Source organism: Mustela putorius, unplaced genomic scaffold, assembly GCF_011764305.1.
Source record: "Mustela putorius furo isolate JIRA1106 unplaced genomic scaffold, ASM1176430v1.1 tig00003901_pilon_pilon_pilon, whole genome shotgun sequence".
NCBI lineage: Eukaryota > Metazoa > Chordata > Mammalia > Carnivora > Mustelidae > Mustela > Mustela putorius.
Genome location: NW_025422049.1, coordinates 19134930 through 19279108, shown reverse-complemented (window position 1 = coordinate 19279108; position 144179 = coordinate 19134930). Strand labels below are relative to the sequence as shown.

At 34.9% G+C, this 144179-nt stretch overlaps 1 protein-coding gene, 1 non-coding gene and 2 pseudogenes across 4 annotated transcripts; 1 reads left to right on the top strand and 3 right to left on the bottom strand.

Annotated features, from left to right (window-relative positions):
* Positions 1 to 2377: 2377 nt before the first annotated feature.
* LOC123388569 lies at positions 2378 to 2484 on the bottom strand. The gene has a single exon (XR_006603045.1). It is a non-coding gene; the product is annotated as a U6 spliceosomal RNA (small nuclear RNA).
* A 3345-nt stretch (positions 2485 to 5829) lies between these two features.
* On the bottom strand, positions 5830 to 7740 carry LOC123388544 (annotated as a pseudogene).
* A 55724-nt stretch (positions 7741 to 63464) lies between these two features.
* RADX (RPA1 related single stranded DNA binding protein, X-linked) lies at positions 63465 to 143087 on the top strand. Of its 3 annotated transcripts, none has more exons than XM_013064856.2 (14): positions 63465 to 64252; positions 71982 to 72124; positions 73269 to 73461; positions 81816 to 81924; positions 82118 to 82209; positions 82317 to 82439; positions 85371 to 85475; positions 86597 to 86761; positions 88035 to 88195; positions 89018 to 89196; positions 96479 to 96519; positions 127443 to 127733; positions 136121 to 136288; positions 141800 to 143087. In XM_013064856.2, exons 1-14 carry the CDS (start codon positions 63610 to 63612, stop codon positions 141928 to 141930), a joined length of 2544 nt encoding a protein of 847 aa, XP_012920310.1. In that variant the 5' UTR covers positions 63465 to 63609; the 3' UTR covers positions 141931 to 143087. The 3 variants fall into 3 exon arrangements, with proteins under 3 accessions (XP_012920310.1, XP_012920309.1, XP_012920308.1); XM_013064855.2 differs by having other exon boundaries at positions 82317 to 82442; XM_013064854.2 differs by having other exon boundaries at positions 82317 to 82451.
* Positions 74564 to 79701, bottom strand: LOC106007467 (annotated as a pseudogene).
* Positions 143088 to 144179: the final 1092 nt, after the last annotated feature.

Below are 144179 nucleotides of genomic sequence, written 5' to 3'. Positions count from 1 at the left end.
GCATATAACGCTTACTACTCATCACATCATATGCCCCCCCTTAACTTGATGAAGTCCCAATAGTGTATTTTTCACTTTGTTTCCCTTGCCTCAGAAGACATGTCTAGAAAGAAGTTGCCTGTGTTTTCCTCTAAGATATTAATGGTTTCAGGTCTCACATTTAGATTTTTAATCCTTTGAATTTATTTTTGTCTATGGTAAGTGATCCAGTTTCATTCTTTTGCATGTTGCTGTCCAGTTTTCCCAACATCATTTTTTGAAGAAATTATCTTTTTTTTCCATTCGATATTCTTTCCTGCTTTGTCAAAGATTAATTGTCCATATAGTTGTGGGTCCATTTCTGGGTTTTCTATTCTGTTCCATTGATCTATATGGCTGTTTTTCTGCCAGCACCATACTGTCTTGACTACAACTTTGTAATATAGCTTCAAGTCTGGAATCATGATGCCTCCAGCTTTGCTTTGCTTTTCCATGATTGCCTTGGCTATTTAAGGTTTTTTGTGGTTCCATACAAATTTTAGGGATTGTTTGTTCTAGCTCTGTGAAAAATGCTGGTGGTAATTTGATAGGGATTTCATTAAATCTGTAGATTGCTTTGGATAGTACAGACATTTTAACAATGTTTGTTCTTCCAATCCATGAGCATGGCATGTTTTTCCATTTCTTTGTGTCCTCTTCAATTTCTTTCATAAGTGTTCTATAGTTTACAGAATATAGATTTTTTACTACTTTGGTTAGATTTATTCCTAGATATCTTATGGGTTTTGGTGCAAATGTAAATGGGATCAATTCCTTGATTTCTCTTTCTGCTGCCTCATTATTGGTGTATAGAAATGTAACAGATCTCTGTATGTTTATTTTGTATCCTGTGACTTTACTGAATTTGTGTATCAGTTCTAGCAAATTTTTGTTGGAGTCTTCCAGGTTTCCTTTATAGTACATCATGTCATCTGCAAATAGTGAAAGTTTGACTTCTTTCTTGCCAATTTGGATTCCCTTTAATTCTTTTTGTTGTCTGATTACTGAGACTGAGATTTCTAGTTCTCTAATAACTAATAATGGTGAGAGTAGACATCCCCGTCTTGTTCTTGACTGTAGAAGAAAAGCTCTCAGTTTTTCCCCACTGAGAATGATATTACCTCTGGGTTTTTCATATATGGTCTTTATGATGTTGAAGTAATTGTTGAGGGTTTTTTATTATCATGAATGGATATTGTACTTTGTCAAATGCTTTTTCTGCTTCTATTGAAAGGATCCTATGGTTCTTATCCTATTTTTTATTAAGGTGTATATCACATTGATTGATTTGCAAATATTGAACCATCCTCTTAGCCCAGGGATAAATCCCACTTGATCATGCTGAATGATTCTTTTCATGTACAGTTGGATTCAATTTGCCAGTATTTTGTTGAGAATTTTTACATCCATGTTCATCAGGGATATTGGCCTATAGTTCTCTTTTTTAGTGGAGTCTTTGTCTGGTTTTTGAATCAAGGTAATGCTGGCCTCATAGAATGGATTTGAAAGTATTCCTTCCATTTTGACTTTTTTTGAATAGTTTGAGAAAAATAGGTATTAACTCTTCTTTACGTGTTTGGTATAGGGTGCTTGTGTGGCTCAGTCACTTAAGTGTCTGCCTTCGGCTTAGGTCATGATCCCAGGGTCCTGGGATTTAGTCCCACATTGGGCTTGGAGTCTGTTTTTCCCTCTGACCCTCTCCACCACTCATGCTCACTGTCTCTCTCTCTCTCTCTCTCAAAAAATAAATAAATGAAATCTTTTTTTTTTTTAATAAATATTTGGTAGAATTCACCTGTGAAGACATGTGGCTCTGGACTTTTGTTTGTTGGGAGTTTCTTGATTACTGATTCAGTTTCTTTTCTGGGTTTTGGTCTGTTCAAATTTTCTATTTCTTCCTGTTTCAGTTTTGGTAGCTTATTTCTAGGAATTTATCTATTTCTTCCAGGTTGTCCGATTTGTTGGCATATAATTTTTCATAATATTCTCTTATAATTGTTTGTATTTCTGTGGCATTGGTTGTTATTTCTCCTCTTTCATTTGTGACTTTATTTGTTTGGGTCCTTTATGTGTGCTTTTTGATAAATCTATTTTTTTTCCCAAAGAAACAGCTCCTGATTTCATTGGTCTGTTCTCCTGTTTTTAGTTACTATATCATTTGTTTCTGTGCCAAACATTATTATTTCCCTTATTCTGCTCCTTTAGGCTTCATTTGTTTTCTTTTTCTAGTTACATAGGTATAACGGTTAGGTTGTTTATTTAATTTTTTCTTGCTTCTTGAAGTAGACCTGTATTGCTATATACTTCCCTCTTAGGAGTGTTTTTGCTGAATCCCAAAGGTTTTGACCATTATGTTTTCAAAAATATGGAATGCTTCACAAATTTGCATGTCATTCTTTCATAAGGGTCATGCAAATCTCCTCTGTATTGTTCCAATTTTAGTATATGGGCTGCCAAAACAAGCACTTAACAAAAAATTTTTTAAAAGCAAAAAAAGGAAAGTAGACTTTATTTAAGAATGACTTTACATTTACACTAAAATTGAGAATATAGTGCAGAGTTCCCATATATCATTTCACATGGTTCTCCTATTATTAACAGCTTATGTTATTATGATACATTCTTTGTAATTAATGAACCAATATTAATGTTCTATCTTTAACTGAAGTACATAGCTTATTCAAATTTCCTTAGTTTTTACCTAATGTATTTCTGCTCCAGGACCCCATTCAGTATTCTACATTATGTTTATTGTTGTGTTCCCTTAGGTTTCTCTTGGCAGTGAAAATTCCTCAGATTTCTCATATTGATGGTGACCTTGGCAGTTTTAAAGCATATTGGCGAAGTGTTTTGTTGAATACCCTTTTATTGAAATTTTTTATAATTTTAAAACTATGATTAAACTAGGATTGTGGCTTTTCTTTTTTGAGGAATACAACATAGGTAAGTTGCCACTTCATATCAAAAATAAATACTCTCAATATGATTTATCACTATTGATACTGACATTGATCACTTAGCTAAGGTAGAATTTGTCAAATTTCTTCACTGGAAAATTGTCCTTTGTCCCTAGCCTCCTTAATATACTGTATTTTGGAAAAGGAATTCATTTCAGTCAGCAGACTGTATTTCAGGCATAGGGATTTGTGCTTTCCTTCTTTTAGTACAAAGTATCTACACTTTGATTATCTAAAAGTCATTTAGAATTTTTATGCAAGAAAAATTATGTTCTCTTTTAGTTCATTGAGGATCTTTATGACAGTCATTTTGAATTCTTTGGTAACTCATATATCTCCATTTCTTTAGTGTGAATTTCTGGAGATTTATTTTGTTCCTACAACTTGGCCATACTTCCCTGTTTCTTTGTATGTCTTGTTATCTTTCATTGGGACTTGAGCATTTGAAAAAATAGCCACTTCACCTAGTTTTTACAGTCTAACTTTGTATAAGGATGACCTTCACCAATAAGCCTACCTTGATATTCTGGAGGCCTCTCAATCCTTCTCTGGGAGTGCATTTTTTCTGGGTTCATATGCATGATCTCATAGTTGAAGAGGCTTCCCAGTTTCTACTCAGGAACTTTCCCAGATGACTCTTTGTACTCCTAGAGTTTTGAAGCTATTGTAGCAAGCTGTAGCACATGAGCTCTACCTAGTGTCTATCCTCAGTACTGTAGATTATTTGGGGTTAGACCTTGAAGTGATTATCTTTGTTCTCAGCAGCCCTCAACCTGGTGCCAATTCCTGTCAGTGTTTTGATTCATGTAAGAGAACCCCAGTCCCTAATGCAACCCACTGAAGTCAGAATGTTGGTTGTGCCTTTTACTCTTTTCTTTCCCTCCCTGGAAAGAAGCCACATTGTGCTGTACCAAAGGTGTGAGCTTTGGTGAGTAACTACCAGCAATTTTCTGATTACCTTCAATGTGGTTCTTCTTGGGCGTATGCTGGCCTGTAGTTCTGGAGCTTTGTAACTGGTTTTCATGAATGCAATCAATCTGTGCAATGTTATGTTCATGTATCCATGGGGTAAAGAGGATCTGGGGCTTTCTGTTCTGCCATCTTGGTGACAATACTCCACTAACATTCTTTTAATGGCGACTGGAGATATGTATTGGGATTTTGCTGAATTTGTAGATTATTTTGAAGAGAATGTATAACTTCATAAGTTTTTCCTCATGTCATCTATCAGATATTCATAGTTCATTTGTAATGCATAAATGGCAATAATTATGACCTTGAAATTCGTGAAACTGCCCTCTCATTTCCTAAAGAAATGGAAAACTTTAGATTTCTCCCTTATACTCTAAATATAAATCTGTGAATAAATACAAGTAACTATTCCAGTTAACAAGTTTTCCACAATAAGAGCTCAATTTTGCTATTCTTTAATTAAAAATAAACCATTACAGAGAATTTCAGTTCTGCCAAAGTGAAGTTGCCCCACTTTTCCTAGGACCTACCTATAATAGAAAAAAATCTCTGGACATAACAAGACAAAAAAGCATAGGAAGACTCTGAAAGGAATTAAAAAAATAAGAAGGCAGACTACAAAGTTGCCTATAGACTTAAGGAACAACACAGTAGTAAGTTCCCTTGGTTTCCTTGATGTATATCCTGGACAGGGCATTTCATAACACTTGAAAATAAACCTACCAAAAGGCAAATGAAAAAAAAATCCAAAAAAGCCTGTTCTCCTTAGTGAAAGGACTGCAGAAAGAATGATATAACAATAGAAAACATTTTGGCAATATCTGTCCTATTCCAACCAAACACCAATGGTAAAACAGTACTCCTCCCACCATGGTTTCAGTAGATTAGAGTAAGTCAATAGGTCCCATCCTGCCCTTGCCCCGACAGAAGTAGGCATCAGCATTCAAATTTCCCCACCTGCCTCTAGCAGTATCACAGGAGCACAGCAGAGATTTCTGATAGTATCCGAGGGGCACGGCAGGGAGGTAATCTTCTATTCCTCATCTGGCAGAAGCTGGCAGTGCTCTGGTTCTCTAGCAATGGTAGTATTAACAGGTTCCAGCAGCCATTTAATTCTCTACCCCCACACAACATCAATGAGACTGAACAAGGTGATACAAGTTGGAACCATTTGGCAAGCCACTTTACCCCCAGTAGGAAGCTGAGACTTCTCCTTCATCTAGCATCAGCAAGACCACATAAGGGAAGGTAACATGAGATGGACCTAGTCATTATTCTGCCCATCCTCTGCCAATATCAGTTTGGAAGTGTTCCTTCTTTTTAAATTTTTTTTTTAGAAGCATTTAAGATTGGTGTTAGTTATCCTTTAACAGTTCAGGAGAATTCACCAGTGAAGCTGTCTGCTCCTGGGTTTTTCTTTGTTTTTGATTACTGAATCAGTCTCCTTACTCATTGTTGCTCCCTTCACATTTTCTATTTATTCATGATTCAGTCTTGATAGGTTGTATGTTCCTATGAATTTATCCATTTCTAATAGATTATCCAATTTGTTGGTATTTAATTGTTCATAATAACCTCTCACAATCCTTTTTATTTCTGTGGCATCAGTTATTATGTCCTCTTTTGCATTTCTGATCTTATTTAAGTCGTCTCTCTTTTTTTCTCAGTTAGTCAAACTAAGGGTTTCCAAAAAATTAATTCAGGTTTTTTTTTAACTTTTTCTAGTGTTTTTCTATTTTCTATTTCATTTAATTCTGCTCTGATCTTTATTATTTTCTTTCACCTGATGACTTTGGGCTTAGTTTGTTCTTATTTTTCTAATTCCTTGAGAAGTGATGTTGGGTTGTTCATACAGGAGATTTTCCCTTTTTTTTTTTAATGTGGAAATAATGCAAAACATTTATTTTCTATATCAGACAAGAACACAGCTAAGTAATCCAAGTCTACTGCAGCATTATAAAAATCATCCCTTCACCACAGTGTAAGATTTAAATGCATCTGCACAAGGGTGCACACTATATAAAAGGAGTAAGGTTGTTGCTGCCCTGCCAAGCACTTCTGGTCCCTACCCAGGTCCGACTGCAATACTGGTGGTCCCAATGGTTCTATCAAAATAAATTGTGTTTAAAAAATAAAGCATTTAAAAAGACAAGTCAAAATGCCTCAGAAACCGTATCTCCAACTCAAACTTCATCTATTTTAATGTATTATTTGCCTCCTACTAATAAACCTTTATTTCACTCGTTATAACTGAGCAATGAATCTTCCACACTCAAATATCTTCCTTGCCCAATTAATCCAAAGGAAAAAAACTGAAATGATTAGTAAAGAAGAATGTAGGGACTAACACACCCTTTTAATATGTTTTTAAATATTTTTAAGGTTTAAAAAGTGTTTAAAGTTTGTAGTTCCTAGTAGGAAAACATTATCTGAATGAATACCCTAATGGCAAACCATTGTAGAATGTTTCAGTTGCATGGGGAGCAGAGGGGTAGGGATTCTCTTCACAGCACCCCAGCTTTCTTCATGAGAAGGTCGGAGGTACACTGGTTTGTATTATTGCGACATCCATTAGGTGATCGAAGTTGCTTTTCCTTCAGCAAGGGCTTTATTTGTCAGAAGGGCATTATGCTTGACCTTCAAATTTGGCTGACAATTTACTGATGAGATTCATAACCTTTGGGTTGCTCTGATATTTTGACATATTCGCTGGGTTCTGGGCCACATCCTGGAAGGCCACCATAACTTCTGGATCCTGCATGGCTGCAAGAACTATCGGATCACTAAGAATTTCATTGAGCCCAGGCATTCCTGCCATTCCAGGCATCCCCCCTGCCATTCCAGGCATTCCTCCAGGAAAATTACCGGGCATTCCCCCAGGAAAGCCACCTGGGAAAGAGCCATACTGAGCTCCTGATTGTCGTCTGGCTTCTTCCTCCCTCTGGGCTCTCTCGTGTTCTTCCCGAGCCTTCTTAACCCTTTCTATTCTTTCTTTGATCTCTCACTCTTCACATTTTCGCTCGTATTTTCTCCGATGTTCAGCAATTTTTTGGGCCCTCGGTTGAACTTCTTTCAGCATCGCACTAGCATCTTCATCATAATCCAGTTTGCAAGCAAGGGCAAGATCATGTGCTGCTTCTTCCCAATGGCCCAGAAGTCTATGTGCTTTCCCGCGCCACTTATAAGGCTGAGCTGAATCAGGATTTATTTCAATAGCTCTGTCACAGTCTCGAATGGCAGCATTTGGCTTCTGTAATTTGATGAAGACACTGGCTCTCTTGGCATACAGAATGGCCAAGCGAGGATTTAGTTTGATGGCATCTGTGAACAAGTCAATGGCTTTCTGTAGTTCACCATCATTTAGGGCATCAATGGCAGCCACTTTTTATCATTTGCCTGATCCATCATTTCCCTCGGTTATCTCTGCATTTTCATCTCCCATTTCTTGAGGGGCATCGGTATCTGGTTCAATCACACCTTCATTGTCAATTTCTAGATCACTCTCCTCACTTGATGGTTCATCTGTCTTTATGTTTTCCTCCGCCTTCTTACTATCTGGTTTTTCTTCCTTGATACTGTCTTCTGATTTAGTTTTATGAGTGGCAGGTGGTATTTTACCCCCCATGCTCTCCACCCACTCCCGCAGGAAACGCATTTCCTCGGTGTGCAGAACGCTCGGATCCTGCTTACACATTTTCACGAAAGCCCGAAGCTCGCTCACTTTGCGGGGGTCCATGGTCCAGAGGCAGTGGCAGGCGGCAGGCGCGGCTGGGGTTGCGACCTGATTCCAGGCGCGGGTACTAGCTCAGCGTGATCGTGTAGAAGGGGGGATTTTCCCTTTTTTAATGTAAGGAATCACTGTAAAATTCCCTCTTAGTAATGCTTTTGCTGCATACCAGAAATTTTGCTACAAGTGAAAAGGCAATTTAAGAATGTGAGATATTCAAAAACTATATATCTGATAAAAGCTTAATATCCGAAATATATAGGGAAGTCCTACATTCAGTAGCAAAAACAAAACAAAACAAAAAAAATTACCTTCAGTTTCACCTTCAGTTATATGTAATCAACTGCTGTCCAGAAGCAGATGATCCTCAACAGTAGCAGTAATACTACATCACAGTAGTAGTCTAATATTACATCACAAGACCTACATCACTCGACCTCATTTTGTCTTGTCACATAGGCATTTTATCATCTCACATCATTACAAGAAGATATTTTGAGAAAGGGAGAGTACATTACCATCACATTTATTACAGTTTATTGGTATAATTATTCTATTTTATTATTAGTTGTCGTTAGTCTCTTACCATGCTTAATTTATAAATTAAACTTTATTGTAGGTATGTATATATAGGGAAAATGTAGTATATGTAGGGTTCAGTACTATCGGAAGTTCCAAATATCCCCTGGGATCTTGGGATGTATAAGGGAAGATATTGAAACCCAATTTAGAAATGGAAAAAGGACTTAAATAGACATCTCTTTTTAAAGAAGTCATTCAAATGATCACCAGGTATATGAAAAAAGTACTCACCATCACTTATCATGAGGGAAATGTAAAATCAAAACCACAATTAAATATCATCTTACTCCTGTTAGGATGACTATCTTTTAAAAAAGAGATACCAAGTGTTGGCAAGGATGTAAAGAAATGAAACCCTTGTACACTGTCAGTGGGAATGTAAAATGATGCCAATGCTATGTAAAATAGTATGAAGGTTTCTCAAAAACCTAAAAATAGAACTATCATACGTCCAAAAATTTCACTTCTGTGTATTTATCTGAAGGAAATGAAATCAGGATTTCAAAGAGATATCTGCACTCACATGTTCATTGAAGCATTATTCACAATAGTCAAGAAAGGGAAACAACATAAATGTCCATTGACAGAAGAATATATCAAGAAAATGTGGTATATACATACATAAAATGAAATTCTATTCATCCTTAAAAGAAAATGAAGGAAATCCTGCCATTTGAGACAAAATAGACGGACCTGGAAGACATTATGCGAGGTGAAATAGCCAGTCACAGAAGGACAAATACTGCATGGTCCTACTTATATGAAGTATCTAAAATCATCAGTTCATAGAAACAGAGGGTGAAATGACTGTTTCCAAGGTCTGGGGGAAGGAGAAATGCATTGTTGCTATTCAACAAATATAAAGTCTTAATTAGGCAAGATGAATAAGTTCTACAGATCTGCTGTACAACATTATACTGACAGCAATACTGTATTGTGTACTTAAAGACATTCATAAGATAGATATCATGTGTTCGTACCACAATAAAACAAAATTTTAAAAAAGAAGAATTATTTATTGTCAGTAATTAGTGTAAATATAAACAGGTTAAACCCTTAAATAAAAGGTTGAAATTAGCCGGTGGGTTTATAAAGAACATGATCCAATTATATTCAGTTTAGAAGAGACACACTATAGATAGGTTTAAAGTAAAAGGGTAGAAAAAAATATCTCGTGCAAATAGTAGCCAAAAGAGACCTGGGCTGGCTATACTAATATAAGACAAAAAGAACTTTAAAAGATCTTAAAAACAAGAAAGGACGTTATTTATCCATAAACGTGTCAATCAGAATGATATGGCAATTAGAAACATATACCCACATAAAAACAAAGCCCCGGTATGTGCTATGGTGAGTGCTGTGAAGTGTGTAAACCTGGTGATTCACAGAACTGTACCCTGGGGCTAATAATAAATTATATGCTTATAAAAAAATTTAAAAATTATCTAAAAAAAGGAAAAAAATGAAAGTGCAATTTAAAATATAATAAAATGCTCCAAGATTGAAAAAAAATAACCCAAAATATAGGAAGCAAAAATTGACAGAATTGAGGGGAGAAATAGTTAATCCTACAATAATAGAGGTTTCAATTTCCCACTTTCAAAAATGAAAAGAACTAGATAGAAGATCAAAAAGGAGGGTGCCTGGGTGGCTCAGTGGGTTAAGCCGCTGCCTTCGGCTCAGGTCATGATCTCAGGGTCCTGGGATCGAGTCCCGCATCGGGCTCCCTGCTCGGCGGGGGGGCCTGCTTCCCTTCCTCTCTCTCTGCCTGCCTCTCTGCCTACTTGTGATTTCTCTCTGTCAAACAAATAAATAAAATCTTTAAAAAAAAAAAAAGATCAAAAAGGAAATAGAGGCCTTGAAACACACACACACATGCGTGCACGTACACACACACACACACACACACACACAAATTAGATTTAATTGACAATGCAGAACACCCACCCAACAGCAATATCAGAATACACATTCTTCTTGGTGTACGTGAAACATTCTCCAGTGTGGACCATATGTTAGACCACATAACAAATAATATATTTTCTTTTTTTCTGTTTTTATTTAAATTCAATTGGCCAAATATAGTACATCATTAGTTTTGATATAATGTTCAATGTTTTGTTAGTTGTATATAACACTCAGTGCTCATCACAATTAATGTATTTTAAAAGTGAAATTATATTAAGTATTTTCTTCAACCACAATGAGGGAAAACTGGAATCAAAGAGGCAAGGAAAACTGGAAAATGTGCAAATGCATACAAATTTAAAAATACTAAAAAAAGTGTCAAAAGTAAAAGCACAATATTAGGATATTAGGATATTAGGAAAAAACATTAAAATAAATGCATATGGCATGGAGCACTGGGTATCCTGCATAAACAATGAATCTTGGAACACTGAGAAAATAACATTAAATTTTAAAAAATGAAATGAAAGAATAAAAATAAATGCATATGGAAACAAAAAATACAAAAATTTATGAGGTATGGTGAAAGCAGTGCTCAACAAGAAATTTATGGCTATAAATGCCTATATTTAAAAACAAGAAAAATCCCAAATTGATAACCTAACTTTACAGTTTAATGAGATAAAATAAAATAAAGGGCAAATAAATCCAAAGCTAGGAGAAAGAAGGAAATAATAAACATTAGAACAGAGAGAGATAAATAATAGATAATATAAAAACAATAAAGAGAATTAATAAAACCAATAATTGGTTCTTTGAAAAGATAAACAAAATTAACAAACCTTTGTCTAGACTGACCAAGAAAAAGAGAAGACAAGTCATTAAAACCAGAAAATGAAAGTGGGGACATGTTATGGACTGAATTGTGTCACACCAAAATTCGTGTATTTTAGTTCTAGCCTTTATTACCTCGAATGTGACTGTATTTTGAGATACAATCTTGAAGAGGTAATTAGTTTAAATGAAATCATTGAAGTAGGCCCTAATCCAATATAATTGGTGTTGTTATAAGAAGGGGAAATTAGAGCGCAGCTGCACATATGAAGACCATATGAAGACAAAAGGAGAATATGGCCATCTACAAGCCAAGAAGAGAGACCTCAGAATGAAATTAATCTTGCCAACAACCTGATCTTGGATTTCTAGCCTCCAGAACAGTGAGAAAATAGATTTCTGTTGTTTAGCCGCCCCAGTCTGTGTTATGGCAGGCCTAGCAAACTGATAAAGTGCATTGAAACAAACCTTACAGAAATAAATCATAATAGGAATAGTAGGAACAATTAAAGACCAACAAATTAGAAAAGCTAGAGGAATGGACAAATGTCTAGAAACACAAAAATTACCAAAACTGCTTCCAGAATAAATAGAAAATCTGAATACATCTATAACAAATAGAGATTGAATCCATAATCAAATGCTTCCCAACAAAGAAAAACCCAGGATAAGATGAGCTTCATTGGTTAAGGTCTACCAAACATTTAAAGACAAATGAATACATTCTCAGATTCCCCAAAATATCATAGAGGAAGGAATACAACCTAACATTCTACGAGGCCAGCATTACCCTATTGCAAAAGCCAGATCCAAACATCACATTAAAAGAAAAATATAAGGGGGTGGGATTATGGACATTGGGGAGGGTATGTGATTTGGTGAGTGCTGTGAAGTGTGTAAACCTGGTGATTCACAGACCTGTACCCCTGGGGATAAAAATATATGTTTATAAAAAATAAAAAATTAAAAAAAAAATATAAACCAATATCCTTTATAAATATAGATGCAAAAATCCTCAACAATATACTAGCAAACAAAATCCGGCAGAATATTAAGAGTAGTATACAAATGATCAAGTGGGATTTATCCCAGGAATAAAATAGTAGTTCAACATAAGAAAATAAATCAATGTAATGTATCATGATAATAAAAGGAAGGGGAAAAACACAGGATCAGTTCAATTAAAGTAGAAAAAGGATTTGACAAAGCCCAACACCATTTCATGATAAAAGCACTCAACAAACTAGGAATAGAAGATAAGTGCCTTCATGAAAAATGAAATTTATTGGGGCGCCTGGGTGGCTCAGTGGGTTAAGCCGCTGCCTTCGGCTCAGGTCATGATCTCAGGGTCCTGGGATGGAGCCCCGCATCAGACTTTCTGCTCAGCAGGGAGCCTGCTTCCTCCTCTCTCTCTGCCTGCCTCTCTGCCTTCTTGTGATCTCTCTCTCTGTCAAATAAATAAATAAAATCTTTAAAAAAAATGAAATTTATTTTTTTAAAAAGCCACAACTAATATTATACTCACTGATGAAAGAAAGAAATAATTCTAGTTATGACAGGAACAACACAAAAATGACTACACTTGGACCCCTGGGTGGCTCAGCTAGTTAAGTGACTGCCTTCTGCTCAGGTCATGATCGCAGAATCCGGGGATCAAATCCTGCGGTAGGCTCCCAGCTCCATGGGGAGTCTGCTTCTCTCTCTCACCTTCTGCCCTCTCGAGCTTTCTCTCAGTCTCTCTCTCTCAAATAAATAAAGAAAATCTTTTTTAAAAATGACTACATTCACCACTTCTATTCAGGACTGTGAAGGAAATTCTAGCCAGAGAAATTAGGCTATAAAAAGAAATAAGTGGGGCGCCTGGGTGGCTCAGTGGGTTAAACCTCTGCCTTCAGCTCAGGTCATGATCTCGGGGTCCTGGGATCGAGCCCCACATCGGGCTCTCTGCTCAGCGGGGAGCCTGTTCCCCCTCTCTCTCTGCCTGCCTCTCTGCCTACTTGTGATCTCTCTCTCTCAAATAAATAAATAAAATCTTTAAAAATGAAAAAGAAAGAAGCAACCAACTGAAACGGAAGAATCGAATTGTCTCTATCACATATCTCTATTTTATCTCAAATGATCTTATACACAGAAAATACCAAAGAGTTAACAAAAAAACTCTTGGAGCAATGAACACATAGCACAAACTTGCAGGATATGAGATCAATACACAATTATCAGCTGTATTTCTACACACTAGCAAAGAGCTATCCAAAAGCTAAATTGACAAAACAATTCTCTCCAAAGAAGATATATGAATGACAAAGAAGCACATGAAAAGATGCTCAATATCATTAGTCATTAAGGAAATGAGAAACAAAACTGTAGTGAGTTACCAACCTATAACCACTAGGATGGCTATAATCAGAAAATGGAAAATAATAAGTGTTGAAGAGAATATGAAGAATTTGGAATAATTGTATGTTGCTGGTCAAAATGTAAAATGGTTTAGTATTTATGGAAAAAAAGTTTAGTGTTCCCCAAAAAGATAAATGTAGAATTACCATGTAACATCAGTTCCACTCCTGAGTATACATGAAAAGAATTCAAAACAGGTATTCAAACAAAACTTGTACATAAATGCTCATGACAGCACTATTCACAGTAGTCTAAAGGTAGCTATTAACAACCCAAATGTCCATCAGTAGATTAATGACCAAACAAAACGTAGTACAACCATATTGTGGAATGTTATTCAGCCATAAAATATGATGAAGTACTGATACTTGCTACAACATAGATAAGCCTTAAAAACATTATGCTAAGTGAAAGAAGTCACACACAAAATGGCACATATTGGATGATTCTATTTATATGACACATCTGTAGTAGGTATATCTATAGAGACAGAAATCTGATCAGTGGTTGCCAGGAGTTGGAGGGAGAGGAAAACGTGGAATGACTGCTAATATGTATGTGGTTTCCTTTGGTGGTGATGGAAATACATTGCAACTAGGTAGAGGTGATGGTTTCACAAATTGCAGATGTATGAAATGTCACTGAACTGTATACAATAAAATGGTTAGTTCAATGTTTTAAGAATTTTACCTCAGTAAAAACAAAAGAAAAGCAGCCAATCAGGTAAGGAATGTTATTAAGAGGTTTGTATTAACAAGTCTGAAACTAAGTGGTAGCCATTTAAAGATTATAATAAGTGGTGTGACAAGAAATAAATGTATAGTTTAGTATTTTTCAAAGTAGAGTGAGAATGATCCAGGGAATACACAAAAAGATCCACTAAAGTCAAAGAAGAAAACATTAGAATTTTCAATTATGTTTCATCTTTATTCCTTTATAATCTTCAAATTTGATGTGTTTCATAATGTGAGAATATTTCTTTACTATATGTGTGGGGAGGGGAGGTGTATATGTGTATTTCAGGGCTGCATAATGAGAAATGTTTGAAAAATTTAATTTATAAGACTCAAAGACCACAACATAATCGTCATCTGAAGATACAGAAAATGAAAAATAATGAATGATGACTCAGCCACTTCAGTCTCTACACAGCAGGTTCTAAAATCCTCTCTCACAAAACAGGACTATGCAGACATCATTTTTACAGGTTAAATCCTTTGTCCTCCAACCACACAGCTGCATACACATACAACACATTAAACACATGTACACACAAAATAAAAACTAAAAGTTATGTTAGATACCAAAAAAGCCTGATATTGATACAGTTGTTCTAACTTTATTCCATCGAAACATACTGGCTAAATGTTCCTACTGTCAAGATACATTGAAATATCTCAAATGGTATAGAAACCAGAATGTCATCATAATGTTTTGTTGGATGGCACCTGTCTACGGCAATCAGAAAGTACTAATTCATCCTCAAAGACCAAAGCTTAACTGTACTTTAGTCACACAAATCCATCCCAATATAATGAATGAATGAAAAAATAAAATCTTAGAGACAATGTCTTTTTTTTTAAGATTTTATTTATTTGACAGAGATCACAAGTAGGCAGAGAGAGAGAGAGGAAGGGAAGCAGGCTCCCCACTGAGCAGAGAGCCCGATGCGTGGCTCAATCCCAGGACCCTGAGATCATGACCTGAGCCAAAGGCAGAGGCTTTAACCCACTGAGCCACCCATGCACCCCTTAGAGACAATTTCAATCACTCACCAATGAATATGCATTGGAGAGAGAGGGGATATTTTAAACACTGGAATATAGAAGTAGAAAAGAATGGCTAACAGATTGGTGTCTTTAATGTGAGACAGATATAGAATCCAGTCCTTATTTAGAAACATATTCGATCCTGACATAATAAACTGCCAAGCTATAATGCATCTCAAATTCTACACAGCTGTCACCATTTAGGTGGCACCTATGACTCTGAAACTCAAAGATGTAGAAAATAAGAGTATGGATGGGACACGTCTAATGTCCTTAACAGAGTGCCTCAAATTTGAATCTCTATCTAGAAGGTTTTGGTTCTCTGCATCTACCCTACTACAAACACACCCACTCAGTTCTACAAGGTTGGGTCACTTGATATTTCCAGTATCAGATCCTGGTATACAGTGGATCTTGTCAATGTATAACTGCTCAGTATTTCTACTGCAAAGCAAAAAAATACTGCAACCCCGGTTGATACAGTTGTTAGTCACCCGGGACTTTTCAATGGGGCCCTAAATTTATCCTCAGAGGTGTAACCTTACAGAACACCTCAATTGCTCACATAGGCTTCACAATGCTAAAACCGAATGAATGAATGGATGAATGAATGGATGGATGGATGAGTTATTACAGAAAATGTCTAATATGCGTGCAATAGTTTCTTGTGGCTAGCATAACAAATTACCATAAACGTAATGGCTTAAAACAGTAGCAGTTTATTCTTTCAGGGTTCTTTAGCCCAGACGTCAAAAATAAAGGTGTCGATAGGGCTATTTTCTCCAAAGTCTCTAGGATTTCTCCAGAATCCTTCCTTCTCTCTTCCAGCTTCTGGTGATACCAAGCAGTACTTGGCTTATGGCTGCCTAACTCCAATCACTGCTTCCATTTTCACAAGGCCTTCTCTTATATCTCTCATAATGACATCATAGGATTTAAGACCCACATAAGTAGTCCAGGATGATCTCTTCTCAAGACCTTCAACTTAGTTATGTCTGCAAAGATCTTTTTGCAAATAACATAACATTCATAGGATACGGGTGTTAAAATATGAATACATGTGTTTGGGGGCCACAATCAAACACACTACATTGCTTAAAGAAACTAATCCAAGAATAAATGAAAGAAGATGGGATTGGGAGGGAGACAAACCATAAGTGACTCTTAATCTCACAAAACAAACTGAGGGTTGCTGGGGGGAGGGGGTTTGGGAGAAGGGGGTGGTATTATGGACATTGGGGAGGGTCTGTGCTTTGGTGAGTGCTGTGAAGTGTGTAGACCTGGTGATTCACAGACCTGTACCCCTGGGGATAAAAATATATGTTTATAAAAAATAAAAAATTATATTAAAAAAAAAAGAAAGCCAACCTTGAGTAATATGTGGGAATCAGATTTTCTTTCCATATAGAACGTAGAGATTCAAGAAAGAGAGAGAAAGAGAGAGAGAAGGAAGGAAGGGAAAGGAGAGGAGATTCTCTGGTCACAACAGTCCTACAGATCTGTCATGATGCCAGGTAGGTTTGTACAAGTTGAATATCCGAGGACTCTTGGCCACTTTGGTATAATATAAGGATTAGAGAACATAGGGAGAATGTGTTCCTTGGGTTCAGGCAATCCAGATACTCAAGCACTGACATAGCCAATTTTTCACAGCAGTCAGAAATTACTAATTTATCCTCAGTGACATTTGGAAAATAATTCCCCCTTTAGTACAGATCATATGCAAAAAAGCCTGACCTTTACTGTTTCTAAATAGAACTAGACCAATGTATATGAAAATAGTTGTGAGAGAAAAATAATTCCCTTAAAGAGAAACACCCACAGTGCCCTTTGTAATAGGGACCCAGGGAGATAATATCTCATGCATCACACTGGGGAAATTGAATTTCACAGGAAATGCTGGAACTTACACTTTGATAATAGATAATGATGTCAGAGATCATAGTAAAAAATTTTAAATCGAACTAAGTAAAGTTGTTGAGAACTGTATACATTTGCCATCAGAGTAAAAGCATTTTCTGTCACATATGGTTTTTCAGACTAGACAGACAGAATCAAGTCTTCATGGTAGAACCCAGGAAAGAGCCCTTAACAATGTTATGTTCTAATTCATGCACTGCATTTCAAAATATTATATCTCTTCAAAAGTTAGAAAACACAAATCAGTATCCAAGCTATACTTTGAGCTTTTATTTCAAGGTTGTAAAAAAGTAGACCTGAACCATCAGCCACTTATACACTCTGTATGTGTGTGCAAATATCTTGTGTGAACAGAAAGACTCACTTTCCATAGATAAAGACAAAGGTATGGGAGAGTGTAACCTATGGAATTACTTTATTTTTTATTTTTATTTTTTTTTTTTTTTTTTTAATTTTTTTTTTTTAAGATTGTTCATTTTTACCAGAGATTCGATCATTCAATTCACATTATTTTGTAGTTTCGTATTTTCACACAACTTGACATCATACTATGTAACTTCTTCAATTTCCACATCATTATTTTAAACAGTTGCGTTACTATTCCACTGTTTATACATGTGTATCATGCTACACAATAAATCATTACCCCTTTAAAAATTTCAATAACTTCTCTCTCTCTCCTCTGAGCTTATATATAACTACAAATAAGTGCTACCTATTTACAGGAGCCAGCACTGTGGTCTGAACAGTGAGATGGAAAGAGAAAAACACTCAAGGCAATCAGGCAACTATTGACACTGAGTGCATATATAGCAACTTCCAGATCCATGGAAAATTCCATCCTCACCTAAAGACACAGTTATGTGTGCATGGGGAGAGGGGAGATTATGATGTAGGAAAATGACATATGCCATATTTAGTTTAATTCTTCTGGTTATAAAAAATGGTAACTGAAAAATCTAAAAAGACGATAAAAATTATAAGTAGGACAAACATTCAGAGACATTTTATATTAACACTTGGATTTATATATGTAAAAGTTTTACTTTCTTCATACATACATATTTGAGTAAGCTATTTGTGAATTTTCCCTTTTAAACTCAAAAGTAGATTTTTCATATTGACATCCATTTAAATGGCAGAATAAGAATTGCAGGTGCCTGTTCCTTCTTTGAAACACCTAATAACCAGGCAAAAATTATCAGAGTCAACCTTATCAAAACACTATAAGATAGTTAAAAGATTAAACAACAACTGAAATAGCTAACTAGAAGAAAGGCCCCTGAAACACAGCACTCAAAGAAATCTCTGTCAAACCACTAGCTTTGCTTAGCATTAAAGTAACAAGTCTTCAGAGATAGCACAAGACAAAGTACAGTCTTTATTTTAAAAAATGCTTAGAATAAACACTAACAGTGAACAAATAAAACCTATGACAAAAAATAAAAAATCACAAGGAGGATGAAACATCTGATTTCCAGAGTTAACACATCATAATGCTTAAAATGTCCAGTTTTCAACAAAAAAATTATGAAGCATGCAATGAAATGAGAAGTATGGCTCATTCACAGGAAAAAATAAATTAACAGAAACTTTCTTTTTTTTAAAATTTATTTGTTTGACAGAGATCACAGGTAGGCAGAGAAAGAGAGAGAGAGGGAAGCAGTCTCCCTGCTGAGCAGAGAGCCCGACGTGGGGCTCAATCCCAGGACCCTGGGACCACAACCTGAGCCGAAGGCAGAGGCTTTAACCCACTGAGCCACCCAGGCACCCCTAACAGAAACTTTCTATGCAGAAGTATGGACATTGGACTTAATAGAGCTAGGACTTACTAGAAAACTTTGCTGTCTTAAATATGCTCAAAGAGCTAAAGGAAACCACTCACAATGAAATAAAGGAAACTAAGAGAATGGAGTCTCACAAAACAGAATATTAATAAAGAGATAGAAATCATAAAATGCAACAAATAAAATTCTGGGGCTCAAAAGTACAGTGACTAAAATGAAAAATTCATGAGAGAGGCTCAGGAGCAGATTTGAGCAGTCAGACGAAATATCAGCAAACTTGAATAGGTCAATTGAGATTATTAAGTCTGAGGAGTAGTAAGAAACTCTAAAGAATAAAAACGAATAGAACCTAAGTTCCTTTTATGACATCATCAAGTGAATCAACATATATACAGTAGGGACCTCAGAAAGAAAGGAGATAGAAATAAGGGCAGAAAGAATATCTGACGATACAAAGGCTGAAAATTTTCCAACTTTGAAAAAAAAAGGCACAAATCTACACATCCAAGAAACTTCATATACCTCTAAGTACGAGACATTCAAAGAGATCTACACAAAGACACATTCAATCAACCTGTCAAAAAATACAGAAACGTTAAAGCAGCAAGAGAGAAGGAATGTTCATATACAAGGGATCCTCAATAAGATTAATAGCCAATTTTTTAGATTTTATTTTATTTTAATTTTATCTTTCCAGTGTTCCAAGATTCGTTTATGCACCACACCTATTGCTCCATGCAATATGTACCCTCCTTAATACCCAGCACAAGGCTCACCCGACCTCCCACCCCACTCCCCTCCAAAACCCCCAGTTTGTTTCTCAGAGTCCATAGTCTCTCATGGTTCATCTCCCCCTCCAATTTCCCCCAACCCACTGCTCTCCTTCTCCCAGTGTCATCCGTGTGTTATTCCTTATGCTCCACAAGTAAGTGAAACCATACGGTAATTTACTCTCTCTGCTTGACTTACTTCATTCAGCATAATCTCCTCCTTTTGCCTTAGATAGTTTCTGGTATTAACCATGTAAGGCAAAAGGTAGTGGATGGCATATTTTAAGTGCTGGGAAATTAAAATAAAAAACTGTCAACCAAAGACTCTTATAACCAGCAAAATTAAATACAAATTAGTGCATTCCCAGATTACAAACAAAAAAGGCTAAGTAAGTTCCTTGCCAGTACATCTTCTCTGAAAGAAATGCTAAAGAGTCTTTCAGGCAGAAATGAAAGGTCAGTAGATAGTAATTCAGTGCCATACAAAGAAATAAAAACCACTAGAAAATGTAATGACATAAGTACATATGAAAACAAATATTATTATATTTTTGGTTTGTAACTCATCTGTTTTTTCTATATGATTTAAAAGACAAATGCGTTTGAAGTTATAAACTAATATTAACAGGCACACAATATAAAAAGATGTAATTTCTGAGAATAACAACATAAAGGAGGAATAACGGCAGTGTATAGTGTAGAGAGTTTTTAATGCTTTTAAAACAAAGTGATATTTATTCATCTAGTTTGTTATTAGTTTAAAATGTTCATTGTAAGGCCCAAGATAACCACTAAAAAAACCCTTAAAAATAAAAATAAATGAGAAGATAATTAAAATGATATACTAAAAATAATCACAAATGAAGGTAGTAATAAAGGAATTAAGAAACACAATATGTATGACATATGGAAAACAAATACCAAACTGTCATAAGTAGTTCATTCATTATCAATAATTACTTCAAGTGAAAAAGGATTAAATTCTAAGTTAAAAGTCAGAAATCGGCAGAAGAATAAATAACATGTTCCAGCTGTATGCTGTTTATAAGACTTATTTTGTATCCAAAGATGCAAATAAGTTGAAAGTAGAAGAATGGAAAAAGATATTCCATACAAGTAAATAGTAGCCAAAAAAGGAGCTGAAATGGCTATATTAATATGAGACAAAAAGGAATTTAAGTCAAAACTGTTACAAGAGACAAAGAAGGTCATTATATATTGATAAAAGGATTAATTCATCAAGAATATATATTATATATATAACAATTATTAACATATAGACAGACATACCTCATTTTATTGCACTTCACTTTATTATACTTTGCAGATATTTTATATATATATATATTTTTTTTTTTTTTTACAGATTGGAGGTTTATGACAACTACATTGAGCAAGTCTATTGGCACCATTTTCTATTTGCTCTCCTTCTGTCTCTGTGTCATATTTTGGTAATTCTCATATATCAAAATTTTCATTATTATTATATGATCAGTGACCTTTGAGGTTACTATTATAATTGTTTTGGGGCACCACACACTGCACCCATATAAGACAGTGAACTTAACCACCAAATGTTGTGTATGTTCTGACTGCTCCACTGACTGTCCATTCCCTCATCTCTTTCTCCTTGGGCCTCCCTATTCCTTGAGACAAAAAAAAAATATATTGAAATTGGACCACTTAATAACCTTACAATGACCTCTAAGTGTTAAAATGAAAGGAAGAGTCACATGTCTCTCACTCTAAATCAAAAGCCAAAAATGTTTAAGCTTAGTGAGGAAGGCGGGTCAAAAGGTGAGACAGGCCAAAAGCTATCAAAATACCATCAAAATTTTTCACAAAGCTGGAACAAATAATCCTAAACTTTTTTTATAAAAGTAGAAAAAACTCCAAATAGCCAGAAGAATGTTGAAAAAGAAAACTAAAGCTTGTGGCATCACAATGCAGGACTTCAATCTCTATTACAAAGCTCTAATCATCAAGACAGTATGACTGGCGCAAAAACAGAGACATAGATCAATGGAACAGAACAGAGAACCCATAAGTTGACCCTCAAATCTATGGTCAACTAATTTTCAACAAAGCAAGAAAGACTATGCAGTGGAAAAAGGACAGTCTCTTCAACAAATGGTGTTGAGAAAATTGGACAACCACGTGTAGAAGAGTGAAACTGAACCATTTTCTCACACCATACACAAAGATAAACTCAAAATGGATGAGAGATCTAAATGTGAGACAGGAATCCATCAAAATCCTAGAGGAGAACACAGGCAGCAACCTCTTCAACCTTGACGACAGGAACTTCTTGCAAGACACATCTCCAAAGGCAAGGGAAACAAAAGCAAAAATAAACAATTGGGACTTCATCAAGATAAAAAGCTTCTGCACAACAAGGGAAAGAGTTAACAAAATTAAAAGGCAACATACGGAACAGGAGTACATATTTGCAAATGACATATCAGATAAAGGGCTAGTATCCTAGATCTATAAAGAATTTATCAAACTCAACACCCCCCAAAACAAATAATCCAATGAAGAAATGGACAGAAGACGTGAACAGACATTTGTCCAAAGACATAACAAATGGTCAACAAACACACGAAAAAGTGCTCCACATCCCTTGGCATCCTGGAAATTCAAATCAAAACCACAATGAGATACCACTTTGCACTAGTCAGAATGGCTAAAATTAACAAGACAAGAAACAATAAATGTTGGTAGGATTCAGAGAAAGGGGAACCCTCCTACACTGTTGGTGGGAATGTAAGGTGGTTCAATCACTCTGGAGAACAGTATGGAGATTTTTTAAGAAGTTAAAAATAGAGCTACCCACTTAAGCCCCCATGTTGCATCACCACTTAAGTGGGTAGAAGAAGAATCAATGAAAGAAGATGGAATTGGGAGGGAGACAAACTATAAGTGACTCTTAATCTCACAAAACAAACTGAGGGTTGCTGGGGGGAGGGGGGTTGGGAGAAGGGGGTGGGATTATGGACATTGGGGAGGGTATGTGCTTTGGTGAGTGCTGTGAAGTGTGTAAACCTGGTGATCCACAGACCTGTACCCCTGGGGATAAAAATATATGTTTATAAAAAATAAAAAATTAAAAAAAAATAGAGCTATCCTATGACCCAGCAATTTCACTACAAGGTATTTACCCCAAAGATACAAATGTAGTGATCCAAACAGGCACCTGCACCCCCGTGTTTATGGCAACAATGTCCACTATAGCTAAACTGTGGAAAGAGCCCAGATGTCCATTGACAGATGAATGAATAAAGATGAATACACACACACACACATACACAGAGGAATATTACTCAGCCATCAGAAAGGATGAATACTTACATTTGCTTTGATGTGAATGGAACTGGAGGGTATTACCTTGAGTGAAATAAGTCCATCAGATAAAGACAATTATCCTATGGTTTCACTCATATGTGGAATATAAGAAACAGTGCAGAGGATCATAGGGAAAGGGAGGGAAAACTGAATGGGAAGTGATCAGAAGGGAGAAAAATCATGAAAGACTCAACTATAGAAAACAAACTGAAGGTTGGTAGAGGGGAGGTTAGTGGGGGAATGGGATAATTGGGTGATGGGCATTAAGGAGAGCGTGTGAAGTGAGGAGAACTGGATGTTATATGCAACTGATGAATTATTGAATTCTACATCTGAAACTAATGATGTACTATATGTTTGCTAATTGAATTTAAATTTTAAAAAAAGAAAAAAATTACTTCTCATTGACAATGCACCTGGTCCTTCAAGAGCTATGATGTAAAAGATTAATGTTGTTTTCATGCCTCCTAGTACAACATCCATTCCACAGCCCATGGACCAAGGAATAATTTTGACTTTCAAGTCTTATGAGTGAAGAAATAACATTTCATAAGGCTATGACAGCCATAGACAGTGATTCCTCTGATGGATATGGGCAAAGTAAATTGAAAACCTTCTGGAAAGGATTCACCATTCTAGATGCCATTGGGAACATTCCTGATTCATGGGAAGAGGTGAAAATATCAACTTTAATAGAGGTCTGGAAGAAGTTTATTCCAAACCTCATAGATGTCTTTGAGGAGTTTAAGACTTCAGTGGAAGAAAACTACAGGTTCAAGGAAAGTAGCAAGAGAACTAGAATTAGAAGTAGAGCCTAAAGATGTGACTGAATTGCTGCAATCTTATGATAAATCTTTCAGGGATGAGGAATTTCTTCTTATGTGTGAGCAAAAAAATTGTGGTTTCTTAAAACAGAATCTTCTCCTGGTGAATATACTGTGACGAATGTCGAAATGACAACAAAGGATTTAGAATATAATGGAAACTTGGTTGATGAAGCAGCAGCATGGTTTGGCAGGATTGACTCCAATTTTGACAGAAGTTCTCCTGTGGGTAAAATACTATCAAATAGCATCACGTGCTACAGAGAAATCACTTGTGAAAGGAAGAATCAATTAATGGGACAAACTTCATTGTCTTATTTTTAGAAATTGCCACAGCCACCCCAACCTTCCACAACCATCACTCTAGTCAGCAGCCATCAACATCAAGGCAAGACCCTCCACCAAAAAAAATTACATCTCACTGAAAACTCAGATGATCATTAGCAATTTTTGGCAATAAAGTATTTTTAAATTAAGATATATACATTCTTGGGGCGCCTGGGTGGCTCAATGGGTTAAGCCTCTGCCTTCTGCTCAGGTCATGTTCTCAGAGTCGTGGGACTGAGCCCCGCATCAGGCACTCTGCTCAGCAGGGAGTCTGCTTTCCCCTCTCTCTGCCTGCCTCTCTACCTACTTGTGATCTCTGTCTGTCAAATAAATAAAATCATTTTTTAAAAAGATATATACATTCTTTTTGGATACAAAGTTTTTGCGTACTTAATAGACTACAGTATAATGAAAACATGACTTTTGTATGCACTGGGAAACAAAAATTTCATTTGACTCAATTTATTATGATAATTACTTTATTGCAGTGGTCTGGAGATGAACCTGCAGTATCTCTAAGGAATGCCTATATATGTGAAGTGAGTTTCTTACAGACAGCATATAATTATATCATATTTTTAATCCACTTAGCCAATCTTTGCTTTAATTGGTGTATTTAGATCATTTCTAGCCAGCAAAGATGAAAACTGTAGGATCCCTACTTGACCTTCTCTGACCCCACCTCAGTGGGGTGTTGGGGTACTTGTTATAATCCCAGGAGAGTGAAAGTCTAGGTGCTGTACTAGTTGCTGGCATGGTGAAAGTGGGGCTTTTTTTTTTTTTTACTATGAAGTTTGGCTGGAGTAGAGCATTTATTATGTAAAAATTTTGTCTTGTTAGGCTGTCCTTTTCTTGGTCCTTTGGCTAGAAAGAGCAGGCTTTCATTGGAGCTTTTCTGTCTGCATCTGTTGAATTTTCTGGGTTGCTGGCTTCTTCACTACGTATCTGGTATATATAAGGCAAAAAGAAAACCCAGGGACCCCACTATTATGTTGTTCTTCAGGTCCTGAGATCCTTAATCAGGCTGCCTTCTGTCTACATTTCAGAATTATGTATGTTTTGTATATAATGTCAAGGGGTGAAAGGAATAGGGAAAATCACTTCTACTCCATCTTCCCCAAAGCAGACAGTTAATTGGAGATGCTTAGAAAGCAGCTGGATATATGAAGGAGAAGTTCAAGACATGGGTTTAGGCAGGGTACATGAACCTGGGGATCATGAGAAGACCGTATAAAGCATAATTTGAACAGGATCATATAGGGAGTGACTTTAAGTAAAAAAGAGAAGACATCCAAAGGCTGATCCCTGGAGCTCTCCATTGTTTAGATGTTGGAGAAAGAAGGAGGATCCAGCAAAGGGGACAAAGAAAGAGCCACCAGAGAGGTAAGGAGAAAACCTAGAAAAGTATGGTTTCCAAGAATACAGGTGAAGGTAGTATTTCAAGAAACAGCATGATCAGCTGTGTCCACTGCTACTGAAAGATCAAGTAAGCAGAGTAAGGAGAATGGATTCTGGGATATAGATACATGAATGCTATTTGGTGGCTAATTATAAATCTGCTTTGGTGAATTTTTACCTTATTTTTTTAATCAGGTATACAGCCTAAGGATTATTGTTAGTTAGAAGGATAGAAAAAAAAAAAAGCTATCCATCCAATCCAGCCACTCAATCCTATTTATAGGGTCTCTGACAATTGTTTGTCTAGTCTTTGCTCAAGCACTTAGCAGTGAAAGTTAGCGCACAACTTTGTAAAGCAGTCATTTCCATTTCCAGAGAAGCCCTAACAGTGCCTTGTGTTAAATACACGTACACTTTAAATTCCTACTTGTGACTCCAATTTCTTCTTTTGTAATCACAGAATATAAAGAAATGCGGCCATGACATCCCCCCAGGCAGGAGCTACCCAGGTTCAGGAGGACCCTGCTTTGGTCTCATCTTACCACTACATCCCCAATTACACAGAGTAAAAAAAAAAAAAAAGTCCCACTAAGTGTACACAGCCACTAAGCAATGTTCCCCACTCCCCCTTCTAAATATAGTTCCTCTGAGCCAGGCCACAGTTTAATGATTAGCTGTCACTCATCTTTCCTATGCTTCCAAGCAATTGGAAGTCCCTGGACTAAACCCATCAGAGGCCTAATGTTTACAATTTCATGATTGGTTTACCAGGTCTGTAAGCCCTTACTCTAAGTGCACAGCTGGAACAACACAGCCACTGCTCAGGTGACCCACCAGTGACCTCTAATTCTTGCACCACCCCCAATAGTATTACGTATTCCAACACCAACTCACCATAACATGGGATTAGAACATGAGATTTTTAAAGTGGCTACTCCACTCTAAAATAAGGTTGCTACAAGCCCATGTTAATGAGCATGAGAATACTTTGTCCAAGTTACTAAGCCTACCTGCCATATATGTAGATGACAGAATGTTCCAGAGAAATAAGGTACAGAGTCAGTGTCAAGCAGATAAAAGGGATTGGTGGCTGACTTTCCACAGATCCAGAAAACTTCTCTAGCAGAGTTATCAAAGTCACCTCTCTACCAATCAACATAGAGTGTAAACCAACTCATTTTGACCTCATTGAACAGTGGAGAATTTATTTATCTCTGTTGCAGCACAGTTAAAATGTCACATGCCATTTTTTTGTTTGCATAACTGCTTCCAGGACAAGGAAACAGTCAAGAAAATCAGAAGTGGCTCTATGCAGAGAGAAATAATGTTCACATCAAATCAACCCTTAGCTCTTACCATTCTTCTCCCATTATTTTTAAAAATAAGGCCTTCCAACAACACACTCTGAATTATATGCCCTTTCCTGCCTTCTTGGACTAGGAAATGCTTTTCTGTGAATAGTATTCCTTCATCAAACCAGTCTTTACAATTACTAGACTAATACATTCATGTTCTAACCTCTATCCCAAGTCCCATTCCAAGAACTGACAGTCACTCATTCTCTTCTAGCCTTAGATGTTACTAGGCAGTTGGAATCCACAGCTGTCAGTCAACCAATTAGGGGCTGAAAGTTGGTTACCTTATTCTTGTCTTACCCAGGCAACAGCTCCTCCAAAAGAAGATAAACCTCAAAGCAGGACCTATGTATTTGCTTCACATTCCAGCTTTCCCAAAGCACTCCAAATTCCCTTCTTTCCCACATTGCTGCATTCTTATATCCCAACATCAAATGCAGTTATAGAGAATCTGCATCTTTTTTTAAAAGATTTTATTTATTTTTTTTATTGTTATTTTATTTTTTATAAACATATATTTTTTGAAGATAAAATTAGATAATATACAAAGTGCTTAGCACAATGTGTAACACATAATAAGCACTTTGTTAATAACATTTACCATTAAAAATAAAAAAAAAGATTTTATTTATTTCTTTGACAGACAGATCACAAGTAGGCAGAGAGGTAGACAGAGAGAGAGGAGGAAGCGGGTTTCCTGCTGAGTGGAGAACCTAATGTGGGGCTCTATCCCAGGACCCTGGGATAATGACCCAAGCCGAAGGCGGAGGCCCCAACCCACTGAGCCACCCAGGCGCCCCATAGAGAATCTACATCTTTTGATAGTTTCTATGTCATCAGTTATTTCCTTTAGGTATGGTTATGTTATAGTCAATAATAGTTATTATTGTTATCATCATTGTAGTTACTAATAGTTAGCTATAGTTAAAATTATGGTCTAGTTATAGTTAGGCTACTTATGATTATCTATAGTTAGTTACAGTTAATATAGTCATGGGTCCCAGTTATGGATAATTCTAGTTAATTCTAATCATATGTAGTCACATTGCTAACTATTCATTGTAAATAGTTATGGCTACTAATTAGCAATGGATACCATTCATTACTGATAACTAGTCATGGCTATTAGACATGGCTATTTGTGGTAGCTAGTTGTGGCTACTAACTAATTGTGACCACTGGATTTGGTTGGTGTATAGTTACAGGTGCTGTTTGGTAGTAACTGTAGTTAGTTGTATTTATGGTTAGTTGTAGTTAAGTATGAGTACACTTTTAATAGGTATGGTGGGTGACAGGTAGTTATGGTGTTCAAATTATAGTTATTTGATCTAGAATATAATAAAATCACAGACTTATCTTCAGATCTTTCAAAGTTTTCATGATCCATACTCACTGGGCAATACTATTTTATTCAATCACAATCATTTGATTTGGTTACTTACAGAGAACAAAGTGTAATGTCTTTCAACACAAAGTCATATATATTAGGCATGATGGTGGGTGGTTATTATTCCTAAGTGTTTATGGTTATTAGTTGTGCCTACTAATTAGTTGTGGTCACTTATGACTAGAATTGGCTGTGGGTAGTAATTATGGCTGCTAACTACTTGTGTTTACTATGTATGGTTAGTTGCAATTATGGTTAGTTATAATTATGGTTACTTATGATTGGCGACCTAGTTGATGTTGCTAGCCTTAACTACTAACCACTTGTGTTTATTAGTTATGTCTACTAACTAGTTCTGTTCTTGGCTATGTTTGTTCTGTGTGTTTGTTCTGTTCATATGTTCTGTTGTTGCTACTAACTGGTTATCATTGATAGTTGTGGGGACCAACTAGATTTAGTTGCTATGTATGGTTAGTTTTAATTACTTGGTATAGTTGTGGTTCTTTATTTTGTGGTTGATTAATCTTAATTAGTTATGGCTACTAGTTTTGGCTACTAATTAGTCCAAGTTGTTAGTTATAGTGACTACTACATATATGTATTGTTATATAGCTATTAACTAGTTATAGTCACTAGGCATGGTTAGTTTGTAATTCTGGTTAGTTTTAGTTATCGTTTTTGTGCTTTCTTTTGGTTATGATTCTCAACTAGATATAGTTACTAATTATATCTATTCAGTAGTTGTGGTTACTAGTTGTGATTACTTCCCAGTTGCAATTACTATCATGAAAGCTAACTAGTTCTGTTTGCTATTTATTGCTAGCTCTGGTTGGGTATTTTTATGATTAATTATAATTGGTTACATTTATAGTTAGTTATGGGTATAATTAGTTGCAGGTAGATATAGAGTTTTAGAATGTTGGATTTCCAGTTATCTGACCTGGAATGTAATCTACTCACAACCTTATCTCAGGTCTTCCAAAGCTTTCATTTTCCATGCCCACTGGGCAACATACTTTCACATTTAGTTTTACTCCATTCACTTGACTTCTATTTACAGAGAAAGTATAATGTAATTTTATTTTTTCAGGAAGAATAACATTTTTTTTCCATGATATGAAGGCATCCCATAATTTTTTTTTAATTTTTTATTTTTTATAAACATATATTTTTATCCCCAGGGGTACAGGTTTGTGAATCGCCAGGTTTACACACTTCACAGCACTCACCAAAGCACATACCCTCCCCAATGTCCATAATCCCACCCCCTTCGCTCAACCCCCCTCCCCCCAGCAACCCTCAGTTTGTTTTGTGAGATTAAGAATCACTTATGGTTTGTCTCCCTCCCAATTCCATCTTGTTTCATTGATTCTTCTTCTACCCACTTAAGCCCCCATGTTGCATCACCACTTCCTCATATCAGGGAGATCATATGATAGTTGTCTTTCTCTGCTTGACTTATTTCGCTAAGCATGATACGCTCTAGTTCCATCCATGTTGTCGCAAATGGCAAGATTTCATTTCTTTTGATGGCTGCATAGTATTCCATTGTGTATATATACCACATCTTCTTGATCCATTCATCTGTTGATCCAAAATCTATAAAGAACTTAGCAAACTCAACACCCAAAGAACAAATAATCCAATCAAGAAATGGGCAGAGGACATGAACAGACATTTCTGCAAAGAAGACATCCAGATGGCCAACAGACACATGAAAAAGTGCTCCATATCACTTGGCATCAGGGAAATACAAATCAAAACCACAATGAGATATCACCTCACGCCAGTCAGAATGGCTAAAATCAACAAGTCAAGAAATGACAGATGCTGGCGAGGATGCGGAGAAAGGGGAACCCTCCTACACTGTTGGTGGGAATGCAAGCTGGTGCAGCCACTCTGGAAAACAGCATGGAATTTCCTCAAAATGTTGAAAATAGAACTGCCCTATGACCCAGCAATTGCACTACTGGGTATTTACCCTAAAGATACAAACGTAGTGATCCAAAGAATAACATTTATTTGTTCCACAAATGTGTATTCATAGTCACATAAAAAATTGCATTCACGATGCATTATTTTTTTTCTGCTTTTTCCATGGACAGTATTATATTTTATAGTAACTTATATTTGCCTAGCACTTTAGATTTAAAAGATAGATAGATAGATAGACAGATAGATAGCTATTATACTTGACACATTATGTTATATTAGTTTCAGGTGTATAACTTAGTGACTTGGCAAGTCTTAGACATTATGCTATGTTCACTACACCTATAGCTACCATCTGTCCTGTTACATTGCTATTACAATATCATTGACTGTATTCCTTATGTTGTGACTTCTACACCCATGACTTATTCATTCCATAACTGGAAGACCATATCTCCCACTCCCCTTCACTCATTTTGCCCATTCTCACACCCCCCCGAGATGTAATTCTTTTAACACAACACCATGTTTGTAAATTCCTAGAAGATTCCTTGCCTTCAGCACACCCAAATGGTGTGCTGCTCAGACTTCAGGGGTGCCTGACAGCAAAATACCAACAACTTGCACAGTTCTTATTTCTAGAAATAACTCCTTCTCCAAATCCCCAGTTCCCAGTTCCAAGGAGAAGTAAGCTGAAAGATCGGGATTCATCTCTCTTTCCACAAAGCTTTCTTTGTAGTTCTAGCATAGCCCTGAATATGGTCTAACTTCTATCAGCATTAATATCAGTATCTGTGTTTGTTTGCTTCACTGAATTGTGAGCTCCTGGATGATAGTTACATGTCTTATTTATTTCTTCATATAGTGAAGTATAGAAGTGGTTCTAAAGTGATGTACCACGTCATACTTGGGAATCAGTCATAATTAATATTACTAACATTTAGAATAATAAATTTTAAGATGACTTATAATAACTTTTTTGTTTTGATACAGATATGTGTATATGCATATTCATATGCATGTACATTGATCAATGTATATTATATAATTAATTCTAGGTTATCCCCAAAACAATGTTGTCCTTGGTTGTATTCTGATATGTCTTTCTTTCTTCCTTCTTTCTTTCTTCCTTTCTTTCTTTCTTTTGAATACTTAAATGAACAAGCTCAAGAAAGCTTATCACTGACAACCATTAACTTTCTCCCTTTCTCTGATGCATGAATTAAAATAAAAAGTCATCTATTTTGGCATGGGTATCCATGAAATGTCCTAGAAAAAGGCAAATTGAATATGTTCCAATATGTATATGTAAATGAAACTACCATATCCTGGGAGTGACAAACATGCTTTTCATATTACTAGAAAAAAATTATAGTGTTATTAAGACGGTTAGATATAATAGTAGTAATAGTAGTGGTAGCAGCAGTAAAAGTAGTAATAGTAGCATTAGCAGCAATGGTATTAACAAAAAGGAAATTTTGCTGAATGATTATTTTCCTCCCAGATACTATTACTTTGGGCTTTGATGTGAATTTTCATATTCAAAGCTCACAACAAAAATACCAAAGAGACACTTAATAATTCTACAGTTCAGATTTGCCATGAGAATTAATTGATGAAGCATGTAGAAAATACATGGGAAACTGAACAGCCACAGAAATGCAGAAACAATCATTGTAAAACAACAATAAATTCCATAACTACAAAATTCTATTTGAATAAGACAGATTGAATTCCTATTTGAAAACTACTTATCTAACTACCAAAAAGTAAAATCTCTCAGGAATTTTTAATATGAGTTAAAATTATCTTTTTCCCACACCCAAGGTTTTCTAGATGTTAGTGCTTCAGGAAGACCCCATGATAAAACTGGATTAGAAGGAATTATGATTTAAAACACTTAACAGTGGAATTATGGGGCAAGATGTTTATTTAAAACTATTTCAGAAAACCTATAAATATAATCATTCAAATAGAACAGCCTGAAAATAATAAGAAGGATATAGAGATAAGATGTTATAGCAAAAAATAAATACACAAAACTCAATAGGTCACCTCTCCACAAACAAAAATCAGTCAGCACACACAATGAGAATACAAACATAATAAAAAGAGGAGCAAAACTATGATTGCTAGGCACAAACTCATTGTATCCTTTCCAGACATTTAAGAAGAGGCAACATTCCCTAAAGAACAATAATCTGGACTACATCATTCATTAGGTACCTATACCAAGGGATAAGCAAGGTCTTATCAAGCAGCATACATCATACAGACCTGTGGCTTATTTCATTTAATTTTCATAGTCCCTTATCATGTAAAATTACTATGCATTTTGTAACACAGGCTCGCTTTCTGTTTGAAAGAGGCAATATATTTAAAATACTTTTGTTACCTGAAATGTGAAAAATACACATAAGTGATTATGTTGTCACCACATTTATTTCCATACCCATCAGCCCAAATTCATTTTTGACAGTGATATCCTATTCAGAAATCACTTACACAACTATTTTTTGAAAAGTTATTACTAGTGAAGATTAACACCCACTCTGCATCTCCTATGTTTAGTGCTTCTATCTCTCTGTTGTGTCTGAAGTCCATGTGGCTAGCATGGCCCAAATGTATCAACTAAAAGAAAAATTATTCCCATTTCTGACAAACCAGACTATACACTTAATAAAAGGTGACTATTAAATGTGTTTTTATTTTTACTACTCAAGGTAGTAATAGTAATATCTTTTGTGCTACCATTAATTCTATGAAGAGGAGAAAGAAAAAGAGTAGTTATATTGCATAACTGATAACTTACCAAGCATACTATGTCTTGAGGGCTTTTGGGTGGGTTATCTCTTAACCCTCTTAATAAACCTGTATCACTGTTGCGATGCCTGGCCAATTTAGTGTTTTAAGTGTCTGCCTTTGGCTCAGGTCATGATCCCAGTGTCCTGGGATCAAGTCCCACATTGGGTTCCTTGTTCTGTGGGGAGCCTGCTTCTCCCTCTGCCTAACATTACCCCTGCTTGTGCTCTCTCTCTCTCTCTCTAACAAATAAATAAATAAAATCTTTAAAAAAAAAAACCTGTATCATTGAATCTTATACTAATTGAAAGACACGGGTTTATCAGGAGGATTCATCAGACAACATGAGTAGATACTTTCGGAACTGGAAAAGCAACAGATAAATTCATAAATATTATTATCACAGTACAAAATTCTGTACCTAAAAAAATAATTCTGACATGGTCATTTCCTATTTTCAACCTACTTAATCACCAGGATGTATGTTTTATTTTCTGCTTCTATTTGCAACAGTTTACCACCACTATCTAGTTGTTTTCCTTTAAACCAAAATGTCTAGTTATTGATGCTTTAGTTGGTTGATGGGAAAAACTTACAGGGGCTGTAAGGAAAGCCCTTTCAATCCGTTATGAGAGAGGAGAATTTTCAGAATTGAGATGGTCCCTTTCAACTCACTGATTATGATGATATATAATGAGGCTTAATTTGTTATAACTCACAAAATATTAAGCTATCTTTCTCCACTTAGAAATATGTGAAATACAATGACAATCATGTGTAGTTAAAGCTGGGAGGAAAATAAAGGACATTTAAATATCAAAGAATCATAATACTGATTTTAACTAAGAGACAGCAATGGAATATACAAGTTTTTTTCTTGCATTTGCCTAGGCTGACTAATTATGTGAGTGAACAATAGTTTTCTTTAAGAACTTGATTAGGGAAATTAATTATTTCCTTAAACTATAAATGAATTCACACTACTCATTGTGGGATCATGAAAAATGTCAATTAATCTCTAAAAATCACCACTGATTCCCTTTTCCAAATACATTATCACTTTGACAAACATGATTTAATGTCTTCATTTGATATTAACCAAGTGATATCCAACTAGATTAACCTTGAAAAGGATGCACTAGTTTGAGACACATAAGATGCACTAAGAGAAAATAAGATACACTAGCTCAAGAGCAAATACAAAATCATAAAATCAATCTATAATGCAATTGTGAAAACAATAGGTTGAAGACTAATTTAATGATATAATGTTCAATAGAAGAGAACACATGAGATGGAGCAATCTAGAAGTATTCTAAGTTCTAAGCAAATAGCACCATTTAATTACCCCCACATTCTATATATACACAGGTTGAAATATACAGTATGTATATACCTCACCATGAATATCCATGCAATATTCTAAAGAGAAAAGCTGTTGCATAACCATGGGGGCATAGTATGTTTCCTTTTAAATGAAAAGAAATTCAACACACCATCAGGATATAACATTGAATATTGGTCTATATATGTTTGCATGCATGTGAAAAATAATATTAAAAGATAATCAGAAGCTTAAAATTAACATTTAGAGTGAAAATCTATAGGGGAGATCACTAGCATTTCCTTATTGGTCAATAATTATGCTGAAACATTAACTGCATTTTATATGGAAATCATATAAAACACCATGCACATATTTAAACAACTTGTTATAATATGTTCAATAAATCTTTTAGGGCATAAGAATTTCCCACGTGTTAACAGATGACCAAAGACTTTACTATTATCGTGAGTAACATAGGTTGTATTAAGAGTAATAGTAATAGTAGTAACAAGGGTGATGATATAGAAAGGATGAAAAGGATTTTAAAAGTATTAAAAGGATAAACATTTGCTAAATGCTTCCTTACCTTGCATGCAGTGTGCTTAGGGACTTCATGTAGATTAATTCATTTCATCATCACAACAAATGCATGGCATGGAAACCACTATAATGTAAGTTTGTTGTGAAGATCAAATTAAAATATTTTAGGAATCCAAAATGGAAAATCAACAAGAACCTTTATGTTATGATTACATAGCTTTCTGTATCTAACAAAATAAATATAGTTACGTGTGTATTTATTGTTTACAAACTACCTATCTGAAAAGAAGTTCTATAAGTACTTCTTGTTAAAATTAACACCTACCTTTTCATAACTACACACACAAATGCACAAACACATGCATATACTGATATATCTACACAAAATATTTTAGCTTCTTCTATTAAGGGTTGATATATATTTGTTGGATCATAGGGAAGGTTTTAAAATTAAGGTATATGGCACTGAATTTTGTTAATTCAGAGCCTTGCAATGTAGGACTTTATATTTTATGTAAGACAATGAGTTATTTAATGAGAATAATAGAGTTTTCACTCAAAGTTTGATTAGGATATCAAAAAAATTGAAAATATAAATTTATTCCACTCACTTTATATAGGATATTTAAAAAGATAAGAATTCTATATTTGTCTAGGTTTTCATTCTTTTAAGAGTATTGGAAATATTTAATATTATATTGATATTAGATTATTACAAATGTCATTTATTTAATGATTGGTTAGGCTGGAGACTTTGGTAACCAATTACGTATTATTTCATGGAATCCTCACAAATTCCCAATAATGTAAACTTTTTGTTAATTTTAACTCATAATCTTCTTTTGAGGATTGAAGGAGGTAAAATATGTAGTATATTCCTGATATTATATTTGTTTATGCACCAATTAAATCAAAATTATTAATGTAATTGTGATTTCCTTTTCAAAAATTCCTAACATATACACTCAGTCACTCAGTCCTCTTTTCTTTTTTTTTTTTTTGATATTTTATTTATTTGTTTGACACAGAGAGAGAAACAGCAAGAGAGGGAACACAAGCAGGGGGAGTGGGAGAGGGAGAAGCAGGCTTCCCGCTGAGCAGGGAGCCCGATGTGGGGCTTGATCCCAGGACCCTGGGACCATGACCCAACCCAAAGGCAGATGCTTAACAACTGAGCCACCCAGGTGCCCCTCAATGCTCTTTTCAATTACTGGAAAGAAATATTATTTCCTAGCCCAAGCTTAATAATCAATGGTTGACTAGAATTCAGGTGGCTGTCAATGTCCAATCTTATTTCCTGGTGGTAAAGTTGCTCTAGTCACTGCAACTGATGGTTGCCTACTCAGGTGTCTTAATCAGCTTGGGCTGCCATAACAAATATCATAGACTGGGTGGCTTAAACAACAGAAATTTATTTTTCACAGTTCTGCAGTCTGGGAAGTCTAAAATCATGGTAGGTTTCATTCTGAGGTCTCCTCTTGGCTTGCAAATGACTGCCATCTCACCGTGTGCTCACATGACCTCTTTTGTGTGTGGAGAGGTGGAATGGAGGAAAGAGCAAGCTCTCTGGTCTGGTCTCTCTTCTTGTAAGGGCACTAATCCTATCAGACTAGACGCATGTCCTCATGAGCTCATCTAACTGTAACTCCCAAAGCTCCATCTTCAAATACCATTACATTGGAGGTTACTGCTTCAACATATGAATTTTCAGAGGACAAAAGCATAACACAGGACAATAAGTAGATAGGCTCCGTATGAAGTCTTTACATAATGACAGCCTCCTAGATTAACCACTAAAAGAAGCTTGATGAGTAGCATTAGCAATAGCAAGCACCAAAGTATATAACGGGCCGAGTATACATTCTTTTAAAATGATGAAGAGGGAGACAAACCATAAGTGACTCTTGGTCTCACAAAACAAACTGAGGGTTGCTGGGGGGAGGGGGTTTGGGAGAAGGGGGTGGGATTATGGACATTGGGGAGGGTATATGCTTTGGTGAGTGCTGTGAAGTGTGTAAACCTGGTGATTCACAGACCTGTACCCCTGGGGATAAAAATATATGTTTATAAAAAATAAAAAATTATAAAAAAAATGATGAAGAGCACAATGGAACAAAAAGAATAGGTAGATTTATATTTCACATTTAAAAATCAAGATTCCTTTTGGCAACAATTAACTCTTCCCACAAGTCATTGTTTGTGGTTTCTAGAAGTTTACTTTAAAATTAACTGTCTAGGGACCCCTGGGTGGCTCAGCTGGTTAAGCATCTGTTTTCGGCTTAGGTCATAATCCTAAGGTCACGGGATCGAGTCCCACATTTGGCTCCTTGCTCAGCACAGAGCCTCCTTCTCCCTCTGCCTGCTGCTTCCCCTGCTTGTGCTCTCTCTCTCTCTCTCTCACTCTGACAAATAAAATAAAATCTTTTAAAAAAATAAAATTAAATTAACTACCTATATCTATGTATTTACTCATCTATCTAGTGATATATTCATCTCGGCATGGATCATGTTTGAGTTTGGTAAAATCCTTAAAGTGTCCCCTGGTAGAACCATTCCCTCTTCAGAAGCAAAACCTCTAAACTAGCAGAACTTGAGCATGTAGAAACAATAAACACAAATTTTGTAAATGGGTCATTGTGGTGTTTCCAATACATATGTATTCTAACTATTAGGAATATAGTACCACATGGGGCACCCTGGCTGGATCAGTCAAAAGAGCATGCAACTCTTGATCTCAGGGTCATGAGTTCAAGCCCCATGTTGGGTATAGAGATTACCAAAATAAAATAAAAACAAACACTAAAAAAGGAATACAGTACCACCTATCAGTTGTTGATATATGAGTACATATTCCTCATTCTGAAGGACAATATTCCAAAACTGCAAGGTGTCGTTCTCTGTCTGGTGTCTTACCTAAGACTTTTAACAGGCCATTCAATCAATGTATTGAGCCAGCTGATGCTGGATTATATGTTATATTATCAAACCAGTTGTCATGTGTCTGTTGCCACAACTTCTTCACCATAGAATGGGTCCCTTGAATCAGATATTTTGTAAGCTTCAAATTGTGATACCAGCAGAAATACAAGCTAAACCCATATCTAAAGAAAGTGTCAATTCTGTTAAGGACAAATCACACCATCCTCTATGGCAGAATAGTCTGAGGTAATTAACTGACCACAGAGATACTGGCTATTCCCAGTGAGTACTCCATGATTTTGAACCCATGAATTGCCATAAAGTCTATTCTACTCATAGACCCATTGTGCAAACACTGGGGTGGACAAAGGACAGAGGCTGTCTGACATGCACAGAATAAGTCAGAGATAAGGTTCAGCAAATATAATTTGGAGATCCAAATATGTCTGCTGCCCTTGGACTCAAAGGTGGTCTCTGCTAAATGGAGTTTCCATTATTTTATCCATGACCTTGCCAGAGGCAACAACAGCAGGAAGATGTCCTCCATGTCCCTTCTAACTCACAAATAATCCAACAAGTCTGTCTACCTGGTAGAACCTAATTTACTCTCAGAGTTCTAACTGCAATTAGGAGGGTAGAATGGAGTTTGAGTTAATCAATCCACAATATTTACTATATTTATTAGAAATTTATGTGCTTTGGGGTACCTGGATGGCTCAGTTAAGCATCTGCCTTTGGCTTAGGTCACAATCCCGGAGTTCCAGGATCAAATCCTGCATCAGACTCCCAGTTCAGCAGGGAGTCTGCTTCTCCCTCTCCCTCTACTCTTCCCCTGCTGGTGCTCTCACTCTCTTTATCAAATAAATAAAATCTTATAAAAGAAATTAATGTGCTTTTACTCAAAAATGCAATTAGCCTATTATTCTTACTTAACTTCACCAGGTTTGTGTTAAGGTTTTGCTAGCTCCATAAATTTAAGTTAATATCTATGCTTGTTTTTGTGTGCCTTGATTCGTTTCTATAGCATAGAGATACTTACTCTTTGAAGATGTTTAGGAGATATTTAACAATCTTTCTAATTTCTTTTTACACTTAATATTTTTATAATAACAATTGTTTCATATATGTGAAAGGAATAGGATAGGCCATGCCAAGGAACAAGCAAACCAAACAACTCGGTATAATCAAATGGCTGCATAGGGCAGTTCTCCAAATGGTAACTCTTATGTTGCTTTGAGATGTGGCACTGCTATCTCAACCAAAGACTGCCTCTTCTACCATAAAATAGAAGGAAATTACACAAAAGCAATTAAATGTTTCTGTCATTTGTTCTCACAATCCATTGGCCGGCATTAGTCATATGGCTCTATTTACATCCAAAGGAATGGTAAATGTGATATTCTATATGACCAAAAGGTAGAGGAGAAGTTGATATTGGTGAACACTAATAATCTCCATCATAGTCTACCAAATATTTGCTTCATTCTTCTTTCCACAAGGGAACTTAACTCCTCTCCCAGGAAGACTGTTAAGAAGGCCAAGTCGTCCTTTAATCTGCCATCAACAAACTAGAAAACCAGGAAAATCAGTGGTGTAATCCAGTCTTTGCCTGAAAGCCTAGAAACTTGGGGGTGATGGTATTAATTCCCAGTCTGAATATGAAAGCCCAAGAACCAGAGTACTGATATACAAGGGCAGGAGAAAAATGAATGTCTCAGCCTAAGCAGAGAAAACAAATTGCTTTTCCTTCACCTTTTTGCTCTGTTAAGGCACTGAATAGATTGATGGATGCCCACCCACAGTGGCAAGAGCAACCCTTTACTTTACTCACTCTACTGATTCAAATATTGATCTCTTCTGGAGACATCCTCACAGACACACCCAGAAACAAGGTTTTACCAGCTATCTTGGCATCCCTTAGCCCAGTCCAGCTGACACATAAAGTGAGCCATCACACCAATCAAAACCAGCAGCAATCACTGAACACTATTATCACTCCTATGGACAGTACTGACATTTTTTTTTCTAGGCTTTTCCTCTATATTTCCCTACTAGCATTGTTATCCAAACTCTTCCCTTATATTTACAAATCCCCTAATCATCTGTGCTAAGTCTATCATAAGTTACAATTTAACCAAAATTTTGCCACTGAAAACTCCTACCATGAAACCACTTAGCCAATGTCACACTTCAGGTTTCTGTTAAGTCAATACTACATTTCAGTACCAGTTTTTGTATTAATCAAGTAGGTTAATCTAGGCTCTGGTAGGAAACAGTCCTATGATCTCAGTAGCTTAACACAGCAAAAGCACGCTTTTGACTCACACAAATTACATTGTGGGTCCAAGCAATTCTCCAGATTATCTTCTTCTATATGGTGACTGAGTAATCAAGCTACTTTAAACTTGAAGCTCTAGCATCTCAACACAATGCCTCTTCAGTTGCTGCAGCTAGAGAATAGAGGTGGCAAGAGAGTTGCACATTAGCAGTTAAATATTTCTCTTTTTTTAAGTTTTTACTTTAATTATAGTTAATTAACCTACAGTGTTATATTAGTTTCAGGTGTACAATATAGTGATTCAGTAGCTCTATACATCACCCTGTGCTCATCACAGTGCCCCTCATAATCCCAATTACCTATTTAACCCATTTTTCCATCCTCCTCCTCTCTGGTAACCATCAATCATCAGACTGCTCTCTATAGTTAAGAGTTTGTTTCTTGATTTCTCGATCTCTTTCCTTTTGCTTATTTGTTTTTTTCTTGAATTCCACATATGAGTGAAATCATATGGTATTTGTCTTTCTCTGACTGACTTACTTTGCTTAGTATTATACTCTCTAGCTCCATCTATGTCATTGCAAATAGCAAGATTTCATTCCTTTTTATGGCTGAATAATATTCCACATATATATATATGTGGATATATAATATTCCATCTATATAACATTATATATATATACATATATATATGTATATATATATATATATATATCCTCATCTTTATTCATTCATCAATCAGTGGACACTTGGTTAGCTTCCATAATTTGGCTAATGTAGATAGCGCTGCTATAAACATAGAGCAGCATGTATCACTTTTAATTAGTGTTTTTATATTCTTTGAGTAAATACCCAGTAGTGTGATTGTTGGATCATAGGGCAGTTCTATTTTTAAGTTTCTGAGGAAATTCCATAGTGTTTTGACAGTGGTTGCAACAGTTTGCATTCCCACCAACAGTGCAAGAGAGTTCCTTATTCCCCACATCCTCACTTCTTTCACGTTTTATTGATTTTAGCCATTCTGACAGGTGTGAGATGATATCTCATTGTAGTTTTAATTTGCATTTCCCTGATAGTAAGTGATGGTGAACACCTTATCAATTAAATACTTCAACCTGAAAACAAAAATTTATGTCTATTCATAGCCTATTGTCCAGAACCAGTTAGATGGCCCTAATTACAAGAGGGCTAGGAAAAATAACCTTCCAATATGCATAAAATAGAAGAAGAATCAGGCACTGTTGAACTTCAGTAATGTATATCTCAGATAGTATTAGAAATATTATAGCTTATAGGTAAAGAGTGCAACTGGAGTTCAAAACCCCTAAATTCAAGCCCTAAGCTTTGATATTTGCTACCTGACAAATGGCTTAAACCCTAAGACTTGGTTTTAAGTACAAATACTAATAGCTATCTAGTTGGATAACTGTTTATTTTAAATGCTATTATGCTTATACATTGTTTAGCACAGCTCCTGGCACACAGGAAACATTCAACTTATTGTTCTATATAATACATGGTGCATAAAGACACTAAGATCACTAAGCTGTGAGCATGACCAGTAAAATCTGCTGCAGATAATCTCAGGGACATCATGCCAGTACCACTTGTAATATACACTTTATGACAGTTCTCAGTCATTTACCAGTCTTCAACAGACTGGGAAAATACTGACACTGTTACACTCCTCACAATAAATTAGAGAGAAGACCATGATGATAGCAATGTATTGATGAGAAGAAAATTAATGTGACAGAGGCTATTTCATTTTGCTAAAATATCAAATTTTGTAAAACAGTGGTCATTTACTATAATCAGGAGCTACTCCAAAATTATATGGTGAAATATAAATTTGAAAAGGAAACACATAGCAAAAACAAGTAAATGACCCTGAAGAGCCTCTCAAAAGAGGTGTTTGTAATATCATTTTTATCTGACTTCAGCAAATGCTATTATAACACCTCCTAAGTAATTTTATCCAACCTTTATCTTTCATCAATGAGGATTTTTAAATAAATAAAATTTCATAATTCATAGTACTGGAATGATGTTTTGGCCCTTCTAAGAAAATAAGTACATATTACAAATAGAGATTTTTCTGTGAAATGACTCATAAGTTAAACGTATTTTGTATGTTCATGGCATTAAATACTCAGGTTTTAAGTAGTATGTTATTTTTTCTACTTTTAGGTACTAAATTTACTGTAAGTTATAAATTTATAATGATATATTCGTATCAGACAAAAGATTTTCAAATTTGTATATTTTTTCAATCTGTGATCAAACATTCTTCAAGAATTACAAAATTAACATGTGTCCACTGAAAACAATGGAATAAAATAGTATAATGATCTGATTAAAATATCACATTATATATATAATTATATTAAATATAATTACCACACACACACACACCTCTTTCCTTCCTCACCTCCAAATTCCAGTGTATTGTTCTTTTCTTTTCTCAATATTCTGTGTCTGTGTATGTATTTTACTTGGTATGTCATGCATATCTCTCTAAGTCATTAATATAGATATAACTTAATCTTTCTCTGGTTGCTGAAGAAAATGTTCTATTATGAATATATAACAACGTGTTCAGGCTCCCACTCACTGGTGAGTATTAGTTTCCAGTATTTTGCCATTGTAGGTAATTCTTCAATAAGCATTCTTATATGATCCAGCAATTCCAGTTTGGGGTATTTATCTGAATAAAACTGAAATATTAATTTGAAAAGATATATGCACTCCTGTGTTCATTGCAACATTGCTTACAATAGCCAAAATATAGATGCAACCTAAGTGTCCATTGGTAGAGGAATGGCTAAAGAAGATGTGGTATGTATCTACAATGGAGTATGGCTCAGTCATTTAAAAAAATGATGTCTTACCATTTGCAACAACATGGATGGACCTAGAAGGTATTATGCTAATTTAAATAAGTGAGAGAGCCAAATACCATATGATTTCACTTATATTTGTAATCTAAAAGACAAAACAAATGAACCAACAAAACAGAATCAGACTCATAAGTACACAGAACAATCTGATGGTTGCCAAACAGGAAGTGGTAGGGGTTGGGCAAAATAGAGGAAGGGGATTAAAAGGTATAAATTTCCAGTTACAAATCAAATAAGACATGGGGATGTAATGTACAGCTGAAAGAATATAGTAAATTATACTGTGACAACTTTGTATGGTGACAGATGGTAGCTATATTTATTGTGGTAATCACTTTGTAATGTATAGAGATGTTGAATCACTATGTTGAACATCTGAAACTAACATAATATTGTATATCAACTACATTTAAATAAAAATATAAGCATTCTTGTGCTTATATCCTATATCAATAAAAAATATGCATCTCTCAGTGACAGAGGGAGAGGAAAAGAGTTACATTTCTCTTGTACTGAATCTGAAGTGAAAAGTATCTGGGATAATATATACCAAAACCATTTATAGATAATATCTTGGAAAGGGGCCTAAGAGTGGGGTCACAGGACAGTTAAATATTATTTTACAGATTTTCCCTGCTATTTGCTTATCTAAAACAAATACTACCTTTATACTCAAAAAAGTAAATGAAATTAAGAATTTGAAGATATACAGAAATTATTCCTTCTGCAACTTATTAAAGTAATGATATGGGCAATATCAACATGGAAGGATGCTAAATATGCTGTGGAGGATTTTTTAAAAATTATTTTCAAATAGTTTATTAAAAATATATGAGCAAGAGTCCAGAGTCTCTCATGGTTTGTCTCCTGGGAAACAAATTAAGGGTTGCAGAAGGGAAAGGGGTAGGGGAGTGGTGTAACTGGGTGATGGACATTATGGAGGGCATGTGATCTGATGAGCACTGGGTGTTACATGCAACTAATGAATCATTGAATACTGCATCAAAAACTAATGATACACCATATGTTGGCTCACTGAAAATAAATAAATAAATAAATATCCTCAACTGGGAAAAAAAAAAAAACTAATGATGTGCTACTATATGTTGGCTAACCGAACATAATTTTTAAAAATATATGAGCAGTGTATTAGTTCCTAGGTCTGTTATAACAAAATACCACAAAGTAGGTGGTTTGAAAAACTAGAAATTTATTCACTGTTATGAAGGTTGGAAGTCCAAAATCAAGGTGTTAGCAGGTCCATGCTCTCTCTGAAGACTGTAGGGGTGAAATTCTTCCTTGCGTCTTCTAGCATCTGGTAGTTACTGGCAACTATCAGATTCTTTTGCTTGTAAATGCATCATTCCAATCTCTGCCTCTATCTTCACATGGCCTTCTCCCCCTTGCTGTCTGTGTCTTCCCATGGCCTTTCTCTCTGTCTCTGTATCCCTTTTATTCTCTCCTTATAAGGACACGAGTCATATTCAAATAAGAATGAATTAGGATTCAGTACTGAATTAGGATTCAGTATGATCTCATTTTAACTTGATTATATCTGCAAAGGCCTAATTTCCACATAAAGTCACATTCACAGGTAACAGGGGTTAGGACTTCAACATGTCTTTTGCGGGGATACAATTCAAGCCACAGCAATAATACTGTGGAAGTTTATAGACATAAATATAAATACCAGATGTTTCTGGATGATAAGATACAGATTACATATATTTCATTCTTTAAAATTTTCAGCATCTGTTAACATTTTTCAATGAATATTTGTAAAAACTAACCTTTATAAAGCTGAAATGGCCTATTACCTTTTGTTACACACACATACACACACACACACACACACACACACACACACACACACACGAGGCCTTATCCTTAGGTGAGGATGGAATTTTCCATGGGGCTAGTTTGGTTAGTACAGTGCTGCATATGTACTTGATATCAAGAGTTGTCTGACTGCTTGGAGTGTGTTTCTCTTAACAGTTCCTTCTTCAGATCACAGTATTATAATCAGAGTAAAAGGAACTGAAAATGCTATGTCCCATTTTGTTAGACACACCACATCTCTTCACACATGAACACATATACACCCTTGTCTTAGAATGGAATTTTCCATGGCTGAGCAGTGCAGCCTGTACATCTTTCATCTATAGTTGCCTGACTGTCCTGGGAGTGTCTTCCTTGTCATCTATCTATGTAGATGACTAGCTCTGGTCAGCAGCTGCTACTTATCAGTATTTCTATGCTTTCTAAGAAGAGAGGAGAGATCATGGAGGGAAAGAGGAAAAGAAAAAGAAAGAATGAGGAAGAGAAAGGGAAGATATTAAATTTTATTTTTCTTACTGGTTATGATACACTATGAATTATTTACCTATATACATATACACATACATATAGAGGAATACTAAAGTTGCCTGATAAAATGATTGAAATGAAGTTCCTTAAAGTGATATGGAATGATATTAAATTATATGAAAGAAGCAAATTCAAAAATAGCATGGTTAAATTATTCCTTTTTTGGAAAAAATGATGCTAAAAACTGACCTCATCACGTTGCAACCCTCCTCTCTGTTTTTTCACTTATGGTAGAGAAATTGTCCCTAAATCCAAGAAGACTGCATTATAGACATAGTGCTTCAGTTGAAGGTTCATTCAGAGTCTGATTTTTTTTTTGCCAATTAGCAAGGCAAGCTGCAGTTATGACTTCAACACATTCATAATTTCTACTTTTCAAACAGATTTGGAGGGAGAGTGAGAATTAGTGACTTGAAATATAGCTCATGACACAATTCGTAGCATGCTTAGGGTTACCTTCAGAGTCTATGACAGGGCTGAGTAATGAGTGATAGGAAGAGCAGGCTCACCTGCTGTAAATACAGATAGACATGGGTTCTGATTTGGGCTTTCCCACTTCCCTGCAATGTGACCTGGGGCAAGATCCCAAGAGTGTTCAGTTCCTTACTCCATTGTAACATTGTGCTAGGTCTTTCTTTTTCTAATTTGCATGTCCAAATAGATAAAAAATGAAATCTATTATTTATATTTGGATTTAGTTAATTGTTAATGAAGTTGAGGAGGGTTTTTTTTGGCAGGGGAGTGCTGTTTGTTTTTTACATAACCATTGGTCATTTTTATTTTGTTTGTGGGAATGTCACTTCCACTCAAATTTCATTGGCCAAAATCAGTTTATGGCAATGCCTAAATCCAAGGATGTTGAGAACAATCCAGCCACACACCTACAGTAAGAATCAGAAATATTAGGCAATCAATGATATTGACTACTGTAGAAAGATTTCCGGAAGTGCTTAGTGACAGACATATTTGAAATTTCCATAAATATAACTTTCAGTGTTCAAAAGGGATATAACAATCAAATTTCAATAAAAATGTACAAAAGTATCTATTTCCACATATCCTTTCCAGCTCTAGATATTATCACATTTTTAAAAAATATTTTAAGGAAATACAACGTATATAAAGTATCAATGTATAGCTTGATATGTTTGCTAACAAAATGAGCACACTTATGGAACCAACGCCCAGATCAAGATATAAAACATCGCCTGGGTGGCTCAGTGGGTTAAGCCTCTGCCTTCGGCTCAGGTCATGATCCCCGCATCGGGCTCTCTGCTCAGTGGAGAGCCTGCTTCACCTCTCTCTGCCTGCCTCTCTGCCTACTTATGATCTCTATCTGTCAAATAAATAAATAAAATCTTTTAAATGTTTAAAAAGAAAATCACCTGCACTCCTCTATGTCTCTCTGAGTCATTAGCTCCACAATGTAAACCACTATTTGGACTTCTATCACCATAGGTGAGTTTTGTCTATTTTTGAACTTTATATAAATGGAATCATACATGCATATTCTTTTGTATCTAACTTCCTTTGTTCAATATTGTATGTGAAATGTATCCATGTTGTTTGTGATAGTACTTCATTCCTTTTCACTGCTGCTATAATTTTATTGGATGAATATATAACATCATTAGTTTGTTGTTGATAGGCAGTTGGGTTATTCACTATTTTGGACTATTACAAATAATGTTGCTATGAACATTCTCATACTTTTATTTTGGTTCACATAAATAGGATTTCTGTTGTACTTATAAAACTGATTGGAATTACTGGGTAATATGGTAAGCTCTGATATGTATAACCCATCAGTTTTCCAAAGTAATTTTATCTATCTATGTTCCCACATCCTTGTTGACATGTCTAATTATTTCAGTTTTATCATTCCTCAGTGGATGTAGAGTATTATCTAATTGTGATTTTAATTTACATTTACTAGATAACTAACAAAATTGAGTGCCTATTTATTGTTTTATTGGCCATTTGGACATTGTATTTTTGATGCAGCTGTTCAAGATTTGTCACTAAAAATAATTGGGTTACCTCCTTTTGTCACTCCTGGTATTGCTTGTGTGCTCAATTAGAGGTGGATCTGGTACACTTTTCGTGAGGCAGCAGGTGAGGGGACTCTGACACCCACCACGGCTGATGAAAAGACAAAGGAAGAAGTCAAGACTGAGAACAATGACCATAATAATTTGAAGGTGGCAGGACAGGATGGTTCTTGTGGCACAGTTTAAGATTAAGAGCCATACACCACTTAGTAAAGAAAGAAAACTGCAATTTGTCTCCACTGCATCCTGCCTACTATGGTGTAGTTTTTTCTATTCTTTCATGTTCCCACTCCCTATTGCTTTATTGTACATAAAGTAACTATGTATGTGCACAAGAATATTGCATTTTTTAACCAAATGGCCAGAGGTATGTTATGATAAACATCAAATGGAGATGGGATGGGGAAAAATACTGGTTCTGTGAAAATGCCCTTTCTCCATTAGTGGCATGCTCATTCAGCTCTTATATTGATATTCCAGTAAGTTGTTTTGCTTTCACTGTTTAACAACAACAACGACACAACAAAAAGAGCAGCATAAAAAATGCTTGCATATCTTGTTCAATTGGAGAATTTTAATGTTTTTCATTTACCATTGTAAAACCAAGGACAATTTTATGGCTTTTTTGTATGTAGCTGTTACACATAGCCAATCTCCCCTTAAGTAAGGATAAAAAAAAATGCATCTTAGATAGTTTTTCCTTCAAGCCAAGCATCTTGTTGTTTAAATAAACCTCTTGTTTAAAATAAAAAATAATAATAATAATTGGGTTGCCCTTATCCTTATTGATTTGTAGTTCTGTATAATTCTGAATATAAGTCCTTTCTCACATATAAGTATTGAAAATAGTTTCTCCCATTCTGTGACCTGCCTTTCACTCTCTTAATGTCTGAATTCTGATAAAGTGGATTTTTTTTGTTTAGGATAAGTGCTTCTTCTGTCCTTTTTAAGGAATGCTTGATTATATTAAGATCACTAAGACATTACCCTCTTAGCACTAAGACATTATCTTCAAGAACTTTTTAATTTGTTACACCTCTTACTTTTAATCTGTGGTCCATTTGGAATTAAATTTTGTGTACAGTTTGAAATAGATAAAAAGGATCATTTGGTTTTATTTCATAACCCAGTTGGTCCAAGACACCATTTGTAATAGTCCTTTGGACCATTTTTTCCTCTATCTCATTGTGATAGATTTTTTTAATCATAAATTGAATGACAGTATACATGTAGATCTCTTTTCAGAATCTACTATATAATTGTTCAATTTTTTCTACATTTGAAACACTAGCACACTGGTTATTATAGCTTTGTAAAACAATTTGATTTCTGTAAATCTTCAAATTGTTTTTTCTACAAGATTTTTAATACTGTTATTGCCATTTGTAATTCTATGTAAAGCTTGGAATTCATTTGTCAATTTTCATTTTAAAAAGTTTGCTGGGATTATTATTTTGAATCAGATCAAGTTAGGTAAAATTACCATCTTTAAAATATAGAGTCTTCCATTTGCATTAATATGGATGGAACTGGAGGGGATTATACTAAGTGAAATAAGTCAAGCAGAGAAAGACAATTATCATATGGTTTCACACATATGTGGAATATAAGGAAGAGCAGAGGACCATAGGGGAAAGGAGGGAAAATGTGAATGGAAAGAAATCAGAGAGGGAGATAAACCATGGGAGACTCTGGACTCCAAGAAACAAACTGAGGGTTACAGAAGTGAGGGCGGTGGGGAGATGGGGAAAACGGGTGATGGGTATTAGGGAGGGCACGTGTTGTGATGAGCACTGGGTGTTATGCGCAACTAATGAATTGTTGAATTCTACATCAAAACTAATGTTCTCCTATATGTTGGCTAACCAAACATAATTATATATATAATTATGTATAATTGTATTTATATATATATAACTATGTATAATTATACATATATAACTATATATATGTGTATATATATATAGAGAGAGAGAGATAGAGAGAGATCTATAGATATAGATATAGATATATAGATATATCTAGATATCTATATAGATCTAGATCTATCTATAGATAGATCAGGATCTTGATATATCTATAGATATAGATAGATATATAGATATATAGATATAGATATAGATAGATAGATCTATAGATAGATCTAGATAGATCTATCTATAGATCTAGATATCTAGATGTAGATAGATCTAGCTCTAGATAGATGTCTAGATATCTAGATAGATGTCTAGATCTAGATATCTACCTAGAGCTAGATCTATCTGGATCTATCTATCTATCTATCTATATATATAGAGAGAGAGAGAGGTTTCCAATCCATGACAAGTGTACAATGCTATTTTATTTTATTTATTTAATTTCTCTCAATGTTTTTGTAATTTTCTTTGTAAAGGTGTTATACATCTTTTGTTCACTTTAAATATTTGATAATTTTTGGAAACTAATAGTACTGGTATTTTTCATTTTATTTTCTGCTTGTCACTAACATTGAAACATAAATCACTTTTGTATGTTATGATAGTTAATTTCACATGTGAAGTTGACTGCACCACAGGGTGCTTAGATATTTGGCTGAACATTACTTCTGGGTGTGTCTGTGAAGTGTTTCTGGATGAGAATAACATTTGAATAGGTGGACCCATGAAGTAGTTTGTCCTCCTTGGTGTGGGTTGTCATTATTCAGTCTGCTGAGGGCCTAAATACAACAAAAAGGGCAGAGGAAAAATCTAGCCCTTCCTGCCCGATTGCTTGAGCTGGGACATCAATCTTCTCCTGCTTGAGCTAGGATAGCAATCTTCTCCTGCTGGCCTGGATCTTCATTGTCAGGCCTTCAGACTGACTGAATAACACCACTGGCTTTCCTGGATCTCCAGCCTGCAAAGGGCAGATTGTGGAACTTCACAACCTCCCTAATTGTGTAAAGCAATTCCTTACAATAAATCCTTTCCTATAGCCTATTGGTGCTGTTTCTCTAGAGAACACTGGCCAATACATACAGTGATCTTATATCAGGCAAACTTGCTAAATTTATTTATTAATTCTAATAAGTTTTTTGTAAATACTTTCAGAATTCCCAAACTTACAAACATTTCACCTGTAAATAATGAAACACGTATTTCCTCCTTTTGAATCTTTGTAAGTTCCATTACTCTTCCTTAATTTATTTTCTAAAATATCCAGTTCAAGATTAATTAGAAATGGTAATACAGACAACCAGGTCTCATTTCTGATCTTAGAAGGAAACCATTCAATAGTTTACTATTAGTATGCCTTGTATTGGGTAAGTTTTAAAACCCTATACCAGATTAAGAAATTTTCCTTCGATTCCTAGTTTTCCAAGATTTTTTCACATGACTGAGTGTTGCATTTTATCAAAGATATTATTTCTGCCTCTATTGTCATAATGATATGTTCTTTTATGTTAATGTGATGAATTACATTATTGCCTTTACTTATTTATTTATTTATTTATTTATTTATTATGTTCAGTTAGCTACCACATACTACATCATCAGTCTTTGATGTGGTGTTCAACGATTCATTAGTTGCATATGACACCCAGTGCTCCTCACCACACTTTTAAATGTTAAGCCATTCTTTCATTCCTAGAATAAATCCAAGTTGGTTATATTGTACTATCCTCATAATCTCTGGATTTATATTGCTAATATTTTGTGTAGGAGTTTTGCATCTACATTCACAAGAGATTTAGTCAATGGTATGCCTTTCTTATAATGTCCTTGATAGGTTTTAGTATCAAGATTATAATGACCTCATAAAACACATAAGGAAATGTGTCATTCACTCTTTTTTCAATTTCTGGAGGATTTCAAGTAACATTCATGTTATTTTTTTCCCTAAAATATTATTGAGAATTCACTGTGAATCCATCTGCGTCTGTTCTTTTCTTTGTATGAATATATTTAATCGTGGAACCAATTTATTTAATATATATAAGATTATTTGGATTTTATATATCTTCTTGAAATCAGTTTTGGTAAGTTGTGGTTTTTACATAATGTGCATTTTAGGCAAATTATCACATTTATTATTCATAATATTGCCTCATCTTTTAATATCTATAGCTTCATGACAGATACTTGTAATTTTTATTTGTTTTTCGTATAATATTGATACAGACTTCAATTAAATTGGTCTTTTCAAAGAACCAGCTTTGTTATCTTCCCTATTGTCTGTTTTCTATATTTTTGATTTCTGCTCTTATCATCTTCCTGTTTAATTTTTTCCTTCCTGTTTAATTTAAATTTTTAAATTTTTTTTAACCTTATTGAGGTGGATGTTTACATCATTGATTTTTAGCCTTTCACCCTTTCTAATATATACATATAAGGCTTTAAAGCTATCTCTCTAAATACTGCTTTAGATGCACTAGACAAGTTATAATGTCAGTTTTATTATAAGTCAATTCAAAATATTTTATAGTTTCTATTTTATTTTATTTTTTGTAAAGAGAGAGAGAGCTCATGCAGGTGTGTGAGGGAGGGAGGGACAGAGAGAGAGGAAGAGAAAAAATCTTAAGCAACCTCCACTCCCATCACAGAGCCCATGCAGAACTCAATCTCATGACCTGAAATCATGACCTGAGCTGAAACCAAGAGTTTGATACTTAACTGACTCAGTCCCCCAGGCACGGCTCTAATTTCCATTTTGAATTTTTGATATTGGGTTATTTAGAATCATATTGCTTAATTTCTCAATATTTGGAGAGTTCTAGTCTTTTTGTTACTGATTTCTACCTTAATTCCACTGTGGTCAGAGAATATACTCTGATTTCAGCCACTTGAAATTTGTTGAGAATTGCTTTGTGGCTCAGTATATGGTCAGTTTTGATAAATAGTCCAGGAACAATTTGAAAAGAGTGTGTATTATACATTTATTGCATATAATGTTCTAAATATGTTAGGATATATTTGTTAGTCTTGTTCATGCTTCTGTACCCATACCTTTTATTTTGTCTGCTTATTCAAAATCTCTACGCATGTTTGTAGATTTATCTATTTATGTTTAGAGTTCTGTCAGCTTTCACTTAATACATCTTGGAGCTATTTTATTTTATGCATACCACTTAAGTTTTTCTCTAACTTACTGAATTGATTCTTTAATCATTGTGATATATCTAATATCTCTCATAATGCTTTTTGGCTTAAAGTCTTATTTGTCTTATAGTTAACTATAGCTGCCTTATTTTTGTTCATGTTTGCATGTTATTCTTTTTCAACACTTACTTTCAAACTTTCTATGTCTTATTTAAAGTATGTCTGTTATAAGTCACACATAATTGTAATTTTTTTTATCCAGTCTGACAATCTTGTTTTTTCAGTTGCAGTACTTACTCCATTTGTATTTAATGTGATTACTGAGAAATTTGGGTTTTAATCTACCATTTTACTACTCATTTTCTATTTGCCCTCCCTTCTTTATTCTGTTTTTTTCTCCCTTACTGATTTCCTTTAGATTAACTAGTTGTTTATTATTTCATTTTTAACACACTTGTTGCTTCTCTGTGATTTTTTTTTTTACTAATAGTTTGTTTCTCACAATTACAACATCCTTCTTGGCTTAGTAAAATATACGTTAAGATAGTGCTTTTACCACTTTCCAGACAAGGTAAGATCCTCATAACACTTCAATTCCACTTACACCTTCTCATCTTTTGTGCTATTATCATGTATTTTAATTGTACATGTATTTTAAACTCCAAAAGATACCATTGTTGTTTTTTTGAATAGACAATATTTATGTAGATTTATATTAACTCTTTTGGTGTTCTTCATTCCTTCTTAAATCACCTTGTTTCCATTTGGGATCATTTTCCTTTTGCCTAAATAACTCCCTTTAGTATTTCTTTTAGTGCCAGTCTGATAGTTGGAAATTCTCTCAATTTTTGTGTTTCTATTAAAACTTTTTGATTCACCTTCATTTTGAAAGAATTTTTGCCTGGTCAGAACATATTTTGCTCAGCACTTTGGAAATATCAGGTCATTTTCTTCTTTCATTATTTCTTTTAAAAATTCAGTTGTCAAGATTATTGTTGCTCCTGCAAAGATCATATGTCTTTGTTCTCTAGTTACTGTAAAATTGTTCTCTTTGTTTCTGGTACCTTTCAGTTTTATTTCAATTTACCTATATCTGGTTTTCTTCCTCACTATATTAGTTTTCTATTGTTGCCATAAAAATTATTATAAGTGTAGTGACTTAAAAAATACAAATTTGCTGTCTTGTAGTTCTGTAGGCCAGAAGTCCAGTATGTGTCTCAATAGCTAATACAAAGTTCAGTAGGGATGAGTTTCATTCTGAAGGCCCTAGAGGAAAATCCATTTTTTTTTATTCACTTAAGCTGTTCACAGAATTCAATTCCTTGTGCTTACAGGACTGAGGGCCCAATATTGCAGGCTGTAAGCTAAGGGCCATTTCCAAATTCTAGAGACCACCTGCATTCCTTGGCTTGTGATCCCCTCTTCTATCTTTTTTTTTTTTAAGATTTTCTTTATTTATTTGACAGAGAGAGATCATAAGTAGGCAGAGAGGCAGGCAGAGAGAGAGGAGGAAGCAGGCTCCCTGCCAAGCAGAGAGCCTGATGCGGAACTCGATCCCAGGACCCTGAGATTATGACCTGAGCTGAAGGCAGAGGCTTAACCCGCTGAGCCACCCAGGCGCCCCCCTCTTCCATCTTTAAAGCCAACAATGACTGTTCAAGTCCCCATTTCACATCTTTCATGGCTGCTTTTCTCTTCCACTTTTAAGAGCCCACCTAGGTCCAGGAGATATTTCTTATTTAAATTCAGTTGATGAACAACACTGACTTCATCTACAACTTTAATTCCTTTTACCATGTAACATAATACACACACCGTTCTGAGGATTAGGATGTGGACATTTGGGGGGATGAATTAGTCTGCCTGCCATAGTCATTATGCTGCTTTAGATTCATACAGCATCTAGAACATGTAGCTTGAGAACTTTCTTCTGTCTAACAAAAAAAAAAAGCCTTCAGAAGTATTTCTTCAAATACTGTTTTTTCACTCTTTCTCTCTTGTTCTCAGGTTCCAGGTACATATATCTTAGATCTTTCTACTATGCTATCTCCATCTCATTCTTTTTTCTATATTATCCAATGATTTTCTCTCTGAGCTTTAGTCTGGATACTAGACCTATTACTGTCCTGTCCAGTAATCCTCTCTTCTGTTCTGCATAATCTTTGTGAAATGTATCCATTGAATTCTTAATTTCAGTTATGTGATTAATAAATTAATAAATTAAATCATTTATTTATTGAACATATTATTCATAGTTATTTTAAAGGCCATTCAGTCTGTTTACTCCAACTTTTTAATCACCAATGTTTGTTTTTGTTGTTTGTTTTCTTGATTTTTTTTGTCATTTGGTCCTCTTTCCTAGCATATCTGGTAATTTCTTCATTGAATTCTAAACTTCCTGCATAGAAAATTGTAGTGGTTCTAAATGGTATCTTCCTCAGAAGAAGATAAAGTGTTGTTTTTTTTTTTTTTCTAAACCATAGGTGTAGTGAGATTAGATCATCTTAATGCAGTTGAAGCTGGTCTATTGCCAGTTTACCCTTACTCACATGGTGTAACACTTCCTGGGGCTCAACTAAAACCTGAGGTTGTTTACTAGGGTACTTTGGAGATTCCTGAATTCCTCTTTTGCCTTCCTAGCATCCTGTGATATTATGACTCTGTTTAGCTTTGTCAAATTTTATCAGCTGCTTTATGCTTGGCTTCTTTTTTAAAAATTTAATTTAATTTAATTTTGTGTGTGTGTGTTCCAAAATGAATTGTTTATGCACCACACCCAGTGATCCATGCAATACGTGCCCTCCTTAACACCCATCACTGGCTCACCCAACCCCCCACCCCTCTCCCCTCTAAAACCCTCAGTTTGTTTCTCAGAATCCACAGTTTTTCATGGTTTGTCTCCCCATCTGATTTCCTCCAACTCACTTCTGCTCTCCATCTCCCAATATGTTGGTTTCTTTGCCTCTCACCCTGAACAAGCACAAGTTAAGAGTCAGGTAATGCCTCAAAAGGAAATTTCATGCAGAATGTTGAACATACTTCTTTGCAGATATATATACATATACATGTAATATAGTATTGTATGTTTCAGCCATAAAAAAGGAAATCCTGCCATTTGTGATGACATAGATAAACCTTAAGAGAATTTTGCTAAGTGAAAGAAGTTAGAGAAAGACAAATACTATATAATCTCCCTTATATGTGGAATCTACAAAAGCCAAAATCATAGAAGCAAAGTAGATTGGTGGTTGCCAGGGCTGTGGGCTGTGGGGTGGGATAGATGAGGAGATGTTGGTCAAAAACTACAAACTTCCAGTTTTAAGAGGAATAAGTACGGAAGATCTAATGTGCAGTATGATAATTATAGTTAATAATACTATAATGAATACTTGAAAGTTGCTAAGAGGGTAAATCTTAAGTGTTCTCAACATAAAATCTATGAAAAATTGTAATCATGAGAGATGAAGGTTGTGTTAAACAACCTTATTATAATCAGTTCACAATATATACGTGTATCAGATACCACATAGTACATCTTAAACAAAGCTATATGTCAATTATATCTCAATAAAGACGGAAAAATATGAATAGAGTAATCCCTCCAATTCAAAATAACAGCTGTCATTTTTGCAGGATTTGATAAGCTAATCCTGAAATTCCCATGCAAATGTAAGAGATCCAGAATCGTTAAAATAATCTTAGAATAGAGGAACAAAACTGGAGCATTGACACTTTCCAATTTCAAAATGACTACAAAGACACAACAGCTATCAAGACTGTGGAGCACTGGCATAAGAACAGATCCATAGGGACACCTGGGTGGCTCAGTCAGTTAAGTGCCTGCCTTCAGCTCAGGTCATGATCTCAGGGTCCTGGGATCGAGTCCCGCAGCAGGCTCTTTGTTCAGCGGGGAGCCTTCTCCCCTCCGCCTGCTTGTGCCCCTTCTCTCTCTCTCTGACAAATAAATGAATAAAATCTTTTGAAAAAAAGAATAGATCTATAAATCATAGGAATAGTATTGAGAGTTCAGAAATAACCTTAAAATTATGGTTATTATTTTTTTTTTTTTTACAACAGTAGCAAGACAGCTCAATGGGGAAGGAGGTCTTTTCAACAAATGGTGATGGAACACCTAGATCCATCCACCTACTTCACATCACATTTAAAAAATTAACTAAATATAGAACATAGACTTAAATGTAACCACTAAAAATCGAACTTTTGGGGCGCCTGGGTGGCTCAGTTGGTTAAGCAACTGCCTTCGGCTCAGGTCACGGTCCCGGAGTCCCGGGATCGAGTCCCGCATCAGGCTCCCAGCTCCATGGGGAGTCTGCTTCTCCCTCTGATCTTCTCACCTCTCATGCTCTCTCTCACTGTCTCTCTCTCAAATAAATAAAAAAAATAAAAAATAAAAAATAAATTAAAAATCTAACTTTTTGTTAAAACTTTTAGTCTTAGTTAAAACTTTTAGTTAAAAAAACATAAGAGTAAGTCTTTGAACCTTGGATTAGGCAATAGTTTCTTAGATGTGATATCAAACACACAAACAAGAAAAGTTTATATATATATATATACATTTATGTGTGTGTATATGTATATGTGAATTAAAAATTTTTATTCTTTGAAGGACTACATCAAGAAAGTGAAAAGACAACCCACAGCAATCAAAGAAAATTTCTGCAAACCACATACCTGGTAAGTGGCTTATATCCAGAAGGCATAGAATACATAAAGACCTTTTATGTCTCAAGAATAAAAAAATAAATAACTCAATTTAAAAATAAGCAAAGGATCTGAATTGACATTCCACCAAAGAATATATAAAAATGGTCAATAATAAGCACTTAAAAGATGCTGAAAATTATTAGTCATTACAGAAATGCAAGTGAAAACCACAATGAAATACCATTTCACACCCAGTAGGATGGCTACAATAAACTAAGACGGAAAATAACAAATGTTGGCAAAGATATGGAAGAACTGAAATTCTTACATATTGCTGGTGGGGATGTAAAATGGAGTAACACTTTGGAATACAATTTGGCAGTTCCTTGAAAAGTTAAAAATAGAGTTGCCATATGAACCAAAGATTTCAGTCCCAGGTATTTATACAAGAAATTTGAAAACATATGTACCCATGAAATCTCATCCACTAATATTCATAGTAGCTTTATTCACAATAGCAAAAAGTGGAAACAGTTCAAATGTTCATCAGCTGAGAAATAAATGAACATAGTGTAATATAGCTATAAAATGAAATATTCAACAAAAACAAATAATCAAGTATGATACATGGATGAAACTTGAAACCATTATGCTAAGTGAAAGAAGCCAAACACTATGTTATGTTTCCCTTTATATGAAATGCCCAGAATAAGAAAATTCATAGTGACAGAAAGTAGATTAGTGTTTGCAGTGGCTGGGGCAGGAAGTGGGAATTGGGAATCACTAGTAATATGTATTGGACTTCTTTATAGGATCATAAAATATTCTAAAGTTAGATTTTGGTGATGGTTGTATAATCTTTTGAGTATACTAAAAACAATGGAGTTTTCCACTTTAAGTGGGTGAATTATGTGTTCCGTGATTTATATTTCAATAAAGCTGCTATTTTTAAAATAAATTAACATAGACATCTTTAGGTAAATAGCCTATTGAGTTCCAACTTTCTGGCCCAGGTCAATTTCAGGTAAGGCAACCCAGTAAACACACAGATGTTTGTATTTCCAAAACGTCATCAAATTTTATCCACACATTTCAACAAAAAGAAATTCTTGAGAGGAGAAATATAAACACTGGAGCATGCTAGATACCACAATTGAGGATAAACAGGAATAAAATAATCTGTAGAATCCTGGGAATTTACTGGCAGTCTCCCTTTCTAAAGCAGGGAAGCAAAGACCTAATAAATTAAAACCGATCAAATCCATATGCTAAAATCCAGGTCTCTTACACATATATAATACTGAGATTCAGAAGAAAAGCTAACATACTGAGCTCTATTTAAAAAAAAAAAACAGTAGGATTTGAATGGACAGAAGGGAAGGGGGAAGAGCATCAATTAACTATTTATTGTGCATCTAATATGTACATAGAATAAACAAAAGCATGGGGACAAATACGAGCTTTATCTGAGTTCCTGAGGGTCAGAAGGAGCCTAAAAACCTCTGATACAGTGAGCTTGTGTTAGAGACCTTTGTTTCTAAATATATAGCCAACAAATAAATCAAAACATATTTGCTATCAGATAGAAAGGGAACATAGGAACATTCTCGATTCCAGTGAGCTAGGGGGTATTGTAAACTATGCTGATTCATCCTTGCACACGGAGGATATGTAGTTAATAAAATCATCAAGAGCAGTCTTTAAAATGAAAGATGTTGGAAAAGGGCAGCACTGAGCTGGAGGTTGTAGTGCTCTGGTTGCCAGGCAGCCACCCTCAGGCCCTCTTTTGTTACCGTGGTGATGTTTAGAGAGCTTACCTAAATACTCTTTGAGATAGCATCCGAACTCTCCACATCCCTTTAACACCAACTAGTCATGCCACTTCTTTTTCTTCCTCCCCCACATCTCTACCTACACTGTCATAATCTTACGAATGAGATGAACCTGCAAGTGCACCTCCAGTGCCCGATGCCTCAGGCCTGGAAATGATATTGACTTGTTCCCGAATGCAAATAAACGAAAGAATAATGAAATGAATGAGAAGATTAAGCAAGATTATTCAAATAAAAATAACCAAAATTATAATAAAATAAGCCTTTTCAACTAGAACATCGATCTATTTGGGAGATCATTCAGGAAAGGACATTGTCTTGGTAATCAGTAGTTCAGATTCTCTGTCAATTATCACTGGGTGGTCTTGTCATGTGAATTCCCTTTTCTAGGCCTCAATTTCTTCATGTGTAGTAAAAGGGGGTAAACTATAGCAGTTTTTTTAAGCTTTTCTGGCCAGAATCTAACACCCCAACAAATCTGAAACAAAAATTTTATGAAACAATACTTACCCTTATTTTATATGATACATTCTGACATCTTCTGTTCTTTTTTTTAAAATATTTTTAATTTCTGGTTATGACCAGTTATTGACTTCATGCCCTCATTAATGCCTCACAACGAAGTTTGAAGAACACTGAACTAGCGCCTATCTAATGGCTCCTACAGTTCTAGTATTTTATGATTTTATGTTATGCCATTATCTCCTTTTTAAAATAATATTAAAAATCACTAGCATTTATCGAACTGTTAGTATGTGCTAGACACTGTTTTAAGCACTTTATCCGTATGAACTTAATTTTTCAACAACCGTGACTACTTTCATTAGTCCAGTTTTTAAGTTGAGGAAAATTAATGTGGCTGTTATCTGTACACCAAATTTAGTGACTACCAAAATTGATTTTATGATTCATTTAAAGTGTTTCAAATACCTTAGACTATCACCATTTGATAAAATTAAATATTATCTATTCTGCTCTTACTATTTTATACTTTGGAGGGGGGGGATTTAACAGATAATCCAGATCTGAGGGGAAGGAAAAAAAATCAATAACCTAAATGATACCCATTATTGGCTCTAAAAGTCATTTAATTACTCTGTTGTGTAAATAACCTGAAAACAGACACTTATAATGCCACACTGGGGAACATTTATACATAGGAATGATAACTACCCAAGTAGACACCTTAGTTATTAGGGATAGGCACTATCAGCATATTGTCAGTAGAACAATTTGAGACTCCAGATGTGTGCCCTTAGTCACTGTACATCTTTATTGTGTGTAGTGTTGTAAAAAACAAAAAACATGGGTGCTATTTTTTCCTGATTCCACTAATTAACTACTGAGAACCACTGCAAGTATTCACCTTTTTGAATTAGCTGAAAAGATTTAAATATGATGCTACAATACTATTATGCATAAATTTCACCTAGTATATTGTTCAAGGGGTGCTGATGGAGCAGATTTGAATGATTTTTGAACCAGCTCTTCTTGAATAAATAATGGGATAGTTGATATTTAATGTCTCTTGCATTAAATCCAATAAAAATTCAAAGCTTTATTTATTCATTTAACACTTAGTATTGAGCACCTACTATATGCTACATACTTATTTTTGCACTGGTGATTCAATAGCAAATACAACAAAGTGCCAACACTCACGGATCTTAATTTTTTTGTGTTTCATGAGTTTGGATTTTTGTTTATTGTACTTGTTTATAGAAAAGCACGCTTATATATATTCTCTTTGAAGAGGCAGTGGGAATTACATGTTCCATTTATTTAAAATATTCAAGTGTTTTTTATGCATGGCAGTAAAGAAAGAACTATGAAAAACAAAACAAAACAAAAGGAATAAATCAGTTTTTGCTCTTAAAAAGCTTACAGTCTATTTAAATTAGTGGTTCCTAACCAGGAATCCTACTGTCCCTCAGGGGACATTTGTTCACGTCTGGAGATATTTTTGGTTGTCATGAGCTGGGTGGAGGCAGGATTAGTCCTACTGGTGTCTGGTTGGTAGAGGCTGGGAACACTGCTAAACATCCTCCAGTGTATAAGACATCCCCACAACAAATAATTTTGTGTCCCCAAATGTCAAGAGTGTCCAGGCTGAGAAACCCTAGTTAGAAGGACAAACTACATACATTAGAAGTTTTGTTTCTTAATTACAAGGTATTAGATGATAAATGCTAAAGGAGTGATACATACAAGGTGATACTGATGAATGAGAGCTCATTCTAGAATGAATTGGTGATGGGAGTCTTCATGAAGGAAGTGGGGTTCAACTTCCTGCTTGAAGCAGAGGAAAGCCAACAGAGCCCTGCTACCTCTCTGACTTCATCTCCTACCACTCTCCCCTCACCTTTCCACCTCAGCCAAAGGCTTTTGCATTTCCTTGAAAATACCAAGCATTCTTTTATTTCATGGAATCTGCTTTTGCTGTTCCCTTAGATTTAAGTGTACTTTCCCAAGATATCCATATACCTACTCCATCACTTCTTGTAAGTCTCCACTCTGTTCAGCCTTTTAATAGAGAGTCCTTTCCAAATCATCATACTCCTCTATGTACAATATTAACTCCTGCTCCTTCCATTCCCTTTCCCCTTATTATGTTTTTTTTTTTTTTTGGTCTGTATAGCAAGATTGTACCTGGCCCAGAGCAGATACTCTAGACATATTTGCAGAATGAATGAATTTATTAAATATTAATAATGTTGGGGGTTTTCAGCCCAAGCAAATAAGAAGCTCGACTAAAGGAGCCTAACTATTGTTATTCCCAATGGCCTAGAACAGTGCCTCCCTCATAGTAGAGACTTCATAAATAGTTAATAAACAATGATGAAATAGAAAAAGAAGATTAGTATGATCCAAACAAGTCTATAACCATCTTTGAAAAGTATTCTTAGGACAATTACTACATTCACTCATTTTATTGCCCTTCACTTTACTGTATTCTATTTTTTTGTTTTGTTTTGTTTTGTTTTGTTTTCACCAATTTGAAGGTTCAAGACTTCAGAGGGAAAAGTAACTTCAGATGTGGCAGAAATAGCAAGAAAACTAGAATTAGAAGTAGAGCCTGAGGATGTGATAGAACTGCTGCAAGCTCATGATAAAACTTTCAGGGATGCGGAGTTGCTTCCTATGGATGAGCAAAAGTGATTTCTTGAGATGGACTCTACTCCTGGTGAAGATGCTATGAAGACTGTTGAAATGACAACGAAGGATTTAGAATATTATGTAAACTTGGTTGATAATGCAGGGGCATGGTTTGATAGGATTGATTCCAATTTTGAGGGAAGTTCCATGGTGGGTAAAATGCTATCAAACAGCATCTCATGCTACCAAGAAATCATCCATGAAAGGAAGAGTTAATCAATGGGACAAACTTCATCCTTGTCTTATTTTGAGAAGTTGCCATAGCCACCCCAACCTTCAGCATCAATTAACCTGACCAGTGAGCAGCCATCAACACTGAGGCAACCAGCAAAATGATTTGCTGGAAGCCCAGATTGTGGTCAGCATTTTTAGTGATAATTCTTAAATTAAGGTATGTTCAATGTTCTTTTTAGCCATGATGCTTTTGCACACTTAATAGACTACAGTATAGTATAAATATAACCTTCTATGCATTGGAAAATCCAAAAATTCATTTGACTCACTTTATGGCCGTATTCACTTTATTGCAGTGCTCTGAAATGGAACCTGAAGTATCTCAGAAGTATGCCTGTATACTAGCACAACTGGGCACATATAACAAATGGCTTATTTTTAATTTGGACAATTCTTATCAGCTTTTCCACTTTATAGCCATACCGCATACATTTTTTGTAGTTCAGAAATGCAGTTTCTGACATTCTTTATCTTAGTTGTCTGTTAAGCTAGATATTGTATAAAACATACGTACATTTTAAAAATTCTAACCTAAAGGCAGCTCTTTACCAAGCCAGTTCTATAATTTTCTGTTTTCATTTGCACTTAATCACTTATTCACCAACCCTGCACTCAGGGAGTCACTACAGACAATTATGCTAATACTCATAGCAATAGCAACTAACGTTTATGGAGGACTTTTTGTGCTGGAGACTTTCCTGAAGGCTGTGCATACATTATCTGGTTTCGTTCCTACTATAGGAGACCTGTGGTATGGAATTCATGTATATTAATGAACTCTAATTTACTTTCTGTAGCAGGCCCAAGGCCCAAACCCCCAAACACCTGAGCTAGGACTACACATACCCCGCTTCCAGCCACTTTCTCTTTTCCCTTGCCTCTCAGCACTCTCCTTTCTAGAAGGACCACGAGTGCTCCTCCCCCTCCCTCATGCGACGTTTTGGGAACCATGGCAACCAACACCGTCCCTCCCCTCCTCCTCCCCTGGCAACCCGGCTGGCACCAGGTGGGAGGATCTGCTACGTAACCGCGCGTGTGACTGCCTAGTAACAGTGCCGGCGAGTTGGAAGCGCGCCGAGAGATGGGTGGGGCGAGAGAGCTGACGCCTGCACGCGGCACGTCTTTGCAGCCTCGCTTCGGGGGCGGAGCTTTGCCAGTCGGCGGGAGCAGAGTAGCTAGCGCTCGTCGCCCAAGCGCGCGGCTTCTCAGTCCTCAGCTTTGGACGGGGCAGACTAGCTTTGGGGAGTGAAGAGAGTACGCAGTTACCCGACAATGTCTGGTGAGTCAGGTCAGCCTCAGGCCGGCCCCTCACATGCCGGTCTAGATTTTCCGAATCCTGAGAGAAATCGGGCTGGGGTCCCGGGAGGGGTGATCCGAAGGGCCGGTTCCCGCGGGCGCAGGTCCTGGATCCAAAAGGTCCTCGAGCAGATAACGGATTCACCTCTGCAGTGGGTCACCCCGTCGGAGGTGGTGCCTGTCGCTGTGCTGGCCGTCCAGAGGTACCTGTTAGAGGATGAGCCGCGCGACAGGATACCCAAACCTCCCCTTTACTGCTATGATGTGACGATTTCAGACGGGGTGTACCAGGAGAAGTGCTACCTGGACCCCAGCCTGAACTTTCTCGTCTATAAAAATATTCTTAAAGTTGGCATAGAAATGAAAATTTCCAGAGTCTCGTGTCTTTACAACGAAAGAAGGTTAGGCCAGGGGATCCTGTGCATAGATAACGTTCACTGTGGAGAGACCCTAGAGGCTATTTCTCTAGAAACTCCATTCAGAAATAGTGCGCACGAGGAGGTACCGGAGAGGCCTTTAAGAGGCGGGAAGAGTCATTACCTGCCCCTGTGGAATAACGAAGATCCGTATGGAGATATCTGGTTAACCAACAAGCAACCTGAGGAACACAATTTTAACAGTAAGTAATGGGGAACGACGGAGGGGTTAAAAATATTAGTTTTCGGGAGCTTGCGTTAGTGGGAAAGGAAACGAGGGTGCTTTGGTATTGTTCATTTCAAGCCGCGAGTGGGAATAAACAAGTGCTCCTGGATGTCGGATTGGCGCTCGCTTAATAAATTTGCACAGACCGTTCCTTGCTTTGATTATTCAAATGACCATTTAGGAAGTGTCTGAATACATCTCAGATTTAATCTGGCATGCATACTTGTATGTGCGTTTGACTCCGGTGGAATTATCTTCATTTCAGTCCCATTCCACTTGTGGAACTAGTACTTTTCTGTCTTGGCTGGCGAGTGTATAGATTTGAATTCGGCATAAAAGTCATAAATATTTGTGGTTTTGCGTGTTTTAACCTTCATTCAAAAAAGGATGTTCTGTGATGTATTCCGTAATAACTTGCATTAATGAAACGCCATTTTTATGGCTTAGAGTGTAGCAGTTATGTAAATACTGCTTCTTTGAATGTGTGGTTTTTGTGGACAGGCTTGGAATTTTCATTTTTATGTTATTAATTGCGTATCACGGACAATACTGACCCGAGTTTAATTCTTCTGTACCAGAAGTAGGAAGTTAGCCTGAAAATGCCGGTTCGTCATCAGCAACTGCTGTAAAACATATTTTATCAGAGATGGAAGGGGAATGATAATACTATAGGCATGTACGTGTATGGAATGGGAACCAAATTAAATGCAAAAAAAAAGAAATAAAACAAAGTACTTAAGGAAGGAAGGTGTTATTTTCTACATCTACTGTTTTTCAGGGTTTTTTTTTTCCATTGCAGTCGTATTAGCTCATACGTAATCTTGCTATGACGTATATCAGCAACAGGCTTGAAAGTGAAAAGACAACTGGATCAAAAATATGAAATTAAAGTAATATCCAGTTATAAGGGAAAAAGGATGTTATAGAAACGTGTGGACAAGGATGATTTAAATAACTTAAGCTTTAAAAACAAGATAGTCATTTCAGAGATGAAATAATGGAATGATTTTTATCTCAAGCATGGAATAAGGCAGCACTGCATTACTACCCTAAGTGTTGACCATTTTTATTTTTAAGATTGAATACACAAATGAAAAATTTGGTGTCCAGAAGAATTAAGAAGGGAATAATATTTATAAAAATATATTTCATTTTTCTGACTATGGAAGTGATATCCATTATTGAATACATATTTTTATTACAAAAGGCAGTGTCTAGGTGCTAAAAAATCCAAACTATATTTAAAAGTATATTGTTGGCTAGCAAGAAAAATAGCAATACAGACTGAAAAGCAAACATTTATTGAACACCTATGGGCATGATAATATTAAAAGCACTTTATTTGTGCAAACATAAAACGTATATTAAAAATGTGTAAGACCCAGGTATAGCATAATTTTGACCACAAAAATCTAGAAGTGGGCATATATTGGTGTTCTTTCAAGTTTGCCGTATGTTTAAAATTTTGAAAAATAAAATGTTGGGGTGGAATGAAATACCCCTTTACCTCCTTTACCTATGACTTCAACTTTGATCTCAAAACTCCAAAGGTTCAGCAGTTTGGTGCGTATCACCGAAAAAAAAATTCTATGGCGTGGCATGATTTGCTGTTTACACTTACTCAAGCATCTTTAATGTATATCTGCTCATACACACTTCCACACTATGGGTGTACCATAATTTATATAATCATGTCCATGCGAATGGCTAATTATCAATTTTAGGCTGTTACTGGTTTTTTAGTTTTAGATCTAGCACAGAACATCATTAGGATATACACATACTTGTTCATTGTGTTTAAGTATTTCTGTGAGATGGATAGATTCCTAGAAGTGAAATTGCTGAGTTAAACAGTATTTAAACTATTTCATGTAATGGATATTGACAAATCATCTGAAAAGGTTTTACTGATTTATATTCCCACTAACATATGTATGAATGCCCATTTCCCCATATTATATTAATTTAAAATTATGTCTTGACTTTTCTGAATTCTTTGCTAATGGATAGTATTTGTTATATATTGCAGATTACATTCTCACACTCCCTCTTCTCTTTGTTTATGGTGCATTTTTGTGCTTTTAAAAACTTTTCTATTAAGGCATGATATGTACAATGTGTTAAAGTCTTAAAAATACAGCTTGAAATTAAAAAAAAAAAAAAAAAAGCTTAAAGCTTGAAACCACCTCCCCACCCCACCCCAAATCAAGACACAGAACATTGTAAGCATCTCAGAAGTCTCCCTAATGCCCTCTCCTGGTCAATATCCTACTCCAAAGGTAACCAATATTGTGATCTCAAAGACAGCTTTTCAAAATGGATGTTAGATCATGCCTGTCTCCTGTCTAAATCTCTGCAGTGGCTCCCCATTGCACTTAGACAACAATCCAGACCTCCTATCAGGGTGAGCAAGGCCCTGTGGTGTGGACGAACTTGCTTTAAATGACCAGATAGTGAATCTTTTTGCCTTTTTCAGACACATAATCACAGCTATTCAACTTGGCCAGAGTATAGCAAAAGCAGCCATGGGCAATATGTAAGCTAATAGGTTTGGCTGTTTTTTAGTAGAATTTTATTTACAAAACCTGGCAGCAAGCCAGATTTAGCTCAGGGGCTATAGTTTATAGACCCCTGCCTTACTGAATCCCCTTGTTCACCTCTCTAATCCCTCACCTCCACCATTTTATTTCCAAAATATGAGCCTTATTTTTTATCTCAAACCTCCTTGTTCTGTCTTGCCTCTAGTCAGTTGCTCCTGTTTTTTCCTCTTTCTGGAAAGTTCCTTCCCATCTTCAGGTTTCAACTCAAATATATAAAACACGTTAGAAAGGGTTGTTTAAATATGTGTTCCCTCCTCATTCATTATTATTTATTGCATCACCATGGAAATGCCCTTCATAGAATTGATAACATTCTGAAATTATTAATTCTGTTTTCTTTTTCCTCCCACTGGTTTATAAGATTCATGAGGGCAAGGCTTCTGTTTTTTTCACTGCTGTGGCGCATTTCTCTTACACCCAGAACGGTGTCTGCTGAGTGCTTTCAATAAGTGTTTATTGAATAAAGAAACGCATTAAATAAATTACATTGATGGATTTTCTAATGTTGAACTACTTTTATATCTCTACTTGGTCATGGTTGTTGTATTTACATCTGTATATTTAAAGTGAATTTATTCCATAGGTTTTGTTTTTTAGGGATTTACTATATTTTAACCTCATATTGATACCAGTTCAATTAATATTAGCCTAGTAGAATGAGTTGGGAAACTTGCTTGTTTTTCTGTGCTTACAGAAAATATTTGTTCATTGAAGGTTTGGTAGAATTTATCTCTAAAACTATTAGAACCTGGGGCCTTGGGCCAGGATGGGGGTTGAGAGAATAACTCCTTTTCAGTTTCTCAGAAAAAGTAATGAAATTAATGACTCTTCTTCTTGAGTCCATTTGTGAGAGTTGATATTTTACTAGAAAATACCATTTCACCTAGATCTCCAAGTTGTATGCAGTAGTCTCTATTTTTAAATTTTAGTTTATATTTTTTAAATTTTTTAGTCTTGTTTCATTCCCTTTTACATTCTTAAATGTATTTACCCTTTGTTATGGTCAGCCTTGCCAGAGACTTGTCTGTTTTATTAGTATTTTATAAAAAGACTTTTGGATTTGCTAATTAAGTCTTTATTGGGGAGATATTTTCTACTTAATTAACACTATCATCTTTAACTTCTTGTATTTCTTTTGTTCATACTTTTTTGTACTACCTTCTTGAGTTGAACGCTTGGTTCGCTTATTTCTTTGTTTATTTATTCCAAAAGCTTTTGAAATTCTGAAATTTCTCATGGAAACTGCTTTGGCTATGTACACTAGGTTTTGAAGTGTAGAGATTTTATTTTTACTCATTATTTACATTTTCTGATTTTAAAATTGAATTCCTCTTTAACCCTCAAAATTTTAGAAAAAGCTTACTTATTAGATATGAAGTCTCTTATAACAAGTTTTTAAAAAGATTTTATTTATTTACTTTGAGAGGGAGAGCACAAGGAGGGGTGAGAAGGGACAGCGGGAGTGGGAGAAACCGACTCCCCATAGAGCAGGGAACCCAGATGTGAAGCTTGATCCCAGGACCCAGGATCATGACCTGAGCCAAAGGCAGACTCAACCGACAGAGCCACCCGGTCGCCCCTATAACAAGTTTTTAAATTATTCTTATTTTAAAATCTATTTTATTTGCCCATTTCTCCAAGAGGAATATTGCCTTCTCTTTATGATGTGGTTTTGTTCATTTCTCTTTATATTTCTATAAGTTTTTGATTTAGATGTTACTATAATGTATAAAGTTTCATAACATAGTAATCTTGGTGAATTTTTAACCTTTTATCAGTATGAAATTTTTTTGTTCTTTTGTGTCTGGAATTCTATTTTGCCTTGATAGTACTATTTACTACTGCTGCTGTCTTGTAGTTGGCATTTTGGGCAGTGGTTCTCACATATAAATGGGCATCCATATCACTTCAGGCGTTTTAAAATGCAGATTTCTGGGCCCCACCACCAGTTTCTGATTCAGTAGGTCTGTGGTAGGGCCCTAGAATTTGCATTTCTAGGAAGTTCACTGGTAGTTAATGATCCTGTTGGTGCAAATGCCACATTTTTGAGAACTGACCTAGTGTATGTATCTTTGTCCATTCCTTTTTCCTATTTTGTTTTACATTTGCCTTTTAAAAGAAATACATAGCTAAGATTTTGGGTTTTTAACCCAAACCAATTCTTTTTCTTTCAAGAGATGAATTTAATCCAATTAAAGTCATTAATGATGTTTTTATACCCTTCTTGCAGAACTACTTTGTTTGCTATACGCCATGCATTATTATTTTTTTTTACTTTTGCAAGATTTAAACTCCTTTATCTTACAGTGCTTTAGAAGCTATACATTAATTTGTGTTTTTCTAGAGGTTACCCTTAATGTTTTAACTAAGTTATTTAAACTTTGATTTTTTTGTCAATATCCAGAATTATTCACAATTTATTATAACTTCCTCTTGAATGATACAGGGTGTTTAGGACTTAACCTGGACATGATGTAATTTGGCATATTGCTGTATTTGGTTTGAGAGTATTTGCTTGAGGATATTTGCCATGATAAATGATTTGGATTTATGGATTTTTTCCTGTGTACTACATTTGTAATAATTTTTCAGGACTTATCTATGTTTGTAAAATGAATAGTTAGAACATGGTGCCATTTTATTTTTATTCTTTTGCAGTGGTTTTTACTGTATGCTTCAAGGACCTCTAGAGATATCCTGAAGACCTTTTCAAAGGATTCACATCAGAACTATTTTCATAATAATATCACTAAGACTTCATTTACTTTTTAGCACTCTAATTCTTTGAAAGTATACAGTGGAGTCTTCCAGAGGCTACAAGATATGTGACATTGAAACAGACTGAATGCCAAAGAAATGAGTATCCAGTGTCTTCTATTAAGCTAGACACTAAAAAGATTTACAAAAATGTAAATCAGTGCCACTCTTCTTACTAGATTCCTTGTTTAGAGAATACAGTCTCATATATATCTCACGTATGTTTTAGAGAATACAGCCTCATTATGTATTATATATATATATATAGATGTATATGTATATATATGTATTTATATATAAAAATACATAATAGGCTTATTGCTTTTTAAGGGAGTTAATGAATAATATTTTATTTCTTAGTTTTACTTTATAATATTGCAAGTGTTATTACCCACATAAATAAAAGCTTTTTGAGGTCTTCAGTAATTTTTAAGAATGTGAAAGTCTCCTGAGACCAGAAAGTTTTAGAATCACTATTCCATCGTTTGCTATCTAACATTTAATATTGAATATCTAGTTTATTTATTTTCATTCTTATAAAAATGCACACATTTCTATGAATTTATACAGATTCTTCATTGTCTGTGTATAGCCTGAAATTTCTTTTTTGGATTTGAGAGATATGTATATTCTATGAAGTTTGTGAGTTAAAAACCCAAACTGGGAAAATATTAACCAGGCAGTTGTCTGATCACAGCTGACTCTGTGGACCCAATTATAGTGAAAGCAGTGGCTCTTAGAACTCTGGTTTTACAAAAGCATATAACTCTTGAATTTATTCTAGTTAGTGCAAGTAGACATGCCTTCATTGACCAAGAGTGTTCCACATACATTTCAGGTAATTCAGAGTTGATCCATAATTTTACCTAATTAAAAAGCAAATATTAGGACCTATGACTGCGCTATTAATGTTTTGGAAGACTATAAAAGGAAAATTATACAAGATGTCTGAAGACTAAAAACAGTATTCTTTTTAATGATACAGGTGTAACTACAACATTCCACTTAAATTCTTATTAAAAAGAAATTACAACTATGGTTTTCATGCCAAAATGTTAAGTAGATAATATGTTAGGTAAATTAAAATGGAAGTGGGAGATACCTTGTGAAATAAAATATTGGAATAAATACAAATTAAGGTTTTAACAGTTGAGAGTGGGCTATGAAAGAGTAAAATGTAGATAAAATTGCCAGTCAAACCTCTCTTAAGCCAAGGAAGAATAAAATAAAAACTACAAGTTAATATTTTAAAGATGGTGAATAGCTTTTAAGCAGTTTTTGTATTTGCCAGCAGGCATAGAGATTAAAATTTCAAAGTAAATTATATGACATATGAGAAGATAATGAGTGCTAAGTAGAAAAATAAGATGGGATGAGGCATAAGTAAAGGGATCAATTTTCAATAGGATAGTAAGGAATAACATCACTGAGAAAGTGACCTTTGAGCAAAACTTGAAGGAGAGGAGGAAGGAAGTCACTCTGGCATCTAAAAAGATATTCCAGACAGAGGGAAGAGCAAGTGCAAAAGTCCTGGTCTGGCATTTTTGGGAAATACAGAACTTACACGCATAAAACTACGGTGAGGGCAATACAGAAATACATCATAAAACAATTCTATAAATTAAATATGTACGTGCTTGGTAGTGGGAAAATATTCCATGGCATTGAGTTTTTCCCACAAAATTTCTTAAGGGAGATGAGTTTATTGACGTGTAATTAGCATACACTGTTATATTGGTTTCAGGTGTACAATGTAATGATTTAACTATACTATACATTTCTCAGTGCTCATCAGAATATGTGTTCTTTTAATCCCCTTTATCTGTTTCACCCATTCCCCCACCCAGGGAGAGATGAGTTTAGATCCAAGTCTTTCAGGTAGTAATTACCCAGTTTGACAAGACAGAGGACATTCGAGACGGAATAGTATATTAGTTAATATAGATATTTACCTTCGTGCTGGGCACATAGTATGACATATTTATATATTAGCTATTTTTTTAAGAGAGAAAGAGGGAAAATGCATGCGTGTGAGAGTTGGGAGGGGTGGTAGGTAGGAGAGAAAAAGTGTTAAGCAGGATCTCCACGCCCAGCGACTCTGAGATCATGACTTGAGCCAAGAGTTGGCTGCTTAACTGACTGAGCTACCCAGGCACCCCTATATATTAGCTATTAAGGATAGCATGTATTATTAATTTTTTATTTAGAAAGTATGTAGACCCGTTTAGCTGGTGAGAAGGAGTTGCTGTGGGGATGATCTGGCTACCATTTTTAACCATTAAAACAATTTTTAAATAAACATGACATGTTAAATAGGACTTTTTTCTATTCTATTTTCTTTAATTCTAGATACCAAAATAATTTCCCTGTCTCACCTTGAAATGACCTGGGCTAACAGAAGGAATTTTCCTGCATTGCTTGTGAGAATCTTGCATAAATCCAAACTGCGATACTATGGAAAACCTGATAAAAAGATGATTGAGCCATACCAGGTATAAGTAATGACAAGATATTACATGTTAATTTAATGGTTATAGATTATAGCTTAAAGAACTGACTCCATATTAGGATAACTTATGTACAAAAATATTTTATAAGTTTAATAATGTTTAAAACATATATAAATGTATATTTCAAGGTATTTTTCTATGTAATTTCTTATGCAAAAAGAAATCTTTCTGTATTGGTACCTTGTAGTTCCCTAATTCAGTTGGTCTCCTTCACAGTTTTTTCTTTATCTTCAACCTTTTCTTCTCTACTGTGCTTTCTACACCAGCATAGAGACATACTCTAGTCTTTCATGAGGAAAAAAAATCCAAAAATCTCCTTGGGCCTCAGGATTCCTGTATTCCCTCTCTTCTCTTCTGGCAAACTCTTTAGAGAAGTAGTCTCTGTTAGATGTTTTTACTTTCTTTCCTCGCGTTTACTTTTCAACACAATTGGTCTGACTTTTTTCTTCAGCTGGTCACTCACTGGAGACCTTCTAATTGTGAAATCTAGCTAATACTTTTCTGTTACCTTGACTCTCTGTGCCATATAATGCCAGTGAGAACTACCTTCCTGATTTCTGTCCCGTTTGTTTTTTTATTTAACATTTTACCATATTTTCACATGTTAACAAAAATTATTTTAGATGTTTTATTAAGCTTTCATTAAAACAGTTATAGATACTTTGAGGGAATTTGGGAAATGCAGAAAGCTCTATAAATAAAGCTGATAAGTAATACCACCCCAAATTCTAACAGAGCCAGTATTAATATTAACGTGTTTTATTTCCTTTTTGTATGTATATATCATGTCTACATATCTACGGCATATATATGCACATATATATTTCATATGTATGTCATATGTATCACATATCTGTGTATAGGTATACATACCATATATTACATGACTGTCATATATTAAATTATCTTACAAAATGGAAATCATTGTACATTCAATTTTGTATCACTTAACATTTCCTTAAGTATTTTCTATCACTAGAAATCATTTATAGCTTTTCATGGTTACAGATTATATCATAATTTATTCAGTCATCACCCTATATTTTTGCTTTCTTGTTCTTAAAATTAGAATGCTCTGTAGATAAAAGTAACAGATATGCATGTGCTTTTTCACTCTTTTTTCTAGACCTTTCTGGAAGTTGCTGACAGTTCAGGCACTGTGTCAGTGATTATGTGGAATGCCCTGTGTCCTGAATGGTATAAAAGTTTGCGGGTTGGTTTAGTTCTTCTTCTTCAGGATTATTCCGTCAAAAAGAGTTATCCATTCAGGATGCAGCCTCTGCCTGTGGATCCACAGATCAAACTAATTTCTACAATGGGTTAAGTATTGAATCAATTTATTGCTTTATGGCTATTTTGTTTGTATAAATTTTCAAAGTACCATATCAGTCAAAGGCTCTTAAAAATTGCTGAATCAGTTAGAACCTGGTAAACCTTTAAATTCCTTTATCTATAAAAATTTTAAACAATCACTTAATAAATTATTTATTATTGCATTTATTAAGAAAAAATAATGTGAGATGTTTATTGTTGATTACTGAATGAACTCCACTTAGGATGTACTTACTTTTCATTTTTGTCTTATAATACTAAATTAATGACTTAAATATGCTTTTCTGTTACTATAAGGTGCTATCCAAAAAGGTTTTGACAGCATTTTATTTTGGAATAATTTCAAACTTACATAAAAGTTGAAAGAACAATACAAAGAACTCCATATACCCTTTACACAGATTCAACAATTGTTAACATTTACCTTTATCATTCCTCACCTCTCTCTCTATATATATTTGTCCTCTGAAACCTTTGAGAGTAAGTGGCAGCCATCACACAATCTTCTTTACCTTAGAACATTTCAGTAATATTTCGATGTGTATTTCCTAAGAACAAGAACATTCTATACTATAGTCACAGTACAGTTATCAAAATCAGGAAATTTAAAAATGAAAAATTGCTGTTATCTAGCCCACAGTCAATATTCAAATGCAATTGAATTGCTGCAATTTTGAAAAGGCTCTTCCTAATTAGTGTTGAAATCAAAGTTTGACATCTTGGCGTCATCCTAAATATTTTGAAGCATTAAAATTAAGTGGTTGTTTTCAGATGTGGATATGGATTTTTTGCCTTTCTATTTTTCAAAATTGTAGATTATATCACTCAGCAAGTTTAAGTATTGTTTTTGGTTCACGATAGTTTTATACTGGACCTGTATTTCTATGTATTTCTAAATTTCCTACTAACACATTTAAGTTTAATTACTTGGGGAATGTACAGATAATATAGCCTTTTTTTCACTGTTTCCTTAAATATGTGTTTATTTAGGAAAATCTCATATGATTCTTTATTAAAATCTTAAGGATTTGATAGACATCAATCATGTCTTCCTGGATGAACAAGTCATTACCTAGTAGTTTGATACAATTAGTCCATTATCTCTTTGCTTTTTATGATAGAAAGGTAAGAAATTAAACTAATATTGACGTTGGGACTTCCTTGAGAATATATAGGAAAAAACTGGTGAAAAGAAGCTAATTCGCAACATGTATTATTATGTCTATCAATTTGTAAATCCTTTCCACAACCAAGCATATCTAGGTGAAAAAAAAATGCTTTAGTAAAAATTGAGACGTTTATCAGTAACAGATAAGGTAAGTAAATTTGTTGATGTCATGTAATAAGTCACTGGCATAGTGAAAAATGAAACCTAGTTTTTCTGCCCCCTAACCTAGTGTTCTTTTGATGAGATACACTATTTTCCTGGTGTAACGAGAATTAATTTAAATCACAATTTTTACATGGCTGTGGAGAAATCTAGAAATGTGTCTGGTACTAATGGCTGTTTCTATACCTTAAAAACATATGGGAAGTAGAACAATAGGCAACATGTGATCAATAGATAAACAGCTACTAAAACTGAACACTGAAATTGAATCAAGCAGAATGCTACCTCTGCTGTAAAGAAATACAGGGCCAGATTTTCATAGTGGAAACTCTCTTTAAGAGAGTTTATGGCTATTTATACTTTCAGGTAAATAATTGCAAATACATAAATTATTTTTTTAAATGAGGGGCTTGGATTAGCGTATATAAAAAATGTTTCTTTTAGCTTTAAAACAGTTTTACTTTTTATCAGTGTCAGCATCAGTTTACTTTATCCCATACTTTTTTAATAAGGAATAGGATTTTTTCCCCTCTTTCTCAGGGGTCAGCAAGCTATTTCTATAAAGGCAATAAATATAGTTTCTGTCATAAGTACACAGCTCTGCCTCTTTATAGAGTGAAAGCAGACAGAGATAATATGTAAGGAATGGTCATGGTTGTGTTACAGTGAAACTTTATTTGCAAAATCAAGCAACCATATGCAGGCTGTCGTTAGCTAAGCCTACACATATATGCAGATCTCAACCCAGGCTGGACATTAGTATTGCTTGGGAAGCCTGAAAGAACGGTAAGCATGCCAGGTTCAGAGATTCTGATTTAATCCCTCTGAGGAGGGAACCAAGATGTTGGTGTGCTTTTAAAAATCGTCAGGTAATTCTAATGCACAGCTAAAGTTGAGAACTACTGATTTGTGATCTTTAAAAAGCTCAAATGGGTTAATGATCTGTTGAGGAGAAATGAAGACAGTTTTGTAAACCATGCTAGACACAGAAGATACAAAGATAAGTAATACAGAGTACTATCCCCAAAAATTAGTCTATCAGGGTAATAAATTACACTGCATGATAACCAACCAAAATTTAAATAAAAACATGGAAAAAGTAGTCTAATGGTACAGATAAGTAAGATGAACAGATTACAATAAATCAAGGTTTAATGACAGTAAACAGTAAGAAGATGTGATAAACAAAAAGGGAGCAGAAATGAACAGAAATGTAGTTGAGAAAAGAATGAATGGTCAGGAGAGTGGGAGAATGAATTGGGTAGAAAAAAGTGTGAGTGGGGATTACAAATAATAAAAGGGTATGTTATGAATAGGATAAATGAGAAAGTATATATTGGGGGCTAGGGTTGGTCAGTAAGGGAATAAGGGTTTGTGGTACTATCACTGCCTTCCAGGTATTGATGTTGAAAGACAGACTATTGGGGTAATTTATCTTGATTTATTTTTTCATATTTACATATGTAGTTCCAAGTTATAGACACTAAGATGTAATTTTTTAAAAGACCAAATAAATGGAACCCTATATAGGTGAAAATTCTCTTGTAAAACATAAGACATATTTGCTAGTAATACATGGTTTTATTATTGCCATTTTGCATATAACTCTATCCTACCTTTTATCCAATAGTATTCAGCTAGCATCCCAAATAAACATTTTAAAATCTTGAGATTTTTTTTGGACTGTATTATATAATACCTATTGAGATAATAGAATCAAGTGTTTGGGGTTTTGGTAGGAAAGGACTATTTATTTCATTCAAAATCCTAGCATTTTGGAGCTGGAAGGGAACTTAAATATAATCAGGTAACTGTGACTGTGTAAGTGCTTTGTAAAATGCACACTATTTTGTAGGTACAACGTAATATGTAACACAAAACTTCTTCACTTGTATGTGAAAAGACTGAAACACTTAAAGGTAAAGTGAATTTTCGAATCATGTGACTGCTAATAGGCAAGATGAGAAATCGAGTATCATCATCCTGGTTTTTGGTTTTTCTCTCTCTCTTTTTTTTTTTTTTTTTGAGACAGAGAGAGAGCATGCTCGCATGTGGTGGTGGGGGGGCGTGCAGAGGAAGAGGAAGAGAGAAAATTCTTCCAAGCAGGCTCCACCCTCAGCACAGAGCCTGATGCATGGCTTGATCCCAGGACTCTGAGTTTCTGACCGAAGCCATAATCAAGAGCTAGATGCCCAACTGACTGAACCACCCAGGCGCCCCCTCTTCATCCTGTTTTAATCTTTGTTTGCTAAACAGCAAATTCTTAGGAAATACTACCTACTGCATAAAAGGGGATAGAAAGCCCTCTAAATAAATGAAGAAATAACCCCTATTCCCAGGTAGGAAGTCAGTCTCAGTTTCATAAGTTTATCAAGTACCCCAAAATTGATCTGCAAATTCAGTGTTATTCTGTAAGATTTTTTTTCTGGAACTGACAAATTGATTCTAAAATTTATATGGAGGCACATAATTATTGAGAATAGCCAAGACAGTTCTGAAGAAAATAAGGGGCTACAGAGGGAGTGAAGACTTCTCTCATAAATGTTATGAGTTATTATAAAAAATTTATGACCATGTACTATAGATATAGGTATAGACAAACTGACCAGCAAATCATAATAAGATTGAGAAATAGTCTTAAATGCACAAAAATTTGATATGATAGATGTGCTATGCAGATCATCAAGGAAGTAAATAGTATTGGAAAAAATAATTACATACTTGAGAAAAAATGACAAATATCCTTACCTTACCCCATATAAAATGTCAATTCCAGATACAGCAAATGTAAAAGACAAAACTTTTATAAGTACTTATATAGAAGTATGCATTTGACCTTGGAATAAGGAAGGATTTTCTTGGAGAAGACACAGGAAATATCATTTGTAAATGAATGATTAATAAGCCCAACTACATTGAAATTTTTTTGGTTTCAATTTGTCTTTTTATTATAACATGAGCTAAATTTAAGAAATTAGTCTTTTGACTTTATTTCCCAGAGTTGTTAACTCATGAAAATATGCTGAAAAATACAAGAGCTGATATAAGATGGTAATCAAAGTTCCAGATATCAAGGGATTAGAGAAAGTGAAGAATTAAATCAGTCAGGTGCCTGAAAGACACAGGTGGCACTGGTTTAGCAAGGTGCCATCAAGGAATAGGAAGACCATCTCAAATGTGTGGTGATAAGTCACAGCATTAGAAACATCTCCATCAGGCAACTTCCTACCCTTTTTTGTTTGGTAAATTGACTTTTTCTTCTAACTTAGAATTCTCTTAAACTAACATTTCAAGATTAAAATAATTCCATCAAACAGGAGTCATTTTTATAGGTAAGGTAAATCACAGGATAATGTATTAGGAAAATTTTGTTCCTTTATAAATCAGGAAACCTTCAAGTGATCAGAGATTGATGGAGTGGGGATGACAAATGTACATTTCAGGTTTTCATCACCAATGAAAAAGTAAAGCATTTTTATAGACTTAGAACTCAGTGCATTTAAATTTTGGTGAAGGAAAATTTTAAATACGTCTACAGTTATACAGTGTTACTAGAAATGGACCATGTACTGAGGTCATTTTAGTGAGCTACCATCATGTAAATATAAGAAAAGTAATTTCTTGGTCCAAATCAGTGAAACTTTAAAAAGCATTGTCTCCAGAGAACATATTTTTGAGAACAGTGCTTTTTCAGACACATTCTGATACTCAAATTCACTTTATAACACAATTGTAGATTAACCTTTTAATTACATTTTTTTAAAGATTTTATTTATTTGTCAGAAAGAAAGAGAACACAAGTAGGGGGATCAGCAGGCAGAGAGAGAAGCTGGCTCCCTGCTAGGCAAGGAGCCTGACTCAGGACTCCATCCCAGGACCCAAAATTGACCCTGAACCAAAGGCGGATGCTTAACTGAGCCACCCAGGAGTCCCTAATTACATTTTTCTTTAAAAATTGTGAGATTTCTATTTCCTCGGGAGATATTTTTACCATTGTATTGTTCAGTTCCACAGGTTAGGCTTTCTTCATTATTATTAAGAACGCCATACATTTTAGAGAGATTTGCCTTCATTGCTTTCTCATCTTTTTAAAAAGACACAGGGAGACTTGCTAGACTAAAACTGACGTCTTTAAAGGATTGCAGCAAGAATATTCCCACAATGATTGTAAAGAAACCACTAAAGTAACAACAACATCATAAACAGGCTTGATTTGCCACTCCATAAAATGAATAGCTGAACAAGTTAAAAACTGATGTTATAAAGAATAGGTAATATATTGGAGTCACAATGTTAGTGTTGAATATATCCAGGGCCCTGCTCAGGCAATTAATCTGTCTGCTCACACAGACTGTAAGGCTCAGCGGTAGAATTCAGGCCAGGGGATGTCACAGCACAGACTTTCTAGCATACTGCTCTTTGATAGCAATGCCCAGGCCCTTAACACTGAAGACTAAAAACACTCCAGTTACAGAGCAGATTGTTATGTACACGAGAATGTTTGTCCATGGCGAGGTCCCACCATGAAGATTAATATCAATGACACAATGACCACAAATGTTGCAAACACCACAAAACCTAGATCTCCCAGCTTGTGAGACATTCCGTTTAAAGTTTCGATCCCCCCTTCTTTTGGAGCATGAATGACCATAACTGTAGATCCTAGAATACTTAGCAAACATTCAATTTTCCCATGAGATTAAGTCTTTCATTTACAAAGTATGAGGAAGGCATAGTATGCACTAGGATGCTGAGAGCCCCCGAGTCCCTAAGGTGGCTGGTGCGAAGGCTTATGCAGCAAGGTTGGCCACCTCACCTGCTCCCATTGATAACAATCCAGCTCACCACAACCATTCTTTAAGATATGCGTGGCCACCTTGACCTGCTCTCATGGAGCCCTTCCAGGCAAGTGGCAGAAGACTTTGTTTTTCCCCCAAAGTAAAGTTCCTGCCAGTGAAAATGCTGGAACTCATAGCCAATCCCAAACCAATGTAAAAGTCATTATTTTCCATGCCCCTGGATCATTTCATTTGTTACTAAAGAAGTTCTTGTGAGTCACATTGATCACAAAACAGAGAAACCACTGGTGCTGGAGGCAGGATTATGCAATCTTTAAATACATTAATTTAATATGGTCTCTCTTATGAAAAAAAGCCTGGAAGCCCTTAGAGATGACTTATTCATTCTCAGTTCCTTGTAAATAATACTCTTTATTCTCATTTAAAGTTTTTAAACCTTGGCAGAGTAGCTCCAGTTCCAATTGGAGGCCGGCCATACGGCTTTGCCATGAGGCTTCCCCTCCACTATCTGGCCCTAGTCCTGGCTGCCTCTGCTTACTCGCCCACACAGGCCTCAGAGGCCATGCTTCTTGAGGAGCTGGAAGTGGGGGGAAGGACAGTGCCTTCCTTTCAGTACAGGAGGAGATGAGAGCATCCGGGCCTGCTGAGGGTGCCTCCTTCTCCATAAGGGAGCGGCAAGGGGAAACTGCCCCTCCCCATCACCTGCCACCCCCACCACACCTACCTTGAAATTAACTCTTTTCATCAAAAGACACCATGAAAAGAATAAAAAGCAATGTACACATAGGTGAATATATTTGCAATAATATAATCAACAAAGTATTAGTATCCAATATATAAAAAGAAGTCCTTCAACTAAAGAAAAAATCAGGGGTGCCTGGATGGCTCAGTGGTTAACCTGGTAAGCAGTTAAGCGTCTGCCTGAGCCTAGGGTTGGAGTCCAGTGACTGTCTCCCTGCTCAGCAGGAAGTCTGGTATTCCTCCTGCCCCTCCTCCTGTTTGTGTTCTCCCTCTCTAAAATAAAATAAATACAATCTTTTCAAAAATTAAATTTAAAAATTCAGTAGAAAAGTGGGCAAATGACACAGCAGGTATTTCACAAAAGTGAGTGAGTGCATGAAGGACTTGTAGGTGGTGCAGTTGGTTAAGTGTCCAGCTCTTGATTTTGGCTCAGGTCCTGATCTCAGGGTCATGAGATCAAGTCCTGCTTCCAGCTCCATGCTCAGTGCAGAGTAAAATTACTCTCTCTCCTTCTCTCTTTGCCCCCTTCCCCGCTGCCTGTCTCTCTCTCTCTCTCTCTCAAATAAATAAAAATAAATCTTTAAAAATAAAAAAATTAAAAAGAGGATGCATGGATGAATCATAAATAGATGAAATGTCATTCAACATAATTAGTGATAAAAGAAGTGCAAATGAAGACCACAACAAACTGTCATTTTGTGTCACTAAATTGACAAAAAATAAATTTGGTAGTAGCAAAATTTGGAGAAGATGCTGATCAATGGGAATTCCTACACATTGCTGGTAAAACTGTAAGTAGGTTAATTACTTGAAAATAGTTTGGAATTAGCCTATAGAGTGGAACTTTTGCACATGCTACAATCCAGGGTTTCCCTTCTGGGTATAATACCCCAGAAAAGTTTTGCCTGGGTACACAGGGAGACATGTACTAAAAATTGATAGTGACCCTGTTTGTAATAGCAAAAGCAGGAAATAATCCAGATGTCCATCAACACAATAATAGGTTAAAAAAAATTGTAATATATCAGCACTCTGGAATATTATTCAGCAGTGGGAGTAAGAAAAAAAAACACTACATGCGGCTACATGGGTGAATTTTAAGACTGTAATGTTGAGTGAAAAGGGTAGACCTAGAACACTGAATATGCTGTGAGGTCATTCATATAAAATTTAAAAACTAAACCAAACAAATATAAATGATTTTTTAAACCTTTTTTTTTTTGTAAACCTTTTTTTAATTAAAAAAATGATAAAACACAAAATCTAAGAAATTGCTAACCTTTGGTTGAGAGATAAGTAGATATGATAATATAGGAACGAGTAAAAGGAAGCTATTGATAATGGTCTAGTTCTTAAAATTAGTGGTAGGCCCAAAAAAGTTCAGGCTAATATTTTGCTGTGTAATTTATACGCATGTGTATTCTTTTATCTATATTAAATGTCATATTAAAGTAACATATTTGTTTTTCAGAAATCTGCCTGAACCTTCGAGATCCTCCAACTAACATAATTATCATTCCTGAAAAGCAGGTGAAACCTGAATGGAGATTGCCAAAATTAAATCACCGGTTTATCACAAGGTAGAATATTCATGTAAAATACCTTAAATATTAATTTTAACATTAGCCACTGAAACAGTGTATTATTACTGCTCAAAAATCTACCCCAAATTATGCTGTATCAATTATATAGATCTATGTTTTCACAATCATAATTTCAGAATGCTTTTTCACTGTTTAAAAATACAGTATTTAACCATTTTGCTTTTTTTAGGTCAGAACTGGATGATATGCCAAAAAATCATATCTGTGATGTTATTGGCATTTTAGTTTTTGTAGGAAGGGTCCAGCGGTCAAAAAAGAAAGGTAAGCTTTTAAAATTGAAAGTTGTAAAAAGTATTTCAGTGAATAGTTTTGTGCTTATACATGAATAATTATTTACCTTTATTTATTCTAATATCCTATCCATATAGAAAACCGTGAAGATTTTTGGTCATATCGCTGGATTCACATCGCTGATGGGACTTCAGAACAGCCATTTATAGTGGAGCTGTTTTCTACATCTCAGCCAGAAATCTTTGAAAATATTTACCCAAGTAGTCAATCCAGTATTTGCATCTTATTTTTATTTTTGGAAGGGGGGGCATGAACTTAAAGTGTTAGAGTGTATATTGACTTATGGAGTGGCATGATAATGAGTTAGCAAATTCAAGCAATGTGATAGCACGTTTAAATCTTTTTTGTATTGATATTATATTTGGTATTACTGATATTAACCACCTTCTGATTTTCTATTCAGAATTAATTTGGGATCGAAACCAATTTTTCAGAAAATAGATGCTCTTATCAATTCTCATCATTAGCATTTCAGGTGTAAAAGCTTAACATTCTGTGAAGCTAAAACATAGGCATTCATTTCCCTTTGTATCCATTTCAAAATTGACTAAGTAGACCCCAAAAAAGACAATGAAGACTTCACTAATATAGAATTAATTGGTAGGGGATTGACAGACTATGTAATTAAATAATGACAGTGGTAAGTATGATTTCATTTGAGTATTAAGTTAATAGTACATTGGCAATGTTATACCAGCTGGTCAATATTTTAGTTACTTTGGTGTTGACCTTTCTCCTTTGCATTTATTTAGATACAGAGGTATTTTTCCCACTAATTTTATTCATTTGAAAACATTTTAGGTAAGCTTCAGATCCCTAATAAGAAAAAAAGTATATTTAATACTTTCTAACAACTTCAGTGGGTTTTTTTTAAAAGATTTTACTTATTTATTTGACAGATCACAAGAAGGCAGAGAGGCGGGGGAGGGGGAAGCAGGCTTCCCTCTGAGCAGAGAGCCTGATGTAGGGCTCAATCCCAGGACCCTGGGGCCATGACCTGAGCCGAAGGCAGAGGCTTAACCCTCTGAGCCACCCAGGCACCCCTCAGTGGGTTTTTTTCTTGTATCACCTTGTAGCATAAAGCTATTATATCTATAGTGTGTTATTTTACTATTTTTCAAATGATTACATTAATAAAATACTGATAGTTTAATTTTTGCCAACATTGGGAAAACTTCCAATCTTGACCATATATAATTTTTAAAATCAACAACAAGGTAAAAATTGTAGAGCATCAGGATACCTAGAGACCATATAGAGAGCTGTTCTGCGACCCCTTTATTGGTTATGCAAAACAGCAGCATTCCACACCATTCAGATATTACCTTATTAGATTCTACCATCTGCTTGTGAGATTAAAATTTTAAAATATATCTGGATGAAACTAAACCTCACCTCAACTATTGAAGGAGAGGGCAGAAAGAGTTTTAGCCAAAACCGAGGCATGGGATTCCAAGCTGAGGGGGCTATGATTTCTCATGTAACTTCTCTCAGGGCATAAATGATTGATAGTAATGACTTCTGGTGACAATTCCATTACCTCATTTTAGGTGGGTTTTATCGCCAGGACCCTCTCTCTTTGTAACCACTTGAAACAACAAGCTAACACGTTTTAGATCATGATTTCTTCACAGTAATGTTACCAAGTATACATGTTCTATTTTTTCGGATAACGTGAAATACATCTTACTGAGAAAGCCTCATACGGACCTTGGTGAGATTTACTCTAGTACAGTAGTTGACAACAGTCACGAGTTATGTTTGTTATTTTGATCAAGGTGAAAAAAAAATATCAAATGAATGGTGAGTATTAAGGGGGCTTCAGGCCCATGAAGGGGAACATGACCAAGTGTCTTCTAGAATAATACCAGAATCCCTTGGTAGTAGAGAATCTTTTTTACTTTTGATTAAGGAGAGTGAAAAACTAAGGAGAATGAACATTGAGTGTTTGCTATGTACCAGATGCTCATACATGTTATCTCATTTTGTCCTCCCAGTTAATCTTAAAAGTTGATGTTTTTATAGATTTACAGGTGAGGAAACTAAAGTCCAGAGAGTTAAATAATTTCTTGGATGTCAAACAGCTAGAAGGTGTCAGGTCAGAATGTCTGATTTTTAACAGTCATGAAATAAGAGAAGTTTCTTTAATATTTCTATATCAACATCTTTAACCATGAATAGTGACATTTTGTACCATTTTTACATAAAGGAAGAGTGATGTAAATTGAGAATTATTCTTAGTCATTTCAACAGATTTCCTTTATTTTTGTTGCTATAAGATAAAGAATTAGGAAAATTTAGATATAGTAAATGAATTTATTGTTATTATCATACTCTCAGGAAGTATTTATCTCAAATGAGAACTTACCATTATTGTAAGATTACAAGAATTTACATTTCTTCATTTCCTAGTTCATAAGACAACAACCGTTTTGGCATGTGATGAATTAAAATCTTAAAAAAAAATGTTGGTTTAATGAAACTTTACCTAACTAATTAATTGATAGACAGTTGAAAACAATTCAGCAAGGTGACTAGAAAAGAATGGGTTGTATAAGCCCTGTGTTGGAGACTTAAAGTCTAATTAAGATAAACACCTATAAAACAGTGGCATAAGCAAATTCAGGTTAATAGTGTATACCCCTATCTGATGGAAGGAGTCAGAGTAATTCAGGGATCAGTGTTAGATCAGGTTAATCAGTAAAAGCATCCTGGAGAAACTGAGAGTTTTTTTCCTCTGTAGGAAATAACTGTTGACACTCAGTTGTATGCCTGATTAGAGAGACTTGCAGTCTTCAACTGTGCAGCAAGGAATAGCTTCAGTTAGGTGCAGCCATTGTACTTTCTAAAGGAAAAGTAAGTGTTAGATCCTTTATCTGAAGGAAAAGGTAAGTGTTAGATCCTTGTTGCTCTGAGTGTTGTCAAAGGACTGGCTACACTAGTATAGTATCACCTAGAGCTTATAAGAAGTGGAGAATCTCAGGTTACTGCATTTGAATTTGAATTTTAACAATTGTCCCAGGTGATTCCTATGTTCATTAAAGTTCAAGAAGCACTGTGTTAGATACTGATCTTGGTAAGTCCTCTTTGGAAGGCAGAAATTTCTTCATAACTGTTTTCATTTTCTACAGTGACCTATTTCGTGTGTACGCAGTTGAAAGTTGTCAGGAATGACACTCAGGTACCTAAACTGCTTTACCTAACCACTACAAATGAGAGTCGAGTGTTTATTACTGGTGAGCAATTTCTTGGTTTATACTTTATTGGAGATGTAATATATTTTCCATTCACTAAATTAACTTTTCCATTACAACATTCAACCACAAGATAGCTTTGTTTTAACCTCCTTTATTGCTGAAAGAATATTTAGCAAAGAATATTTAGCCTATGAAATGTATTGCTTCTAGATTATTTATGACTGAAGCAATGATTCTGTGAGTCATTGGAGAATTGCATTTATGTCCTTTGGTTAACTTTAATTCCTGCTTGATATAAAGTAGATAATCATAAATTGCTTTGATAGATTGAAGACTTAGGCCCTATCTAACAATATGGATACCATAAACAATATTTTTAAATACTAACTAAAAATGTTCATATTTTGGTCCCTGATCTCAGATTTTACTTATATAGCAAGAAGAGTCTTATTAGTTGTCTACAAGCACATTGTTTTCTATATTCTTTCTGGTAACAGGATCAAAGCAATAAAGATGAAATTTTCCAGATGAAGATATAGTGTGGAGTGATATGTTTACTAAAATACTACTGTGTTGATAATTAAGAAATTTGTCGATAGAAGAGTCCTAAGAAGGACTAATACACATCTTTGTCAATACGTCATTTTGTAAACACTAACAATATCAGATATAAATGGCACTTTTAATTATGTTTTAAGAATGTGAATTTAAATGCTGAGCTGTATTATAGGCAATTCAGTTCAAACATGATGCCATACCTTTAGATTAATACATGATTTAAAAATCCATTTTTTTAAGAAGATGCCAGGCATTTTGATAGTTAGAAAAATCCAGATTATTAGTTTTCTTTTCATTATAACTTCACAGTATCCTGTAGGCAGCTATGGTTTTTTCCTCTTAAATTGTAATATGTCTGATTTCCTTCTCAACATAGGATTGATTTACTGACTTTGATCATTTTTGTATGCATATTGTGATCTGCTACACATTGCATAAATGAACTTCTTTTCTTGGTGACATAAGAGAATATTTTGATATTAAACTGTTTTTTATAAAAAAAAAATAGTCCATACAGTTATTACGGTGATTTTTTTTTTCCTCTCTTTCTCTTTTTTTTTTTTTTTTTTTTTTTTTTTTGGTTTTACCCCTCTTGCAAAAAGGTCATAGAAGCCAGCCTTATATCAATGACACCAAGGTAAAAAACTTTATTCATTGGGTTAAAACAAGGAACGATAATGAGGAAATGAAGAATACTGTTATTGGTGGCTATTACCCCTATCCACCAGTGCCAGAGACCTTTTCGAAGTACAGTAGTTCTGTCAAAGGTACTAATGTAATTACTAGTCATATAGGATATGTTTATGTGCCATATGTGTGATACATATCATGAGCTAATATATATAACAACACTCATAAAAATTTTATCTTTTTCATGATCTAAAAATATATGTCATACCTCCTAAAGGTTAATATTTGGATTTTATTAGACTAGAAAAAGGGAGAACATAGATGATGACTAACTGGACATCATATCTTGATTTAATGTTATTGAGATAAAATTTGCATTTAATAGTCCCAAAATCCTATGACATTACATACAGAGACTAAAGCTATCAAAGAGACACTAGATAATTTGATATCAAGATACTGACACTGTATTATGCTACTCTTGTGAAATGACATATATTGGATATTACACAATTGAGCACTACCTTTAAATAAAAATGACACCAAAGTAAATAAAATACAGGAAAAATACTGATGAGAGGACTAACATTAATTTATTTAAGTAGAATTAAGATATGATGGTTGAAAAGTATAATGTAAGTATATTACTTTTTAAAAGCAATGGGATAATTGCATTGTTTGGGGAAAAAAAGAGAAATTTTTGAAAACTGACCTATCATCTAAATAATGGCAGCAATATGCAGGATATGGTCATATATATTAAAATGTATGTTTCTGTTCAGTGGCTAAGCAACACTTTATACTTTGAAATATGTGTCAATAACAGTTGACCCTTGAACAACACAGGTTTGAAATGCACAGATCCACTTATATGTGATTTGTTTCAATAAATATACATAGAGTACTATAAATTTTTTTTCCCTTAGGATTTTCTTAATGTTTTCTTTTCTCTAGATTACTTTATTGTAGGAATACAGTATATAATATATATATAAAATATGTGTTCATCAACTGTTTATGTCATCGATAAGGTTTCTGGTCAACAGTAGGCTGTTAGTAAAGTTTTTGGGGAGTCAAAAGTTATACATGGATTTTTACTGCAAGGGGCTTGGTGCTCCTAACCCCCTGTTGTTCAATGGTCAACTACACATTCAATATGCAAAATTTTAAATTCAAATTAAGATTCCAGACTAGAGGACTGTATCAGAATTTAACTGATAATTATATTTTGCCTATTTTACAAAAATGGCATAAGAAGATGATGCCAAGCATCAACTTAAGTTTCACAAATGTAAGTTATGTAGCAAGTTTATGATTTCATGTTGTGAAATGACATTGCAAATCTAATTCTTATTTTTATCATTTCAGTTCTTTAAAACTTACAATTTTCTTGGAATTATTCTTTTGCAGTTGAGTCGCTCTTGACAGCTATAAGTGAAGTGAGGAAGGAGATTGAAGACTTGCAGTATAGGGAACAAAAGCGCATTGCAATTCAGGGGATAATTACTGTTATAAAGTATATCCCCCATACCAGTGCAACTGAAAGTGACTCAGCATCAGAAACACTTCGGGTATGGTGCCAGAGAATTAATAGTATATCTCTGAATGCACTGTGATCATAATTACATTTGGTACCTTGTACATTTTATTCAGAACTTACATGTATTGATGCTTAATGATGTAAACCTCAGAGGAAAAAAAAATCATTTATGTTTTTCATTTGTTTTCTTTTCCTGTTATTTATTTTGAAGTAGGCTGGGCTGAAGGTCACAGCCTCTGATATTTCCCAGGGCCTTCAACACTTGGTATCTTATTTTTGCTTTCTGCATAATTTGAGCCTATTATGATTCTCTTTACTTAAATTCCCAGGTGGTATATATGATTATATTAATTCCATTCCTTTTTGTCCAGGCCAGAACTATAGGAACGCTTTCATAGGAAATTTTTAATCTTTGTATCTGGCATGGCAGTCTCACCCAGATTTTTTAAGACATAGCAATGACACTTGTAGGATAAAGGCTCTAGCAGAAAAGACCACTACTGAACCTAAGCACAATTAAGACAAATGAGTTAATTTTTTCTGTGAATTTATCTTTTTAAAAATTATTTCTAGGATTTCTGTTTACATAGAAATGAGCATCTAGTCCAACTTTTCGGTTATATTAGCATAAGAGCTTTTGTTTACCTTCCTTTAAAAAATTTTAATACCAGATGCATTAGGATAAATATAATCCTATCTATCAATCAGCTTTTTAAAAGTACTTTTATGATTGCAAAAATATTGTGATAACTCTTAAGATTATGAAAAATGAATAAACTAAAATTATAGTCTTTTAAGAAAATTAATTTTTGTGAATTAGTTTAAAATGTTTTCTCTAAATTTTTGGTTTTAGAATGCCAACCAACCTTCAACATCCCAAGCGGCTAGAAGAGAAAATCAAAGTCAGGAAAGAGATACTAACAAACGGCGTCAAGATGATGATCCTATGAGCTCTCAGTGTTTTCAAACTGGATATACAAGTTTGAGCCCTACCAAGAAGAAAAGAATTCTGCAAGGGCCATATGCCAAACTGTAAGTCACTTGTGTTAATATACACATAGCATATTAAATTTTTTTGTTTCTACCACGTAAAATGACCAATTCCACTAGAAGTGGTACTAGTTTTGTAGGGCTGCTCAAGTCCCAAGATCAAAGCATTGGCAGAGTGAGTTCCTTCTGAGCACTGTGAGGAAGAATCTCTTCCTTGCCTCTCCCCTAGCTTCTGGTGGTTTATGGCAATCTTTGGCATTTCTTGTCTTCTAGAAGCATCACTTCAGTCTCTGCCTTCATCTTCACATGGCATTTTCCCTGTATACATACCTGTGTTCAAATTTTCCTTTCTTATAAGGACACAAGACATATTAGTTTAGGGACCTATTCTGGAGTACTGTTCTACTCCAGTAAGACCTCATCTTAATCAATTATAACTTAGTGACCCTATTTCCAAATAAGGTCTCATTCTTTTTTTTTTTCTAAATTTTTATTAACATATAATGCAAATGAGGTTTCATTCTGAGGATTATTGAAAATGTAATTGGTAATATATTGACAGTCAATATTGATATTTAATAGGGACATGGGTTAGCCCATAACAGTCCTCCATCTGGCCCCTAAAATTTCATGTCCTTCTCACATGCAAAACATCCCATCCAAACATCCCAGAAATCTTAACCCATACTAACATCAACTCTCTTTTTAGATTTTTATTTATTTGACAGAGACAAGTGAGAGAGGGAACACAAGCTGGGAGTGTAGGAGAGGGAGAAGAAGGCTCCCCGCTGAGCAGGGAGCAGGACCCTGGGATCATGACCTGAGCCGAAGGCAGATACCTAACGATTAAGCCACCCAGGCACCCCTAACATTAACTCTTAAGCCCAAAGTCTCAACTGAACATCATCTAAATCTATATATGGTTGACATGCAGGGTGATTCATCCTGGGACAAAATTCTTTACATCCATGAACCTGTGAAACTAGACATCTGTCCAAAACACAATGATAAGATGGGCAGAGGATAAGCCTTCCTATTTCAAAAGGGAGAAATCGGTCAGAAAGTGGGTCATGGGTCACAAAAAAGTTCAAAACCTAGCAGGACAAATTCCATTTGATTTCAAGTCTCCAAAATTACCCTCTCTGGCAGGATACTGTATCTTCTGGGCCCACCAGGATGGCAACCCCACTTTCTTGGCCCTAAGTGCTACCCATGCCCTCTGGAACTGAGGAATCATTGTCCCTTTTCTTGAAAGATAACATATGATCACAGATGGTTATCTCTTATCAACTAGTTTCCTGACTGTAGAATCCCAGAAATCCAACAGCCTTTCTTCATTTCATCCCACCTATATCCTTTTCAGTACAAGCTAACAGCATGCCTACTGAGATGGTTGATGGGATCCACAAATCACAAGCCTAATCTCTTGGGCAAATAGTTGTCCAACAACACCATTGGTGTTCCTTCCAGAGCAAGGTTTCTCATTTTCTGCAGTATAGATTGGCTGAGAATTTTCCAAGTGTCGAAGCTTTGGTTCCCTTTTTCTTAATTTTTCAACTTCTCTCTCTCCTCCTGTATTTTACTAAAAGCAATAAGGAGAAACCAGGCTGCACCTTCAACACTTTGCTTAGAAATCTCTTTAAATATGCAAGTTCACTGCATACAAGTTTCATCTGCCATCCAACAGAACACAGTTCAGCCAAGACCTCTTACACTTTATAACAAGGATCACCTTTCATCGAGATTCCAATAACCCATTCCTCATTTCTGTCTGAGACTTAACCAGAAGCACCTCTTACTTTTATTATTTCTAGCAACATTCTGTTCATAACAATATATATATTCTCTAAGAGAACAAGCTTTCTCTCAGAATTCTTTCAGCTTCCATGTTATACTCAATTCCAAAGCCATTTCCACATTTTATTTTATTTTTTGAAGATTTTATTTATTTATTTGACAGAGACACAACGAGAGAGGGAACAAAAGCAGAGGGAGTGGGAGAGGGAGAAGCAGGCTTCCCACTGAGCAGGGAGCCCGATGTGGGGCTCAGTTCCAGAACCCTGGGATCATAACCTGAGCTGAAAGCAAACGCTTAACAACTGAGCCACCTATTTCCACATTTTAAATTACTTGTTACAGTAACACTCCACTTCCTGGTACCAAAATCTGTGTTCATTTTCTAGGCTGCTGTGATGAAGTACTACAAACTGTATGGCTTAAACAATGGCAACTTAGGGTCTCATGGTTCTGTAAGCTTGAAGTCCAAAGTCATCAAAGTGTCAGAAGTGTTAGTTTGTTTTGAGCTCTGTGTGAAAGAATCTACTCCTTGTCTCTACCCTAATATCTAGTGATTTTCTAGCAACCTTTGACATTCTGTGGCTTGTAGAAACCTTACCCCCAATCTGTGTCTCTGTCCAAACTCCCCCTTTTTATAAGGACATCAGATACATTAGACTAGGGGCCCACCCTACTCCAGTATAACCTTATTTTAACTAATTTATCTCTTCAGTGAAACTATATCCAAATAAGATTACATTCTGAGGTACTGGGAGGTTGTGACTTCAACAGGAATATTGGGGGAGATAAGATAACCCATAACAGAAGCCCTCTACCACCATGCTTGGCATGGACTACTTGACAATAGGTTTAAAATGAGGAACTACAAAAAATACATTTTATTTTAATTTAAAATACTACAGCTTATATTTGTTGGCCAGTTATTTAAACATGAATCTTTCCTATATAAACTCATATAAATCCATTATGAATTATATATGATTAACAGTTTTGGCTTTCTGAAGCATAAAGGTAACCAAGACACTAATAAAGCAGTTAGCATATACATCATTTTAGATTTCAAGATTTTGTAAAAACTCTAGTCTTCAGTGGTGGTTGTGCGCAGTCAGGGAAATGTTTTTTGGTTGTTTCCTGAGCCTTATATTCAGCAACCTTGATAAATTCACTTATTCTGAGTCTGTAGGTTTTTTTTTTTAATTTTCTCTGTATAAGTCATGTAATCTGCAAATACTTGTGGTTTATTTCTTCCTTTCCAGTCATTTTGCCTTTTATTTGTTTTTCTTGCTTTATTTTACTGGTTAGGACCTCTACTACACTGTTGAATATAATTAGCAGTAGAAACCACCTAGGTCTCATTTCTTTCTTCTATTTTTAGTGGTCTAAGGACAATTTTTTTATTTTTTCACAGCTTTATTGAGATATAATTGACATATATTACTGTGTAAATTTAAGGTGTATATTGTGATGATTTGACACATGTATGTATTACAAAATAATTACCACAATAAGATTAGTCAATACATCCATGACCTCACAAAACTATTACTTTTTGTAGTAAAACATGTAACAATTACTCTCAGCAAATTTCAAGTATATATTATAATATTGTTGACTGTAGTCATCATAATGTATGTTAGATCCCTAGAATTTATTGTGCCTCTACTGGTACATTAACGTGTTCACCAACCCTGAAGCTCCACCAAGTCTTTATATCTAGATTTTTGGAGGGTAGTTCATTACTTAGGCACGATAGATTAAACCATTGGCCATGCGATTGAATTTTATCTGCAGCTGCTCTCCTCCCACCAACATAATAGAGGTTAGGCTAGTTCAGTGTTTCAACCTTGAATCATATGCTTGATGTATCTGATAATAGTTCTCATCTTCAGCTGTCTTGTGGCTCAACATGAGTTACCTCATTAACATAACAGAGGCACTTTTGTCACTATGGAAATTCTAAGGGTTTTTGAACCAGGAGCCAGAGACAAAGACCAGATATGTTCTTTATCGTGCCATAGTTCTTAAGGTCAGCTGTTATCTTTTTCAGCTCTAGAAAGTCCATTTGATTCTTTTTTTTGATATTTACTTTCGAAATTATATATCTCTTCTGTCCATCTAGATCACCTGTTGATCTGCTTCTGTTGGTATAATAATAAGAAATATGACCATTTAAGAGCTTGTATTAACCTTTTAATACAAATGATAGCTAGTGAACCATGGTGCTCTTAGTTAGATAGTAAAATGTAGTCAAAGTCCATCTATTCATTCAAAAGTTAGCACTGAGAAATCAAATATAATCAACAGACATTAAAACTTCTTCAGTTCATTCTCCTGGTAATATTTACTCTATAAAGAGAGAAAATTAATCATACCATAGTTAGATGAATTCTTAAAAATAATTTTCAAAAAAATCATTTTCAGGTCTCCTCCTAAGAAAAGCAGAAGGAACTATAGGAAAAGTTTTTAAATAATGGTTGTTGTCTAAAAAACATTTGCTAATTTGGATTAATGATCACAGAAACTTAAGCATTTTTGATCATTGTAAATTATTGCTAATTGCTTATATTATCAATTTCTTAAAAGAACTCTATATTCTGTTCCTTTTATATACTATCTTCTGTTTTTCTTAGGTAGAAGGCACTGAAAATATTCCTTCATTTAATTATAGAGAGAATTTCAATATATGATGTAAAATTATTTATCTTACATCATTTGATCCTCGAAATCCCTGTGAGGAAGGAGCAGGATAATTATTTCAATTTTATAAAAGAGAAATATGAGATTCAGGAAAGATAAACTATAGGATTTGTATGTGTGTATGTATATTAAGTACTTTCAGTTTCTCCACATGAAATATACTTTCTAAGACCTCAATACTGTTAATTATAATCCTGATATAAAGATGAGGGAATAACATTCTATAGAATCTGTATGATATTTACCTATGGTCAATAAGTTGATGAAAAGGGCAAGATTAGAATATAACTTAGAGTCATAATTTTTATAATTTTTATCATATTCTGTCACTACCCAGCATATGCAATGTTCTCTTCTTTTAGCTCTCTTTTCCCTTTCCTCCTCAGTTATTTTTCTGTACTTACCTGTTCACTTTTCATCTCTTTTTTTTTTTTCATTTTCCTCAGTTGATACCTGTAGACATTATATACCTCCACTTCTGTCAGTTAGCTCCTCACCTTTAAGACGTTTAAGTTGTACAAATGAATTATTACATATTCCAGTAAAAATCTCCTAAGTCATTTTTTTAGAAGTTCTGTACAACGTAATGGTGCTGTTAGGGTTTTGAAAACTATTTCTTCTAATTTGTTTCAGATGGAAAAAGTCACTTTCTTTTTTTTTTTATTTTTTTTTTATAAACATATATTTTTATCCCCAGGGGTACAGGTCTGTGAATCACCATCACTTTCTAATCACATGTACTAAAAAGTAGATACATGCTATTTAAGGTTCTTAAAATAAATGTAATTTAACTATTTTTTTTTAATATAATTTTTATTTTTTATAAACATGTATTTTTATCCCCAGTGGTACAGGTCTGTGAATCACCAGGTTTACACACTTCACAGCACTCACCAAAGCACATACCCTCCCCAATGTCCATAATACCACCCCCTTCTCCCAAACCCCCTCCCCCCAGCAACCCTCAGTTTGTTTTGTGAGATTAAGAGTCACTTATGGGATTGGGAGGGAGACAAACCATAATTTAACTATTTTTTAAGTTAGATTTCTTTCAGAGTTGATGTTTCAGCTCTCTAATTTCTAGAAATACCATGTTTTCAGCAATTGAAAAGTTCAAATTACAAGTATAAAATGTGTTTTTATTTTCTAGGGTTTAAAGATAAATAAATGGATGCATTCTTCCTTCATGAAAGCTACTTCTTTTTGGCTCATTAATAACTCTTTAGAAAAATAATGAATACTACTATTATAAGAAAAAATCCATTGATAAAATAAGATGAGCAATATAATGTGGCATTCAATAATATGTCATTCTGTTTTACTTTATGCTTTTAGCTTTGGAAATACAATAGAAAAAAAATCATCACAGAAATATGCTAATAGCCTAAAAGATGGAAATCTTTCCTCATAAAAGTAGGCTTCTCTGCAGTTTCAAAATAAAATATTTCCTTTTCCTCCATTTATTTCAGTTCAATAAACAGTTATTAAGTAAATATTATATAGATTCAAAAATAAATAAAATAAAGTATACACTTATATAGACCTTACAGCAGAGCTTATAACAGAATCTGTCGGAAGAGACAGACTCATGAACCTGTAATTTCAACATGGAGTGATGAATACTATGATAGAGGCTTATTCATGGTGCTAGGACAGTGACAGCATACAGGAGGAGCAGTGAGCTTTGACTAGAGATCTAGGATGTCTTTTAAGAAATAATACTTGAGTTAAATTTCAAAGAAGAAATATGAGTTTAAAGCAGCATGAGACTTATAGGGGTGCCTGGGTGGCTCAGTGGGTTAAGCCTCTGCCTTCGGCTCGGGTTGTGATCTCAGGGTCCTGAGATTTAGCCCTCAGGGTCCTGAGATTTAGCCCCGCATCGGGCTCTCTGCTCAGCAGGTAGCCTGCTTCCCTCCTCTCTCTCTGGCTGCTTGCTTGTTGTTTCTCTCTCTGTCAAATGAATAAAATCTTAAAAAAAAAAAAAGCACCATGAGACTTATAGAAAACTTTGAAAAGAGGCTAGACAGGACAAATAGTTTCCCAGAATGATATATGTTCTGGAAATATATATATTCTGGGAATATATATATTCTAGAATATTTATATATATTTACATGTATGTGTAATACATATGTATGTATTTATAAGTGTATAAATATATATAAATAAGTTAAAATATATATAAATAAATTATAAATTATGTATATTCATATATACATCAATAGACATTTATATATATAAATATCTCTATCCATCTTTAGTTGCTATATAATAAAGTTAAATACTTCCTTTTGTGGAATGTGCCATATTAAAAGAAGACTTACCAGCACCACACTCTAACCAAATGAGCTAACTGGCCATTAAAAGAAGACTTAAATTAGCAGTAGTATTTGGGGTGCCTGGGTAGCTAGTCAGTTAAGTAGCCACTCTTGGTTTTGGCTCATGTCATGATCTCAAGCTTTTGAGCTCAAGCTCTGTGTGGGGCTTTGTGCTGAGCAGGGAGTCTATTTGGGATTCTTTCCCTCTTTCTCTCCCTCCCCCTCTGCCCCTCCCTCTTTTCTCTCTCTTTTTCTCTCAAATAAATAAGTAAATAAATAAAATCTTTTTAAAAAAATCTATTGCAGTATTTGAACTAGGTTATATATGCATATTTGTGTATTCATAACTTGTATATCTTTTCATTAAGTTTTTAGTGCATTACTTTAAGAAACTAAACCTATCAATTTTGTAAACTTACGGAATTTGAATATATTCTGAATGGGGCCAATTAGTTTTTATCATTCAATTGTCTTTTTGTAATTATTGGTTATCTTTTTTCCATCTTTCGTAGAGTTCCTATGCCTCAGCCAGAAACTTCTGCGCAGACAAAAGGTAATAAACCAGACATGCCAAGCATTTTCTAACGTATGTTGCTGTGATGATTATTATTTATGAAATGACTATGGAACATTATTATATAGAGATTTTATTTGATTTTATTCTGCATTTTTGTGTCTTGCCTCTCTCTAGCATAAGTACTTTAAATAGATATATAGTTTTTATTTTTTTTTATATTAGCTTAGGTCCTTGTCAAAAGTACTGGTCCCAACTTTAAAACAATTTGTTATCATCCCCAAAGTAAAAGTAAATATAAAAAAAACCTATACTTACCAATTTGTTTATTTGATAATACATCCCTTCAAATATAGAGATCTTTAATTTTTAATTACCAGAAGAATAAAGTAGGAAGTTTAAATTTTATTTGAAAAAAGTATATAGGTAAAGCTTAAAAAATAGTTGTAGTTTCTTTATTTGCTATTAGTTTGACTGGTCTGAATGTTGGGCTCATTTCTGAAGAAATTTCACAGGACAATTTAGTTCCTGAGAGTGATTGGTTTAAATCTGATCTTATAAGGCTCAACTCTTTGGACTAGACTTTTTAACACTTTGTCTTTCTTGCTTTTGGAGTTATTCTTATTTTGAGGTTGACCTCTTGTCAGTCTGGGAGATCAAGAACCCACAGAAGAATCTAAAGTCTGTATCCCCCCCAAAAAAACTAAAGCATAGAAAATAAGGGGGAAAATCATTATAACACAAATATATGACCAACCTCAGAACAATAATAAAAAATCCTAAAGTGCTAAAAACAAAAGAATTTAAATTTAGCTGTGAGTAGGACTAAAACTAAAACTGCTCTCAGGCATTTCAGAACTAGATACAGACCTAAATGATTGTGGGCTGAAAGTCCTTTGTGCAAAGTAGGATTGATATATAGAATTGGAAGGTTATGAAGGACCAGAGAGAGTAGGCCCATCAGTGTGGAAAAGTGTCAAGGAGCTTCCTGTATCCTCTGGGCAATGGTTGGGAAAAAGTCCCACTTGAGAGATATTGAAATCCCAGACCTGTGCAACATGGAGGTGTGGTCACAGTTCAATTGACTGTAATGGTGATGACACTGAGCTAAGGAGTTAACAGGAACATCTGATCTGAAATCAGTGAAACCCTTAAAGTCTTAACAAAGGTAAGTATGAAACTGCCTCAAAGGGAGGAATCTTACAACCTAGGGTGCCCCATAGAAAATAGCTACAGAAGATAAATTCATGGTTAAAAAAATGACTGGGTGCCTGGGTGGCTCAGTGGGTTAAGCTGCTGCCTTCGGCTCAGGTCATGATCTCAGAGTCCTGGGATCGAGTCCCGCATCAGGCTCTCTGCTGAGCAGAGAGCCTGCTTCCCTCTCTCTCTCTCTGCCTGCCTCTCCATCTACTTGTGATTTCTCTCTGTCAAATAAATAAATAAAAAATCTTTTAAAAAAAAAATGACAGACTTCCCAAGAAAATGAACTTGTTTGAGGCAATGTGATCCGATGTAATATGTGGGAAAATTTATAGCCTAAGAACTAGAAATACTAAGAGCCTTTAAAATAAAGACATGTTTAAAAAGTTAAAGAAATGAATATAAACTGTGAGTTAAATATATAAATATATATTAAATGTACATTAAATTTAAATTTGATTTAATATATATTTATTAAATTAAATATGTAAATTTAATTTATATTTAATATAAAATTATTTAAAATATTTTATATTTATAATATATAAATTGTGTGTATTTATTAAATTAAATATAGTAATTTAATATATAATTTATTAAATCAAATATGTCGATTTAATATATTAAATACATGCTTTGAAGAGGAAGCAAATGCAAATGAAGAGAGAATTAGTATATTTGGAAGATAGATACAGAAGAAATCACACCAAAGATAGGTAAAGAGATTGGAAAGGCAAAAAAGAATTTGGGAGACATGGTGGATAGGTGAGAAGGTTCAATTTATATCTAGTGAAAGTTCCAGGAGGACAAACTAGAGATAATGAAGAAGAAGCAATATTTGAAGAGGTGTATTTTCAAAATTAAGGGTATATATGCATCATTAGGTTGAAGGATCACAGAGAATCCTAAGCATGAAAATTAAATAAATCTATAAGCAGACCTATCATAGTGAACCTACACAGCATCACAGATAGTAAATATCTTAAAAACTGCCAGAAAGAAAATGCCTATTTATCTACAAAAGAAATATAATTAGACTGGAAAATTTCTTGTCAGCAACAATAGATGCCTTAAATAATGGAATAATATCTTGGCAAAATGTTGAAAGAAAATATTTTCCAACCTAGAATTCTATGTTTAAATGAATTTTGAGGGTTAAATAAACATATTTTAGATATTCAGAGACAGTGAAATTTATTATTCATATTGTCTCAAGTGAGTTACTAAAGAATTTTGAAAGAAGTAAAATGAAACCAAAAAGATGTATTAAAATGCAGAAAGAAGTGGTGAGCAATGAAGTTGGTAAAATATTGGTAAATATAAATAAAAACAGGCAGTAAAAATTAATAACAATGGTAAATAATTTCATGGGATTTGAAATAAAGTAAAATGCTATTTAAAATAAGATGGGTAGGAAGATGAGAATTAAAGCATTCCTAAGTTACTATATCTTTATGGAGAAAAGTAGTGATTGATGAACTCTAGGCTTTGTAAATTCAAACATGACACTTAAAATTTTAAGGACATGCTAAAAGAGTAGGTATTATACCTTCTGTATAATTTTCAAAGCAGCAGCACAGAATAATGGAATTGTGAAAATTTAATCAGGACAATGGAAGGTGGAAAGGAAGGAAAAAGAAAAGAAAAAGCATGATTAAGAAAAAAACACAAAACAACATAACTGAAATAATTCCAAATACAACAATAATTTCAATAAATGTAAACATGTTAAACTTTCAGGTATCAGTTTTAAAAATTAATCTAGTTATATGCTATGATAAGAGACACTTAAGGAAATTTATATACAAAGGTTGAAAACAAAGGAATGGCAAAATATATACCTGACTTCTCCTAAGGAAATGTGGTATAGCAGTATTAATATGAGATAAAATATGAAGCAGAAACTGTAAGTAAAGATAAAGAAAACAGTATAGAATGAAAAAAGTGAATGTATACATCTAAAAATATAACCTCAAAATGTAAATAGCCCAGTAGATTTATTTTTTTATTTCAAGATTGTATTTACTTGTCAGAGAGAGAGAGAGAGTGTGTGTCTGTGTGTGTGTGTGTTTACACAAGCAGGGGAAGCAGGCAGAGGGAGAGGGAGAAGGCAGACTTCATCCCACGACCCTGGGATCATGACCCAAACCAAAGGCAGAGGCTTAAGGGACTGAGCCACCCAGACGTCCCAACCCAGTAGATTTAAAAGGATCTATGATAGCACACTCCTCTCTTAAAGTAAAAGAACAAGAAGACAAAAAGTTATTTAATAGGCAAGCACAGATATATTGATGAAAACCAGTGATAAAAAAAAACAATCTTAAAAGAAGCCAAAGGGAAAAGAGAAAAGACACATTATACACAGAGGAACAAAGACAAATACAACAATAGATTTCTCTTCAGAAAGTATATTATCCAAAAGACAATAAAAAGAAGAGACTTGTAAACCTACAGTTCTATGCACAGTGAATGTATCTTTTAAAAATAGACAAAATAAAGATCAAAACAGAAGCTGAGAGAATTCTCGACCAGACCTGCACAATGAAAAATAATAAAGGAAGTTCTTCAGGCAGAAAAATAATAATACAGGTGGAAATTTAGATCTAAATAAGGGAAAGTACCAGAAATAGTAAAGGTACAAGTACAATAAATAAATTTTCTCAATTTTAATCCCTTTTAGATGAAAAATAATAAAAATATAAGCTTTGTAGTTTATATGGAAGAGAAAAGTATGACAAGCACAAAGGCAGGAGAGGATATGGAGATTAACCATTATGAAGTTCTTACACTATATGCACAAAGTGGCATAACATCACTTGGATGTAATAAATCAAAGTTGTATATTATAAATCTTATAGCAACCCCTAAAAAAAAACCATAGCTAGTAAGTCAATGGTAAAGCTAAATTGAATTATTTTTTTAGTCAATCCAAGAGAAGGCAGGACAAGAGAAAAGGGGGCATAAGAGAAAATGTGTCAAATAGAAAAAAATAGCAAAATGACAAACTGAAGCCCCATCATTTGTTAATTACATTAAATAGTATGAACACCCCAATAAAAAAGCAGAGATTATCATATTGGATAAAAAAGTAAGACCCAGCTATATACTATCTGAAAAAGACCCACTTTAAGAGCACCTGGGTGGCTCAGTCAGTTAACCATCTGCCTTTGGCTCAGGTCATTATCCTAGGGTCCTGGGATGGAGCCCAATATTGGGCTCCCTGCTCAGCAGGAGGCTCCCCCTAGGCTTGTGCTCTCTCTCAAATAATAAATAAAAGCTTAAAAAAAAAGAGGGGCACCTGGGTGGCTCAGTGAGTTAAGCTTCTGCCTTCAGGTCAGGTCATGATCTCAGGGTCCTGGGATCGAGCCCCACATTGGGCTTTCTGCTGAGCAGAAAGCCTGCTTCCCCCTCTCTCTCTGCCTGCCTCTCTGCCTACTTGTGATCTCTCTCTGTCAAATAAATAAATAAAATCTTTTAAAAAAGAGACCCACTTTAAATTTAAAGATACAATATGAAAAGATGGAAAAATATATGACATGTTAAAGAAAGCTTAAATGGCTATATTTATATCATCAAAGTAGATTTCATAACAGGGAGAAAAGAAGAATATTACATTATTTACAGCTGTCCAAGAAAACATGCCAATCCTATATGTGTAGACACCTCACAATGAAGCTTCAAACTATGTGAAAACAAATTCAGAAGAGAGACAGATTCACAATTATGTTTGAGGACTTCAGCATCCCTTTCTCAGCAATTGATAGAAAAACTAGGCAGTAAATCAGTAAGAATATAGAATACATTAACACTATCAACCAACTTGAGCTAATTAATAAATACAAAACACTCTACCTAACAATGGCATAATACATATTATTTCCACATACACATAGAACATTTACCAAGATGAACGATATTGTGGTCGTAAAACAAGTCTCAGTAAGTTTAAAAGAATCTAATGAAGAAAAGCAAACTGAAATAGGTGGTAGGAAATTCTGTATGTCATCAATTCCTAGATATCCATTTTTGCATAGTTTAACATCTCTGAAATTGGGATGCACCTTCCAAAATGAATTATACATCATGATTTCATTGGCAAAGTACTTTTTTTTCTTAGTAGCACATGAAATAATGTTGTTTTACAATTTATAGCATTTCATTTTATTTTTAAAGATTTTATTTTTATGAAATCTCCACACCAAACATGGGGCTCAAACTCACAACCCCAAGATCAAGTTGCATGCTCTTCTAACTGAGCCAGCCTGACGCCCCTACAGCATTTTAGATCCAACAAAATATGAAAAAAATTAAAAACAAATTAGTGAAATATAAAACAAAAAAGAGAATAGCAGAAAAAAGTTGGTTCTTTTAAAAGATTTATACAATATGGACATCTGGGTGGCTCAGATGATTAAGCATCTGCCTTCAGCTCAGGTCTTGATCCCAGGGGCCTGGTATGTAGCAGTATCAGGCTCCCTGCTCAGTGGGGAACCTGCTTCTCCCTCTCCCTCTGCCGTTCTCTCCACTTGTGCTATCTAGTTCTGTCTGCCAAATGAATTATAAAGTCTTTTTTAAGAAAAGATTTAAAACAATAGAGAAACCTCTAGCAATACTGACCAAGAATAAAAAAGAAAGCTACAAAGAGTTATAGAAAAATGGGGCGCCTGGGTGGCTCAGTGGGTTAAGCCGCTGCTTTCAGCTCAGGTCATGATCTCAGGGTCCTGGGATCGAGTCCCGCATCGGGCTCTCTGCTCAGCAGGGAGCCTGCTTCTCTCTCTCTCTGCCTGCCTCTCCATCTACTTGTGATTTCTCTCTGTCAAATAAATAAATAAAATTTAAAAAAAAAAAAAAAAAAAAAGAGTTATAGAAAAGAAAGAATATAAAACTTAAAATGACAATTTATAAAACAATACAAGAGAGTATTACATTTTAATTTGTACACATTTCTAAAATTATCCAAAGCCAAACTATTTATTGTTCATAGCGACATATATAGGAATCTACTCTGGAATGGAAAGATACATAGCTAATTAATTATAGTGATTGTCTCTAAGCAAGGAAGGAAGAGAATATGAACAGGAATATTTAAAAAAGCGAGATTTAAACCTCATCTCCAATGTTCTATTTATTTCATTATTTTATTCATATTTTATATGAAACCAAACCAATGCAAATAACTTATGAGACAATGGGAAAAATTTGAACAAAATATTTGATAATATTTTGGTAATATTTGATAATATTCTTAAATTATTATTAATGTGTTATATCATGTTTATTTTCTTGTTTTAAAGAGTCCTTTTGGGGTGCCTGGGTGGCTGAGTCATTAAGGGTCTGCCTTCGGTTCAGGTCATGATCCCAGGGTCCTGGGATTGAACCCGCGTCAGGCTCCCTGCTCAACGGGGAGCTTGCTTCTCCCTCTCCATCTTCCCCTGCTTATATTCCCTCTCTGTCTCTTTCAAATAAATAAATAAAATAAATCTTTTTTAAAAGTCCTTATCTTTTAAAGATACACATTGAATTATCTATAGGTGGAATGATATCTCAAAGACTGACTTTAAAATAGAGCACTAGAGATGGGAGTAGCATAGTATATATATGAAAGAATGTTTGTCATGTGGTGATAAATGTTAAAACTGGATGATAGATACAAGGGGATTCATTGTACTCTCCTATCTAGTTTCAATATTTTAAAACTTCCACAATAACAAAGTTTAAAACATTAAAATATTTGAAGCAAAGATGGTAAAATATAAGTCTGAAAATGTGTATTTCTAGGTATTGGATGTACTGGTAGTTACTATGGTATTCTATGTATTTTTCCAATTCTTCTGTCTAGAGAAAGTAAAAGGTAAGTTTAAAGCACTACAGTGTACAGATAATACCTGAACTAATTCTTAAAAGATGAATAGAGTTTTGTCAAATTAGCTAAGCGTATATAAGCCTACAACACAGGTAGGTAGCACAGGCACAAAAGATAAGACATTTCATGGAAATCTCAAGGAACCACTATCTGTTGAGGTGTATAAAGTGTAAGGCAGGAAGTAGTCTAATGACTGAAGAAATGTTAAAGATCGACGTTAATGGAGGACCTGGTATGCCATATGAAGAAAGTTGGACTTTATTCTCTAGACATTAAGGGAGAGACTTTGGAAGATATTAAGTGGTGGTGTGGCATAATTTAATTTACATTTTAATAGCTTACTCTGATAGCCATCAGGGTGACAGGTTTAAGGGAAACAACTCTAGGGTCAAAGACACTAATGAATGATGATAAATACCAGGAATGGAACAGTGGTAATGAAAAAGAGAAGAGGAAGTGATGAGAAAAAAATTGAAAATACAATCAATCATATCTAGGTATTAATTAAAACTGGAAATGAGTAGAGTCAAGGATGCCTCATTTACCTACTCCTTATCTTAATTTAATGGACTTGGTATTCTAGTTGGGGTAGGCAGTTGTATTAGTTTGCCAGGGCTGCCATAAAATGCCACAAAGTGGGTAGCTTAAACAAAAGAAATTTATTTTTCACAGTTCGGAAGGTTGCAAGTCCAAGACCAAGGTGGCAGGCCTTCTCCTGAGGCCTCACACGATAGCTTTTAGTTGGCCATTTTTTGTGCTGTGTACTGATCTGTTTGTCTCTCTGTGTGTACACATCCCTGGTGTCACTGTTTATCCGAATTTTCTCCTAAGAATATCATTCAGATTAGTAGGGCCCACACTATCAGCTCCATTTTAAATTAATCACCTCTTTAAAGTCCCTATTTTCTTTATACAGTCACAATGTAAGGGACTGGGGGTTAAAGATTCAAAATATAAATGTTGGTATAATACAATTCAGCTCATAGCAGCAATGTCATTAACTAAAAGATTCTTATTAAAAATTTCACATATATACAGAAGTGAACAGAATAGCACAATGAACCCTCATTTTAAAATATAGGTTTTAGTTTTATATAGGTATGGCAAGTCCATCAGATAAGAAGGCAACTGCCATTGAAAAAATAGTCGTTATATTCACAGATCTCAAGAGAAGGGAGCACACAATGCCATGGGAAGCGCCAGGGTCAGTCAGGAGGCAGAGTGACAGGAAAACAAGGGCATGAGCCTTTATTGTGGCTTCTGTGAGAACAAGCAAGCAAGGCAGATGAGCAGATTTAGGATTGACTAGTTTCAATAATTTCAGCAGGCTCTGGGGTGTAAAGACTGACCCTAGTTGTCTGGTCCCTGTCCCGGGGTGATTAGGTTAGGGGATTAGTGGCTTAAAATATGAGAGCCCTTTTACAAAGGTGGTTGGGGTGTGGGCTCTGGGTTGGTTGGTTTGCATATGAAAGGTGAGGCTCCAAGGCAAGTTGTCTACTGTCTCTAAAAATTAGCTAGCCCTGGGAAGGGCAATCTGTCCAGGGTCAGCAAAGCCCCAGATGTCAAAGCTTCAGAAACACATGGTTAAGAGAAATACTACATGATCTCACTTATATACAGAACTTAAAAATGTCAGACTCATACAGGCAGAGAGAAGAATGGTGTTTACCAGGGACAGGGACGTGGGGGAAATGGGGAGATGTCCGTCAAAGAGTATAATGTTGTATTTATGGAGGATGAGTAAGTCTAAAGATCTCATGTATAGCATAATAACTGCCATTAATACTATATTGAATACTAGAAATATACTAAGAGTAGATTTCAGGTACCTATCATGTATGTGAGGAGATGACACATTAATTATATAGTAATCACTTGTATTATTGTGTATATGTATATCAAATCATTATGTTATAAATGTTAAATATATATAAATTTTATTTAAATATAAACTAAAATATTAAAAAATAGAAACGGAAAAAAAGAAAATTTATAGACTAGCTGAGGGTAGAGAGTAAATATTGTCAGAATATATACCTGACAGAAGACTGGTGTGCAAAACATAATGAAGTGTTAATATGCATAATTAAAAATGCAAACTAACACATTTAAACAAGAACAAAAGATTTTAGCAGATGATTTACAAAACAGATTTATGAATAGCCAGAAAGGATATGAAAACGTATTCAACAATATTAGTCATCAGGAAAATTCAAATTAGTACCACAGTAAGATACTACTACATGCCCACCAGAATGGCTAACATTCAAAATCTGCTGACAGCAAATGTTTGTGAGGATGTGGAGCAACAAGAAGTCTTATACACCAACAGTGTGAATGTAAAATGATACAACCATATTGTACAAAGTTGTGGCTGGCAGTTATAAAGCAAAATATATACCTATCTTTGGACCCAGAAATTTCACTCCAAGAGACATAAAAACCCTATATTCACAAAATGCGTATTAAAAATATTAATAGTATATTTACTTACAATAGCCCAAACTGGAAATAGCCCAGTTCTTCATCAATAGGAGAACGAATAAACACATTGTGGTATATTCATGCAGTAGAATACTGTTCCCCAATAAAACGGAACCAACTATTGACACATGTAACAGGGTAGATGAAACTCTAAAATATTATGAAGGTTAAAGAAACATTACACAAAAGAGTACATACTGTATGAATTCATTTATATTAAGATCCCGAACAAGAAAAACTAATCTTTGGTAGATCAGAACAGTAGTTGCCTTAGTACAGAGGTTGAAGTGATATATGGAGATTGACTGGGAAGGGGCACAAAGAAAATATTGGGTAATGGAAACCCCCATATCCTGAGAGAGGTTTTGGTTACCTGAGTGTATATATATTTGTCAAATTCACATAATTAAGATTTGTGCATTTTGTTGTAAATTTATATGAAAATATTTTAAAAATATTAAATTAGGTAATGATAGATATGCTGAAACACTTACCAGAAAAGAAACAGAAGCCTGCAATTTATTTGAAAAGAATATAAATAAGGTGGATTAATGGATGGATAGAGATAGACATAGTCAGTACATTAAAATGGGAGAAACTAAATAATGGATACATAGTGTTCTTGTAAAATTATTGCAATTTTGTTGTAAATATGAAATTTTTCATAATAATTTGATGGGCATAATACAGTATGAAGGAAATTCTTACATTAAAAAAACCACATAGATAATACACACATGTTATCCACCACCCAGTTCCTAATAGTTATCAACTCTTCACCAATCTTGCTTTATCTGTACTTTCACCCATTCATCCCATGTTACTTGAACACATAGTATATCACTTCATCTGTACAAATTTCAGTGCATATCTTTAAAAGATAAGGACTATTTTAATATGACCACAATATCATTATCATACCTTAAGAAATTGACAGAATTTCTTAATATCAAATATCCATCTACCATTCTAATTTCCAGTGGGCTCATAAATGTCATTAAAAACTTTTTTTCATTTATTTGAATTAGGATCCAAATTAAGTCCTCCTATTGCAAGTGACTAATAAATCTCTTACAGATCCTTTTTTTAAAAATTTTATTACATTTTAGTTAACATACAGTGCAATATTGGTTTCAGGTGTAGAATTCATCGATTCATCACTTACATACAACACCCATTGCTCATCACAACAAATGCCCTCTTTAATAGCCATCACCCATCTAGCCCATTCCCTACCCACTTCCCTCCATCAACCCTCAGTTTGTTCTCGATCATTAAGAGTCTCTTATGGTTTGTTTCCCTCCCTGCTTTTTCCCCCTCCAATATGTTCATCTGTTTTGTTTCTTAAATTCCACATATGAGTGAGATCATAAGGTATTTTTCTTTCTCTGACTAACTTATTTTATTTAGCATTATATACTATACTCTAGCTCCATCCATGTTGCAAATGGCAATATTTCATTCTTTCTGATGGCTGAGTAATATTTCATTGTATATATGTGCCACATCTACAAAATTTGTTGTGTCTACTTATTTCATTTAGCATGTTTTCAAGGTTCATGCATGTTTTAGTGTGTATCAGCACTTCATTCCTTTTTATGGCTGAATAATATTTACACACACACAAACATATACATGCCACATTTTGTTAATCCATTTATTTGTTGATGGACACTGGAGTTGTTTCCACTTTTTAACTATTGTGAATAATGCTGCTATGAACAATGAACAGGTATTTGTTTGGGTCCCTGTTTCCAATTCTTCTGAGTATATACCTAGAAGTAAAACTGCTGGGTCCTATGATAATTACTTGGTAAATTTTGAGGAGCTGCCAAACTATTTTCCATAGCAGCTGCAGCATTTTACATTCCCATTAAGAATGTATGAGGGCTCTCATTTCTCTAAATCCAGAATTTATTTTCTTTCTTTCTCTCTCTCTTTCTCTCTCTCTCTCTATTTTTTTTTTCTTTTTTATTATAGCCATTCTCGTTAGTGAGAAGTGAAATATCATTGTGATTTTGATTTGTATTTCAATGATATCTAATAATGTTGAGCATCTTTTCAAGGGCTTTTTAGGCATTTTTATGTCTTCATTGAAGAGATGTACATTGGCTTCCTGTGCTAGTTTTTTAATTGAGTTGTTTGCCTTTTTGTTGTTGGATGTGGGTTTTTTTATTCTGCATATTAAATCCTTCTCAGATACATGATTTGCAAATGTTTTCTTCTATTTTATATGTTTTATTTTCACTTCCCTGATAATGTCCTGTGATGCACAAATGAGTTTTTTTGCACATATCAATGTTTACTTATGACAATTAAACAATAAAATAGTGACAGAATAAAAATTCCTAGACTTCGGTAATAAGAAGAGGCATTTAAATTCATTCTCTACACTGGCACCAAAGCAGTCTTTTCAAAACACTAAAAACCAGTTCATATTTCTTGCTTAAAACATTTCACAAACATCCTACCATCTGTAAAATAAAGTCCCAACTCATCAACAAGGTAAAATACATCCTTGTTTGTTGGGGTTCCCTCGGAGGGGTGGAGGCGACCGGACCAGCCAGAGGCCCCTTCCCGGGGCTGAGCGGGATGGCGAGTGTCGCAAGTCCAGGCGCATTAACGAACCACACCAGACTCGGGGGATCTGTCGAAGCAGGATCTCACTTTATTGAGCGGGGTTGCAGCTTATATTGGGTAGGGGATGGGAAATGAGGTCAGCGGGGAGAGAGCCTATGGGGTTTGGTTACGTAGTCAGAGATATGCGGAACCGAAACCGCCACGTTGGCACCAATACTGCCACGGTGGCGCCTTTTCTAGCCGGAAGAGAAGGCAGGCCAGCGCCATCTTTGCTGTGCCCAACACTTGTTCATTTACTTTTGCTTATTTTAATAAAGTATAATTTATCAATTCTTTTTTTACATACTTTATTAAATATTTCTTTCAATCTCATGATTTTAGTGTTTCATCTAATATTCCATTGTCAAATCCAAGATCATGAAGATTTATTCCTGTTTACTTCGATGTGTTTTATAGTTTTAGCTCATATATTTAGGTTTTTGTCCTAAACGTAGGAATATAACCTAAATATTTTGTTTTGAGTTAATTTTCTATACGCTATGGAATAGGGGTCCAGCTTGGTATGTGGAAATTCAGTTGTCACCATCCCACTTATAGAAAAGGCAACTCTTAAAAAAAAAAAAAAGAAAAGAAAGAAAAGGCAACTCTTTCCCGCATTGAATTGTCTTGATACACTTTTTGAAAATCAAATGACCATAGATTGTATGTGTTTCTTTCTAGACTCTCAGTTCTATTCTATTGATCTGTATGTCTGGCCCTATGCCAGCCAGGATCACATTATTTTGATTACTGTAGCTTTGTACTAAGTTTTGAAATTGGGATATCTGAGTCCTTCAACTTTGTTATTTTAATTCAAGATTGTTTTAGCATTCAGGACTCCTTATAATTTCATATGAATTTATGGATCAGTTTTTACCATTTCTGCAAAATACGCCCTTGAAATTTTGATAGGGATTGAATTGAATATGTAGACCACTTTAGATAATATTGATCAAGTAATAATATTAAGGTTTCCAGTCCATGAATATTGATGTCTTTTTTTTGTTTAGGTATTCTTAATTTTATTTCATTGATGTTTTGTAGTCTTTAGTACACACGTCTTTTAACTTCTTGCTCAAATTTATTCCTAGGTATTTTATTCTTTTAGTTACTATTATATTGGAATTGCTTTCTTAATTTCTTATTCAGATTAGTTATTGTTGGTTCATAGAAACTCATCTAACTTGTGTGTGTTGATCTTGTAGTCTACAAATATTGTGATCTGGTTTATTAGCTCTAGTTGCTTTCCTGCAGATTCTTGCAGATTTTGTATACATGGGATTATGTCATATGCATACAGAGGTCCTTTTATTTCTTCCTTTTTAATATGGATTCATTTTATTTCTTTTCCTTATCTAATTTATTTGAATAGAACTTCCACTACAATGATGAATAGCAGTGGTGAAAGTGGACATCCCTATCTTTTTTCTGTACTTAGGAGGAAAGCTTTCAGTACTTTATCATTGAGTATTATTTTAGCTGTGCAGTTTTTATAAAAGCCTGTTTTCATACTGAGGAAATTCCCATCTACTGCTAGTTTTCTGAGTTTTTTTTAAATGATGAACAGGTGTTAGATTTTGTCAGATGCCCTTTTTTAAAGTTTCTACTTGGGGCACCTGGGTGGCTCAGTGGGTTAAAGCCTCTGCCTTCGGCTCAGATCATGATCCCAGGATCCTGGGATCGAGTCCCGCATCCAGCTCACTGCTCAGTGGATAGCCTGCTTCCTCCTCTCTCTCTGCCTGCCTCTCTGCCTACTTGTGATCTCTGTCTGTCAAATAAATTAAAAAAATCTTAATAAAGTTTTTACCTAAGTTCCAGTAAGTTAACATACAATGTAATAATAGTTTCAGTTGTAGAGAACAGTGATTGAGCACTTCCATACAACACATGGTGCTCATTACAACATGAGCAATTTTTAACCCCTGTCTTATTTCCCCCATCCCCACCCCTCACCTCCCCTCCAATAGCCATCAGTTTGTTCTCTATACTTAAGAGTCTCTTTCATGGTTTGCCTCTCACTTGCTTTTCTCCCATTTAATCATTTGTTTGGTTTCTTAAATTCCACATATGAATGAAATCATATGGTATTTATATTTTCTCTGACTAATTTTGCTTAGGATAATACACTCTAGCTCCATCCATGTCATTGCAAATGGCAAGATTTCATTCTTTTTTTGGCTGAGTAATATTCCATTGTGTGTGTGAGCATGGGCACATGCATGCACATGCACACACCACATCTTCCTTATGCCTTCATCAGTGGATGGGAACTTGGGCTGCCCCATAATTTGGATATTATAAATAATGTCGCTATAAACATCAGGGTACATATATCCCTTTCAATTAGTATTTTTGTATTCTTTGACTAAATACCTAGTAGTGCAATTGTTGGGTTGTAGGATAGTTCTATTTTTAACACTTTGAGAAAACTCCACACTATTTTCCACAGGGGCTGTATCAGTTTGCATTCCCACCAACAACATAACAGGGTTCCCCTTTCTCTACATCCTCACCAAGATCTGTTGTTTCTTCTGTAATTGATTTTAGTCATTCCAATAGGTATGAAGTGATACCACATTATAGTTTTAATATCAAATTTCCCAATGATGAGTGATGCTGAGCATCTTTTCATGTCTGTTGGCCAGCTCTATGTCTTCTTTGGAAACATGTCTATTCATGTCTTTTGCCAATTTTTAATTGGGTTATTCATTTTCTAGTTGTTGAGTTGTATAAGTTCTTTATATATTTTGGATACTAAGCATTTATCAGACATGTTATTTGCAAATATCTTATTCCATTCCATAGGTTGCCTTTTAGTTTTGTTGGTTCTTTCCTTCATTGTGCAGAAGCTTTTAATTTTGACATAGTCCCTTGTTTCCCTTACTTCCAGCAAAATGTCTTGTAAGAAGTTGCTACAGCTGGGGTCAAAGAGGCTGCTGCCTGTGTTCTCCTCTAGGATTTTTATAGTTACAGATCTCATATTTATATCTTTAATCCATTTTTAGTTTATTTTTGTTATGGTATAAGAAAGTAGTCCAGTTTCATTCTTTTGCATGTTCCTTGTCCAGTTTCCCCAACACTATTTGTTGAAGAAACTGTCTTTTTCCATTGGATAGTCTTTCCTGTTTTGTCAAAGATTAAATGACCATGTAGTTATGGGTTCCTGTCTGGGTTTTCTATTTTGTTCCATCAATCTATGTTTCTATTTTTGTGCTCATACCATACTATTTTGATCACTACAGCTTTGTAATATAACTTGAGGTCTGGAATTGTGTGCCTCCAGCTTTTTTTTCTTTTTCAATGTTTCTTTGGCTATCCAAAGTCTTTTGTGATTCCACACAAATTTTGGGATTGTTTATTCTATTTCTGTGAAAAATGCTGTTGGTATTTTGATACAGATTGCATTAAATCTCTCAATTGCTTTGGATAGTACAGACATTTTAACAATATTTGTTCCTCCAATCCATGAGTATATAATATCTTCCCATTTCTTTGTGTCATCTTCAAATTCTTTCATAGCGTGTAGTTTTTCATAATATTCTCTTATAATTGTTTTTATTTCTGTGGAATTGGTTCTCATTTCTTCTCTGTTTTTTATTATTTTATTTGGGTCCTTTCTCTTTTCTTTTTGATAAGTATGGCTAGAGGTTTATTACTTTTTCAATAAACCAACTCCTGGTTTCGCTGATCTGTTCTCTTAGTTTTGTTTTGTTTGTTTGTTTATTTGTTGTTGTTGTTTTTAGATTCTGTATCATTTATTTCTGCTCTAACCTTTATATAATAAAGGTTATATATCCTTCCTTCTCTGGCTTTAGGCTCAATTTGTTGTTTTTTTCCTAGCTCCTTTAGGTGTAAGTCTCAGTTGTTTATTTGAGATTTTTCTTGGTTCTTGAGGTAGGCCTAGTTTTGCTCTAAGTTCCCTCTTGGGACAGCTTTTGCTGTGTCCTAAAGGATTTGGACCATTGGGTTTTAATTTTCATTTGTTTCCCTGTATTTTTAAATTTGTTTTCTGATTTCCTGATTGACCCATTTATTGTTTAATAGCATGCTATTTAACCTCCATGTATTTGCGGTCTTTCCAAATTTTTTCTTGTGCTTGACTTCTTGTTTCATAATGTTGTGGTCAGAAAAGATGCATGGTATGATTTCAGTCTTTTTCTACTTTATGAGGCTTGATTTATGACCTAATATGTGATCTATTATGGAGAACGACCCATGTGCATTTGAACAAAATGTATATTCTGCTATTTTAATATGGAATGTTCTGAATATATCTGTTAAGTCCAGTGTGTCATTTTTTTTAAAGAATTTTATTTATTTGACAGAGAGAGATCACAAGTAGGCAGAGAGGCAGGCAGAGAGAGAGGAGGAGGCAGGCTCCCCGCCGAGCAGAGAGCCCAATGTGGGGCTCGATCCCAGGACCCTGGGATCATGACCTGAGCCGAAGGCAGAGGCTTTAACCCACTGAGCCACCAAGACGCCCCTCCAGTGTGTCATTTTAAGCCACTGTTTCCTTGTTGATTTTCTGTTTATATATCCATTGATATAAGTGAGGTATTAAAGTCCCCTACTATAATCATATTATTATCAATTATCTCCTTTATTACTAATTGTTTTATATATTTGAGTGCTCCCATGTTGGGTGCATAAATATTTAGAATTGTTATATCTTCTCATTGTATTGTCCCTTTTATTATGTATGCTGCCCTTCTTCGTTTCATGTTGCAGTCTGGTTTAAAGTCTAGATTTTCCAAGATTCTTATTGCTACTCAGACTTTCTTTTGATATTCATTTGCATGATAAATATTTCTCCATATCTTCACTTTCAATTTGCAGCTGTTTTTAGGACTAAAATGAGTCTCTTATAGACAGCATATAGGTGGGTCTTGTTTTTTTTTTTAATATATTCTGACAGCTGTATCTTTTAATTAGAGCATTTAGTTCATTTATATTCAAAGTAATTATTGACAGATATGTATTTAGTGTCATTTTATTGCTTGTTTTGTCATTGTTCGTGGAGATTTTCTCTATTCCTTTCTTGTCTTTGTCACTTTTGGTCTTTCCCTTCTACTCAGAGTATCCTTTAATATTCTTGAAGGGCTGGTTTAGTGCTCACAAACTCCTTTAGTTTTGTTTGTATGGGAAACTCTTTATTTCTCCTATTCTGAATTATAGCCTTGCTGAATAGAGTAGTCTTGGCTGCAAATTTTTCCTATTCAGTAGTTTGAATATATTATGCCACTCCTTTCTGTTTTGCCAAGTTTCTATTGAGAAATCTCCAGCTAGCCTTGTGGGTTTTCCCTTTTAAGTTAAGGACTTCTTTTGTCTTGCTGTTTTTAAGATTTTTTTCTGTCTCACTATATTTTGCCAACTTAATTACAATATGTCTTAGTGTTGGCCTGCTTTTATTGATTTTGATAGGTGTTGTTTCAGTTATTCTTTTTTTTATATAAATTTTTTATTTTTTATAAACATATATTTTTATCCCCAGGGGTACAGGTCTGTGAATCACCAGGTTTACACACTTCACAGCACTCACCAAAGCACATACCCTCCCCAATGTCCATAATCCCACCCCCTTCTCCCTAACCCCCTCCCCCCAGCAACCCTCAGTTTGTTTTGTGAGATTAAGAGTCACTTATGGTTTGTCTCCCTCCCAATCCCATCTTGTTTCATTGATTCTTCTCCTACCCACTTAAGCCCCCATGTTGCATCACCACTTCCTCATATCAGGGAGATCATATGATAGTTGTCTTTCTCAGCTTGACTTATTTCGCTAAGCATGATACCCTCTAGTTCCATCCATGTTGTCGCAAATGGCAAGATTTCATTTCTTTTGATGGCTGCATAGTATTCCATTGTGTATATATACCACATCTTCTTGATCCATTCATCTGTTGATGGACATCTAGGTTCTTTCCATAGTTTGGCTATTGTGGACATTGCTGCTATAAAAACTCGGGTGCACATGCCCCTTTGGATCACTACGTTTGTATCTTTAGGGTAAATACCCAATAGTGCAATTGCTGGGTCATAGGGCAGTTCTATTTTCAACATTTTGAGGAACCTCCATGCTGTTTTCCAGAGTGGTTGCACCAGCTTGCATTCCCACCAACAGTGTAGGAGGGTTCCCCTTTCTCCGCATCCTCGCCAGCATCTGTCATTTCCTGACTTGTTGATTTTAGCCATTCTGACTGGTGTGAGGTGATATCTCATTGTGGTTTTGATTTGTATTTCCCTGATGCCGAGTGATATGGAGCACTTTTTCATGTGTCTGTTGGCCATCTGGATGTCTTCTTTGCAGAAATGTCTGTTCATGTCCTCTGCCCTCAGTTATTCTTGAAATAAATTATCTTCCCCCTTTTCTCTCTCTTCTTCTGCAACTCCTAGAATACAAATGTTATTATGTTTGATGGAGTCACTGAGTTCCCTAAGCCTGTTCTCTTGTTGCATTATTCTTCTTTCTCCCTCTTTTTCAGCTTCATTATTTTCCATTCTTTTGTCTTCTAGGTCACTAATTCATTCCTTTGTTTCTTGCAACCTAATGCTCATTGCATCAAGCCTATTTTCAATTTCATTTAATCTATTCTTCATCTCAGACTGATTCTTTTTTAACTGTTTTTTTCTCTGTAGTAAGGGTATCACTGATGTCTTCTAGTCTTTTCTCAAGCCCAGTGGATATCCTTATGATTGTTACATTAAAATTTCCAACAAGCATGTTATTTATATCTGTTTCACTTAGATCTCTGGCCATGGCCTTACCTTGTTCCATCATTTGGAACAAGATTCCTCCATCTTAGCATTTTGTCTAAATTTCTGCCTTCTGCACATTACCAAAGCCAGTCATGTCTCCTGCTCCATCTTTGGTGTGGCTTCTTCTCTCCCATTAGTTATGGAGTTTGTTTTGTCAGTCTTCACGTCTATTTATGGGGTATTTAGGATAATTTCATGGTTATGTAGTTGCGTTCATGGAACACGATATGTGTAGGGTCCTACTACTCTGCTGCCATCTTCTTTCTCCTTTCTGGAATGTATGTCTTGGCAGGACTTATCAGAAAACTTCCTGGTTTATTAATTTTTAACTTCTAGTTAATAGTGTTCTTATTTCTGATCATTTAAGCCATTCTGGAACACAGTGTCTGTTCAGCTAGGGAATGTGCTCCTTCCACATGTGCCTTCCAACTCAAGCTCTCAGATGTCTTTTTTGGTACCAGATAAGATGATTATGTGGTACTACCTTCATTCTATTGATGTGATGTATTATATTTACTGATCTTTTTTTGTTGAACTACCTTATATTTCTTGACTAGTTCATACTTGGTCACGGTGTATAATCTTTTTAAGAAGTTATTGAAATTGGTTTGCTAGGATTTTGTTGAGTACTTATGCATCTGTATTATTAAGATATGTTAGTCTGCCATTTTCTGTTCTAGTGATTTTTTTTATCTGACCTTGGTATCAGGGTAATACTGATATCAGGGTAATACTGCCCTCATAAAATGACTTAGGAAGTATTCTCTCATCTTGTGTTTTTTGGAAGATTTTTGAGATGGATTGGCATTAATTCTTTAAAAAGTGTTTGATAGAATTCACCATTGAAGCCATCTGATGTTGGTTTTCTCTTGTTTGGGAGATTTTTGAATACCCATTCAATCTCTTGTTATAGATCTCTGGAGATTTTCTATTTCTTCTTGAGCAAGTTTAGGTAATTTATTTCTAGGAATTTCTCTATTTCATCTAGGTTATCTAATTTGTTAGCATATGACTGTTCATAGTATTCTAATACTTTCTATTTCTGTAATAAATCCCATTTTCATTTCTGATGTTAATTATTTGTGTTTTCTCTCTTCTTTAGGAAGTTAGTCTAGGTAAAGAACAATTCTGTTGATCTTTCAAATGATGAACTTCTGGTTTCACAGATTCTATTATTTTTCTATCCTCCATTTCATTTATATATGCTTTAAGCATCATTATTTCCTTCTCTTAACTTTGACTTTAATTTTCTATGTTTCTCATTCCTTAAAGTATGTTAGGTAGTTGAATTGAGATCTTCTTTTTTAATTCTACTATTTCAGCTATAAATTTCCCTCTGATAGCATTTTCACTGCATTCTGTAAGTTTTATGTTGTATTTTTGTTTTCACTCATCTCCAGGTAGTTTTAATTTCCTTTGTGATTTTTTTCTTGACCTATTAGTTGCTTTAAGTGTATTATTTAAAGAAATACACATTTAATGCAGGTTTTCTCTGCAACTGCTGTCCATTTTCTTGTCAGGTATTAGAGCCATAATGGTGGGCAACCCAGACTGTGTACACACACACACACACACACACACGAGGGTATTGTTTAATTTCCACATATTTGGTAATTCTTCTGTTTTCCTTAAATTATTGTAGTTTCATTCCATTGTGGTCATAGAAGATACTTTGTAAGTGTTGGTAAGGGTATGGAGGAAAGGAAATCTTGTGTGCTTTTGGTGGGAATGTAAATTGTACATTGAGGGGCGCCTGGGTGTCTCAGTGGGTTAAAGCCTCTGCCTTCGGCTCAGGTCATGATCCCAGGGTCCTGGGATTGGGCTCTCTGCTCAGTAGGGAGCCTGCTTCCTCCTCTCTCTCCCTCTGCCTGCTTCTCTGCCTACTTGTGATCATTGTCTGTCAAATAAATAAATAAAATCTTTAAAAGAAACTTAAAAAAAATTGTACATTGATGTGACTATTTGAAAAACAGTATGCAAGTCTTTTAGTAAACTGAACATAGACCCACCTACCATACACTCCAGAAATCTTAATTCTAGTATATATCCAATGGGAATAAAAACAGTATCACAGCTCTATCTGTACTATCATATTCATTACAGCATTATCACAGCAGGTTATAATGGTAACAACTTTCTTGTCCATTGACTGATGAATGGATAAAAAATATGATCTCTCTCTGGGGCATCTGTGTGGCTCAGTGGGTTAAGCCTCTGCCTTCGGCTCAGGTCATGATCTCGGGGTCCTAGGATCAAGCCTGGCATCAGGCTCTTTGCTCAGTGGGGAGCCTGCTTCCCCCCCGCCTCTGCCTACCTCTCTGCCTGCTTGTGATATCTGTCTGTCAAATAAATAAGTAAAATCTTTAAAATAAATATGATCTATCTATCTATATATAATGGAATAGCATTCAGCCATAAAGTAGAAGGAAATTTTGCCATTTGACAATGCAGATAAACCTGGAGGACATTGTGCTAAGTGAAATAATCCACACATAGAAACACAAAGATTGTATGATCTTACTTATATGTGGAATCTAAACTAGTAGAACTCAGAAAACCTGAGAGATCAGAAGTTGCCAAGAGCTGAGGGCTGTGTGAAATGGAGAGAAGTTGGTCAGTAGATAAGAGCTTTAAGTTATAAAATGATTAAGTTCTAAGGAATCTAATGTACAGCATAATGGCTATAGTTTACAATACTATATTTAATACTTTAAATTTGCTAAGAGTAGACTTTAGGTGTTACAACAAAATAGGTAACTGTGAAGAAATGAATGTTAATTAGCTTGCTTGTGGTATTCATTTCACAGGGTATACTTATATCAAACTATCATATTGCACACTGTAAATATATACAAATTTTGTCAATTATGCCTCAATAAATCTGAAAAAAAATGAAAATAAACAAGATATTTTATATAATTTCAATCTTTATAAATTCATTGAGACATGTTTTGTGTCCTGATACATGGTTTATCCTGGAGATGTTTCATGTGTTTTTTTGATAAGAATGTATATTCCATTGTTGTTGGGTAAAGTGTTCCATATATGTTCCAGTTGTTTTATAGTGTTGTCTGTACCTGTCTTTCCTTATTCACCTTCTCTGTAGATATTCATCCATTATTCAAAGTGCTGTACCAAAGTCACCCACTATTATTATAGAACTATTTCTTCCTTCAGTTCTGTAAAAGTTCTTTTCCACATACTTTGGGACTGCGTTTTTAGGTGCATATTAATTTATAGTTATATCTTTTTGATAAATTGACTCCTATCAACACATAATGTTCTCCCTTTTCTCTTGTAACAGTTTTTTTTTATTTTAATTTTAGTTTGTCCGATATTATTATGGCCATCTCAGCTCCCCTTTGGTTACGATTTGCATAAAATAGCTTTTTCTACTCCTTTACTTTCAGTTTATTGGTGTCCTGGAAGCTAAATTGAGTCTCTTATAGGCAGCATCTCTTTGCCTGTTTTTTTTTTCCCACTTTCCAGTCTCTGCATTTGTAGAATTTAATGTAATTTTTGATACAAAAGGACATGTCTGTGCCATTTGTTGTTTTCAGTTTCTCTTACACTTTTTTGTCCATTTCCTCTATTACTGCCTTCTTTTATGTTGAGTAGATTTTTTTATAGCTACTTGGTTTTATTTCCTTCACATTTTATTCTGTATATATATTTTAGATATTTTACTTGTGGTTGCCATGGGGGTTAAATTTTACATTCTAAATTTATAACAATGTAGTTTGAATTGATGTCAATGTAAGTTCAAAAGCATATAAAAATTGTGTTCCTGTACAGCTCTCACATCCCCCCATTTATGTTCTTGTTATCACAGATTACATCTGTATACATTGTGTGCTCTATAACATGATTTATAATTATATTTTGTTTTATAGATGTTTGTTTTTATGTAAAAAAAAAGTGGAGCTACAAACTAAAAACAATTATACTGGCTCTTATATTTGCCCATGTAGTTACTTTTTTTTTTTTTTAAAGATTTTATTTATTTATTTGGCAGAGAGAGATCACAAGTAGGCAGAGAGAGAGAGAGGAGGAAGCAGGCTCCCCGCTGAGCAGAGAGCCCGATGCGGGACTCGATCCCAGGACCCTGAGATCATGACCTGAGCCGAAGGCAGCGGCTTAATCCACTGAGCCACCCAGGCGCCCTGTAGTTACTTTTAATAGAGATTTTTATTTCTAAATAAAGCTTCAAGTTACTGCCTAGTGTCCTTTCATGTCAACCTGAAGGACTCCTGTTAGCATTTTTTGTGGGGTAGGTCCTTCAGCTTTTGTTAATTTTCTAATGCCTTAATTTCTCTTTCATTTTTGAAGGACAGTTTTGTTGAATATAGAATCCTTGACATACAAATTTTTGTTTTCTTTTTTTAATTTTTGTATTATGTTATGTTAGTCACCATACAGTATATCATTAGTTTTTGATGTAGTGTTCCATGATTCATTGTTTGCCTATAATACCCAGTGCTCCATGCAATACATGCCCTCCTTAATATCCATCGCCAGGCTAACCCATACCCCCACTCCCTTCCCCTCTGAATCCCTCAGTTTGTTTCTTGGAGTCCATAGTCTCTCATGGTTTGTCCCCCATTTCTACCCCCCTTCATTTTTCCCTTCCTTCTCCTAATATTCTCCATGCTATTCCTTATGTCCCACAAATAAGTGAAACCACATGATAATTGACTTTCTCTGCTTGACTTATTTCACTTAGAATAATCTCTTCCATTCCCACCTATATTGATGCAAAAACTAAGTATTTATCCTTTCTGATGGCTGAGTAATATTCCATTGCATATATGGACCACATCTTCTCTCTCCATTCATCTGTTGAAGTGCATCTCGACTCTTTCCACATTTTGGATATTGTGGACATTGCTGCCATGAACTTTGGGGTGCATATGGCCCTTTTCATTACATCTGTATGCTGGGGGGTAAATACTCAGTAGTGCAACTGCTGGGTCATAGGGTAACACTATTTTTAATTTTTTTGAGGAACTTCCACACTGTTTTCTGAAGTGGCTGCCCCCACTTGCATTCCCACCAACAGTGTACAAGGGTTCCCCTTTCTCCACATGTTCTTCAACACTTCTTGTTTCTTGCCTTGTCGATTTTTGCCATTCTAACTGGTGTAAGGTGGTATCTCAGTGTGGTTTTGATTTGAATTTCCCTGATGGCTAATGATGAACACTTTTTCATGTATCTGTTAGCCATTTGTATGTCTTCCTTGGAAAAGTGTCTGCTCATGTCTTCTGCCTATTTTTGGACTTGATTATTTGTTTTTTGGGTATTGAGTTTGAGAAGTTCTTTATAGATCTTGGATATCAGCCCTTTGTCTGTTGTGTCATTTGCAAATATCTTCTCCCATTTGGTGGGTTTCCTCCTTGTTTTGTTGACTGTTTCCTTTGCTGTGTAGAGGGTTTTCATCTTGACAATGTCCCAAAAGTTCATTTTCGCTTTTGTTTCCCTTGCCTTTGGAGACGTGTCTTGAAAGAAGTTGATGTGGCTGATGTTGAAGAAGTTATTGCCAATGTTTTCCTCTAGGATTTTGATGGATTCTTATCCCACATTGAGGTCTTTCATCCATTTTGAGGTCTTTTTTGCATATGCATCTTAAACTGAGTGTGCACTTGGCTTTCTAAATTTCCCAAGATACAGGAATGATTTTGAATACACCAATTTCCCAACAAAATGTTGTCCCTGGCTTTTTCCTCTCTGGCCTTAGGGTGTTTATGTCTCAACTGTAATCTTCTGTCCCAGGTGTCTGTGGGTTCTCTGTCTACATTCCAATGTTTTCCAGAAATGACTACTGCTATTCCAGCCTGCTTGAGTTCCAGATTAGGTGAAACAGAGACAGAAGTCTTGTATTAGTCCTTCAGAAATCTTCCAGACATGTTAGAACAGAAAACACAATAATTTGTGAATAGTATCTGCTCTGTACCAGGGTCCCATACTAGGAAATGCAGGTTGCCTTCTTTAGGAATCCTACCCTGGTGGGGAAAGAGTGGGACAAAGGCAAGTAAAAATGCCACAAAGTTTTCCTAATATTTTTAAGTGATCTTTTTCTTTTTAAAAAGATTTTATTTATTTGAGAGAGATAAAACAATTGGGTGGAAAGTCAGAGGGAGAAAGAAAAGCAGACTTCCTGCTGAGCAGGGAGCCAGATGGGAGGTTCAATCTCAGGACCCTGAGATCCTGGCCTGAGCTAAAGGCAGACGCTTAACTGAGCCAGTCTGGTACCCTGCAGGTGAACTTTTTCTTGATTTGGCATTCACTTTGTTGCTGTAAACATTTGATTGTTTTATAGATTTCTGAAAAAGTAATTTCTGATAGTTTCTACATATTTTTTAATGTTTCTGGGGTGGGGGGAATGGAAGCTTTGAGCTGCCTACTCTGCCATTTTGCTCAACTCATAAAGTTTTGTCGTTTCTTGATATTGTTAGTGGCTTCTGATAATAAATGCTGAGGTCCATTAATTCATAAGAGGCTGTGAAATGGTCATAACCTAATTCTATCACTCCTTCTTCATTTAGTAACTGAAATAGCCTTATAAGGAAAAACTTCTAATTTATTATTTGGTTACTAAGATGTACAGTTCATTGAGGAAAGGCAGGATAGATGCTTGATTCTTTCTCTTTATCAATTTTCAAAGTAATGAGTTGGACCCCTAGAATTTTCCAAATAATCTATTAGTTTTTTGTTGTTTATATTTTTAATAATGCTATGAACTCATAGATTTAAATATATTTGATGTGTTTCTTTCTCTCACAATTACCATACTCATTGCTGGTCATGCTATTTTGTCTTTGGCTAGTAGGAAACTCTTAAAATTTGCTTATGAGTCCTTTTGATATGACTCTAATTGTTTTAATAGCTTTTTGATAACTGGTTTGACAAAGTATATCCACGTTCCTTGTGAACATTTTTCTGCTCCAGACATAGAATCAGCTATTTTTCCACAGAGCTCTGGTATCTAAAGACTACAGATGATGCATTATGGGTATTGATTGGTATTGGTCTAGTTATTATTTCTAGACCTTTGCGGTGGACAGAACTTGAAAATGCACTCAGCTGACTGGTTGGTTGCTTAGTTAAAACAAAATATGTCATGATTTCATTTTTATATTTTCAATTCAAATTCATAACTACAGAATTTTGACTTAGATGATAAAGATAGAAGAAGCTTCTTTTCATTACAAGAATCCTGGCTCTGAAGACCCTGGAGATGACAGAATCAGAATATTACACAGTAGTTTATTTGCTTTCACTCACCACATATAAAAACAGTTCCAGAATAATCACCTCAACATTTATAACAACAATTTTACTAGAAAAAATTTAAGGTTTGTTTTGTTTGTTTTGTGATTATTTTGTCTTTGAATATGCCAACTAGGGATTAGTGAATTATTATTCTTTAAAGCCACTTGTGATATCTCTCTCTGTATGGGTATACTATCAAGTAGATAGAAATTTAGGTTCATGTCTTTTATTTTGATGCTTAAAGATTGATTTCTTTAAATAAATACTTAATTTTCTAAATGACTTTCATAGTTCAATAGTCAAATATAGAAAAAGAATACATATTTAAAGAAGTTTATTTTTTAATCCCTGATTCCTTCTCACCCACTGTAGGTAACTTTTTAATTCATTCTATAATGTATTTTTCCATTGTTTGTTTTATAATATAAGCAGATATGTGTGTATTTCAAAGAAAATGAGTCATGCTCCCCTTTCTCATATAAATGTTGTACTACTACTTTTGAGAGTAATTTGACAATACCAAATATGTTATACCCTCTGACCTATTTGTTGAGTACACAAGGAGACATGCTCTAAGATGTTTTATTGGAGCTACTGTAAATGATGTGACAATGAAGATAAGGATATATATATCTTTTCAAATTAGTGGTGTTGTATTCTTTGGATAAATATCCAGAAGTGGAACAGCTAGATATATATGATAAATCTATTCTTAATTTTTTTAAAAGGCTCCATGTTGTTTTCCTAGCAGCTACACTAATTTACATTTCCATCAACAGTATGTGAGGGTTCCTTTCTCTCCACACTTTCTCCAATAGTTATCTCTTGTCTTTTTTATAATAGCCATTCCAACAGGTTTGAGGTGATATTTTGTTGTTGTTTTGATTTGCATTTTCCTAGTATTTAGTGGTTTGAACTTGTTTTCATGTGCCTATTGGCCATCTGTATGTCTTCTTTGGGAAAAATGTGTATTCAGATCTTCTGCCCCCTTTAAATCATTTTTTTTTATTGTTGAGTTGTATGAGTTCTTTCTGTATTTTAGATATTAATTCCTCATTGGATATACGCAAATATCTCCTCCCATTGGGTAGGTTGCCTTTTTGTTTTGATGATGGTTTACTTTGCAGTGCAAAACTTTTTTAGTAGGATGTAATCCCATTTGTTTATTTTTCTTTTGCTTCCCTTGCCTTTGGAGTCAGATACAGAAACACATCTCTAAGACTGATGTCTTAGTGCCTTAGGAGCTTACTGCCTATGTTTTATTCTGGGAATTTTATGGTTTCAGGTCTTACATTCAAATCTTTAATGCATTTTGAGTTAATTTTTCTGTATGGTGTAAATTAGCAGTCTAGTTTCATCTTTTCCATGGGACTAACCAGTTTTCTCAGCACCACTTATTGAAACAGCTGTCCTTTCTCCAATGTATGCTCTTGGCTCCTTTGCCATAAATTAATTGTCTGTATAAATGTGGGTTTCTTTCTGGGCTCTCAGTTCTCTTACCTTTATCTTTGTGTCTATTTTTATGCCAGCACCATACCGTTTTGATTACTATAAGCTTTGTACTATGGTTTGAAATCTGCCAGTATGATACCTTCAGCTTTGTTATTCTCTCTAAAGATTACCCTGGCTATTTAGGATCTTTAGTTGTTCCATACAAATTTTAGAAGTACTTGTTCTAGCTCTGTGGGAAATGCCATTAGAATTTTGATGGGGATTGCATTGAATCTATAGATTGCTTTGAGTAGTATGGACATTTTAACAATATTTTTCCAGTCTATGAACAGAGACTATCTTTCCATTTGTTTGTTTCATCTTCAGTTTCTTCCTTCAGTGTCTTATAGTACAGGTCTTTCACTGCCTTGGTCAAATTGACTTTCAGGTATTTTTTTCCCTTTTGGTACAATTGTAAATGAGATTGCTTTCTTAATTTGTCTTTCTGATAGTTACTAGTGTATAGAAATACCACACATTTCTGTATATTGGTTTTGTATCCTTCATCTTTACTGAATTTGTTTCGTAGTTCTAACTGGTTTTTGTTTTTTTGTGGGTTTTTTTGTTTTTGTTTTTGTTTTGGTGCAGACTTTAGGAATGTATATATTACATTGTCTGCAAATGGTGGCAGTTTTACTTCTTCCCTTCCAATTTAGATGCCTTTTTTTCTTGTCTTATTGCTGTGGTTAAGATTCCCAATATTCTATTGAAGAAAAGTGGTAAGAGAGGATATCCTGTCTTGTTCCTGTTCTTAGAGAAAATGCTTTCAATTTTTCACTGTTGAGTATGACAGTAACAGTAACATTATAGGTAGCCTCTGACTTACACATTTTTTTAAAAAAGTCTATTTTATACTTGCTACTGAATGAAAAATACCCTGTTCTTTTCTAGCCTTGTAGCTCTTACACCAAGTTGAAGTTAGTTGATGTAAGCGGGGAAGAGACAAAGAAAATAGCTCTTCACCCTCCCAAATGCCTCCATACATCCCTGCCCATCATTTTTATCCATATAATAAAATGCTCAGAGTAGATTTTGTGAAGAAACAAAATCACCATTCTTACATACATATGTTTATAATATGTTGGGTATTTTTTTTTACCTCACAACTTTAATGTGGTCTTCTACTAAAATTTTCTCCACTAAAATGTAAGTCTACTCTCACCAGAAATTAGGGTAAAATGAATCATTAAAATAAGTTATGTTTATAACATATAATCATGTATATATGTGTGTGTGTATATATGTATACATATATATGCAAAAACATATTTTTTAAGTAATTAACCTTTATCTTTGTTGTGCATTAGGCCTAAAAACATAATGTGTTTCACATTTAGTAGTATTCAAACTAAAAATAAAAGAATTCCAATTCATAATTTTCCATCATATTTTTAGAAAAATGTGAATTCTAGCCGTATTTTTTTCTCCTAATTATTGCCTTTAAAATCTTGCCATTCACAAACAGTGACTGACAGTATCTCTTGTACTGAGATCATGCCCATTTGTAATAATTGTGAACATATAATAAGGGTTCCACGTTATAGTCCCACGTTACTAAAATAAAAAAGCAGAATTTTCAAAGGAATTTTTCAGATAAAAATTTATACCTTGCTAGTCCTTGATACCAATACTCAAACAAAGCATAGCAAATACTTTGACTTATTCCTGACAGGGTCAGTCATAAGGGTTTTTTTTCCTGTAAGGTAGATGTGATTATTTAATTTTTAAAAATTGGAATAGCTTATAACTTGTTTTTTTGGATGCTATATTTTAGAATAAGTCAGAAATGTTCACTATAACTTGAGTCATTGTGATAGCTACTTATTGTTGTTCTAATTATGTACTTTCATCAGCTTGGGGAAAGGAAGCCTATTTTAGAAAATAAAAAAGATTAAATCATTCTACAGTTCTCAGTTTAATCCTGTTAACTGGGTTTTTCTCTTGGCTTTGATTAATTTCATTCTTTTTCATGTGCAATTACCTTTTTATCCTTTTTGTTATCAAGCATTATTATAGGAGATTAAGTGTGTTGATCAACTGAATTTTGAATTAAACTCTTATAATACTATAGTGGTTTGAGTTCTTGGAGAGTAAGAAATGTGTATTCAACTTCTTTATCTTCACTTACAACTCAGTCTAGAACTTTACCCCATAAGAAATTTTTAGTAAGTCTCTGGAGAGGTTTAAAAAAAAAGTGATGTGAGAATAGGGTATATTTCAAAAGCAGAAGTTGTGTATCAATCACATTGAAACTTTGCTATTGAAACCCCCTTCAGCACTAGCATGGTTCTTTAACCTAGGATAATAATGAGCACCAAGGCATGGGCCACCTGCAAGGAAGCAATTCAGCAACCTTGGTGAATTCTGGAACAGAGTTGCTGTCAGCTTGTCTCAGCTAGCAGAACTGACAACATGAGAGTCTGTTTCCAATATCTGTTTTTTCTGATTATGTCACGTGCCTTCAGCTCCTAGGGTGTATTATTCAATTAAAATATTATTTTTACCAAATTCTTTAGCACAGTATTTGGAATATATTTAATAAGTACTCACTAATTTTTTGTTGAATGAAAGAAAGAATGACTGAATGTCATAATGTGTAGGGGAGAAATTATATTCTGCCTTAGAAACTGAATGTGTTAGATAAACTGTACATAAGTGATAAATTGACTTGATGATAGAAAACAATTACGAATTGCAGGGATTTTTCATCTGAGTTTAGTTCCCTCTTTGTTTTCCATGTTATTTAGATCAGAAAGGAGTATATAATAAGTATATAATAAGTGATTTTCCTGAAGGAGAGTTATAGCCATGAAGAAGACTGTATTTTGTGTCTGTTCAGGCTCCTTTTAGCAAAGATTAACAAATTTTATTTGAAGTTTAAATTCCACCAATAGTGAGTGGAGGTCACATCTCTAACAGTTATGAATTGGACTTAACTTGAATTTTTCATTGAATATAAAAGGAATATATGTTTATTTAAGAGAGTTCAGCAAATACAGAAAACATGTAAGGAAGGTAATTACAAATCTTCATAATTCCAGCAACAGAGAAAAACAATATCAGTTTCTAATATTTTGAAGGAAAAGTTCATTTTGAAATGAATTTTGTTCTCTTCTCTTTAATAAGAATTATCTTTTGGACATTCAATTTACATTTTATATGTGGTTATTTGATTTTTAAAGTTAATTAAGCTATTCCTCATTAATCTGTACTTTTTTGTACTGAATGATTTAATTTGATTAGTTTGCAAGTCCATTGTATCTATCTCATTTTTCTTTAATAGGTCAAGAAAGCGCAAGCACCAGTACCGCAGGAAAAGCCAAAAGACCTATAGGCGATAGGTGGGAAAGTCAGCTGTGGAGAGAGAAGAAGTTTGGCTTAATTGATCACCTGCATTACAGCCATGTTTATACTGAAAGTATTCCACGAAAATTTATTTTCGAGAAGAGGAAGTTTCTTACTGAGCAGTTTAATTCTCAGCCTGCAAAGTACACACCACCAGAGGGAAGGCCCCAAAACCTTGAGGACTTTAAGAGTGCCCTAAGCCTTGGGCATTTTGAAGTAACCATCCTAGGTAAGCAAAGTATCCTTTTCTTTGAATATCATTAGTTTAATATATTTTTAATATAGACAATACTATTTTGCTTGGAAAAAAATAAGCTCCCCCTCCCAAAAAAAAAAAAGTCCAAGGAGAGTTCCTGTTTAGCTCAAACCAATGGAGGCATGGAGCACTAATTCTGGAGTACATTAAGCTCTAATTGTAGGTTTTTAAACATTGGCAAGTCCTAGGAAAGTATTTGGGCAGAGAAGAATGGGAACCAACAGAACTTTCCTCACCCCTGACTACCTGACTACTTCTAAAACGAATTTTGTTTTCTTTAGCCACCACTTTCTTGCTCAGGTACTCTGCTTCTTTCTCAGTGTATCTGAAACATTGAAAAGTAAAGTGTATGTTAAAGAGAAAGGAGACACCAACTGAGAGAAACTTCTATGAACAGAGTTCTGTTTAGTCCCTGAAAAAAGTGAAATTCTCAGCTATCTCAGGTTGTAACAGAAAGAAGCTAAAAATCTTCCCTGGTCTATAAGGGAAAATAAACGGATGTTCTCAGGTTACTCAAACCTGAGAAGTAGCCATGGAACTTACAGAAATTTAAAAGTCAACACATTTTTTTTTAGAGAACAAACTGAGGGTTACCAGAGGAAAGACAGGTGGGGGATGGGTGAACTAGATGATGGGGATTAAGGAGTGCACTTGTTGTGATGAGCACAGGATGAGGAATGAAAGTGCTGAAGCACTATGTTGTACACTTGAAACTAATATTACACTCTATGTTAACTTAGTGGAATTGAAATAAAAACTTTTAAAAAGTCAAGACATTTTTAAACTTATATTTAATTTTGTTTCTTTCCAAAGAATGAAAAACATACAGATCAAAAAACTAATTCTAAAATAAAAATCTCAGCCAAAATAAGCTATTCTCAGAGTCAAAGAAAATGTTTATTTGTATTTGTATCTTAAAGGAAGGTCTTGTTACCTTAAAATTAAAAAATGAGGAAAAGTCATTAGCAAATAGATCTAATGGCTGAAAAAAGTACATTTCATAGATTTTTACATCTAGAGTACTAGAATGAATTACCTTGACTTTTATTAGGATTCCTTTTTCATTTTTATTCTCTCCCACTCCCTCTTCTCTGCCTCCTCACACATATGTTTATATGTTTAATTGTGTGTATGTGTACAGTCTACAAAAAGTATTAATTTCTCCTGACTCTGTTAGACATATCAGACCTGTTTCAAATGCTTCTGCTTACTAGACTGCATTACTTGGTCTCTTTACATCACTTAAAAGCAAGAATCGAATGTGAAATGTGTCATTCTGTCCAGTCAGCTCTAGTCCACACTAGAATTATGCCATTTTAGGTCCCACCTGTTTTCAAGGACTTAAGGTATTTTACAGGAATAAAAGACAGTGAAAAATAAATCACAGATGGATAAAACAAAATAGAACATTTAAAATGAAACAGGAAAAGTACATATTATTACATACTTGCAAATAACTAAGTTACCATTTGGCGGTAATTTTTGGTCAACTTTCTGGCAGGGAGAAAGAAAGGGATTTTTTTCCTGATGAGGTATTCAATTTTAAAGTTAAAAGAAGTTTGCATATCATCTAGTCCTATACCCTGGTTAGGTAGAACCAAGGCCATGATTAGAAATCATGTCTCCTATTACAGATGAAACAAACACTCATATATAGAAAACCTATTATTTTTTCCTTTATTAAAACTCACATCAGATTTTACCATATGAAGTTGTTGTATAAATAAGATAGAATAACAGTAGTTTGATATTTTCATCTATAGTTTTCTTTTTTAAAGATATAAAAATGTTCTTCAGGTAATTGATTGTTTCATCATACTTACAAATATAATCAATATAGTAATTAGTCAAAGCTTAGTAACATTTCTGTAAAGGAGTATATTTTTACCTTAATTATCACAAAATCCATATATTTAGCTCTCTAATGGCAAACTTAATACATAAATGAAACCTAGAGAACTAAAATAAATGGTACAGGGGCGCCTGGGTGTCTCAGTTGGTTAAGCCGCTGCCTTTGGCTCGGGTCACGATCTCGGGGTCCTGGGATCGAGTCCCGAATCCGGCTCTCTGCTCAGCAGGGAGCCTGCTTCCCTCTCTCTCTCTCTCTCTCTCTGCCTGCCTCTCTGTCTACTTGTGGTCTCTCTCTGTCAAATAAATAAATAAAATCTTAAAAAAAAATACTGATCCATTGATTCATTTTTTTAATATTTCAAGTTTTTATTTAAACTTTAGTTAACATATAGTGTGATATTAGTTTCAGGAGTAGAATCCAGCAAATCATCACTTATATAACACCTAGAGCTGATCTACTGATTCTTATAGAACCTTGATGGGAAGAGGTAACCTATCAAAATCATCCAAGGGAGGCCTTCCCACACTCCTTAAAATTTTGGTACACTGCAGAGAAGCAGCCTATTCAATATCCCTTACCTTCCTAAGGGAGACTTACTGCTACACCAGAGCCAATGACAAGAATGTGTCCTGCTTGTCTGGTATACAGGAGTAGAATTAAGATTAAGAAATACTGTTCTCTTAATAGGACTTGAAGTATAGATATTCTCAGATTTGGGGTTTTTTAAAAGATTTTATTTATTTATTTGAGAGAGAGAAAACACTAGAGAGAGAGGGCAAGCACAAGTGAGGATCAGAGGGAGAGGGAGGAAGCAAACTCCCTGCAGAGCAGGGAGACCAACTTGGGGCTCAATCCCAGGACCCTGGGATCATGACCTGAGGCATAGGCAGAAACAACCAAATGAGCCACCCTGGTGCCCCAGATACTCTCAGATTTTGGTTAAAATAAGTGGCAAATATCAGATGTAAAAGTAGTGAATTTATTATACCGTTTTGTGAAAATAGGAAACCTAAGTTGTATTATGAGACCAGACAATGGGCAATCCGTCGTAAGCATGGTGTGAGCAGTGAACTCAAAAGAAACGAATACATCTCTCAATATGGTACTATTTGTTAAATGATATAATCCTAAAACTGAAAGATGACCTTATATGTGTTCAGTACATGGGGGTATACTTGTTTTGTAAAAAGCCAAGTAGTAAATGTTTGAGGCTTTGCAGGCCATACAGTATCTGTCCCAACTACTTAGTTCTCCTGTTTTAGTGGGAAAGCAGCCATAGACAATATATAAATGAATGTGCATGGCTGTGTTTGGATAAAACTTTATAGACACTGAAATTTGAATTGCTTATAATTTTCACATATCACAAAATATTCATTTGATTTTTTTCAACCATTTAAGATGTAAAAAAAATATTCTTAGCTTATGGGTTGTACAAAACCAGGTACAAGCTAGATTTGACACACCCCCCCAGGTCATAGTTTTTTTGTGTGTTTTTTTTGTTTTATTTTCAGGTCATAGTTTGCTGACCCCTCTTATAGACCTCTGTTTTTTGATAAAACTAGCTAAACCAATCCAGACAGATAAATCTCTATGATATTTTAAATTCTTCCGACATGAAGATTGTCCACCTACATTGTTACTATCTTCCAGTGATTAATTATCCCTCTGCAGTATCTTGCTGATCCCTGAAGGACTCAGTAATTTTGAAGTGTCTTATTCTGGGAGCTAGAAAGGTTATCCATACCATAACTCTGTTATAAGCATTAACTCTGACTGGTCTGGGATTAATCATTATTGAGAACATTGAATGGAATTATTAATCTTCCTACATACAATTCTAATAGCTCCCAACAACAGTGGGGTACTATTGCAACATCAGAAACCTATTCCAGAAATGCTGATTTTTATATTAAAATCCTTGCCATACCATCTTACTTGTCTCAAATAAATAGATGTTTTTAGTGGGTGCTAAAACCTCAGTCCATTGTTTATTATGAAATAACACACATTTCAAAAAGAAGATACTGGAATGAAGTAACAAACTAAATTTTCAGGGCCTTTAGGCCCACTACAAAATCTATTGGTCAGTCTCTCCTGATTTTAAGTTATTCCCCCCTTTAAATACAAGAAAACAGTTTTCAAAACCTAGATTAGACTCCTAGATGGCATCAGTATATTATTGGCTTTACTAACATTGATTTAGTTACCCTCGAAATCCTGAGTCGATCACAGCTTAACAGTCCTCTCTTCAATTTGCATTTGACCTAGGCAATAAGGATCATAATTCAGCCAGTCTTTTGTAAACCTCTGTAGGTCATCCATTTTGTCTCAAGCAAGTCAAGAAAAACTCCCCTAATTTTTATATGGTTTGTTCTTTTCCTTTTTGTAAAATGCATCTAAAAGATAATTTAAAATTTAATAGCATTAATTATAACATCAAAGCAATTTAATATGCTGTGGTTATATTGAAATAATAAGGATTTACTTACCTTGACTTTTTTGTTCTATTAAAGCAACCAAGCAGGCCAACATAACTCCTTCCCTCCTTGGTACTAGCTGCGGGCTCAGGGCCAATTACTTTTACCCATAAAGTATGCCTCCTTCCATTCTGAAGCCTATCAGAACCATTAACTGAGTAGCATTGAGTTTTCTCACTGTTGATTACCTCACTGACGACATCCTCAGGATATCCTATCCCACTGAGATGCTTCTCCACTCTTATATCTCATTAGAGCAGTATGCTGGATTATATGGGTTCCAGAGCTAGGTTACTGTTGCCACCCTTTAATTCTGTCCCTAATTTCATTGCATAATGAAAGTGATTATAATGTATGAAACATGAAGTACCTACTGTCAGATTTTATCACCATAAGACACTCATTTCCCCCATATTTTAACCTCTGAAAAATCAGTATGCATCTTACAATTGAAATCATGCCTTTGTTCAGTTGGTAGCATTTTTCTTAGTGGCATCTTAGAGTAAGTAAAATATGGTATATTGCAAGCATTATGCTAGGTACCAGGATTATAAATTGCCTCCCCTCAAACATGTGCATGTGTATGCATACATGTACCTACACACACACACACACACACACACACACACACACTTTCACACTTTTTATTGGAAAAGAAATTTAGTGGTCACAAAGAATTGAGGAAGAAGATATATAAATTGCACATAACACACACTACAAAAGAATAATATGAACTAACTTGTTTGATTTTATATTTTCCTCTAATTTTGAATATAGTCCAGATATATGATTACATTTACCTAGACAGTAAAATATAAGTTACTTACTGAAGTAACACATAAACAGGAAGTCACCATTGAAATACAAATGTATGCACACTATAGGAAGGATAATTTGTGTTCCTCTTCATTGGTAACAGGAATACAGATGAATTCATATTTGAACACTTAATATACAAATGTCTTAAAGTCTAGTATTTGAAAACTATAGGTAAAAGATGCGTACGTGTACATTCATTTTCTCAATTTAACAAATACTTACTGAGCATCTAATGTGTGGCAGCGCTGTTCTAAGTCCTGAGGTTACAAGGTTACATGAGTGAACACAACAAATAAAAGAGCTTGCTGATAAAAGAGATGGTGATAAATGCTAGAAAGGGGTTTGAGTTTAAAGTAGTAGGAAAAGATTACATTTTATCTTTTGGGGGGAGGTGCAGAGAGAGAGGAAGAGAAAGAATCTTAATCTCTTAATCAGGCTCCACGCCCACTGTGGAGCCTGGTTTTTGGGACACAATCTTACAACCCTGAGATCATGATCTGAATCAAAATCAAGAATCAGATGCTTAACCAACTGAGGCACCGAGGCGCCCTGGAAAGGATTACATTTTAATAGAGTGATCAGGGTTAGGGTTAACATTTCACAAATGTAAAAGTAACAATTCACAGAATCCTGATGAGGGTGAAAAAACAATCTGGTTATCTGAGGAAAGAATATTCTAGGCACAGAAACAGCAAGTATGGAGGCTCTGAGGCCTGTTTACTTATACATTTATACCCGGAACTCTAGTTTTAACCAAAGAGCTCACAACAAATTTCATGAGTAATGATGAAGCTAAACTTGCCGTATTTTATTATGTAGAAAATAATTCAAAATAGTATCAGTGACACACAGATAATAAAACTACCTTTCTGAGAATATCAGGATTTCCAACTTCTGATATTTTCTCAATTCTAAGCCCATACTTTCTTTTTTTTTTTTACACTTTGGAGTTGGAATGCATCTTACAGTCAATGGATACATTTAATGCAGTTTCCTTTTTATTAAAACTGTTATTAAGTTGATGGTATATCTTAGAGTTAAATTTGGTCTTAGAATCAAGGAAATAAGATACCAGCATGTGTACTTCTTTTTTTTTTTTTAAGATCTTATTTATTTATTTGATAGACAGATTACACGTAGGCAGAGAGGCAGACAGAGAGAGATTGGGAAGCAGACTCCCCACTGAGCAGAGAGCCCGATGCGGGGCTTGATCCCAGGACCCTGAGATCATGACCCGGGCCAAAGGCAAAGGCTTAACCCTCTGAGCCACCCAGGCGCCCCAGCAGCATGTGTACTTCCACTTGAGTTTTGCAACATTGCTTAGAGTTATGGGATAGTTACACTTCTTATACTGAATTGAAATACTCAGTAAATTCTGGATATCATGACTATTACAGTTTATGAATACCAAACTTTAGTAATCCTTAAAACCTTTAAAGAGCACTAAGTGGTATGTAAACTTAAAGCTATGGAGATTTAGTGTCATTTGCCCATAAAAAGCAAAAATATATACTGTGTCTGGGTAGCTCAGATGGTTAAGCGTCTGCCTTTGGCTCAGGTCATGATCCCAGGGGCCTGGGATGTAGCAGTATCCCTGCCCAGTGGGAAGTCGTCTTCTCCCTCTCCCTCTGCCATTCTCTCCACTTGTGCTCTCTGGCTCTATCTCTCTGTCAAATAAATAAATAAAATATATTTTTTTTAAAGGCAAAAAAAATGCCCTTGTGTTTCTGGATCAGTTTCCAGTTTAACAGGAAGGAGTTTGTTTACCTATCACTGACCCATGCCCAGTAGTTAAGAATCACTATAGCGATGAGTAGAGGAGATAATAAGGTCATAGAATCTATAAAACTTGCTTGCTATGTATCAGGGAAGAACAAAAGGAAGAAGTTAAGGATAACCTCCAGGGTTCTGTTTGGGATGACTGGGTAGAATTCATAGGGTTTTCAAACTGTGTTCTGTGTGTTTACCCTTCCTTCAGTCAAGATGGTCTCCTTACTCTGATCTATAATTTTGGCTACTCCCCGCTCTGCCGGAAATAACTTCTCTCTTGTTTATTTAAATGCTATTCAACCTTTTGTACCCAGCTCAAAGCCTTGCCTCTAAAAAGTCTTTAAAAGAAAGGGTTTTGTTTTGTTTTGTTTTGTTTTTTGTTTTTAGTGAGAAAGCATGCAAAAACAGGGGGAAAGGCAGAGGGAAAGAATCCTCAAGCCAACTGCCCCCTGAGTGCAGAGCCCAATGCCGGGCTCAATCTCAGAACCCAGAAATCATGACCTGAACTGAAATCAGGAGTCAGACACTTAACCGACTGAGCCCCCCAAGCACCCTTAAGAAGTCTTTTATATCCACCCTAGTAGACATTAACCCATTAACAAAGAGATGACAGTCACAGGTCAGGATTTACTTTGGTTGCTCCCCCATAGCCCCTTTTCTGCTGCAACTTTTATAACCCTAATGGTAAGTAAATGAAGTTTGTATTGTATAATAAAGGACAGATGGGACCTTGTTACCACCATCCCTGGCTTTTCTTGAGTCATACATCTTTAAGTCCAAATGGCATAAAGGGAACCAATAGTTATCTCTGAATTATTCTATTCTGTAATGGCCCCTGACATAATGACCAAGAAAATATTATACTTGTCTTCATTTATGTGACCAGGTCATCCTCTGGATATTAAAATTTAAATAATCTATCAGTAAGTAAAACACTTTGGAGTTTTTTGGGGGGTTATGACTTTTATGGGGTTTATTGGTTTTTGATAAAACATTTTGGATTGTTATTTCCAGGAGAGGTTATAGACTGCATTAAAGTGCCTCCTCTTCAACCAGTTGCATGTATTCATAAAGTTTTACACAGCAAAGGGTTTAGTTCCTGGCTTTGAAACCATGCATTTATACACGTGAAACTACTTAGCATATGTCAGGATCAAACTAGGAAACCTGGCCTCATTACCTTCCTGACTAACCCACTTTTTTTTTGTTTGTTTTTAAGATTTTATTTTATTTTATTGACAGACAGATCACAAGTAGGCAGAGAGGCAGGCAGAGAGGGAGGGAAGCAGGCTCCCCCATGAGCAGAGAGCCCGATGCGGGGCTCGATCCCAGGACACTGGGATCATGACCTGAGCTGAAGGCAGAGGCCTTAACCCACCGAGCCACCCAGGCGCCCCCTGACTAACCCACTTTTAACAAATTGTGGTTTTTCTATATAGGTCTGAACCATGAGATCGCAATTGATGTTGCATTCCTGCCCATGTATTGTCCAGAAGATCTCCGAACATCCCAAATCGACACATTACTAACCTGCATGAATTACAGCTGTGTGTATCCGCAGGATGAACCTGGAAATGACACACTGGCAGGTTCAAGAGCACTTGCAGGTAAGATAATTTCAGTATTCCTTTCACTCAGAGGATAAAATTAATATCGTAAACACTTCTAATCTTAAAATGTAATTATATAAATGGTTCTAGCTTTAACATTCAATATAATTTAAAGGGGCGTTTGGTAAATGTGCCCCAAGATTTATAAATGAGAATATATTTTTTTAAAAAATTGGACAAATTAATGGTTTTGCTTCCAGGCAGACATTAAGAATATTCTCTTATAATACATTTCTAAATGTAAGTATTCATTAGATTTAAGTGGTATAACATGGAGCAGTGCCAGTTCAACTCCTCTCTCCTTTTAACTAAGGCGGGATGATCTGTCCTTTCATTTTACAATTGCCTGAAATTTTAAGACCTCCACAGCCTAGTACAGTATGGTTGTTTTCTCTTATAAATGTTTAGTTATTCAAGTGCTATGCAATAAATTCCTTGAGGACGGCTAGGAGTTCATGTAATCCCAGTAGTGAAACACTTCAACTGACTAATTGTTTAGGCTGCTACATAATTTACTGAACTCTAAATTATTTCTATGTTCCCATAAAATTATGTATCCAGTTATAATTATCTACTTCCTATTGTCATCTCATTTTCCTGAGTGGGTAGTAAAGCTTCTAGCAGTTCTCATTGAGCTTAGAAGGATATTACATTTAAAAGAACTTTTAAGACAGCCTTTATTATCTTGGGATTTTGTGGTGGGTCTTTCTAAGATGATGAAACTCTTGAGTACATACTGTTTTTAAACAAGTTTTATGAACTGTGCCTGATGATGAAGTAACTTTTGGCAGGAATGGTTACTGCAAACTAAGCTTGAATCTCTTGTTTTATGAGTCTTTTACTTTTACCACAGTTTATTTTAGAGATGATATAGTAGCTGACTTTGCAGTATTACTTTCTACATTGCAGCTCTTTTCACTTCCAGAAAGTCCAGATTTCTTAATTAGTGCCCTAATATATAGTTTAAATATTTGTTATTTATTTTCTTACGACATACAACATCTACTTTCATCACATTTCTTCTGCTATGTGTATATGTTATTATTGGTATGAAATATCAAGGCAAAACTCTCAGTTGCTAATGCCAGTTGTTCTCCAAAAGTCACTAACATGGTCACCTGAAAAAATCTAGTATCATACTGCCCAATCAGTTGATATTTGAGACATGAAGGGCAAGAACCACTAGAAAAGTGATGTGGTAATCAAAAACAAGGTGATTTGTTTCAAGCAGAATATGTCCCAGACCATTTGTTGAAGATTTTTTTCCCCATTGGATATTCTTTCCTGCTGTGTTGAAGATCAATTGATCATATAGTTGCGAGTCCATTTCTGGGGTTTCTATTCTGTTCCGTTGATTTATGTGTGTTTTTATGCCAATACCATACTGTTTTGATTACTATAGCTTTGTAATATAACTTGAAGTCCAGGATTTGATGCCTCCAGCTCTGCTTTTTCAAGATTGCTTCAGCTATTCTGGATCTTTTGAAGTTCCATATAAACTTTAGGATTGTTTCATCTAGATCTGTAAAAAATGCTGTTGGTATTTTGATAAGGATTGCATAAGATCTGTAGATTGCTTTGGGTAGTACAGACATTTTAACAGTATTTTTTCTTCCAACCTCTGTGTATGGAATGTCTTTCCATTTCTTTATGTCATCTTCAATTTCTTTCATCAGTGTTTTAGAGTTTTCATAGTACACGTCTTTCATCTCTTTGGTGAGATTTATTCCTGGTTATCTTATTATTTTGGTTACAGTTGTGATGGGGTTGTCTTTTTAATTAATTTTTCTGCTGTTTTCATTATTACTGTATAGAAATGCAACTGATTTCTGTATGTTTATTTTGTATCCTATGGCTTTAGTGAATTTTTTAAATCAGTTCTAGCAGATTTTTGGTGGAGTCTTTCATGTCGTCTGCAAATACTGAATGGTTTACTTCTCCTTACCAATTTGGATGGCTTTTGTTCTTTTTTGTTGTCTGATTGCTGTAGCTAGGACTTCCAGGACTATACTGAATAAAAGTGGTGAGAGTAGACATCCTCATCGTGTTCCTGACCTTAAAAACTGAGAGTTTTTTCCCATTTAGGATGATGTTAGCTGTGGGTTTTCCATGTATGGCATTTATTATGTTGAGGTATGTTCTCTCTAGAACTACTTTGCAAAGGTTTTTCATCAACTATGGATGTTGAACTTTATCAAATGCTTTACCTGTGTCTATTGAAGTGATCATATGGTTTTTAGCCTTTCTTTTATTGATGCGATTTATCATGTTGATTGATTTGCAAATGTTAAACCACCCTTACAACTGGGAATAAATCTCACTTGGTCTCACACACACACACACACACAGTCTTAAAGAAATATACATACATGGAAGTATAGTAAACATATAGTTCCATAACCACTTTTTTCCTCCTGACAATGTATCTTGAATAGCTTTCATGTTAGTATATAGAGAGCTGCTTCATTCATTTTAATACCTATAAATATTTAACTATGTGTATGTACCAAAATTATTTACTCAATCCCCTAGTGATTGGTGTTGAGATTATTTTCAAATATTTTGGCTCTCAACAAAGAGTACCACAATGAGTATCTATCTATCCGTGTATATATACATATTTTTTGCACTTATACACATATCTATAAGATGAATTCTTAGAAAAGTAGTCACTGACTTAAATATGTAGGCATTTAAAATTTTGGCAGATACTGTCACATTGTCATCCAAAAGTTTATACTGATTTACACCTTTACCAAAAGCAAGAATCGCACTTTACTCACACCTTTAGAAATGCTAGGTATTGTTCTTGCTACTCTTTGGCAGACTGATGGCAAAAGAAGTCACCCTCACTGTGTGCATCTGTGATGTTTCAAAAAAAGTACAGTTTTTATACACAAGTCTAACAATTTAAAATGAAATGTAGAGAAGCTCATTCTAAGGTGCTTCTAAGAGAATCCCTATGTGATGTAAATAATAACATCTTAATTTCATACTAGTTTTTCTTTTTTTCATATTAATTTTCTAAAGTAGAAAATGATTGTTTGCTAATACCTGAGCTTTGTGTCAGCCACCATTCTAGGTGCCCTACGTCCTGAGTATTTAATCTGCACATTCTCTAACATAGTACCAGATGAGTAGTTTGAGAGGTCGTCATTTGCTCAAAGCATTAGCACAAGTAGGCAGAGTCACTTACTCAAACAGTGGTTTTACTTATACTTTATGTTTCAGTCACTCTGTTAATCATTATTTATAAAAGTCAATATATGATAACAATTTGAATTATTAAGGTTTGGGTTGTTGCAGTTAGCATCAAAGCTAAAGATCTCGAAATCTTTCCAAAGCATCTAGATTAAAGTCCATCCCATTCAAAGAAGAAGAAAGTTATATACTTATTTTCTATATTTGTCATTATTGTATTCATTGTGCATTAGTGAATTTGCACAGTTGTAAATAATTCATCAGATTTTGTGACATATCTAACAGAGGTGGCTTTAATAATGATGTTAACAAAGACTAAACTTGAGAAGCCCTCACTTGCTTCAGTATTGTTATGTTTAAAAGGGGATCCTAAATAGTATGCCCTTGGGGCACCTGGGTGGCTCAGTTGATTGAGCATCTGCCTTCAACTCAGGTCCTAATCCCAGAGTCGGAGTCAAGCTCCAAATTGGGCTCCCAGCTCAGTGGGGAGTCTCTTTCTCCCTCTCACACTCCCTGTGTGCTCTCCACCCACCCTCCAAAAAAACAGTCTTAATAAATAAATAAATAAACAAACAAACAGTATGCCCTTCAGGCCCCACAAAACCTATATCCCCCACTGGCTTTTAGGTACAGATTTACAGCCTATGAAGGTTAAGAGCACATGTCTTGAGGCCAAATTCATAGAGACAGAAAGTAAAACAGAGGTATTTAATGGGGAGTTAAGATTTTAAAGGTATGCAAACTTCTGTTTGGGATGATGAAAAAGTTCTGAAAATGGAAAGCAGTGATGGTTGCACAATACTATGTGAATATATCACACAGATGCTACTACTAATGTCAAAATATGGACTGGTATTCCAAAGCCATGTGGCTCTGCGTAATGTTTTCATTTTCTCGTACTTAAAATGAAGTCTTTGTCATGTGTAGCCCTTGAAGTCTGTGATCCGTTAGCTTAGTAGTGGTCAGTTAGTGTTTGGAAGAGTTTCTTTAAATATTTAGAGGAGAGAAAAGGAAAACAGGGACAAAAATGATCTCCAGTTTTTGCCATTGGATCTGTGTTCAGTGCTTTCCCAGGCTGTTTACAGCCCTGCCTTAGCTTTCACTTCCTGCTCTGCAGAGCCTGATGGTCAGCGAGAGGTGAATATTTGGAGTTTTTCCTCAGGCCTTTTCTGAGTATGCATCCAGCGCTAGGCATGTAGGCTTCTTGATGTACACAGAAGGTTGTAAAAAGCCCTTATTCCCCCGCATGTATCTTTTCCCAACCCTTTCCTCCTCAGGCTTTTTGATCTGTTGCTTGTCCCAACTTTATACTTTGCCCCAGCTGCTCTGGCTAATGTTTTTGTCTCCATATGCTTTCAACAAAAGCCACTGGGGAAGCTACCCCAGGTGTGGGAATGCCCCAAATCAGGTGAAATGAAAGCAAGCTTTTGTATCTGCCCTTGAGGGAATTTCCCAATTGGCCCAAACTCACAACCACGTCTTTGAGAGTAAGTTCTGCATGGCACCATCTGGTACAAACAGCCTACACCAGGAGTGTTAGCTGCCGTCTTCCTGGCTGCTGCTGATACAGGGAGTACATGGGCAATTTAAAGCACCTCAGCACGTTCTTACCACAGTACGGCAGCTCTTTCTCTATTAATCTTTCCCCTGATTGTTTTAAGTTCTTGTATAGATGCCAGAGTTCTGCAGAAGTTGATCTGAGAGTTTTTGTCAGCCCGTAAGTTAGTGGTAGGGACACAGCTCTGACACTGCCTACTCCACCATATACAGTAATGTCCTTCACCTGATCCATTTTTGGTAGAGCTTCTTGAGAGTATACAAAGCTAAGTGTTAGTTAATTAAGCTGTTTCAGAGGAAATATCCTTTAAAAAAACTTCAATTACATGTAGTTTGCTTTACATCTATTAAGTTTTGTAAAGAATTGACAATTAAATTCTAAATAGAAAAAGTTATTTTTGTACTCCCTTGAAGTGTAAACAGTAAATTGCTTACTTGGTACCATATAAATAACCCTGAAAAAATATATACTTACTTTAGTCCACCAAAAAGATTTGAAAAGTAAAAATAACTAAATATGGCTTTGGAATACCAGCCCATATCTTGACATTAATAGTAGCATCTGTGTGATATATTCATTGCTATGTGCAGAAGTTACCATAATGTAACTTTGATGAATATGTGACAAATTGGAGGGAAGATGAGGGACATTTGTTAATGTTATAAGAAAAAAAGTCAGCTTATGTGATACTAAATCCAAGTAAATATTTAACTATTTTACAATACTTACCATCTGCTTTTTATTTTTAGGTGATATTATAAAAGCTGCAAGTAGACTGGATAGAGTGCATATCGTCGGTATCTTGGATATCTGTAATTTGGGTAACAATAAAGTAGAAGTCTACCTGCACAGGATTTATAGTCCAACTAATAATTCCTAAAAATTGGCAAGTGAAATGATTACAGGTTATAAGGAGGGCACTGCTTTAAAGATATTCTCTCATTTTGTTGGTAATTTCAGCAACTGTTTTTTGGCAAGAATATTACATAAGCTCTAAAGTTATTAAGTAGTTTATGTTCCTCTTGTGTTTGAAGCTAACGCAGTTCATTTTAAATTCATTACTGAAAAGTTCATCAAAACAATTTTTGTGTATCAAGAAAATTTACCTTACTTCTATATAACTATTATCTTGACTTGTAATGATTTGTGTTCACTATTCTATTCGTGAAGTGCTTTTATTCTCAAGCCTCAGCCTAAGGCATCCTGACTTATAAGAGTTAACTTCTCGTGAATATTTAATATCCTTCCACTTTTCTTCACCTATAGTGGGAAATTCTGAATTGCTAATTTGAAGATTAAATTCTCCTAAAGTGGTCAACCTGCATTTCTCATGACTGTGATGGTTACTGTCATTTTCAAAAAGCACACATGGATTGTTATGGTCCGGTTGCCTTGGTCCTTAGTTTGGTCAGCTGTACAATGAGTGTGTTAAATTGTCTTAAGGCTTTTCACTCTTTATTGTGACTTTTATCCTTCAAATTTCTAAATGTTTTGACCAGTGTGTGAGCTTAAAAGCCAGAGGCTACGTGGGTTTCCACTTTTGCTATATTCATGTGTAGTTTTGGTACATGTAATGTGAGTTTAAATAGTGAAATTTTATCTCATATTAACATTTAAAGTGTGCATATTGAAAATATAAAACAGTGACTAAGAGGATTTTATTCTGGTTATCTATTATACTTCGTTTTAACTGTAAATCACCATTCCACATTTGCAAAGCCCTGTGGTTGACAGTTATGTGGTTAGTTAGATGACCAAAATGACCCATCACATGAGTTAAAAAGTATTCAATGTCAAGATCAATCAATCTAGATAAGCAATTACCTTGTGGGGTTTTCTTCTAGCCCTCTGGTTCTGTGACTTCATATGCTATATATTTTAAATGTTCTGGACAGCTCGTGAATCTAAAGACAGATGCTGTACTTTGTTCATCAAGGCATTCAGCATTTTGTTCCTTATAATTGTGTTTAAATGTTAATTAAAATAGTGACTTCTTGTGTTAAAATTTTGAGTGTATTATTAAAGTTAAAACAGTAACTTTTTTGGTCTCTTGTCTCATTTTTAATATACTTGACATCCCTCTTCCATATTTTTTGGCCTATAATAGACTATACTTGTTAAATGAACCAATATGATTCTTCCATGTGGGTTGAAGACTTGTTTATCAAATGGAATCTGGGTTTCTCTATTAAACTATCATAAACTTTAAACGGGAATTCAATTTTACTGACATGTAAATGCTGTGGAAGGGAAAAATTAATACTTATATGGCTATTGAAGAAAAACCTCAGGCTGAGATTTCAAAGCTACACACCTTAATGGGTATAATTTTTGTTCTCATATTGAATAAGAAATATGAACAATTTTTGAAAATTTAGGATCTTTAAAAACAGCTTCCCTGGCAATTTATTTTACATTCTAGAAGCATTTCTATCTAAATTTGGAGTTACATGTCTGTGTCCACATTTTTGGTATTTTAAAGTGGGATAGCTATGGTAGCATTTCCTAAGAAAATACCAAACTACCATCACAAGAACTTACCTTCAACTGAAAATGTGTTCATTAATTCCAAAGCCACACAAATATATTACCAAGATGTCGCTTTCAAATTAAGGAATCAATTAGTAAATTGTGAAATATTATATAGTCTACTGGAGAACCACAGTCTCTCCCTTTAGATGGCAGATGAGCTATATGCATTGAAATCCTTTAGTAACCTATGAAAGAAAGAATCTGAGCACCTGTTATCCCTGCTATTTTTATTTCTTTATGGAATTATCCTGCATTCATTTTATTCATATTAAAAAAGGACTTCTGGGTGCCTGGGTGGCTCAGTGGGTTAAAGCCTCTGCCTTCAGCTCAGGTCATGATCCCAGGGTCCTGGGATTGAGCTTCACATCGCTTAGGCTCTCTGCTCAGCAGGGAACCTGCTTCCCTTCCTCTCTCTCTCTCTGTCTGCCTGCCTCTCTGCCTACTTGTGATCTCTCTCTGTCAAATAAATAAATAAAATCTTTTAAAAAAGAAAAAGAAAAGGACTTCTAAGAAATTAGTGTCACCTTTATTTGATGACAGTAATAACATTTGATATTTTGAGCTATATAACCTCTGCCAATATGGACCAATGTTATA

What these genes read in the sequence shown, in the direction of transcription:
- RADX (XM_013064854.2), top strand. Translation starts at nt 63,610, where the DNA reads ATGTCTGGTGAGTCAGGTCAGCCTCAGGCCGGCCCCTCACATGCCGGT. An exon ending in CCAGCGGTCAAAAAAGAAAG is followed by an intron (nt 82,210 to 82,316) that starts GTAAGCTTTTAA and finishes CTATCCATATAG; the next exon opens with AAAACCGTGAAGATTTTTGG. An exon ending in AGGTTCAAGAGCACTTGCAG is followed by an intron (nt 136,289 to 141,799) that starts GTAAGATAATTT and finishes TTTTATTTTTAG; the next exon opens with GTGATATTATAAAAGCTGCA.